Raw genomic sequence first — 141,483 nt, forward strand, 5'->3', positions numbered from 1 at the left:
GAGGACCCAAATCAGGAGCAGGGAAATCCGGCCCTGTGGGCAACTAATCTCACGAAATAGCAGCCCTGAAGGTGAACAACCCCCTTTTAGTCAGCTTGCTTCATCTACATTGTTCCAGGAGTCAGAACCAGTAGTGCAGAGACTACAAGGAGCAGTTGTAGTTAGCGGCAATGAGGTGCCACAGATAGACACAATTTAGTGGGCTGCTGTGGGGTTGTTTTGGCCTCTTTGTTGCTGAAATGGCAGCGCCTATTTTGATTCTCAGTCCAGACCTGACAACCAGATAGGTACAGCTTTCAAAAGCAATTTTTTGCAATAATTTATTTTCCACAGTGTAAAGAACCATTTGGGTGTACATCACGTGCCCTTTAAATCTGCGCCAATGCGCGAGGTTCAGTCGGGGAGGTGCGGGGAGATGACTGACCTGTGCGTCAGACGCAAGTAACCGCCCACAAACTACAGGAGGATGCTGGGAATTGTAGTGCTAAAGGGGCTATAATGCCGCCTACACACAGGTTGGCTCCCCCTGATTTAGGAGAGAGAGTGGAGCATCCCTAGGAAACAGCAGCAGCTTTAGGACCCTGCGGCTCGGCGTTAGTTGCAGCCCCGCCCTTTCCCCAGCTGCAGTGTGTCAGTGCTCCCTCCTCTCCTTCCCTCCCTCACTCCTCTGCCTTGTCTCTCCATCCCCCGGCACTCAGCGAGTCTGCAGCCGGCATGGCCTCCGTTATCTTCAAATCCTACCGCCTGGAGCTGCTGGCAGCCTATCAGAATGTCATTGAGGATAAGAACTCCATTGACTGGTAAATGGGGTGCAGGGGATGGGGGTGCAGGGGATAGGGGTGCAGCTTCTCTAGCAGCACACAGTGGAGGAGGTGGCTCTGGTCTATGTAATGCTGAGTGCCAGTTGGGTGATGGTAGCGAGTAAAGAGAGGGCTTCAAGGGATGGGAGGGCACACAGGGGAAGTGGGGCACATAGTGATGGGGGAACACAGGGGAAGTGGGGCACATAGTGATGGGGATCACAAGGGAAGTGGGGCACATAGTGATGGGGGAACACAGGGGAAGTGGGGCACATAGTGATGGGGGAACACAGGGGAAGTGGGGCACATAGTGATGGGGGAACACAGGGGAGGTGGGGCACATAGTTATGGGGGAACACAGGGGAAGTGGGGCACATAGTGATGGGGGAACACAGGGGAAGTGGGACACTGATGTAGTGTTGCTATGTGGCAGCTGAAGCAGATGGCAGCAAGTGATGCAGTAAGCTCAGTATGCCAATGGGGTACCTGGCATAGGCAGTCATGCTTATTGCTGAGAGCACTGGCACAGATTACTGGATGCCATGGCAATGACTAGTGTGAGACAATTGGGTGGCAAGCGCAGTGGCATTTGGAGGCGTGATCCAGAGATGGCTTCAGGGTGAGAATACACAATGCTCACACATCCATCTATCACCAGCCATTATAAGGCTTGTTCTGCTGCAGGCTATATGCATAACAGGTTAACCCTAGCAACACTATGGAGCTGCCTCCCATCTTTGTCTCCCTGCCCATTGGTGGACTGGCATATTAAATGATTAGTGCAAACCCATACCCTGGGCTATCCATATTCCTTACATTACTTTGCCATGTACTCTCTTTTGAGGGGTTCTATCTGCTAATAGGAGGGGCCAGCAAATGGATCATAGAAGGGAGTGGGGTGCGGATGCCTCTGCTCAAGGGGTGCAGCGGGTGAAGCCCTGGCACATAATGGAGGGGTGTGGCACCTGAGCATGCTGAAACTGCAAGGTCACATGTACAGGGTAAAATAGCAAGGGTTGCGCTGAAGATTTTAATTGTGGGCAAGACATGACCACCTTCAGTGTATATTGTGCTTCTCAATCTGTTGTATATCTTGCTGAACTAGAAATCCCAACCTCTGGCTGGGAGCAGTAACAGACCAAATGAACAGCTGTGATTTTGGGGATGTTGCAATGAGTTTTACTGCTGGATATAGTTTATTGCTCAGTATGTATCTCTGGCCTAGAGATCCCCAATAGAATGCCAGGCTGAAGGGCAGATATTAGCAGGGCACTGATCTTTCAGGTCTGCGTTCATCTTTGCTGTATCCTTCATCTCTTTGTGAGCTGCAGGCTTGTTGCTAAATGCTGCCTCATGTATGTAGTGCTGGGCTCTGCATTGCCAGGCACATTTGCTGATACACAGACACACACACACACACTGGATGCTGAGTACAAGGGCTGAAGGGGGTGTAGTGTCAGCGAGGTTTCTTTGTGTCTCGCTTTCAGCACAACGGGAGTTGGAACACATTACTGGTGAGAAGGGAGGGTGGGTCACGGGACTGAACAGAGAGAACATATTTCTTTTTTTATTTTGTGTTATCTGAGCTTTTTTTTTTGGGGGTACACGTGGGAGGGGACCTTGGGGGGACATTGAGAACTTACATTTCGGTGGGTCTATACAGAATCTGGTAGGGTTGGGGGGAGGGTGGGGAGTCTGCCAGGGGGAGATCAGACAAATGATTACAGCATGTGAAAAAAATGGTTGAGATCAGGTCACAGGATTGTACCAGCTTCGGGGGGGGGGTTAGAGCAGTTCTAGGGTTATTGTGGTGGGTAAGAGGGCACGCATACCTGGGGATGGGAGAGCTGGATGTAGAAATGGATATTCTCTGTGCAAGAAATAATCTGTGGGTGTTAGATGAAGGGATGATGCAGATCTAGTTACTAACGCTTTTGGCCGGCTTTGTCCTGTGAATCTTAGTCTTTCTTTGGATTACCTCATCTTTCCTTCCCTAATTTCTTTGTATTCATCTCTTTGTCTTCTCCCCCTTTCCCTTCTCTAGTAGCTGTTCTTTTCTTCTGAAGACTCCCTATCCTCTGCTCATAGGAGCTCCATCTATTGACTGTCATTGCATGTGCCCAGCGCCTGTAACCTCTCACCTGGCTGCCCAGCCTATAACTTCATATACACAGTCTTCCCATTTACTCTCACCTATGCTACATTCAAATGAGCTTGTTTATTTATAAATGATCTATACTAATAAAGGGCACACACCAACTGGAGTTTTTTTTTTGAATAGTTATTTTGAATTCTGTAGTTGCAGCCCACACCTGTGTAGATATATGAGTTTGTAAAGCTCTGATATGAATATATATTATGTATAGATATTGGGTATGGGAAGATTTCTCTGTCACTACATGCTTCCTAGTACCTCTTCATCCTCAACACTTATTTTCAAATTTACAACTACATTCATGCTTGTGAAATGGCAATTCTTACCCTTAAATGTGGGCAAATATCTAAAAATGTATGCTGCAAAACAACTAAATCCTATAATTCCTGGTGGCAAGTGTGTTTGGTGGATAAAGGAGAAGGAAAGCTACCAAGGCAGTTTATTGTCAATAAATTAGCCACAACAGTATAAGTTAGAACACCATTTTTATTCTTTAGAATGCTTTTCCATACTTGAGTACACAGACCTAGACACTGTCTCTGTTTAGGATAACAGCTGCTATATTAGCTTGCTGTGACATCACTTCCTGCCTGAGTCTCTACCTGCTGGGGAGTGCGAGAGGAGTAAACTGAGCATGCTCAAGCCCAAGCCCCCATGACAATCCTTCTTGACAGTCTCTACCCCACCTTCCACTTCATTCCTCTGTCTCTGTGCTGACCTACTCATGGCTCCATACATTCTATGCCTCTACAACATACCTTGCAACCCCTCTCTCCAGGAAGCATAGGCAATGCAGGAGTATTGTGTCTAATAACACCCAAAAATATATATATTTTTTGGTTGAAGTATGTAAGTATATAGCTTGGGGTATTTTTATGCCCCAATCAGATTTCCATTTCTAATTTTGAGGAGTATGGCTTGATTCCTGTTATCTGTGACCTTGTCCCAGTCATATAAACACTATGCACCGGCTCTAGGGAGCATCAGATTCCAGGGTTTCTAAAAAGTCCTGTGTGCTTCAATAAAATAGTTAAGCTATATAAGAATTCTGCATCAATCATGCAAACATTCTTCACTGACAGTTCACAAAGTGCCATTTTAATGACTATAGAAAATGCATCTGCTATTGCAAGCAATATGGCAGCTTCTGTAGACCTGTTCTGTGCATTCAGTTTGCTATAGACTCTGAAATTCCTGTCTTTCAAAATAAAAACTGGGGCCTCATATACCCCGTCTTTACTTACATCTATTAGTCCTTGTGTTTTTCCTTCTGTAATGTACATACAACATTTACTCCCATTCTACTTTTCCTCTTCCTTCCATTCCCAGTTTGTGAGAGAAGCTCAGAGCTTGGCACATCTGTGTTTTTCCTCTGCATTGTTAGGATACCTGATCACTACCGGTATCATCTGGCGCCTGGTCAGAAGTCCTCCTGGGTATGGCAGTGCTATGCAGAATATCTTCCTCGACCCCCACATTTGTCAACCATTTTGTTAACTCCTTATCTGATGGAGACACTGCAGCCATAATATGTCTCGCTCTTGTTTATATACTGCATGTTTCCAACATTTTTTTGTGAGACATAATGACATTCTCCATGCACTTATCACTTTCTGTATTGTCTACAGCAAAGGTTTTATTACTCAGGCTGATGAACTATGTTAAAATCACCAGCCTGCTGCACAATTAGTGCAATGTTCTCTTGTTTGTGTTCACTTAAACTAAAATTTTTAATAAAAAATATGTTGGGCTGACAGCCTGGACTCTTGAGTGAGAACTGCAAGAAGTTTCATCAGTTCACATGCTGCTGCCAGAATAAAGGGAACAGACTAATGTGGCCGAACTGCCTTCCCTCCGGCTAAAATGTAAATCGCCGGCGGAATGGCAATTCATTTTCCGAAGTTGCCTGAAGTTGCTCAAACATGTACAATGTGTGCAACCTCCCTTTAAAACATAGCAACTAACCAGCATTCCTAGTGCAGTTAGAATAATAAAAGCAAGCGTCTGATTGGCTGTTCTGCCTTAAAGGAGATATCTATGCAATATACTTTTTTAAAAATAAAAGGACTGTGCTTAGAAAGAGTGTTTCAGGTTGATTCAGTGTCGTACTGGGACACCAAGGGCCCACCAAAAACCCTTGGACCAGGGACCCACCCAAAAACCTTTAGACCAGGGGCCCACTCTAAGTATTATTTTCTTCCTCTTCTCTCCTCACTCAACCTCTTTTCTCCTATTCTCTTTTCCAGGGGTGATCCTGGCCCCTCTGCTGCCAGAGGCAGCAGCAGTTGCTGCTGCCCCCCCTCCCCCGGAAATTCGATCTTAAAGTACCAGGAGCAGCATTTTTGCTGCCCCTGGTACCTAGTGGGGCGCTGCTGCCTGAGACGACAGCCTCAACTCGCCTCATTCCCCTGCTCTTTTCTTTACATACTATAACCTATTATTCTATTTATTAAGCATCTTTATTAGAAATAGGGAATGGCCATGAAATAAGCCAAATGTTTAGAAGCAGGAGGGCCCACTGACACCTCGGTCCACTGGGAGTTTTCCTGGTATCCCGGTGGGCCAGTCTGACACTGGATTGATTTATTGAAAAACCACTACAAATCCTGCCCATCTGTTTCACTTCCTGCTGCCTCCTCTTCCAGGCTGTACAGGGGAGCAGGGCTGTGATGATTGTGCTTCTGGCAGGAATCATTAGGACATGCCCATCCTACATTTTAAAATACAAATAGGGACTTTGGAATCTCAAATAAGTGTTAACATGGACTGTGATCTGGTGATGGTCCTGTGGATGAGGCTCTTTCTGCAGAATTCCACTTATATGTTAAAAATGTTATCTAAATTGATCATTCAAAATAGCTATTAATGCTATTCTTTCTAGGGATGCACCAAATCCACTATTTTAGGATTTTCTTTCATGAAGGATTTGGCTGAATCTGAACCCTAATTTGCATATGCAAATGACTGTAAGAAAGTGTTGAAAAAGAACCTCACATTCCGTGTGCTGAAGAAAAGACAGCAAATTCCTGGTTTGTGTTGCACAAAGTTAAGTGATTTTAAGGATTCTAATTCAGTTTGACCAGGCACTTGGATTCGGCCTAATCCAAATCCTACTGAAAATCCTGGCCAATTCCCAAATCGAATATAGGTTTTGGTTCATCCTTTATCCTGTGTTTCTCATAAAAATGCATTTTCCTTGGCTTCCTTACCATCATCAGTTTAGCCACTTTTCCTTGTTGTCACCAGCAGCTCGGCAGTTTATTGGCTCTGTGTGGAGCCAGCCAACGGGCTTCCCCGATCGATATCTGGCCGAAAAGTATAGGATCCATTATGATACGATAGTTGGGCCCTAGGGCCCACGATTGGATCAGCCCAATATCGCCCACTTCAATGTGAGCATATCGGCGACATCGCCAAACGAGTGGATCTCTACATCTATGGCCAACTTTAGTCATATAAGTGTCCCTAGTAGACACAAAACGTGTCAGGCCTTTGCTTTTAATTATGGAAAATAAAATGTAAATTTTACCATCTGGCTTTTGCTTCTCTACCTGGTGTGGTTCGGCTTGTGCCAGCCTCTTTTTTGATTTTTCCTGGTATTTGCTGTAGTCCAAAGCATGTGAAGCACTGGAGTATTTTGGTCAAAATGGCTTAGTCATTGTGATGCCTCCAACCAGACCTTATTACTAAGCCTTTGTCTTTGCTATAAGAACATCTGGATTAAGTCTCATTGCTCTGCATACTAAATACTTTATGTGGATGTGCTTCAGACACCACAGATTACATTTGGAGTGAAATGCGCTTATTAGTTTTGCTTTTTCCTGTCTGTTCAATATTCTATAGTAACTTCAGACATTTGCTACTTGCAACAATTTCTATTGATTCCAGAGGACAGTGATCCATGATCATTCTGGCCAACCAAATTGGGTTATTGTGCAGTAACCCAAAATTCAAGAGGTTTTGTATAGCGAGGCTGGTCTTTATTAACCACTACAGAGAGTATCACCACATGGTGAACATCATTCTTTCTGAGACCTTTGCAATGTGTCCTGCAGCAAAAGGTGTTATGTAATGGAGAGAAGTGGTTAAAAAGTAGCACATTATTTCAAAAACATAAAATTAGAGATTTTTCCTGGTTGTGCTAACGAGCTGCAGGGATGTGAAATGTATGCATGTAACCCATTAACACGATAACACATGACATTATCATCTTCTAGGCTGCTAAATGATTATTAAATATACCCGAAGAGCTCCACTTTCCAGAACAGAATAAAATACATGTATAACTCTGTAAAGAAATAATTTCTCGCCCATTGATTTGAGTTGCAGCTAACATTCCTGCATTTCTTTTTGCTTTCTACGCTCTTTCAGTCCAAGTGGCTGAATCCATAGGACATTGGTGAAGTTAGTCTATTAATAAATGGCATTAGTCTGTAGTACATTCATTATCCATTAGTGATAGATGGGCATGTGATCCACCAATAGGCAGCATATTGGCTTGAACACATTGACCTGCAGCAATTTTAGGCTGATTGGCACATAACTAGGATTTAAATAATTATCACAGCAGGGGATACATGTGGCCTGTTTGCCAATTGTTCTAATAAAAACCAAATTTACAAAAAAGCCAGCCAGTGTATGCTGCTTTAAACCGTTTGTTAACAGGAACCTTACATGTTGTCTCCCTTGGCCAATATCTCTCTCTGGGATGCTCCAATCCATATGAAACCTTAAAAAAGGTTGTTCACTTTCCAACACTTTTTTTTTTTTCTATTTCAATTGTTTTCAGATTGTTCGCCAGAACCTTTTTTTGGATTTACACTGTACTTTCTTTTTTCTAATTGTTACTGTCTGTCTAATATTGAAGTTTAAACATTTAATTTTTCACCTTCACCCTGTCTTTCTAAAGCAGCTCTAAATTGATACATAAGTTGATAATTTTTTATTTTGCTGAGCAGAATCTCTGCGTTTCATTAAAGGCAGCTGTTAGAATTGATACAGTTGCTAATAGATGCTGCTGAGAAATGTATCAACTAATGTAGCAAATTGTAACAGAACTTAGATCACTGAGCTGCCAGACTGGAAAACCAGAGACCGGGACATTTATGTTTTACTTTTCCTTAAGTAAAAGTATAAAGTTTAAATATGGAACGCAACTGAAAAAAGTCTTTATTGCTGGTGAGCAATCTGAAAACAACTGAACTGAAAAAAAAAAAAAGCCGTACAACCCATTTAATGCTCTGGACAATTGACTATGCCAATAAGATTGGCTGAATAAAAAAACTACACTTCTAATTTATATAAATGCCCCCTAAGTTTACTATGGTTATACATAAATGAAGTCTGTTTAAAGTAGTGTATATAACCATGATATGAAATTAGCATTTGGTGAGGAATAGCAATATGTGCCCTTACATACTGTGCTGCTGCTAAGGCTATGAGTACAGCTGGAATGCATCTTTTGTGTCCACTGGTGAGTCCATGGGGAACACAGTTTATTAATTCATTCATCTATCCTACAGGCTTCTGCAAGATTAAAGAGACTAAAGTTGGCTCTAAAGGGGGTAAAACATCAATGAGTATAGCAATATACCCTACATATAAAAAGGGCTTGCATAGGCTTTATTTAACACTTACAAGATGCAAGCTTAGATAAGTCTGTACAAATTGGAATATTATATAATTGTTCCAAAATATTGGAGCCATTGAAACAAAAAGATATTAGCACTCACTTATATATTTTTTAATACACTCATTATATATTTTTTAATACAATCACTTATCCCATGGTAGAGTCCTGCGCAGGTCAATATTCAAATACCTGTACCCGACGCATACCCATACCCTTGACCCCCAACCCACAATTTTCCCACGCTGATCCGCTACTTGATCCGGCCCGCAATAGGCCAACTAACCTTCTAACACGGGGGACACATCAAACCGGACGTGTACCGGATCAGCACCGAATCTTTGCAGAAAAAGAAAAAAAATGGCTTTTCTTGCTTGCTTAGGTCTGGGCAACCGTAATAGAAAGCCAGCCAGTTTGATGGTCCACAGAGCTGGGTTTTTTGTGGCATAGAAAGCAGCCTTTGCTAAACATGCTTCCACAGGGGAATGTTGTTGAATTATAAAGATATTTGAAATCCCATTGGACTTTTAAACAATTTCCTTTGGAATTCATGCTTCTTACTGCAAGAATAAAGCAGAGACAACACAGATATAGCAGGGGTCAGTCCGTTTCTGCCCTACTTTCACATTTGTAGGTTGTTTTTATGTACAGCTACTCTCATAAGGAAACACATTTTTTAAGCATGTTGCAAATGTAAGCAGCTTTTCGGTTAGTCTTTTTTGTGTTTATATTTTTACCTTATTTTTCACTGGGGTCACCTAGTAATTATTAATTATAAATTTTATTTGTATTCAGATCTTTCCAAGTCATATATAATACGGGTAATAGACAATAGTTGACTTCAAATGCCCTCCTGGCTGGCTGACTGTGTATTAGTTGTTGTTATTATTTACATGTTTATTTATAAAGCACCAACATATTCTGCAGTGCTGTACAATAGATGGGTGTATATAGCAAACTTACAGGGGACATTTTTTAATACTGGACAAATTTGCACCTGGGCAGTAACCCATAGCATCCAATCAGTAGTTAGAATTTTTAAGCCAGCTGCAAGGAGAACAATGCACACAGACATCTGATTGGTTACCATGGTTAATTGCCCAGGTGCAAATTTGCTCAGTGTATATAAATGACCCCCACAGATAACATACTGTATGTAATCTGCATGTTGTATATGCCCATTTATTTTAGAATAGTAGAATATCTTGCTGCTTTATAAATGTGTTAATAATATGTATATTATAAAATATATAGTGAATAAAGTACACCCTCTTGTAAATCATTAGGATATTATAAGTTACCGAGGAGTTTCATGACCATATAAAAGCACGAGGCCAAAGCCAAACTTCTAATATCCTCATATTTTGCAACAGGGGGTACTTTATTTATTATAATACACAAATTTCAGTGAGTCATGTGACATAAATGACATCAGAACTCACCGTTTATAACTGATGACATCAAAACTCACTGTTTATAAGGATATAATTTACAAGATATTCATGGCATTTGTGTATTATAAAGTAATAATACATGTTATAAAATATAAACTGTCAGTCACACAAGAGGCGGATGCTGTTTTGGGCTGTTGGGTGCAGCTGGTTTATGAGTCAAGTGGGCATTTGGACCAGTGCAACACAGTATGAACTCATACTACATTTGTTTAATATAAATATAATTCCATGAGAACTTTCAGTGAAGAATTCATCATTTAAGAATGGGCAGAAAAGTGATGTATTATTCCTGTGTCACAGGCAGCATTAGTTTGCCAACTCAAAGGTGCTCAATCGAGGGGATTAGTAATCTAAATTTCTCTAGAAATTTCTCAAGCCACAGTCTGGCTCACATGCAGAGGTACTGTGGGAATGAAAATACATGGGCACCTGGAGGTAATAGATGAAAAATTGTCCATTGCCCTGATAAATGTTGTTATAAATTGGAGCTCATAATAATTCATGAATTCAGGGGAGGGCAAGTGAGAGCAGCCCTTGCGTGATGTTTGATATAATGGGCGTGCTTCAGAGGCTTGCTGGAGGCTGGCTTTTCTTGACATAAAATGTATTTGTGGTTTCCTCTACTTAAAGGGGGACTCCTCACAAACATAAGTTAAGCTTTTGGAAAAGTAAACATAATTTCAAGCAACTTTACAGTATGCATCAATTAAAAAACATGCAGACTTTTCATGATTTTTAATGGATTAGAACAGTTGCCTAAGCCTAGCCTCCTGCTGATCTGTCTGACTACTTTGCTGAGCTGTCTGATTACTGTTACTTTTATCAACTACCAGCTGTCCTTAGCCTGCATCCTCCAAACACCACAATTCCCTGCATATGTGATTTCAATAAGGAACGGAACATCACAGTGCACTGCATTGTGGGTTATGTGCTGTCTGTAAGTTGTGGAGAAGTTTGTAACATCAGTGTTTAGTTCCTCCTTCTCTGCAAGAACTGTTAAACAGCTGGATTTCAGCATAGAAAATGTCATTTATTCATACTTTCTGAAGAAACAGGTAACAGTGAGGGGTATATTAGGGGTTTCTGTGTTATGTGAGCCTTTTTTTATGACATTTTTGTTTGGAACCCAGAGTTCCCCTTTAAAGAGGAACTAAAGTCTAACATATAATGATGCTAGAAATGCTGTATTTTGTATACTAAACATGAACTTACTGCACCAGAAACCTAATAAAACAAATGATTTATGCTTTGAAAGTTGGCCACAGGGGCTGTCCTCTTGTAACTTTGTTAAACATCTTTGCAAGACCATGACTACGCACATGCTCAGTGTGGTCTGGGCAAGATTAGGGATTGTCATAAATTATCAAAACAGCACATGTCAAATAATTTCTACCATAGAAGCCTATACAGCAAGACTGATTAATAAACAGAATATGCAGACTGCACTGGGTCTATGGCTACAAATCTCTACACAGTCACTGGCTGCTCTACAGGGAAACAAACAAAGCTGCTCGAGTTCTGGGAAGTAAGGTCCCCCCTGCTGTTTGAAAGTATGATCGTTTTCCTGTAGAGCAGTTAGGACCTGTTTCCTATCCGCAGCTGTCAGAGCAAGTCAAATGAAGGGCGAATTTCACGGCATACAATCAGGTTTCTTATAAAAACGGTACACATTTTTTAATTAAAATATATTGGAGATAGATTTCTTTTTCAATAAAGAAAGAAAAAGTTGGATTTTATTTTTTTGTCTTTACATCCCCTTTAAATATACATTTAAGTCTGTCAGGACAACAGCTGCTAGGTGGGCATCCCTTAGACCCCAAGGGAAGTATCTCTGTCCAATTGTCCAGTCACCCCCTCCTCGTCAATGATGACACTGAACAGAAGAAACAGATCTTTATCTCTGCCCAGGTGTCCTTGTCCCCAGACATACAAGCAGCACATGAATGTCCTCAGGGACTTCTGTCAGATGGGACCTAACAAATGCATGATATGGATGGTGTTTTTTTTTTTCCTTTCTTAATGTAGCTTTGTCCTTCTCTGTTATAATTACCACATCTAAAGTGCCTGGACATCTGTCATGGCCCTTTCCCAAACATCTGCCCCTTTTATCCTAAGGAAAGAAGAGTTTTACCATCTAAAGTACAGGCAACACTTTGTGCATTTACAGATGATGCATGAATTATGCACACATTTTAACATCTATAAATATATATAACCCATCTTAGAATTTATGATCGTCAGGTTTTAAAGGAGAACTAAACACTTAAAATGAATATGGCTTAAAATTCCATGTTTTATATAATGACCTTATTGCACCAGCCTAAAGTATCAGCTTGTCAATAGCTTTAATGATCCAGGATTTCTAACTTGTCACAGGGGGTCACCATTTTGGAAAAGGTCTGCGACTCTCACATGCTCAGTGGGCTCTGAGCAGCTGTTGAGAAGGTAAGATTAGGGGTTGTTGCAAATTATCAAGCAGAAAATAAGGTCTGTAATATAAGGTGATGCTACAAGGCTGATTATTAAATTCATATGCTAGTTGCACTGGTTTCTGCGTTGCCATGTAGTAATTATCTGTATTAATTACCAGCTTTAAGCTGGCCATACACAGGGAGATCTGCTTGTTTGGTGATGTTGCCAAACCAGCGGATCTTTCCCCGATATGCCCACATTGAGGTGGTCATATTGACTCGATCTGTCATCGGCTTTTATCGGCCCGTGTATGGGGGCCTTTATATTATGACATTCACATTCTATGCGTACAGTATATTTTGAGTCAGTCCCTAAGCTCAGTAAGTGACAGCAGCACAGAGCATGTGCAGTGAATCAGGGAAAAAGAAGATGGGGAGCTACTGGGGCATCTTTGGAGACACAGATCTTTACTGCTAAAGGGCTGTGTTTGCGTTGGGCTGGTACAGAAGCACAAAACATAATGTACAACATTTCTAGCTACTTCTTTAGTTGTCCTTTAAAGGATAAATGAATGCAGCACAATGCTTGTGTTTTCATATGTAGAGTAGAGGTGCAAGGCCAGGCTTCCATGCTTATGGGTTTAGTGGCTGCTCACAGGGCCATAAAAAACGTTGTTTTGTAGATGCTTCTTCTCTTGTGGTTTTAGCACCGATTTTGTGTATTTTGGTAGTATGCACTACTACCTTATAATGCTGAATTCCAGGGTTCGACCGCAAGAAAGGCATAGTATATTTATATTTCAATGGGTTTCCATCCACAGTTCAAAAACATATTTATATGATAACTGGCTTCTAGTGATGGGTGAATAAATTCGCCTGTCACAAATTCATGGTGAATTTCCGCAAAAATTCGCCTGCGTCAGAAAAATTTGGATGCGAGTCCAAAACGTCAAAATCGTTGCATGTCAACACTATTCTGATGCCCATTGACTTTAACACCAGCGTCAAAATTGACGTGATCGACTTTTCCGACGTGCGTCCAAAATTGGATGCGGGCGTCAATTTTAGATTTTTTTAAAATATTTTAGCTGTTTCGCAAATTTCACAGGAAATTCGCCCATCACTGCTGGCTTCTGACGCACTCTCTCTAGCGGATCTGTTGTAAACCGTCAGTGGGGAAAGGACTTGTGAATATCACAGAACCAAAGAACATTATTCTGTAAAGCCCTGCTTAATAGAACTCTGCTGCATAAATGATAATAAAGGGCTTTGGTTTATGTAAGGACTCAATCAAAGGAAAGCACTTGCTCATTCTAATTATCCATTCAAAGGGACTGTAGGATGGAGGACAGGATAAACCACACCTTCTCGGAAGAAGGCAAAGAAACTGGAAATTGTAGAGAGTATTTTTCTTTGTTTCATTCCAGATCAAAAAAGGCTTTATGTCTGTTCAGCACCACTTTAGTTCTTATTGTGATGATCTATGAGCAAGGTGGGCTTTAGTGGTGACTGTATAGAAGCAGTAATAGTGCAGGTTGTAAATATAGCAGTGGTGGCATGCTGATGTCAGCATGCACATAGACAACATACTGAAGCCTCTCTTTTTATAGAAATGGATTGCCTGCATTTTAATAATATTTTGCTTTTAATGGTGGATTGGTTGTAAATGAATGCTTACGTTTATGGACTCAGAACTTTTTGAAGTTCTCCCTTGTGAGTTAGAAGTCTTATCCCAGCTGGGAATACTTCATTTTCAATGTTGCTGTATCTTTTGTTTCTCATAGTAAGTGGTCTGTTCATAGTGAAATGATGCAAGTTTCAATCCTGAAGTAGCGCAGGAATAGGAAAGATCCTTTGTATATTATTGAGCATAGGCAGCCACAGGTTAGGGTAGACACATTGTAGTATCATTTTGTTAAAGCGCATTGAGCTGAATGATGCAGGCATATTATCAGAGCTCCATCATCTGGAAAGTCCAGGCTGTAAAACCAACTACATAACCCACAATGCATTGCACTATGATATTCTGTTCCTTATTGAAATCACATGTGCAGGGAATTGTGGGGCTTGGAGGATGCATTCTAAGCACAGCTGGCTGTTGATACAAAGTAACAATAGTCAGCCAGCTCAGCAAAGTAGTCAGAAAGATCAGCAGAAGAGCAGGGGGCTAGGCTTAGGGAACTGTCAGAAACCATTAAAAATCATGAAAAGTCTGAATATTTTTTATTTTAGGTATATTGAAAAGTTGCTTGAAATTATGTTTACTTTTCAAAAAGCTTGTTATGTTTTTGTGGAGTTGCCCTTTAAGTTATCCCTTATTTTACATCTTTTTTCCACATTTCCCAGATTTTACATTTTCCTGGATTTAACACAATTTTTTTCTGGTCCCCTGAAACACGTAAAATGGGGGTTCTACTGAATCTCCCCCCCATCCCCCGAGATTTTTCTGTGTTTGCAATACATTTCCATGTCTCCCATTTGGATAAAAAGTCCATTGTGTGGACAGATCAGAAATTGGTGCACAGAATAAAAAGGACAAATATTGTGTATAATTTAAATTGTAGATTGTTTATTATTTATGAATTTCAGTTTGAAAACAAACAATTCTCTAACCTTGTGTGATGGTTTAATGGGAAGGGACATGACTGCAGTGAGCTTCAGAGCACTTCCGCACGCACATGGATCATTTAGAGGACAAGCAGATGGATTATTAGAGGAACATGCAATATTTCCTGGATGCTTCCTCTAACTCTGCATATGAACAGTCTCAAGCGAGTGATTAAAGGAAAACTACAGCAACGATATGAGGTGACCCTCTGTAAAGGGCTCACTTTTGATGTCCATAAAAAAAACATTCCTTTACAGTATATTCATCTATTTCAGTTGCACTCCATGAATATAATTCATCAAGTGGGAACATTGTTCTGTTTCATGGCCATGTTTATTAGCTCACACAGCTATGTCCTGCTGAGCTGTACAATGGCGGGCTATGAAAAGGAAAAGTAGGCAATTGTTTTGTAGGCCAGGAAATGTGGAGGAGTGCAAAGAAAATGTGCTTGTCACATAATGGGACACCACATGCACAAGTTCTGCTGAGCCTATGAAGTGCTGCTGGGTGGCAAATGAAGATAAAATCTTAAGATAACTGTAAAGCAAATATCTATCTCTTGGGGTCATTTTATAAGCCCAGAGCAACTATTTAGGCTCAGAGGGGCATTTTTATGCTGGTTTATTGCCACATCGCTATTATCTTTGGGGAGGAGATCAATAATGGCATCTATTATTTATTATTTACTATTTTTATTCATTCTCTGTTGACTCGCCAATTGGGCTCAGAACAGCTTTGGCCCCTCTCTGCCAGGTAGGTATAGGTGGAAAAGCTCCAGCTCTTTAAATGTGAGATTAATTATTACCTTGAGTCTGTTTATGGACGGTCACAGAAAGGATTGTTGATGTTTATATTCTGCGATCGTTAGAGGCCATGGAAGGTATATCATTTCATTTATCCGCTTAGTAATGTGTACAGGGTAAATATTTTCTCAAAAGCATTTGCTTTGTTGTTTAAAATGTCTGTATTTCTTGGCCTGTAATTTTACCCTTATTTATACATTAATTATATGGATTTATAGCTCCCTCAAATAAAGGAAGTTTTCATGGATATAAAAAGGATCCTTTATATAGGGTAAGCGTCTGTTGTTTCTGTAATTTATGAATTGCACTAATGGGAGGGCCGAACCCATAGTCACACATGGAAAATTCTGGGCATGGCCCCACTTTATCATGTTCAATACTTATGTCACCAGTGATCACAAGTTCCTTCATCTCCTTTCTTGTATCTGTCTAAATAACCCTAGGTATGCTTGTGGGATTATTGTGTATTTGCCCTTTTATTCTCTTACTTGCCATGTCATACTGCATATTTCTTCCTCTCCCTTTTCCATAGCTGGTATGAAACAAGTGTAGTGGGACTGAGCAAAATGGTAAATGATAGGTGGAAGATTGAATGTTCCAAATGTCTGAGTGTCACTGTGATCTCAAGAACATACACATTAATTTTTAAGCATTTGTGCTATGGGGAGACATCTTGTGTAGAATTAAAGGGGTTGTTCACTTTTGAGATAACTTTTTGTATGATGAAGAGAGTGATTTTCTGACATAATTTGCAATTTATTTTTTATTATTGAAGGTTTTTGAGTTATTTGGCTTTTCTTCAATTTGCATTTTAAGCAATCTGGTAACTAGGGTCCAAATTCCCCTAGCAACCATGCATTGATTTGAATAAGAGACTGGAATATGAATAGGAGAGAATCTGAATAGGAGGATCAGTAGTAAAAACAATAACAATACATTTGTAGCCTTACAGAGCATTTGTTTTTTTAGAAGGGGACAGCGACGCCCATTTGAAAGAATCAGAAGAAAAAGACAAATAACTATACAACTATAAAAAAATAAATAATGAAAACCAATTGAAAAGTGTCGTAGAATTGGCCGATCTATAACATAGAAAAGTTACCTTAAAGGTGAACCACCCCTTTAACTTTTAATATGATGTACAGAATGATATTCTGAGATAATTTGCAATTGTTTTTCATTTTTTTTTAAATTATTTATGGTTCTTGAGTTATATAGTTTTTTATGCAGCGGCTTTCCAGTTTGCAATTTTAGCAATCTGGTTGCTAGGTTTCAAATTACCCCAGCAATCATCCATTGATTTGAATAATAGACTGGAATATGAATAGGAGAGGGCTTAAAGCAAAGCACTCCTTTAATAATGGTTTATGAAGGATAACATTGAGTTCTAAAAAAAGTATTTTTCCTCTGGGGTGACAGGTACTGGTGGGCTGTCATTTCTTTTCTTTGCACACTTGTTACTGCCACACCAACTGTTTAACTGGCCATGTCTGCTACTGTTTGTATGTATGTGGATGTTTATTACAATGGGGGTTGGGATGGACGCTAAACTTCATTATACATGTTGTGGGTCAATATTAAGGGCAGAGACACATGCTCAGGCGACAAATCGCCTCTAATCTCCCCGAACTGCCTCCCGCCGGCTAGAATCTAAATCGCAGGCAGGATGGCACTCGTAGTGCTTCGTTTTCCGAAGTCGCCCGAAGTTTCCTCACGAGGCAACTGCCATCCTGCGACTAATCTCCCCAAACTGCCTCCCGCTGGGGAGATTAGTCGCCCCGAAGAAGAGGAGATTTCTCGCTTGGCGACTAATCTCCCCGAATCTGAGCATGTGTCTCTGCCCTAAAATAAACAAACCTTGGTTTGCAATTGCAAGCTTCAGTCTTTTCTTATCAGATTTGATTTCAGAACTCCCAGTAGCCATGCAGCTAGGTACACATTTCGTAAAGTACATTCACTAGTAACTTATTAAAGTTTTCCTGATTTTGGAAAAAAAACAAGGGCTTCAGGGCTTAATCGTTTAACTGGCAGAATATGCATTAAGGAAAAATTAGGCGCATTACTTTATTTTGCTCCCAGGCCCTCACTGACAAAATGGGTAAAGTAAGTTGAAAGCTATGTGCAGTTGGTCATAAATGTCTGTAAAGAAACAGAGGTTTTAATGAGGTCGCCCCAACTTTCTTTAGTGTATGTGATTAAGTTGAAATGGTCGCTGTCCTTCTCACCATAGGTTAAGGATAGCCTTTAGGTTATATACACACATGGTGCATCCATTTTGTGTTTGCTAGGTGCTGTGTTACAGTGCTCTCTGCAAGACAACCCATGCCGTTTTCAATTTTTTCTGTGATGTGTACAAATAATGCACACAATCCATTGGTTGGCTGGGGCCATATAGGGCCTGCGAGCCTCCAAATGAACATCTCTATGTGAAGCTGCCCATACACCATAAGATTGGCTTGTTTGGCAAGGTCAACAGATGAGCAAATCTTTACCTGATTAGACCACCCATGGGATGGGCCAAATTTGTCTGATAAGATTATTCCAACAAATGGATATTAATAGGTGCATATGGAGACCCAACAGGAGAGAGAAGGTCCTTTCTCAAACCTGCCTGAAAGATATTTGTTGAGCAAGTGAAGTGCCCCTATACATGGGCCAATAATATGCTGACTGCCTTGAGGAGCCCAGTCAGCAACTAATATAAGCCTGTGTATAGCCAGTTTAAGGCTAAAGGTGGACATAGACCAATTCCAATCTTTCCTGGAAAAGATCTTTCCAAGAAAGATTGTAGAGACCAGAAATCAGAGTTTAGCAGCCATAACTTTTCTCTAAATGCTTTCTATGTGGACAGTTGGTATAACCACAATAACAATAAGTTATTACCCAAAGACATTAATGGCCTTGGTTTCTGGTGACAGTTGTGCCATATTTGTGGCAGCTTCAGCTGTCTACAATGGGAAATAACGAGAGACAATTCTACTTGGTTTGTTGCTGTTTGTTTTTCAGGATATAAAAAGCTGTGGATGAAATACACTGACTCCTCTTCTGCCCAGGGACAAAGGCAGACCATTTCCACTTGCTCATTCAACAGAATGTGTACATTTTCAAGGGCACAAAAGCCTCAAAATTAATCATTGGGAATAATGCCAAATACTGTTAAATATAGGTTCACTGTATACTTAAAATCACATTTTTAACAATTTACCCTTAAAGTTTGCGTTTTATTTCTTTATCACCCTGTACAGCATCACAAAGTGGTTGCTATATGGCAAAAAGAGTGACACAATTGCAGTGGGGATTATAAATGTGAGTGATCAAAACAAATTTCCTTATTTGGGTCAAGACTAGCATGAATCAAGTACATTTTGTGTCCTAAAATTCTTATTTCTATCTCTGGGCTGCTGGTATTTCCTTGTACTTTTAAAAATTAGACCGACATTCAATATATATTTTTCAATTATAGCTATTAACCTTCTAGCTGAGATCCTGGAAATCCAGGATCCCTGGGTAATTTCAGTTGCTATAGTGAGGACTCGGGAACCGGGTAATTGGGCTGCACCAAGAATGCTGGAGGGCATGTCTTTGTTACAGATGCAATGTGGGGACATCTTGATTGGATGCTAGCTAAGTGAGGTACTTTTTTATTGTACCAATACCGGTTGCTTCCACATTTCTAAATTATTTGCAAGGTGTAAAAATACAAGTAACTTTTGGCACCATGCACAATGGCTTGCTTCCAGCAAACAGTGAGCTAAAATGTACATTCGCCTTATTGAATCATGAAAGTTGTGGTGTCTGTATTACTTTGGGATTCTGTGAAAACAATGCATTGTTTTTGTTAAAAAAAACAAAGAAGTTCTGTGTGGTTTTATAGTTTAGCCATTATGTTTATAAATGAGCCTTCTGTGCTGATCCACGGTTTTCCTGTCCATCTGTCCTATGCAGCGTAGCCCTCTAGCCCTTTTTGTACATCAGATGTAGGATTGGAAACCTGCAGATCCAGGCTGGTACAGAAGGAGAAAAAGGGTTGTAAACGGCTAAATCTTATGTTTATTAAGCCTCAAGCCTTGGAAAGCCAACAGCCGTGCTGTAGTGCTATAGTAAATTAAGTGCACCGTTCTCTAACTATGAGCACCACTCCCAATACTGTGCTCCGGATGAGACCTTAAAACATAGGGAGTAAAGGTGGCCATACACGGGCCGATAAAAGCTGCCGACAGACCAAGTCGGCAGCTTATTGGCCCGTGTATGGGGGCCCCCGACGGGCTTCCCCGATCGAGATCTGGCCGAAAGTCGGCCAGATCTCGATCGGATGGGGTTAAAAATCCCGTCGGATCGCTGCCGCATCTGTTCGTTGATGCGGTCCCGCGATCCGACCGCCCGTTTGGCGAACGCTAGGATCCGATCGTTGGGCCCTAGGGCCCACGATCGGATCAGCCCGATATTGCCCACCTCAAGGTGGGCATATCGGAGGGAGATCCGCTCGTTTGGCGACATCACCAAACGAGCGGATCTATCCGTGTATGGCCACCTTTAGCCCTCGCAAACAGGGTGGGGGCAGGGTGTAGTATAACTGTAACTTGATACATGGTGCAATAATTGGGTGCCATTGGTTCTTATAAATTAACCAATGAACATATTTATTGAACAATACCAATCCTCAATGGAGTGTACATAAGAGCAAACAGGATCATATATCAGCAGTGGATAGGCATATACTCACAAGCACCAGTGGCCAGTATTAGTCCCCTCAGACAAGAGAACATACACGGCAGCATTGAAGGTACAGCAGGCTTTTCCCTAAGTGGAATCCAGGGAAACCACTACATCCCTAAGTCTGTACACTAAGTCCCTACTTCTGGGCAATTAGTACCCGGGATCTTAATCCCTCTGACTCTCCTCGTCGGAGCCTTAGACTTCTCAGATAAATAACCTGACCAGTCTAAGTTCCACTCGAGCTCTGCCTGCCTGCTCAGGCTAGAGCCAGCACAAGATGGACCCTGAACTCATGGCTACCAAGGGTTGTATACTTTAGCCCAGTGCCATCTACTGGTCACTATGGTAAACATCAAGGGCACAGCTTAAGTCAGAATAATGAAATAGGTCCCGTTAGGACCCATTTAGGCATCTATACCACTGGGGATTTGCCTGCCAACAGGGCCGGAACTAGGGGTAGGCAGAAGAGGCACTTGCCTAGGGCGCAAAGGCACAGGGGCGCCAGGCACGTACCTCTTCTGACGCCTTCCCCTAGCTCTGACCGCTATGTTCAGACTGTGGCTGTGGTCTTCTGCGCATGCGCAATTGCGCGGATTCTGCACATGCGCACTCGCGTGGATTCTGCGCATGCGCACTCGAGCTTCCTTGCCGCTCGCCCGCTTCTGCGCATGCGCGAACGGCGGGGGGCAAAGGACTTGGCCGGGTTGCCTAGGGCGCCCGACCGAGTAGGCCCAATATTATTAGGGGTGTCTAATTTAGCAGACCCATACAATTCTAAACTGGATGTGCATCAGCCAGGGTGTATGAACCAACTGATAACATGTGGAATGGGACTGATGTCCCTGAAAATATGTGCCCTCTGAGACCATTACATTTTAACCAGCAACTTGGACTTCCGTTCCATTTTGTGAATTTTGAATAGTCCCAGAGAGTTGGTATATATGTGGGTTCTGCATATAAGAGCTTGTCCAATTCATCTGTTGTATGGTTAAATCATTACAGCTAGTAAAACATCCACTATATGAGGTTAAATTACATTTTATTAGACAGTGCAAAAACATGAAGCCTTTCGTCTATGAAATCGGACTTGTCTGGTAGTTGATTATCTTTAATTAGGAACTAAAAAAAAAAAAAACAAGCCTTAGTAACATCTGGTGAGCTGGTGCATGTCAAGTGAAGTGGCTCAGATGTTCAGCTGTCATGCCGCTCCTCCTCCCCCATCTTTGCATGTGCTAATTGCATGGGTTGGCTGGTGATGTGTCATTGATAATATAATACAATAAGGGGGATTTCATCTGTGCAGTCTTGTTGCTATGTAAACTGGCATTTATTTTTAATGGATGCATTTGGCTTTGGAAGTGAATCTTACTAAGAGCATAATTGCACCAGGCAGGGCATCCCTGAGACACATGAACAGTGTTCTGTAAATGTATTTGACCCAAAAGATTATGCTTCATTCCCACCTTCCTTTGGCAGGATGCAATGCTGGCATGTTGTTCATGCCATGTACTCGGATCACAGAAGAGATACTGGCAGTGCAACAATTCTCTGTAGGGACACCGTGCCATTGTGGGCTGCTGGGGGACACAATCTCTGCTTTACTTTTTCATAAGGAAGCTGAAGGAATTCAGTTACAGTACTGTTGTCATAGTAAGGTGGGGAAATCTTTTAGGTGAGACCCTAAAACCAAGCAAATCTGATTACTGGGTTAACTTTCACAGATTTTTTGACACTTTATCAAGATTGCAAATGAATCTTTATTTATATATCAGTGTCCAGCAGCCCTGCAAAATGTCAATATGTGCTTTCTAAAATGGATGCAGGGGCAGTATAAATACATTATTCTGAGGTTATAATTAATTTGGCATAAGGGGTGTGTGATTCCACTGCTAGGGAGGCTTGGAGGAGAGCCTGGCCCATGACCTACTTAAATTCTCCCCCCATGCAGTATATTGTACTTTGCAGTATTACAGCATCTAGATTAGATAATTTATGACCTTTACTGTATATTGTATGGGTATAGTATAGCTCTACATGGATTGTACAGCTGTGCATACTGTAATTAACATGTTGGCAGCTATTTGATAAAACTTTAATTTATTTATATTGTGATCATTTCTCTATATCCAAATTTTCAGCAATAAATATATGTTATTGCCATTATATGGTCTGCAGATAATGCAATATAATATATTTCCTTGCAATGTTCCCTCTAACTCCTTCTTGGCTATTTGTGCAAAAACATTGCAATTGTGTGTGCAGTTTTTAAAAACTATGTGCGCTGATCAAAATGAATACAAAATGTTGTCTTTTCACAAAAAAATTCTTTGTGTGCACCACAATTTTTTGTTTTCGCTGCCGTCAAAAATTGTGCTCACAAGCGCACACCTTTGAGGAAACATTGCTTCCAAGGTTTACTAAGCATATATGTGAAATATTAAATTAAATAATGGGTGGATGTGGTGGTCATATATTTGATTGTTTGCTTATGATGCTCATGGGGAGGAATAATTCATTAACTGTCAATATTTTATGATTGGCTATTCTAGTGCATATTGTTATAACTATTCTTTATTGATGTATTTTTGCTGTAAGTATTATGGGTTTTAAAGGAACAGTTCAGTGTGAAAATAAAAACTGTGTAAATAGGCTGTGCAAAATAAAAAACATTTCTAATATAGTTAGTTAGCCAAAAAATGTATAAAGGCTGGAGTTACTGGATGTCTAACATAATAGCCAGAACACTACTTCATGCTTTTCAGCTCTCTAACTCTGAGTTAGTCAGCGACTTGAAGGGGGGCCACATGGGACATTTCTGTTCAGTGAGTTTGCAATTGATCCTCAGCATGCTGCTCAGATTCAAAAGCAACAGTTATGACCCATGTGCCCCCCCCTCAAGTCTCTGATTGGTTACTGACTGGTAACCAATCAGTGCAAACCAAGAGAGCTTCAAAGCATGAAGCTATTGTTAAACATCCAATCACTCCAGCCTTGTACATTACATTTTTGCCTAACTAACTATATTAGAAACATTTTTTATTTTGTACAGCCTATCTATTTACCCAGTTTTTATTTTTACACTGAACAATTCCTTTAATAAGTGATGCTTTTTAGGATTGGATGGAAGGGGGGGAGGGGAAGTCCACCTAACCTGTAGCTCAACAGCTCTAATTGACGCCAGATACTAGCACCCTATGCCAGCCCTCTGTTAAGTGAATGCTGGGAGTTGAAATCAGTGGTGAATGCCCATAAGGCCTATCTGAGTAGTTGCAGTGGTCCCAGGGTGCCAAGTTTCAACGAGTAAGGACACAGCAGGAGCAGGACATTAGAGAGGCATAGTCATGATCCCTCAGAACATTTAATTTGCCCCGGTTACAATTATCCACACAGAATAAAGCAGCCCTGATAAAAACTATTACTAAAACCATCTTCCCTAATTATAGAAAGTACCAGGCCAGTAGCAGGACATCCCCAAATTTAAATTGGTTGCAATTGGTTGGTTGAAATCCCCTTTCATACACTTGGGCCCAAATTTATCAAAGAGTTTTTTTTGCACCTTGAATGAACTTGAATGGTATCTTATTTAAGAGGAGATTCCAGGAGATTCCAGGAGATTTTGACGCCTGGCGACTAATCGCCTCTTCTTCTGGGCAACAATCTCCCTGAGATTGTTGTGCACAACCACATGAATATTTTTTGGGATGTGCAAGTTGCCAGCTGTTTTCTGCTCCAGTTGCAATTCATCACAAATGTCCTTTTATATTCCCTGGAGCAAAGCTTTCTCTCTGCATCTGGTACCAGTGTTTAGAGTTGTTAGAAGCACAGGCTTTCTGCAGCCCTTGTCTCTGTTTTGCGCTTGCCAGAAAGTGGAACCGAGATGTGTTCAGGGTATGTGGTGGAACCCTCGTTGTTATTAAACTGACGCTTGTCTCTGTGGGAGAGCTGCACCCTTAAAGACAGCTCTGAATGTGGTAACCACCCCTAGAGAACATGGTAACTGGCTAGGGAACACTTTGTTAGGTAGCAGATTATCTATGGGCACTTAGTATGGACTATCTTTTTTCCTTTCCCAGAGAATGGCATGCTGGCTTGGAACTAAGACAGAAGCTCATTTTAATGAGTCAGCCAGGAACATGTAGTCTGCCACTTTCACAATAAAATAAATCTATAAATCCCTCTATCTCTATTATTGCCCCTTTAGATTCCAAAACAGGAATTCTTTACTAGTGTAGTAAAGTTAAATTCATCTTTTCCCCCCTCCAAATTAAATATGCACTTAAAGGGGCAGTAGACCCTGGTGCAATGAATAGGAATCGTGCAGAACACACTTTTTTGCTTATTAGAATCAGGAAAAATCTGATTTATGTTATGCTTAAAATTAATCACATATTTTCATGATTAAAACAATAGATGAAAAGTATGTTTTTGGCACAAGGCCGATTCCTTAAAGTCATGTTGAACAAGGGGGTATACTGCCCCTCTAAGTAGTGACAGGTTTAGTGAAATGAATATATTAATTTTCTCAGCATTCATTTATTTTAGCAAGGTAGAAGCCACATGCCCTCACAAGGATATGATGTAATTGATTCTGCTTTCATTTTAAGGGTCTGTTCTCCATCTCACAACCCAAACCTGGCTAAATGGTCAGCTGCCGTTTTTAGCAATTGATGCCGGAGTGCGTGATAAATGCAGCTCACCATCTTATTCCTAGGGAAATGCAGACACTGGCGTGCACCCGCCTTCTTCCCATCTGCACAGTATGTCCTGTAATTATTAAAAGGGGGTTGTCTTTGAGGTTCTCTTTGCTTTCAAGAATAGCTGGTTGAGGACTTGTGCTTCTCACATTCGAAAAGCTTGTCAGATGCCCAGACCAGTAGCCGCAGCGTTGCCATGGTAACGGGGGGATGCGTACTTTAGTTTCCACATGCACAAAAACAAATTTCTCTCCCTAATGTGAAAATCTGTCCCCTAAGCCTGCAGTGCTGATAAAGGCATCTTGCAGATTATAGCAGTGCACTGACAAAGCCTGCTCTTGTGAAGGAGAATTGAATTAGTTCATTTGGCTGAAAATAAAAGTACAGTCCTTTCTGCCCATATACTAACCATTTGATGATCAATGGAGCCTTAGAAAGTTCCAAAGGGTGTATTCTGTGTTTTGGCTTTGGCTTTGACTTTTTATTTGTATTTAAATGAAGCCGGTGAGAGGCATTCTCTATGGGCTATGGCCGACAGAGCAATTTGACCTCCATGGTGCTCTTGCAGAGAACAGCATTCATAAAAATCTGAGTGTCATCATCTTGGTCTCATGCAAATCTGGAAAAGCTGTACTTGTCTAATTCATGTACTACTAAACCAAAATCCTTCTTGTTGCGACCTTTGTCATGTGAGATAATTTTGTATAACTCTACTGCAACTGCACTACATATAATAATGTTGTTCTTCAACTTTCAGCATCCCTTCGATAGCTTTGACATTGTATAGTACAGTGCAGCCTATGGAAGGGAGTGGTTATGGGTAACCGTGGTCCTCCTGATTTCGTTGGAAAATTTCATAAGCCAAAACACTATGTTGGCCAGCTCATGGTGAGGATGTAAAGGGAAACCATGGTTTGTCATCCTGCTGTTCAGAATCTTTGGGCCAATAGAGAAATAGAAAGATGGCTACAACTCGTATGGCCCTTTCTATGGTATTGCAGGTCAGTTGGTCAAATACCGTACAGGTTTGGCCTGTTCACGGCTGCCTTAAAGGGCATGTAAAGTCTAAAATAGAATAAGGCTAGAAATGCTGTATTTTGTATACTAAATATAAACATGAACTTACTGCACCACAAGCCTAATCAAAGAAATAATTTATGCTTTTAAAGTTGCCTACAGGGGGTCACCATCTTGTAACTTTGTTAAACATCTTTGCAAGACTAAGGCTGTGCACATGTTCAGTGTGGACTGGGCTGCTTAGGGATCATCATAAACAAAGCTGCTTGAGTTCTGCATGGCTGGGATGTAAGTGGGTGGCTCCCCCTGCTGTTCATAAGTATGATTGTTTCCCTGCTCAGCAGTTAGGGACCATCTGACAATTCCTATCCACAACATTAAATGAAGGGAGAATTTCACTGCATACAGTCAGGTTCCTTTAAAAACGGTACACATTTTTTAATTAAAGCATATTGGAGATAGTTTTCTTTTTTTATTAAAGAAAGTAAAAATGGGATTTTATTTTTTGCCTTTACATGCACTTTAAGTTGAACGTGAGGCCGCCAGTTTAATAGTACTTTTATTTAACTGAAACTTCCATATTTACATGTTACTGTTCCTTTAACAATGAGATTGTGTGGGAGGATGAGAAGATCATTTTCTCTTCCTGCAGCATGGAGGCCAGTCTTTCTTTGCTTTCATTCAGTCTTATACATCTGGCAGGCAGCTATTGACTAGTAACAATACAATTATGTGTAATGCTTATTAGGTTTAATAAACTCAGTTCTTTTAATAGTGTGCAACAAGCTTCTAGTACATTTTAATTAGTCTTTGCATTCTTATGTAGATATATTGCAGCAGTTCCCAGGCACCTACTACAATAGATGGAGAATATGTACTTACTTGGAGAATACTGTGGCAGTGCTTTCTTGGCTAATTATAACAGGTTGTGGTACACCTACGTGCCACATGCTTCTCATTCATATATGGATGGCTTGGAGATGTAAGGTATGTAGTACTCGTGGAAACAAAGTAGTGACTAAAGGATATTTCAGGGAATTCACGGAAACAATGTACATGGCACTTGAACCCATTAGTCCATTTAACTTGCTAAATCAATGTTAGCCATACACAGGCTGATAATGAACAACATAGGTCGCTATAAAAAGATATTGCATAAAACAGTTCATATGTAAAACCCTGCTTCATGTAAATGAACCATTTTTATAATAATATACTTTTTAGTAGCATGTGCTATTGGGTAATCATAAATAGAAAATGAATTAAAAAAAGGGCCACCCCCTGGGATCCCAGTGCACACAAGCAAACCATACATGTTAGGTCACATGAGCCAATTAAAAGACAGTGTTCTGTCTTTTGCTTCCACACTTCTTCTTGTTCAGCTGGCCATAGATGTTGAGATATTTAAAAGATCCGATCATCATCGTGAGACCACGATTATCTAGGAACAAATTGTCCATCAACAAAAAATACCAATTTGCCAGGAAACAAAGGGGAGCTGCCTGCTTGGCGAAAAAAAGAAAACTCACATGCCTGTGTCTTGGCCACTTCTCCACTATGTCCACTCCCAATGTTGTGCTGGCTCCCTCATGCTGGTCTCCACTCCAGCAGACATCACATGTGGGGGATAAGGTAATTTGAGGAAACCAATCCTCACATATGTCGTAAAATCAAAATTCCAGCTTTATTTGATCATAAAACAACAACCGGCATCTATTACAGATGTACTCCTACCCTATGACATGTTAGGTCACCTAATCCGCCACATGAGCTGCCTGCTTGGACCTGCAAACATAGATAGATTGCACTGGAACCGACAAAGATTTTTTAACCTGGCCGATCAATTTCCTGACAGATGTCGGCTGAAAAATCGTAAAATGTTCGATCGTTCGAATCCCACTAACCGCACGATAATTTCGAAATCTTTGCGTCGATGGGACCTTTACAGTTAAATCTGTAGTATTTCTAAGGTGATCTGTGAGCAGCACAGAGGCCATCACAAAATGTTAATTCAAGGCAAAAGATGTGAAAGGGAAATATTTACTTAAATATATATACCAGTTTGGTACTTTACTACTTACCTTGAAAACGGTCCCAATGGGAACAGAAGTGTCACATCGTTATGCATATAATAAAATTTTTTGCTAAAGAAAATCCCGCTGTTGCTGGTCTTTTTCTATTTATAAATGTTTTTTTAATATATTTTTTACCTCGCACCTGGGCTGTTATTCAAGACTCTAATTTTAAAAAAAATTTTTTTTGTTTCTTTGTCTCTTTTTCTTCTGAAAAATATTTCCATACAGAACAGTATTCATTTAACAAATAGATTGATATCTGTTTTTACAAGCTCAATCAGTGCAGTCACAAGTACAGGATTTGCTACAGTTCTAATAAGCTATTGACCAATTGACAGGTTGCAATTTCTGGTCTGATGTTTGAGGTGTCTGAATGGGGATGTTATAGGTTTTTATACCATGCCTAACTTTACATTTGTGCTGAGATATGGGGTGGGGTGTACATTATGCTAGGCACAAAATGCTGACCCTTTCTGCACCTTTATGGACCCTGTGGAATATTTTATGACATGCTCAGTGCAAGGGTTCCTATTACTGCAGCAGCTACATTGCATACTTGTATCAGGCCAAGATAGGCTTTGTATATCATTATAATTTCCAATCATCTTTCAGGTCTGTGCTAGCACCAGATTTATGTACTGCTACTCCAGGAGGAACTTTGAATAGTGACTGGCGACTCTGACCTGTTTCGCTTTGCCGAACAAATTCGCCAAATACTTTAAAGTCTATGGGTGACAATTTTTTTTTGACACAAGATAAATGTTTTCACCCATTGGAGTCTATAGACGTCATGGACTTTTCTAGTGCCTGTTGCATTACATCTCAACCAGGTCCGGATTTGTGGTGAGGCGGCAAAATTTTAGGTGCCGCATGCTGCTCAGCCACATCCCTATGGAGCACTGGGGACTAAAAGCTCCCCAGTGCTCCTCTGCTTGAGATCACGCTTGCGCATGCATGGGTGGGGGGGGAAGATTTAGCACCCCAAAGGCCGGCACTAGGACCATATGGGCACGTGGGTGGTGGTCTGCGCATGTGCTCGCTCGCAAAGCGTCCGGCGTGGGACATACGGCCTCTGGGCACCGTTAATTCAAATCCGGGTCCTATCTCAGCTCTGGCCAAATGTGTGGCATAGAGAAACAACTTCCAGCAATAAAACAATATATCATTGAAGCATGTATGACAAACATCCTTCTCTAGTAAGATACAGTAGGCCTGCTCATATAGTATATAACCGGTTGTTTGTCATCAGGCACCTCTCTGTTTATCCTATTGCTTCCTCAGTTTGTTCCAACCTCAGGTTCCTCCGTCTGCTGCTATGGCAACCACTGCTGTTTATGACTGAGCTGTGGGGTCTGCTCTTTGTGTGAATGTGTGAGAGAAAGAGGGTCTGTGGTCGGAGAGCCACTGTCGCAGCATCTCAAATACCATTACCTTGCCCTGACTTTGTTTCCCACAACTTGTTCCCTATTTTCTTTTAAAATTCAACACTTTACCCTCCCATTTTCACTCCGCTGACTAACTGCATATAGATCTGTCACTGCTGGACCTGTAACATATCATTGTGTCCAACATTCTGTTAGTATCAGTGCATGTCTACTCTTCCATCCTGCTTCTCGCTAAACGTCTACTGGTAGTGTGCGTTTGTGGGACCTGGCTGTGCTTATTTGTTTGTGTGGGAAAACATAGAAGTATCACTGCAATGCACATATTGTAAAACACAAGCACATTTCACATGCCAACAAAAAAACAGCGTTATGTTTGTTTTCACACATAGGTGCTGATAAATCAGCACGAATCAAGATCAATTTAAAACAAATATGCCTGGATTTCTTGCACATGTGGTGTATAAACATAGCATATTTACATATGGTTGCTGAAGTTAGGTGAGAATTTTGTTTTCCTTGTTTAAATGGCATCATTACATAATGGAACTAACTGTGGTTATTATGGAATACTGCAATACAAGTATTCGTTGTAGGCGTTTTGGTGCATACATTGCTACAAATGGTTTGTTGTTGTTGCACCTCACAGTGCTAATGATGAAATTCAGATTGACATAAAGCTTTGGAGGTCTGTTGGAAATGTGAATGGGTGCAAAGGTTTGTGGGAGAATGGGACAAATCATGGGTAATTTACAAATATACAAGAAAATTTGGAAATGTGGCTCAATCCCAATCCTAAAGCTAAATTTTCAATTTACCCGATACGAGGAAATGACCTTGTTGTATAAACCCCAGGTCTATCACATCCTGGCTCGACCTACATACATCAGCAGTGAATGTGAAAGACGATGTTAAACCGCACTCACCGATATCCTCCGGTGGCTAGGGTGCTGATGTCTAAATTAGAAATACATCTGGTTCACAAGTGAAATTATGCTGCATTACAATTTCGTAAAAAACTCCATGTGTAACATAGCCCTAAAAGTAACCGTACACTGGTCAGGCGCATACATTTGTGCTTTCCGAACAGTGCAGTGCAAGTGGGTTGAAGTCTGATTAATAGGTTAAAAGTTGAGACTGAATGCTGAATTGCTTTCTTAGATATCCCTGGAACTATAAAAGGGTGACAGGCATGAATTACAATGTGTGTATATATATATCTTTCTTATGAACTAATGGGGGCCCAACAAAATGTTTTATCAAAAGGGTGGGGCCTGAATCCAAAAAGACTGAAGACCTCTGCTGTACAGTATTTTAACACTGATACCCTACAAGGGACCACACATGATATGGCCACATTTCTGTTGTCTTGTTCGTTAAAGTCGGCATCCCAATTAATCAGAGCTGTGACTTCCCTTAATTTTGTCATCTGTGGGTGCACTGTGCACTGGCTAACATGGTGCATCAGGATATAAATATTCCTAAACTGCCTGATCGACAAATCAGCTGATGTTCCTAGAGTTTGGTCAAAGGTCATTCTGCCCGGTTACATGTGCCATTTGTTAAAGTTTTATTGGTTCGTGTACAGTCAGCATTAAAGGGGTTTTTCACCGTCCAACATTTTTTTCATTTCAGATGTTTAGATAGTTCACAGAAATATGTTTTTTCAAATTACTTTCAATTTGTGACCATTTTTCTAATATTGAAGTATAAAGTTATATTTTTCACATTTAAATGTTTTCCTAAAGCAGCTTTGGGGGGGGGCACTGACTATGGAAACTGTTCTAAATTGATATATTTAGTTTATACATTTCTTACATTTGGCCCTGCTGAGCAGAATCCCTGAGTTTCAATAAAGGCAGCTGTTAGAATTGATACAATAGTTGCTAATATTCCAGAGGTGCTGCTGAGAAATGTATCGACGAATGCAGCAAATTGTAACAGTTCAGAATGTGCGCCTGGATTACCGAGTTGCCAGACTGGAACACCAGAGACAGGAACATTAAACTTTAAACTTCAATTAAAAAAAAAATTATCAGAAATAAAAAAAAAGGAAGTAAGTGAAATAACCCTAGCAGTGCTGTGTATCTTAATTCATAAGCATTCTGTTTACTTTTATCTCTCTCAAACTTGTCTGCGACTCTAAAATATGACAGGACAACCCTGCCCTTTTCTGGTGTTGTGTATTTTATTATTACGTGTTGTTTTCTATCCACATCTCGAGATTATCTTGTCTTTCCATATAAATTTTCATTTAGAATATTGGAAACCCAGCTGTGTGGTGTTGTTCCTGGTAATGGAAATGTACCTGCAATCACATAAGCAAAACTATGTGGCCATGGACAGACTGCATGCTAAAAACATTTCGACTGAGATCCAGTGAATCTGGCAGCTAAGAAAAAAATCGGCTTTGTGGAATTTATATGACAAGGCAGAATAATATCCACAAATTTTTCCAGTCAAAACCATATTTCCTTTACATATACAAGAAAGAAAAATGATTGTCCTCAAGAAATTATTTGTCTTGTTATTTCAGATGCACTAGATGCTATCATTCTGACCCAAACAGCCCCTGAAGCTTAGCCAGAAGATATGATAGACCATTGCTAAGTTTGTGCTCCCTCAAGGAGCAAGAGATAAGAAAGTGGATAAGGGGTTCAATCTGTTTATTTTTTATGACCTGGTTGGGGTGTAGCAGGAAATGATTTTTGACCGAATCTTGATTTCAATTCAAAAGCAAGAGTGTTTAATTGAGTCGAACCCAAACTTACAGTATACCGGTGTATTTCTGGTGATTTGTTTTCCACTAATAAAATTATGTAAACCTATTGGCCTCCATGGAGGTCAAAAATCATTTTATCCAAGATGAGATTGAACAGGTGCCAGAGCTTGTAATCCCACTACTGTGTGTAAGCAATTTATGATTGTCTGGGGAAACGTCTAACAATTCCCAGGAGAAGCTTGTGTTACATATAAAATTTTCCTGAGAAACTGGCCTTTGTGTTTCATTGTACTAATCCATATGCAGCCTGTATCTATGCTGTACCTTTGGGCTTGTTACAAGCAATTCCACAGAGTGCATTCATTGTTTTTTTCACCTGCATGTTTCTATTGCCATTGGGTCATGTGCTGTGCTGAGAACCAGGTAAACTGAAAGAAATGTGATAAAGAGAAGTCAGAAGTTTCAAAAGAGATACAGTTGTATGTAAGAAAGTAAGAAAAGCACATGTTCAGTGTGGACTGGGCTGCTTAGGGATCATCATAAACAAAGCTGCTTGAGTTCTGCATGGCTGGGATGTAAGTGGGTGGCTCCCCCTGCTGTTCATAAGTATGATTGTTTCCCTGCTCAGCAGTTAGGGACCATCTGACAATTCCTATCCACAACATTAAATGAAGGGAGAATTTCACTGCATACAGTCAGGTTCCTTTAAAAACGGTACACATTTTTTAATTAAAGCATATTGGAGATAGTTTTCTTTTTTTATTAAAGAAAGTAAAAATGGGATTTTATTTTTTGCCTTTACATGCACTTTAAGTTGAACGTGAGGCCGCCAGTTTAATAGTACTTTTATTTAACTGAAACTTCCATATTTACATGTTACTGTTCCTTTAACAATGAGATTGTGTGGGAGGATGAGAAGATCATTTTCTCTTCCTGCAGCATGGAGGCCAGTCTTTCTTTGCTTTCATTCAGTCTTATACATCTGGCAGGCAGCTATTGACTAGTAACAATACAATTATGTGTAATGCTTATTAGGTTTAATAAACTCAGTTCTTTTAATAGTGTGCAACAAGCTTCTAGTACATTTTAATTAGTCTTTGCATTCTTATGTAGATATATTGCAGCAGTTCCCAGGCACCTACTACAATAGATGGAGAATATGTACTTACTTGGAGAATACTGTGGCAGTGCTTTCTTGGCTAATTATAACAGGTTGTGGTACACCTACGTGCCACATGCTTCTCATTCATATATGGATGGCTTGGAGATGTAAGGTATGTAGTACTCGTGGAAACAAAGTAGTGACTAAAGGATATTTCAGGGAATTCACGGAAACAATGTACATGGCACTTGAACCCATTAGTCCATTTAACTTGCTAAATCAATGTTAGCCATACACAGGCTGATAATGAACAACATAGGTCGCTATAAAAAGATATTGCATAAAACAGTTCATATGTAAAACCCTGCTTCATGTAAATGAACCATTTTTATAATAATATACTTTTTTAGTAGCATGTGCTATTGGGTAATCATAAATAGAAAATGAATTAAAAAAAGGGCCACCCCCTGGGATCCCAGTGCACACAAGCAAACCATACATGTTAGGTCACATGAGCCAATTAAAAGACAGTGTTCTGTCTTTTGCTTCCACACTTCTTCTTGTTCAGCTGGCCATAGATGTTGAGATATTTAAAAGATCCGATCATCATCGTGAGACCACGATTATCTAGGAACAAATTGTCCATCAACAAAAAATACCAATTTGCCAGGAAAACAAAGGGGAGCTGCCTGCTTGGCGAAAAAAAGAAAACTCACATGCCTGTGTCTTGGCCACTTCTCCACTATGTCCACTCCCAATGTTGTGCTGGCTCCCTCATGCTGGTCTCCACTCCAGCAGACATCACATGTGGGGGATAAGGTAATTTGAGGAAACCAATCCTCACATATGTCGTAAAATCAAAATTCCAGCTTTATTTGATCATAAAACAACAACCGGCATCTATTACAGATGTACTCCTACCCTATGACATGTTAGGTCACCTAATCCGCCACATGAGCTGCCTGCTTGGACCTGCAAACATAGATAGATTGCACTGGAACCGACAAAGATTTTTTAACCTGGCCGATCAATTTCCTGACAGATGTCGGCTGAAAAATCGTAAAATGTTCGATCGTTCGAATCCCACTAACCGCACGATAATTTCGAAATCTTTGCGTCGATGGGACCTTTACAGTTAAATCTGTAGTATTTCTAAGGTGATCTGTGAGCAGCACAGAGGCCATCACAAAATGTTAATTCAAGGCAAAAGATGTGAAAGGGAAATATTTACTTAAATATATATACCAGTTTGGTACTTTACTACTTACCTTGAAAACGGTCCCAATGGGAACAGAAGTGTCACATCGTTATGCATATAATAAAATTTTTTGCTAAAGAAAATCCCGCTGTTGCTGGTCTTTTTCTATTTATAAATGTTTTTTTAATATATTTTTTACCTCGCACCTGGGCTGTTATTCAAGACTCTAATTTTAAAAAAAATTTTTTTTGTTTCTTTGTCTCTTTTTCTTCTGAAAAATATTTCCATACAGAACAGTATTCATTTAACAAATAGATTGATATCTGTTTTTACAAGCTCAATCAGTGCAGTCACAAGTACAGGATTTGCTACAGTTCTAATAAGCTATTGACCAATTGACAGGTTGCAATTTCTGGTCTGATGTTTGAGGTGTCTGAATGGGGATGTTATAGGTTTTTATACCATGCCTAACTTTACATTTGTGCTGAGATATGGGGTGGGGTGTACATTATGCTAGGCACAAAATGCTGACCCTTTCTGCACCTTTATGGACCCTGTGGAATATTTTATGACATGCTCAGTGCAAGGGTTCCTATTACTGCAGCAGCTACATTGCATACTTGTATCAGGCCAAGATAGGCTTTGTATATCATTATAATTTCCAATCATCTTTCAGGTCTGTGCTAGCACCAGATTTATGTACTGCTACTCCAGGAGGAACTTTGAATAGTGACTGGCGACTCTGACCTGTTTCGCTTTGCCGAACAAATTCGCCAAATACTTTAAAGTCTATGGGTGACAATTTTTTTTTGACACAAGATAAATGTTTTCACCCATTGGAGTCTATAGACGTCATGGACTTTTCTAGTGCCTGTTGCATTACATCTCAACCAGGTCCGGATTTGTGGTGAGGCGGCAAAATTTTAGGTGCCGCATGCTGCTCAGCCACATCCCTATGGAGCACTGGGGACTAAAAGCTCCCCAGTGCTCCTCTGCTTGAGATCACGCTTGCGCATGCATGGGTGGGGGGGGAAGATTTAGCACCCCAAAGGCCGGCACTAGGACCATATGGGCACGTGGGTGGTGGTCTGCGCATGTGCTCGCTCGCAAAGCGTCCGGCGTGGGACATACGGCCTCTGGGCACCGTTAATTCAAATCCGGGTCCTATCTCAGCTCTGGCCAAATGTGTGGCATAGAGAAACAACTTCCAGCAATAAAACAATATATCATTGAAGCATGTATGACAAACATCCTTCTCTAGTAAGATACAGTAGGCCTGCTCATATAGTATATAACCGGTTGTTTGTCATCAGGCACCTCTCTGTTTATCCTATTGCTTCCTCAGTTTGTTCCAACCTCAGGTTCCTCCGTCTGCTGCTATGGCAACCACTGCTGTTTATGACTGAGCTGTGGGGTCTGCTCTTTGTGTGAATGTGTGAGAGAAAGAGGGTCTGTGGTCGGAGAGCCACTGTCGCAGCATCTCAAATACCATTACCTTGCCCTGACTTTGTTTCCCACAACTTGTTCCCTATTTTCTTTTAAAATTCAACACTTTACCCTCCCATTTTCACTCCGCTGACTAACTGCATATAGATCTGTCACTGCTGGACCTGTAACATATCATTGTGTCCAACATTCTGTTAGTATCAGTGCATGTCTACTCTTCCATCCTGCTTCTCGCTAAACGTCTACTGGTAGTGTGCGTTTGTGGGACCTGGCTGTGCTTATTTGTTTGTGTGGGAAAAACATAGAAGTATCACTGCAATGCACATATTGTAAAACACAAGCACATTTCACATGCCAACAAAAAAACAGCGTTATGTTTGTTTTCACACATAGGTGCTGATAAATCAGCACGAATCAAGATCAATTTAAAACAAATATGCCTGGATTTCTTGCACATGTGGTGTATAAACATAGCATATTTACATATGGTTGCTGAAGTTAGGTGAGAATTTTGTTTTCCTTGTTTAAATGGCATCATTACATAATGGAACTAACTGTGGTTATTATGGAATACTGCAATACAAGTATTCGTTGTAGGCGTTTTGGTGCATACATTGCTACAAATGGTTTGTTGTTGTTGCACCTCACAGTGCTAATGATGAAATTCAGATTGACATAAAGCTTTGGAGGTCTGTTGGAAATGTGAATGGGTGCAAAGGTTTGTGGGAGAATGGGACAAATCATGGGTAATTTACAAATATACAAGAAAATTTGGAAATGTGGCTCAATCCCAATCCTAAAGCTAAATTTTCAATTTACCCGATACGAGGAAATGACCTTGTTGTATAAACCCCAGGTCTATCACATCCTGGCTCGACCTACATACATCAGCAGTGAATGTGAAAGACGATGTTAAACCGCACTCACCGATATCCTCCGGTGGCTAGGGTGCTGATGTCTAAATTAGAAATACATCTGGTTCACAAGTGAAATTATGCTGCATTACAATTTCGTAAAAAACTCCATGTGTAACATAGCCCTAAAAGTAACCGTACACTGGTCAGGCGCATACATTTGTGCTTTCCGAACAGTGCAGTGCAAGTGGGTTGAAGTCTGATTAATAGGTTAAAAGTTGAGACTGAATGCTGAATTGCTTTCTTAGATATCCCTGGAACTATAAAAGGGTGACAGGCATGAATTACAATGTGTGTATATATATATCTTTCTTATGAACTAATGGGGGCCCAACAAAATGTTTTATCAAAAGGGTGGGGCCTGAATCCAAAAAGACTGAAGACCTCTGCTGTACAGTATTTTAACACTGATACCCTACAAGGGACCACACATGATATGGCCACATTTCTGTTGTCTTGTTCGTTAAAGTCGGCATCCCAATTAATCAGAGCTGTGACTTCCCTTAATTTTGTCATCTGTGGGTGCACTGTGCACTGGCTAACATGGTGCATCAGGATATAAATATTCCTAAACTGCCTGATCGACAAATCAGCTGATGTTCCTAGAGTTTGGTCAAAGGTCATTCTGCCCGGTTACATGTGCCATTTGTTAAAGTTTTATTGGTTCGTGTACAGTCAGCATTAAAGGGGTTTTTCACCGTCCAACATTTTTTTCATTTCAGATGTTTAGATAGTTCACAGAAATATGTTTTTTCAAATTACTTTCAATTTGTGACCATTTTTCTAATATTGAAGTATAAAGTTATATTTTTCACATTTAAATGTTTTCCTAAAGCAGCTTTGGGGGGGGGCACTGACTATGGAAACTGTTCTAAATTGATATATTTAGTTTATACATTTCTTACATTTGGCCCTGCTGAGCAGAATCCCTGAGTTTCAATAAAGGCAGCTGTTAGAATTGATACAATAGTTGCTAATATTCCAGAGGTGCTGCTGAGAAATGTATCGACGAATGCAGCAAATTGTAACAGTTCAGAATGTGCGCCTGGATTACCGAGTTGCCAGACTGGAACACCAGAGACAGGAACATTAAACTTTAAACTTCAATTAAAAAAAAAATTATCAGAAATAAAAAAAAAGGAAGTAAGTGAAATAACCCTAGCAGTGCTGTGTATCTTAATTCATAAGCATTCTGTTTACTTTTATCTCTCTCAAACTTGTCTGCGACTCTAAAATATGACAGGACAACCCTGCCCTTTTCTGGTGTTGTGTATTTTATTATTACGTGTTGTTTTCTATCCACATCTCGAGATTATCTTGTCTTTCCATATAAATTTTCATTTAGAATATTGGAAACCCAGCTGTGTGGTGTTGTTCCTGGTAATGGAAATGTACCTGCAATCACATAAGCAAAACTATGTGGCCATGGACAGACTGCATGCTAAAAACATTTCGACTGAGATCCAGTGAATCTGGCAGCTAAGAAAAAAATCGGCTTTGTGGAATTTATATGACAAGGCAGAATAATATCCACAAATTTTTCCAGTCAAAACCATATTTCCTTTACATATACAAGAAAGAAAAATGATTGTCCTCAAGAAATTATTTGTCTTGTTATTTCAGATGCACTAGATGCTATCATTCTGACCCAAACAGCCCCTGAAGCTTAGCCAGAAGATATGATAGACCATTGCTAAGTTTGTGCTCCCTCAAGGAGCAAGAGATAAGAAAGTGGATAAGGGGTTCAATCTGTTTATTTTTTATGACCTGGTTGGGGTGTAGCAGGAAATGATTTTTGACCGAATCTTGATTTCAATTCAAAAGCAAGAGTGTTTAATTGAGTCGAACCCAAACTTACAGTATACCGGTGTATTTCTGGTGATTTGTTTTCCACTAATAAAATTATGTAAACCTATTGGCCTCCATGGAGGTCAAAAATCATTTTATCCAAGATGAGATTGAACAGGTGCCAGAGCTTGTAATCCCACTACTGTGTGTAAGCAATTTATGATTGTCTGGGGAAACGTCTAACAATTCCCAGGAGAAGCTTGTGTTACATATAAAATTTTCCTGAGAAACTGGCCTTTGTGTTTCATTGTACTAATCCATATGCAGCCTGTATCTATGCTGTACCTTTGGGCTTGTTACAAGCAATTCCACAGAGTGCATTCATTGTTTTTTTCACCTGCATGTTTCTATTGCCATTGGGTCATGTGCTGTGCTGAGAACCAGGTAAACTGAAAGAAATGTGATAAAGAGAAGTCAGAAGTTTCAAAAGAGATACAGTTGTATGTAAGAAAGTAAGAAAAGTACTATCATTTAGTCATGTGCCAAATCCATAATTTTCAAATTTGGCTTGATCACATGAGGGATTCTTTAGTAGTGATGGGCGAATTTGGGGTCGTTTTTCGGGGCGCGGGAATTCGCGCCTGGTGAATAAATTCGCCCATCACTATTCTTCAGTAAATTTCCCTAAATTTTTCTGGTTTATTTAGATTTTGTCTATACATTTGTACAGCTGAGGCTTGGCATCTGTTTGCACAATGTTTATCAGAAATCATCGTATGGTATTGTATTGGACACACTGGCTTTCATGGTAACATTTAAATAGTTTACTAGATGTAATTTGCAGGCCAGTAAAACTAGGGGGGTTATGTAATAAAACTCACTAATTTTGCCCAGGAGAAGTATGCCATGGCAATCAATCAGCACATAGAATTTACTAGTCACCTGCTTAAAAGAAAACGTCATATTGGATTCTATGGGCTACTGCTCTTGGGCAGACTTAGTGCCTTTTATTACATATGGAGGTTTGACTATTGTGGAGCAGGACCCATAATTTGACCGTTATGCAGTCTAGGATGGCTCTCCATAATCCCCCCAATAATATAAATGTAAATAACAGTAGCTAAAATTGGGTACCTAACTGATTCTAATTACATTTTTGGGTGATGAAGCTAATTCCCCAAATTCATTATATAAAAAAAATATTTAAAGTATGCAATTCATTAATGGCTTGTTATCATCTTGCTAACAAACATTCAATGCATCAATTGCTTGCCAGTTGTGGCAGTTTAAGAGCCACATAAACTATCTATTCTATGAATAAACCATCTATTCTATGTGCCAACCTATTTTCATGGGTCAAACCATGCTTGGAGCTGTAGCCCAGTTACAGTAGCACTAGATTATGCACATTTCCAAACTCTCTAGGGATGCTGGGTGAATTGATGCAAGAAGATCCTCAGATGAAAATCCCACTTGCTATTTTTACAATTGATTTTCTGTTCTTGGTTAATACAGTTGTTGCGGAGTTGTTGTTTAAAAGCTAAACGGCAATGTATCAGAAATTTCACTGCAGTAGAAGATTGATGGGCCAAAATTGCTTGAAACAAGCTAGTAGGGATGAATCTTATTGAATTGTATTCTTGCACATGTAATTAATACTGAGATGCCTACTTTGTAAAGCTATGGGGGCTTAAATAGGTCTGTTTTTGGGAAGATTTGTTCCCTATATTGCTACACTTAGCTAAGTCACCTAAAATCTATGAAAATGAGGAATGGCACTAAAATGTGTTGTTAGATTGTAGGAAATTAAAGGGGAACTCTGGCTTCCAAACCAAAATTTGATAGAGGCCCACATAACACAGAAACCCCTAATATATCCATCACAGTTACCTGTTTCTTCAAAAAGTATGAATAAATTGCATTTTCTATGCTGCAATACAGCTATTACAGTTCTTCTCTTTCTGCATCATTTGAAATCCTGGCAGGGAAGGAGTGATTAAAACACTGATGTTACAAATTGTAACAATAGTTACAAAGTAACAGTAGTCAGCCAGCTCAGCAGGAGAGCAGGGGGCTAGGCTTAGGGATCTCTCAGAAACCATTAAAAATCATGAAAAGTCTGCATATTTTTTGATTGATGTATATTGCAAAGTTGCTTGAAATTATATTTGACTTTTCAAAAAGCTTAAATTATGTTTTTGTGGAGTTCCCCTTTAAATACTGTGCATTTCCAGCCAAATTTTGTTGTGAATTGACATTGTTTTGTGCTTGGTGTCATTTTAACCCTTTCTCATTTGTGTCGCACAGGGCTCTCTATACATATGAAGACAATTCCGATATCCTCACTTTGGCTTCATCAGGGGGTAAGTATTTTTTCTTACACAACCATGCTGGTGAACATAAATTATATTTATCCCTCTGTTCCTTCTGTCTTATATGCAGTAAACATCACGCTCTATAGTTATGCTGTCCTCCAGCATCAAATGCCAAAGCCAGCCTTGGTTATCTATATGGCTAAAAGCAGTCAACTACAAACATTTTTTATATTAAAAATATAAATCTGCTGTTTTTGAAGGATGCGCAAATGGTTTTGGCTACAGGGAAAAATTAAGGTCTAGTATGGCCCATATCTGAATTTCACCAGTGGCAATATAACGCTTTTTCTATTTTTAAAGCAATAAAGTTTGTAGCATTTTCAAGAAACTAAATATGTCAGAGAAGTATTTAGCTTTTTCTTGTATTTGCTACTGTAAATCATGTGCTTCATGAGCTGAGGGCCACAGTTTGTTCTCCTTTTGAATAATAAAGCTCATGTGACACTGGCGCTTTATTGGTCTGGCTGGATGCTAAAAGTCCAGGACCAGTGTTTTGTTTGGAAAATCCAAAATCTTTGCATGATCTCTAGAGCTCTGATGCTGCTTGGTGGTCCCACAGAGGGAATTGTCAGCATTTTCTCACTTAAAGGAATTGTTCATTATAAAAATAAAAACTGGGTAAATAGATAGTCTGTGCAAAATAAAAAATGTTTCTCACATAGCTCGTTAGCCAAAAATGTAATTTATTAATGCTGGAGTGACTGGATGGAACAGAACAGAACACTACTTCCTGCTTTGCAGCTGTCTTGGTTTCCACTGATATGCACTAGCAATACTGCCCCCGTAGACCCACTCCGACGCTAATTTTTAAGCGTGGAGCGGGAGAGGAGGGGCGGCATCTGGGCTGCTGCCTCAGGCAGCAGCAGCCCCAGAATCAGCACTGCCCATTTGGCCCCCCTTCAAATCGCTGACTAACTCAAGTTAGAGAGCTGAAAAGCAGGAAGTTGGGTTCTGGCTATTATGTTAGACATCCAGTCACTCCAGCCTTTATACATTACATTTTTGCCTAACTAACTATATTAGATACATTTTCTATTTTGCACAGCCTATCTATATAGGTGTCTCTCTTCCTCCCATCACGGACATTTACACCAATCGCTGCATCCGTAAAGCCACCAGCATTGTGGCTGATCCAACACACCCCTCACACTCACTGTTCCCACTCCTGCCATCTGGAAAAAGGTACCAAAGCATTAGGGCCCCTCACTACCAGACTGTGTAACAGTTTCTTCCCCCAAGCCATAAGGCTCCTGAATATTCAGGGACCGGACAGATCCCTCTCACACACACACACACTCCATATGACCTTACTATGTGCCACGGTGTTGCATTGCCACTGTACGCCATTGAATAAATAAATAGCCATTGGATACAATTGTTCTCTATGAGCACAACTGCACTTTGTCATGTTCTTTATCATGTTCTTGCTACTGTCATGTCACAATGATACCCCCATCATGTCTGACGTTTAGCATTATTTACTTAACATATTACATCTGCTGAGTGTGCACTGTCTTGTCCTGTCCCTGCACTGTGCTGACCTGTCTTGCAGGAGTTGCATATTTTTGCACTTTCACTTTTTGTCTGTTGTCTGGTACATCTATGTTGTGTTGTGTAGCACCATGGTCCTAGAGGAACGTTGTTTTACTGTGTACTGTACAAACGTATATGGATGAAATGACAATAAACTCACTCTTGACTCTTGATTTACCCAGTTTTTATTGTTATAGTGAACTGTTCCTTTAATAGATTTTTCTTTTCAACACAAACTAACTGCTAAATGTTAACTGAGTGCTGTGGTTGAAAATTCCTATTCTAGAGCAAGAGATCCCAAACTGAGGGTCGCGCAAAAAAAAAAAAATGGGGTCACCAGGATTCCTGTTAATACAAGAACCTTTACCCAACCCTAAAACCTTAATAGGTTATTCCCCATTTAAAAATACATAAAAACTTTTTGTTAGATTATTATTATTTCCATAGTAATTATTTCATAGAGAAAATTTCAGGGAAATGTAAAAAAAAATGAATCCAGTCAGTAGCTGGAACCTCACACTCTTAGAGTGGTGACAGAGGAGGCTACCCTTCTTCTTCGGGTGACTAATCTCCCCTAAATGCAGTGCCGGATTCGCTGGGCGGGCGCCCCTAGGCATGCCGCCCCCAAAAATGTGCCGCCCTAGGCCCGGGCCTATGTGGCCTCGCCACAAATCCGGGCCTGCCTAAATGCCTTCCTTCCGGCTAGAATGTAAATCGCCAGTGGGATGGCAATCGGAAAGATTTGTTTTCCGAAGTAGCCGAAGTTGCCTCACTTAGCATTAAAGGAATTGTTCAGTGTAAAAATAAAAACTGTGTAAATAGATAGGCTGTGCAAAATAAAAAAATGTTTCTAATATAGTTAGTTAGCCAAAAATGTAATGTATAAAGTCTGGAGTGATTTGATGTATATTATGTCAGTCAGATCACTACTTCCTGCTTTTCAGCTCTCTTGGTACACTGACTGGTTACCCTGGTTACCAGGCAGTAACCAATCAGAGACTTGAAGGGGGGCCACATGGGTCATATCTGTTGCTTTTGAATCTGAGCTGAATGCTGAGGATCAATTGCAAACGTACTGAACAGAAATGTACCATGTGGCCCCCCTTCAAGTCGCTGACTAGCTCAGAGTTATAGAGCTGAAAAGCAGGAAGTTGGATTCTGGCTGTTTTATTAGACATCTGTTCACTCCAGTCTTTATATATTACATTTTTGGCTAACTAACTATATTAGAAACATTTTTTATTTTGCACAGCCTATGTATTTATCTGGTTTTTATTTTCACACTGAACTATTCCTTTAAAATCACAACATTTTTCCTTAATGACCAGAATTATTATGGTCATTATTATGAACAAGTGCAATGTCTACTCTTCAAGTGTCATTATCACAATGAGCCCCCCGGCCAAACTGAGTGCACTTTGAATGGTAACTGTAAAGAAGTCACAACTTGCCTGCTCTCAATGGAATCATTAAAGGAATTGTTCAGTGTAAAAATAAAAACTGGGTAAATAGATAGGCTGTGCAAAATAAAAAATGTTTCTAATATAGTTAGTTAGGCAAAAATGTAATGTATAAAGGCTGGAGTGATTTGATGTATAACAAGTCAGTCAGAGCACTACTTTTCAGCTCTCTTGGTTTACACTGACTGGTTGCCCTGGTTACCAGGCAGTAACCAATCAGAGATTTGAGGGGGGGCCACATGGGTCATTTCTGTTGCTCTTGAATCTGAGCTGAATGCTGAGGGTCAATTGCAAACTCACTGAACAGAAATGTACCATGTGGCCCCCCTTCAAGTCGCTGACTAACTCAGAGTTATAGAGCTGAAAAGCAGGAAGTTGGATTCTGGCTGTTTTATTAGACATCTGTTCACTCTAGTCTTTATATATTACATTTTTGGCTAACTAACTATATTAGAAACATTTTTTATTTTGCACAGCCTATGTATTTATCTGGTTTTTATTTTCACACTGAACTATTCCTTTAAAATCACAACATTTTTCCTTAATGACCAGAATTATTATGGTCATTATTATGAACAAGTGCAATGTCTACTATCTATTTACACAGTTTTTATTTTCACACTGAACTATTCCTTTAAGAAGTAGATTCATTGTGCAGAATGCCTAGCTAAAACTGGTATGGGATACCAGATATAGATGTCAAAATAACATACACTAAGGGGCAGATTTAATAAGGGTAGAAGTGGAAATTCTAATTTGCATTCGAATTTTCGAATTTTTTTTTGGTCAAAACTCTCAAATTCGAATTGTTAATTATCCAAACTCGGTTTAAATTCGAATTAAATTTAGAATTTTCGAGATTTATCATACTATGGCCCTTTAAGAACTCAAATTCGACTATTCACTACCTAAAACCTGCCGAATTACTGTATTACTCAAAGGGAGAGGTCCAGGGATCAATTTAGTGTTTTCAGCCTTCCTGACATTTTTTTCTAAACTATGAGCTATCGAGTTTTTCTAATTCTAATCGAATTCGAATTAGTCCGAGCTGAAAGAATAAGATTTTATTTATAAACTTCAATCGTCGAAATTCGAGTTTATGGGAGTTTTTAAAAAAAAAAAAAAAAACTTGCACATATCCGAAATTCAGCCCTTGATAAATGTGCCTCTAATTGTATTATTGAACTGCAATGGTTATGGTTTCATATAAAGAGAGGTTAATCAACAATAGATCAGTAAGGACCTGTTATGCTCAAAATGCTATATTTTGCCTGACTATAAAATACCATATTTGTCTGAAATATTAGTAAGCAGCATTTGTATTTTTTTGCATTATGCCTCACTTATTTAATCCTTTGCTAGGCATTTGCAGTTTCTTTGTAAGCCACTTCCCACTATTCTATTCTCTTCTCTAGCAATGTCCAATGTAATGTCTTCTGGCCAAATATGGTCATTTTTGTGCACTGTATAAAAGCTGTTCACGCTGAGCTGTTGGTGGGTCTAAGCAAGTACTGAATTATGATGGGCTATAGAAATATTCTATGAGGTTTACAATACAATTCAATTTGTGTGTGCTGTTTTCATGAGTTATTGAACATAATCTTTAAAGCCTTCCTAGGCATTTAGCAGCATTAAGCAAGATTTTGTAGAAGTTCCTTCCCTCTGGGCAGTTAAACACTTATTCATGCAAATTATATACATACATACATATATATATATATATATATATATATATATATATATATATATATATATATATATATATATATATATATATATATATATATATATATATATATATATATATATATATATATATATACACACTTCTCATTTATCGGCACTCACCACTCCGCTCGTCACCTGCCGGGTGCTCACAAAAATAGTTAAATTCCACTCGTAGAAAGCACTCACGGCATCATATTTCATAAAAGAACAATAGCCTTTATTCCAACCACATACCAACGCGTTTCGGTCCACAAAAGACGGTCCTTTGCAGACCGAAACACGTTGGTATGTGGTTGGAATATATATTTATATAGTGAATAATGTACCCCCTCTTGTAAATTATAAGGATAGTATAAGTTACCGAGGAGCTTCATGACCATATAAAAACACGAGGCCGAAGCCCGAGTGTTTTTATACAGATCATGGAACTCCGAGGTAACTTCTAATATCCTCATATTTTGCAACTGGGGGTACTTTATTTATTATAATACACAAGTTTCAGCGAGTCATGTGACAGAAATGACATCAGAACTCACCATTTATAACTGATGACATCAGAACTCACCTTTTATAAGGATATAATTTACAAGATATTCAACCTACAGCACACAGCAACTTGGCTGTTGTTCAGGTATCACTGCAAATAAAGGGACAGATGAATTAAGACGGATACCCGTGCCATTTAAAAACGCGGCATGGCCACCTCTGGTATAGGTTATGGTTACCCTTAGCCAGCATCCAAGTGCAGTGAAATTGATGCACAGTCTGGTCTAATGAATTGGGCATCTGTGGCTCCTGAGAACATGTGTTTAATTAGACCCTAATACAAAATTAATCCAAGTCTCTGCAATTAAGGGCTGATTTATCAGAGGTTGAATGTTTAGAGTTTTTTTTACCTTAAATGAACTGGAATGACTTCGAAATTAGTATCTTATTTAAGAATAAAACCTGAACAAATGTTACCGACCCGAAAACTCGAATCGAATATCAGGAAGGCTATCAACATCTTCAAATGGATCACTGGACCTCTGCCATTGACCTCTACATGAACTCAGCAGGTTTTAGTTGGGGAATAGTCGAATTGAATTGTTCCAAGGGTCCAGGTATGGTAAATATCGAATTCAAGTTTGGGTTATTCCCTACTCGAATTTGTGAGTTTTGGCCAAAAATCCAACTTGAGAATTCGAATTTCCAATTCGAACCTTAATAAATCTGCCCCTAAGATGCCGATGACCCACAGAAAAAAAGGGCACAAAGCATGTAACCGACTATGACCTTGTGAAGCTGTGATGTGTCTCTATCCACAATGTTATGTTCTTAAACTATGTATAAACAGCTCAAGGGCAGACATTCTGTCACTATCTCACTTCTCTTCCCCCTGTTTCTGTGAGGCTTCTTGATTTGTGCTTAGCCATAAAGCCTTTTCCACTTTAGATATGTTAATATTCTGTTGTCAAGTTTTACATAACAACCCTAATGTCTTTTGCAGGAGGGGGATTACATGATCTCGCCAGCCACTTTGAGAACCAGAAGGTTATGTACGGATTCTGCAGTGTGAAGGAGCCTCATGCTATGTTGGCTCGATATGTTCTCATCAACTGGGTAAGAAAAAGGACTGAGCTAATTAATTTAGCGGGTGGGCGGTAACTGACTGCCAGAAGTGGATTTTAATTGTAGGCAGCTTCAAACATGCACAGGAAATTGGCCTTATTTGATACTTCCTGTCTTTTCCATTTATTTTTCCTTTTGGCATGATTTATAAAGTTTATAGGATTGTATGTACCCATATCATTCACTTTCATCATGTCTTTGTAGACTGGTACAAATAAGAACCTGTGAACAGCTCATGAGGATTGGGGCTTAAGGTGGGCAATATCGGGCTGATCCGATCGTGGGCCCTAGGGCCCAACGATCAGATCCTAACGAATACCAATGGGCGGTCGGATCGCGGGAACGCATCAACGAATAGATGCGGCCGCGATCCGACGGGATTTTTTGTCCCATCCGATCGAGATCTGGCCGATCTCGCTCGGTGAAGCCCGTCAGGGGGCCCCATACACAGGCCAATAAGCTGCCGACACGGTCTGTCGGCAGCTTTTATCGGCCCATGTATGGCCACCTTTAATCAGACTGCTGCCCATTGTTGTAGGATGATGTGGCTGACTGTAAACAATGCATGGGGAGACATATTTATCAAGGGTCAAATTTCAAATTCATGTGAGTTTTTTAAAACTCCCATGAACTCGAAATTCGACCAATCGAAATTTATTAATAAAATTGAATTTTTAAAACTCTGATGGAATAGAATCGACCCAAAAACTTGAATGTCAGGAAGGCTGCAAACATCTCCAAATTGATCCCTGGACCTCTGCCATTGACTTAAACTGCAATTCGGCAGGTTTTAGGTCGCGAATAGTCAAATTTGAGTGCTTAAAGGGCCAGAGTTTGATAAATCTCGACAAATCTAATTCGAATTTTTAAAACTATTTGAATCGAGTTTGAATAACTCCCTAGTCAAATTTGACAGTTTTGACCATAAAAGAAAATTTGAATTTCAAATTCAAATTTTCAATTCGACCCTTATAAATCTGCCCCTAAATGTTGTATAACACTATTGGTTCCGTGCCTTTGTTTATTTTGATCTAATGGCTAAGGGACAATCCTCTCCCGAATTCTCTTTGGAAGGCCCAGAAACAAAGTTAACTTGTCTAATTTATGTTCATTCTTTGTTAATCGTGTGTTTTAAAAATATTTATTCTCTTTTTTTGCATTTGGCAACAACAAGCTTCATCCAGTCATCTTATTCCAAACACTTTGCAAATCCTAATATAAACAGTGCACACAGAGTTCTATAAACTGAGGCCCATATACCATGTCCTTACAAGATCGTTCATGTATTGTAAGGGGTTTATAGAGAGAGACTCTCTGTATTGCATATCTACATCTCATGGTCTATCATGGGACAATGAAACACAGGACTGTGAATTCCAATATGGGGCTGAACCCTCAGTTTATAAAGTGGCATCTTGTTGTAAAACATAGATGTCAACAGTCCCATTGTCAATTTGATTCTTAAGGTGGCCATAGACACACTGATCCTATCATACGAATCCTCAATTTTCGGATCGTGTGTGGCGTGTGCCGACATCTTTCGTCCGGCGGAGATTGGTCGTTTGGTCGATCGGTCAGGTTTGATTTTGACCTGACCGATCCCGCTGGAGCCCACGGCACATCGTAATCGGATCGTTTGGCCATACGGCTGAACAATCAGATTACCCCCGATATAGCCATGTTTGTTAATGGCATATCGGGGAAAGATCCGCTCGTTTGGCGATGTGGCCAAACGAGCGGATCTTTGCATCTATGGCCACCTTTACTGTTGAAATTGGGAGAAACTTGTATACTGTACTTGTGATTTTGGGCACACTATTCTATATGTTTTATAAGGATTAGTTATTACTAGAATTGTCACACCCTTTATATTTCTTCTCTTTTTGTAATGCCAGCTTTACCCTGTCTTTCAAAAAGGTCTGTATTTAGGGGCCACTTCAGTGGCACAACATTGTCTAGCCAGCACCATTTAGAAGAGCATAAAATTAATGCAATTTGAATCATTTAAAAAAAAAAGTCTTTAGATTTCATGATCTTTGCACCAAAGTGTATCCTAAGCAATCCTAGCTGTTCTTCATGTACAAGGGCCAGAGAGAATGGCAAATGCTTAAAGGGATAATGTCATGGGATATTTTTTTTTTTTTCAAAATGAATCAGTTAATAGTGTTGCTCCAGCAGAATTCTGCACTGAAATCCATTTCTCAAAAGAGCAAACAGATTTTTTTATATTTAATTTTGAAATCTGACATGGGGCTAGACATATTGTCAATTTTCCAGCTGCCCCAAGTCATGTGACTTGTGCTCTGATAAACTTCAATCACTCTTTACTGCTGTACTGCAAGTTGGAGTGATATCACCCCCCTCCCTTTCCCCCCCAGCAGCCAAACAAAAGAACAATCGGAAGGTAACCAGATAGCAGCTCCCTAACACAAGATAACAGCTGCCTGGTAGATCTAAGAACAACACTCAATAGTAAAATCCCATGTCCCACTGAGACACATTCAGTTACATTGAGAAGGAAAAACAGCAGCCTGCCAGAAAGCATTTCTCTACTAAAGTGCAGGCACAAGTCACATGACCAGGGGCAGCTGGGAAATTGACAAAATGTCTAGCCCCATGTCAGATTTCAAAATTGAATATAAAAAAATCTGTTTGCTCTTTTGAGAAATGGATTTCAGTGCAGAATTCTGCTGGAGTAGCACTATTAACTGATTCATTTTGAAAAAAAATGTTTTTCCCATGACAGTATCCCTTTAATTTACTGAAGCAGGCTGTGTCTTCTGATGCTTACCTGCTATGTTCTATTGCTCCTGTCACACTGTGTGAAAGAACTGAGACGGAAGAGCCAGGAGACCATTTTCCAGGTTACATCTTCATAATATTAATGTAAAATTGAATACAGTATCATGAAATAATTAAAAAATGTTAGTACAAAACTGTTTACAATTTTTCGTTGTGTTTTTTACACTGTGCAAAGATCAATTTTACATACATAGCATGATATTTGGGGATGAATACTTTGTCTTTGTCAGTGAACAGTTGCATGTTCTTCTGTTTTAAATATTGTACTCGTTATAAACTTAGCATTCTCAATACGCGTGTACTCGGAGGAACAGCAAACCATTCCCATAAGAAGGGATGGATAGGAAAACATGAGCTCCGTTAACCCAAACCTACACAGGGCAGCAAACCCACATACTAAAGTGTGTCACATGCTGCCTACTTTCCTAAATATTGACAGCTGAAATGTGTCCTCAAGTCTGGATTGCAGAGATTTGTTTTATAAGAAGCAGACAAATGTGTTTCCAGTTTTGGAATAAACTGTTTCATGAGAAGGGCTGGGTCAGTTGGCCCTGTTCTTAGCCTTATGATTTATTTTGTTTTTATACAACATGTGTTATGCAGACTAGCAGCTGTCCTTCCCCATTACTTTTTAAACTTTATGGACCCCCGAGCCCGAGCAGATATTACTGGCACATTTAGACCAGAATATGCCTGCACCCTGAAGTCAGTCTGTATCTGGGGTATAAATAGCAGATTTGGGGCAAATCATGTTGCCCTTTTTATCTCGACAATAAACATACTATATCGTACACCCTGGCACTTTGTGTGATCCAGCTAGTCAGATTCAAATCAAGCAGTATGCAACAGGGCTGAGAGGGGACATGTGTGTGTGTGTGTGTGTGTAAACAGTATATTATTGTTTGTGATTTAACTTTTTTTCTTTATATTAAGTCCCAGTGTGTACAGTTCTCTCTTTCTCTCTCTCCCTTCCTCTCTTTTTCCTTAATTGTGTTTTGCACCTATTTGTCTCTGTATTAATCTATATAACTGGTGCTAAATAAGAACATTTTATTATTGCAATACCTGATGTGTTGCTATTTCTAGATAAGCCCCTTTAGTTTGTGCAGTCAAAGGGCAGAGAGCCTGACCCCTGCCGCAGGCATACGTTTTCTGGTTTTGACAGATTTTGCGACTGAGCACACATAAAATAGAGACTCCATTTCAGAACCATCTTGCTGAAAAAGTACCAATAAGGCAAAGGAAACTGCTTCTGGTTTCTGTGACTTTCACAGCATTCTGCCTTGCATGAGTTTTCTTGTCTTATTGTTGTTCTTGCAAATGATAAGCACTGAAGGCACCTCAGCATGCCCAATTTAAAGCAATAACCTATGACAGTGTGATCCAGCTGCAGGGGGTCCCTATGCACATCATGTAGCTGCTTCTCTTGCTTGTTATGCCCTTCATGAGCAGTTCATATACAGGACCCTGCTAAGCAAGTAACACAGTTGAGTCACTTTAACTTTCAATTTGGTAAGATCTAGTCTGAGAGACCAAGGGCTCCCTTTGCAGTATTATTTCCATAGGACAAGACTCCTGCATAAGAAGGTGACCTTTGTGCCACCAGCTTTGGAAGAATTCTCAGATGTTAGGGGAAATGGCACAAACTTTTAAAGCACTACTACCCCCTACTGGTATAAAAAGTAGCTGCAGAACGTATTGTCATAAGCCTTCCTTTATGACAAGTTGTGTTCGAAGTAGGGATGCACCGAATCCAGTATTTGGCCATTTTCAGCAGGATTCAGCGGAATGCTTCAGCCTGGCCGAACTGAATCCGAAATGTTAAAATCATGTGACTTTTCATGGAAGTAAAACATTTTTTTTCTATTTTTCCCTCCCCCTCGCTGATTTGCATATGCGAATCCAAAAAAGTGGATTTGGTGTATCCCTAGTTCTAACAGTTAGTGATGTGCGGGTGGAGTTTTTCTCAATCGACTTCCCCATTCCATTTATAGACCATGCCGCCCCGCCGATGATGTCACAAAAGGGGCGGGGCAGGCGCAAGTCTATAAAACACGAAGTCGGAAGCCGGCTGTCTAAGGTTGGGGTGGGGAGAGCAGGCCTGAACCGACCCACGGGTATCAGACTGGCCCGCACATCACTACTAAGAGTATTCAAAACAGCACCATTAGCCCCAAAGTCTGGGGACCTCTGCTGTCACTAACATACCCAATTGTGGTTGTGTCAGTGATCAGCAAGAGTTATTTTCCCTGTAACAATTGTCAGAGAAGTTAAACTTTTTAGAATGCTTTTCGTAATTATTAGGAAGGAATTAAAAACAGTTGTACTTTGAGCCGTGTAAGTACAGTTCAGGCCTAAGGCCTACAGGTTAAGCCTGAGGCAAGAGACAGGTGCAGATGAGTAGTTATAAATGTTCTCAGGTTATATCAGACTTTGGAATAATGAGCCCAGGCCTGTCTTGGAAGAAATAGAATAGCGGCAGTATTTGCTGTGATTATTGTAATGACATTTTTGCCCCCTGGTGGCTGTGAAAGGTGATTGCGCATGTGAAACTGTAGATAGAAAATACAGGTAAATCCTGCTCAGTTGTTCTTTAAAGGGAAAATGTGAATTTATAAATATTTTATTGTGTTTTTCAGTGTTATATGATCATCTTTTATTCAGACAACCTTAATTATATTTCCATTTATTCTCATGGATGGCCAAACTGATTGCTCTATGTATCAAATCCCTCATAGACATAAATGAAACTGCATCTCCATTTCCTTAGCTTTATTAAGGAATCATTTTTGATTAGACACGATTGTATTTTTTGTATTTGGTAAAAAGATAAGCCTACATCCACTGACCAGCATTAAATTGACTTTTTTCCTGTTTATGTATGTATATTTTTATTTGTATAGCGCTTCCTGAGGGCAGAACACTATACAGCAAAACAATAAATTAGTAGTAATAAACAAGGGGTCACTGCAATAATAAGTAACAATAAGTGCATTATTAGAAATATAAATCACATGAATATAAATATATAATTACAATGCAGATTAAGTGGTCGGTGTCAAGGAGACAAAAGGATGGAGGACCCTGTCCCGTAAAGCTTACAGTCTAAATGGAAGGGTAACATACAGACACAATGGTGAGGGATATTAAGTGCTGTAGGTTACAGTGTGTGTGACACATATAAGTGCCAGTTCCAAGTTCAAGTGTTATCCAGTAACTCCCAGAGGTAGTCTTTGAGCTTAGTTCTGAAGACATTGAGGGAGGATTCTCTCCTGAGAGATTCAGGAATGGCATTACAAATATAAGGAGCAGCAAGCAGTAGTAGTGGGGGGTGCAACCAAGAGGTTTCTGCCAGGAACATATCGAGAGACGAGAGATGTAGTTAGGTGCAAAGGTATGAAGGGCTTTGAAGGTTATGAGGAGAAGTTTGTTAGTTATGGCTTCCCAATGTACCATAGTGTGGTGTTATACGGTATGTGCCAACTTCTGAGTGGGTGAGTAGGGGCTTCCTCTGATAAGTTCCTTTATTTTACATTTCTTAGGTTGGTGAAGATGTCCCAGATGCTAGGAAGTGTGCCTGTGCCAGCCATGTAGCCGAAATTGCAGACTTCTTTCAGGTGGGTCCTTTTCTAAGCAGCACTGAGAGTCTATTTGAATCGCGTGTCACCCTAATTATAAGCAGTGCAATCTGTTTTCTCCAAAATCTCCATAGTTATTGTCAGAGTATCAGTGCCTATATATTAAATACAAATATTTTGTAGTTTTCACTTTCTAAGTACTGTGTAAGAAACTACAGAGATAGAATGAACGTGCTGAATTGTAGGAGGCTACCAAACAATCTTCACTTCTGCCAGACTTTTCAAAAGAGAAATGGTAGCACTTTTAATATACCGTAATTACTGTATATATTCGCTTTTATTCCTTCTGCACTACAGTTTTCCCATTATTCTCTTTTTTGTTAGGAAGGAATTTATTGAACTTTCTGTGTTTGAGTAATGTTCTTTGTTGTGTGAACCTTAATCACTGTCTGTTCTTGTTGAGTAGGGCGTGGATGTAATTGTAAATGCCAGTAGCGTTGATGACATAGACCCTATGGCTATAGGCCAGCATCTATCCAATGGCTCTGGGCGCTTGTCTAGCCCTGTCCTTCAGAGGATACAGCTCAGAGACGAAGGACAAGCCGATCCTGTGGTAAGCATGGTACTTGGCTTAGACTGTATCACCTTTGGGAGTCTGTCTTACACATTTGACTGTCTTTGTAGGGAACCACTTACGAGAAGACAAATGCAGCCATCGAAATGAAACGACTCAATAGAGAACAGTTTTGGGAGCAGGCAAAGGTAACCATACCATTCTTCTGATTTATGCTTTGACCTGACAGTTGCTGTTGATGGCAGTCGTGTGTGAATTCTGTCACTGGTTTATATCTCTATTGCTTTATTTGGTAGTTAAATAGTTTTAACTTTCCTTGGCCAAAATGGGTATTGCCCTGTCAAATGTTGTACTTAGTCTGGTCCATCCAGAAGCCAAGATTTGGCATTTGTAAACTGGAGCAGAACAATCCCTAAAGATCTGTAATTTGGCCAATAATTGCACCAGTTTGCTAGAGGACAAGTTCCAACAGTAATGGAAAGTAACTAACTGGAGATATTTTAATCCTGTTATATTTATCAGAGGAAGCACATTGATGTAAATTTCCCATGTTTCATTTCTTTAATACCCTATGACCTCTGTGACTTCTTGCTGTTTATATTTCTTTTCCTTGGGTTAATTCATTGTTAATTAAGTAAGTTGGGAACCAATTACCCATGAGATTTACATACAATACAGATAGAACCCCTAGTCAATGCTCTGCAGTGTGCTGTCTTGTATATACTGTCCTTTAAAGTACAGGAACAACCAGTGGGCATGATGGGTTATTTTTGAACGTGCCAAACTTTATACTTTTCATCTCTTATTAGAGACTGCCCTTCCATATATCACCTTCTCTTTAAGTGTGATGTAGCTAGATTCTCAGTCTTTCTGTATCCCTTTAACCAACTTATTTTTCCCATCATTTGCCTTTGCATTGCTAGAAAGAGGAGGAGGAACGGAAGCAGGAGGAGAAACAGAAGGCCTTGGAAGAAAGGCTTCGCTTTGAGCAGGAACGCATGGAACAGGAGCGCAAAGAGCAGGAGGATAGAGAGAAGCGTTACCAGGAGAGAGAACAGCAAATAGAAGAACACAGGTACCTTTATATGTGCAAGAACATGTGCCGTCAACTTGTAATTTTTGTGACACTGTAACTCCTATTCCAGGATATAAGAACATTAGGGTTTTGTAGCATGCAGCCTTTTGTCCACAGAACACCTTGTTGCCATCTATATTCGACATAACGTCCATTATCCTTCTCTATTTATGTGATTATTTTTAGTTCTATATGAAACTGGTATGTATTGTAGAAATATGTGTCACCCATGTGTTAACGTAAGTTTAGCTCTCTAGAGCGGAAAAATATATTTCCCTCCTGTTGTATTGCATTCGGCATCATCTTCACACGGCTACATGTGTAGGTGTGGGATCTAAACAGTGGATTTCTTGTTCAATCAAGTTGCTGTCTTGCTGTGTGCCACATTTCTGCTGAGCTCCCTGAAGTCATTATATGTGTCTTCTTTGTTGGCAGGAAGAAGCTGCAAGATGAAGAGGCAGAGGAGGCAAAACAAAGTCAACAGAGCAACTCCATATTTGTGAGTGAATCTCTCGGGGCCTTATTGTTTTTCACCTCTTTTTCCCTCCCAGCAGTGCTTTATTATTGCTAATAGAACTGTTTGTTTATTCCTTGCCAGATGAATCAGAAAGAAGATGAAGAGGCTACAGAGCTAAAAAGGACAGAGAGTGAAGTGGAGGTGAGCAAGGCCGGGAGTAAAGGGGTTTGCACAACCTTTATAAAATCTAAAGGGTTTTGGGTACTCCCTGCTCAGGAATGGTGCTGTCACAGGCTGTTTTGGACTATACAATCTCTGTATATTGAATGGGGTCTTTCACCCCAAAATTAATTTTAAGCTTAGCAACTTCAGGTATACATAAAATAATAATTGTCATTTGTTTTAAAGTTATTTGTACATTTTGCCACATTATTCAACGGACAGAACCAAATATACTGCTTTCAGATAAACTCCTCCACCAACCTTGTATTTATATATCGCCAATGCATTTCCGCAGCAGTTTACAGAGATTATGTATCATTCAAATCAGTCTCTCTGTCCCAGTGAAGCTTACCATTTTAGGATTCTATCACATTCAAACATAGTAGGGCCAGTATTATCATGAGTCTGTTAACCTACACACAGTATATTGTTTTGGGGGGAGTAAAAGGAAATCCACACAGACATTGAAAGAACATACATATTCCTTGCAGATAGAGCCCTGGTTGGAACTTAAATCAGGACCCTAACAATGCAAGGTAGAAGTTCTACCCACTGAGCCACAAATAACTTCTCTCCTCTTTCTAATGGCAGGAAGCTGCAGCCATCATTGCTCAGCGCACAGAAAACCCACGGGAATTCTTTAAACAGCAGGAAAGGGCTAATTCAGAGTGCGGCTCCACATTGCATACACCTCAAACAGGTGACTGGGACCAGATGGAGTTGATGGGGTCCCCTACCGGTACTGATGGATTATCAATTTTATGATTGGTGCAGCTTCGGCTCTTTGCCTTTGTAATTGCGTACAGTATAAACTCAACAACAATCAAGGCTTGCCTGGAAATGTACAACAAATGCTCTCTACATTTGTTTTTTTTTTAAGCAACTGTGACAACATTCCAGGAGCAGTATATACATATTCTGCCATTTTTTTTATACGAATCATAGGTCTTATGCTGAAATTGTATTTTGTCCATTTTTTGTTCTATTTTAGTTAGAAAGCAGACCCTTAATTTTTTTATGCACTTTCTAACACCCACTTTCCTTTCACTACAGAGTTTGTTTAAAAAGTGACAATGAGTTCTGTACAAACGGCACCTTTTTGCTGCTTTTGTTTATCTGTGTTAATGATCAGCTCTTATTTTGTGATTGGAATCAAAGAATATGTGCCTCCTGTTGGGTTACACTGAATTCTCCAGTGTCAAATACAACAAAAGAGGTGGGAATGGAAGGTTTTCCCCTGTGTGTTCCTTACATTTATGGAACGCTGTCCCTTGCTTATGAACATGAAATCTAAATTCTAAATAATAGATGATTCATCTTCAGTCTTTGAGGGATGGCAGTTATTTAGCCCCCATCTCCCTTTTTGGCAAGTACTTTGCTATCTTTGTCTCAGGCTTAATAAATACAGAGAGGAATATGCTTTATCAGATGTATATGATGCATTTCCACAATCTTACTGGTAAAGAAATCAAGCCAGTGTTTGCTGTCCATAAATCACAAGTCATGTTTAGTTCTGTATGACTGTTTTATGATTTAGTTATTTTTATTTTCTTTTACAGCATTCAGAAGCTCCTCTGAGACTGGTCCTCTTTGCTCACCAGGACCGGAACCAGGACGTCATAGTAGCCTGGGTGAGGAGTGGACCAAGACTCTGAGGTCTGAGAATCCAGTGGAGGATAGTGTTTGGACCCCTCAAGGACTCACTGAAGATGTGTTTATGGAGACAAAAGATGAAGAAGTCGGATTTCCAGAGGCTCCTCAGTTGACCGGGAATGAAGAGGAAGCTGTTATGGAGCTCGGAGAGGTAGACCTGATGTCAAATGCTCATCCTCCCCCAGCACAAGAGGCCACTAACCTACTGGATCTTTGGCAAAATGATGAGCCTCGGGACTCTACATGGTCTGACAACAATTTGATAACCTCTCAAGAGGAGGTCAATGTAGAGGAAAATACCTTTGTGGAAACAGAGACATGTCCTCCTGTTTCTGAGGATAACCTCCTAAACTTTGAGGAGCTACCACAACCACCCTCAACATTCTGCGATATGGAGGCTGAGGAAGATCCACAGAGCATCATCCATATTGAGGGTCCACACCAGATGACCCTAAGTTACCAACATGCACTGCAGGAAGCCTCCTGCCATCAGCCAGAGCTGACAGACTCTCTTCTTACCAACGGGGAGACGTCACAGACAGAAGGAACACAGGTGACCTCCAGTGTGACAAAAGACACAGTGCGTGATTCATATTAGATACATTACTTTCATTAAATACTTTTCAGTGCATTTGTGGCGTCCCAGAGGTAGTGTGGGAGGAAGCAGAGTGGGCGCATTATCAGTCACAGGATACTTTATCTTATAATTATATAATAATGTATAATTTTAACAGGAAGTATTTTCTGAAATTTCATTGGAAACATACATTTATAAAGGGAAGAAGTTGTTTCATGGTAAAAAAAAAAAAAAAATCTCCCTTAACAATATGGCATATGTACACGACAGTGTCTGAAATGTTTAGCAACAAGCCCCTTGTAACCTTTTTATATCAAAAGAGGATTATGAGAAAATGACACATCCATCAGGTTCAATTCTACTCTAGTTTTTAGGTGATCCAGAGGAAACTGTCCTAAAACAATACTGAAATTCTGCCTGAATCCAATATGGCTAATATGACCCCCAGTCAACAGTATAAGTATTATTGGCAGTAGCTTCCTAATTTCTCACTTTCAAGGCACACAACCCTTTCTTCTCAAAGAGAAACACATAGAACAAAAAACTGAAACATCCATTGCCATTCACCGGAAGCACATTAGTTATTGACGGCACCAGTCAATGGTTTCTTTTCTTAAAATGGCTTTATTAGGACATGGGCTCTGACCCCAAACAATTGGCAACATTTCAGACCACACATTCTTTTCTCTCTCGTGGCTTGAGAAAAGACAGTGTGATCTGAAACGTTGCCAATTGTTTGGGGTCAGAGCCCATGTCCTAATAAAGGCATTTTAAGAAAAGGAACCATTGACTGGTGCCGTCAGTAACTAATGTGGTCTGATTGAATGGATTGAAGGTGGAAACCATTGGACGTGCATCAGATTAAAGTGATTTGGAGGTGAAGGGTGCTGACCTGTGAAACATTCACTGGAAGCAGTCACAACATTGCAGTTATTTGTTAAAGCCTATTGAATAGCAAGGAAAGGTGAAATCACGGGGGGTGGGGTGATATTGTTTGGAATCCCCCAATGATTCCATTTGCTTACCTGTTAGCCCAGGCTGGTGCTCTACTTCTTCAAAGAACATGCCAGCCTAGGGTACTGTGCCTGTGTGGGGCAAAGGCATAGGGTTGATTATTGGTGCCCATTGTTAAGGTGGCCATAGACGTAACAATTACGATCTTTCTCGGAAAAGATCTTTCCAAGAAAGATCGTTCGTTTCAATACACATGTGTAGAGCTGAATCGTCAGATATACAGGTAGATTTACGGGAAGAAACAATAGAATTCTACCTGTATCTGAAGATTCAGCACTAACAATGGGCGATGTTTGGGTCCCTTCAAAGGCACCCGATCAAAATTTTCCGTCCAGCCCGATCGACGAGCCGACCGATATCCAAGTCTTCTGCCGACATCGGTCGGCTCTTTTTCCACCATACACGCAACGAATATCGGACGAAAATTCGTTTCGTACGACATTATCTGTGCGTCTATGGCCACCGTCCCTAGTTCAGGTACCAAATTACCCAACATCGCTTAAGGAACAACCTATGTTAGCTGGTGCTTATCACCTAACAACTACTTGGACAAATGCTTCTGGAAAATTCTCATAGAGGGCAATGGAGGGTGAACTTGGGCTGCTAAAACAATAAAGAGGTAAAGCTCCAAAAATTGTCCTAAATCCAAATGGTTGTATATACCACTGCTTCTCAATGTGTGAAAAACAAAAAGAAACCTTTGTGCACAAGATGCGTTAAGTGCCAGGTTTCTATAAATGTTGCCTTTATGTGTTTTTCTCTGGACACAACTGATAATTTAATTATAAATATAATGATATGCAGTGGAGCTTGCCCAGCTCTTTTCAAGCATTTTGATAAAATACCACAACCATGGATATTTCGGTTATTCAGAAAGTTGCTTTTCCGATACTGACTTACAAACTTTCTAGCCAATGGAATCGGTGTCTTTCTAGGTTCTTGTTGCTATACTTTATTTTTAATAGCCAGAATGTAGGAGGTTCCTTCACTGACTTTGATCCAGATACATGCACAAAGAGGCAGTATTTCATCTTTTCAAAGGCATTTGCTTTCTATAGAATCAAGAAGTAGCTCTCCTTCAACCAAGACTCCAGTTCCCACAGTAACCTGCACACTTCTGTTATTTTTCTTCCCATGTCTTTTACTCACAAATCATGTAAAGTATTGTGGGAGCTGGAGTCTTGGCTGGAGCAGGGCTTACTACCAATACTATGTTGCAGTTGTGAGAGACAAACAAACTGCTTTCTGTTACATAGACAAATAACTATAAATATTTCAATACCATTGAATGTATACACCCCTTGTTCAACATGAGTTCAGGCAAGGCAGAACATACTTTTTGCCTATTGTTTTAATCTCAATAGTCTGTAGTTTTTGTTATTTCTCAAGCTGAACATGGAGCTTGAAGCTACTCCAGGATTGGTCCTTGTGACGTTGATAATTACATTACACCCTTTCTTATGTCTGTTTTGGATAGCAGGAGTACATTATGCATGGGGAGTCTATGCATCCTATGGTATAATCTTGTAATCTCATAAAGACCAAACATGAAATAGCCTTATTTCCTCTGAACCATATCTATTTTTTGTGTGATTAAAACAATAGGCATAAAGTATGTTTAGCACAAGGATGCTGCCACTTAAATGGAAAGTTGCTAAGAATTACATTTTCTCACATTATGAAAAAAATAATTGTTTTGGGTGGAGATCCCCTAGGTTTTAGGATCAGAGTTAAAGGCTAAGGGCCCCATATCAGGGTAAACAACACATAAGTATATAACCATACAGCTAGTAGAGCTGTAAACTCTATAAACTGAGTATAGAGAACTGTTAAAAGAAAAAATGACAAGCTATACTGTTCATTAATCTCTTGTGTATAATCAACGATAGCGCAACTTCGCAACCTTACGCTACCCCTGTGCGCAACTTCGGATTTTATTGAATTTGCGGAGCCCTGGCGAAACTACGCCTGGCGAAGTGCGGCGAAGATGCGCAACTTCGCATCTTAGTGATTTGCCCCTTAGTGTCTGCTTTTCATATTCAATTTGTATAACCTTTTAAAGTGAGTGAGAATTTAAAAGAACGGCTTGAACCAAAAACAAAAGCACTACTCAAAAATTTAAGCTCATGTGTGGGTAAACATCAAAATACCAATACACAAAATAAAGTTTGAATGTAAATACAAATATTTCTGTGCACTCAGCATATCAGGGCTAACTGGGTTTTGCTCATTTCTTTTTTTACTTTCTTAATTTTTTTTGCCTAATGTCTAGCAATAAACATTCACTTTATATGACACACTGGAAATGACTGACACTTCTAATTTCTAGGCAAGTGAAGGATATTTCAGCCAATCGCAAGATGACGAATTTGCTCAGTCTGAAGATTTGTCTGCCAAAGCTCCACTTCCCGTGTTCTACAACAAGCCACCAGGTAATATAGCAGATATTTGAGCAAAGTGAACTGTCCCATCGGGGTCCTTGGCATAATGTGTTATATTGCATGATATTGTGCTATAATGCCTATAATGAGAGAACCAAGGCTTAGTATAGAGTACTGTTAAAAGAAAAAAATTAAAAGCTATACTGTTCATTAATCTCTTTTGTGTGAATGTGGTTCAGGCATCTTATCCATCTTGTCTTCCTTTGGAGTAAAGTTCCCACTTTTGGTGTGCCTTTAAACACACCATTTTTTTTGTGATTTAAACAATAGGCATAAAGTATGTTTAGCACAAGGATGCTGCCACTTAAATGGATAGTTGCTAAGAATTACATTTTCTCACATTATGAAAAAAATAATTGTTTTCGGCGGAGATCCCCTATGTTTTAGGATCAGAGTTATAGGATAAGGGGCCCCATATCAGGGAAAACAACACATAAGCATATAACCATACAGCTAGTAGAGCTGTAAACTCTATAAACTGAGTATAGAGATCTACTAAAGGAAAAAATTACAAACTATACTGTTCATTAATCTCTTGTGTGAATGTGGTCAAGGAGTCTTATCCATCTTGTCTTCCTTTGGAGTAATGTTCCCACTTTTGGTGTGCCTTTAAAGGAAAACTATACCCCCCAAACAATGTAGGTCTCTATAAAAAGATATTGCATAAAACAGCTCATGTGTAAAACCCTGCTTCATGTAAATAAACCATTTTCATAATAATATACTTTTCTAGTAGTATGTGCCATTGGGTAATCATAAATAGAAAATTGCCATTTTAAAAAATAAGGGCCACCCCCTGGGATCATACGATTCACTGTGCACACAAACAAACAAACCAAACAAACTATACTTTTAGGTCACATGAGCCAATTAACAGACAGAGTTCTGTCTTTTGCTTCAACACTTCTTCCTGTTACAGTTAGAGTTGTAGTATTTCTGGTCAGGTGATCTCTGAGGCAGCACAGAGACCATCACGATATGGTGGCTCAAGGCTAGAGATGTAAAAGGGCAATATTTACTTAAATATATATTCCAGTTTGGTAAGATTCTTTAATATGCCACTTAATGTGATATGAACTATCTGTTGCTTAAGTGTACATTTTGGGGGTATAGTTTTCCTTTAAACACACTATTGCTGCTTGAACAAGATGTACCAAATCACATAAAGAAGTCTTTCTCCTTTAAGCAAAGCAAGGCAACTTTTAAAAAAGCAGTATGGCTACTAATTTGCAGGCCTATACACTGTGCCCTCATTTTATTATATACTTTATGTATAATAGTATTAATAATGCTTTGCAAAGGAACTGCACAGGGGATGGGTTGGTGATTATGAATAGTATTGGAATAGTACATTGTGTGGGGTGCTTAGTGGTACAGTAAATGACAAGCTGACATTACCATATTCCCAATTTAAAAAGATTGTGTGTATTTTATGTTTTTCAGAAATTGACATCACATGCTGGGACTCCGACCCCGTGATGGAGGAAGAGGAGGAGGAGGAAGGAGGTGGCTTTGGTGAAAGTGCATAAGGAAATCCTCCTTTTATAGACGTATTCCAAAACACGTGACAAAAGAGAAATATGTGACACAGCAGTGTAACAGCAAAGTATTGTAGTAATGGCCGAGGCTTGTGCCTTTGCCAGCGCCGTGCTAGTAAGACCCTGTCTTCCCTCCCCTTGCCTCTTGCAGTTGCCTGACATTTTTAGGGTGTGGAGGCAAGGAGGGGGTATTTTTACTCCCCCTGCTTCCAGTTATTCTTTTCTATATAATCTATTGGGCCAGTTCTATTCACACTGGCCGCTATGTGCTGTTCTGTTTGACAGGATTTCCCCCTTCTAAGGTTGAGCAGAACTCCTATGTATGAACTGGGAGACGTGAACTGGTGCCTGGGTGGAATCAGTGTTATAATTGCTTGCATTTTCCCCTTGTTTTCTTTGTTTTTTCTTTTGAAACAAGACTAGGGTGACTGTCTTTTTCTTCTCAGATGAAAGAAAGCAGAAAGGTTGTAGATTGATCTTTGTAATATGTCCCCTGCATTTTTTGTTTGTTTGTCTGTTCTAAAAAACAAAATCGAAATCTCAAGGCAATAAATATCCCAGTTACCCCTGCGTGAGTTGACACAGCAGGGGCATGAATTCCCCATTGTAGCACCCCCCCCCTTCATTTTATTAATTTGCTTTATGCTTCTATTTATTCCCTAAATTTGGGGGTGACGCCTTGTTATTGGATCAAAAGCTCCTGGTGTCTGGCTTTAGGGAGGGAGGGAAGTTGTGTACAGATAGTTTTCTTCTGTTTCCCCTTCCTGTGGCCCCTGAAGACCTGCCCTTTTCTTAATTGCTACAAAAGCTTAATTTCCTTTTTCATGTTTAGTAAAGTTCTGAAAGCACAACACTGTACAGAGCGTGCTCGTGTGTTAATAAAGGAGTCTGGATCCAACTAATACATGTCTCTGTCCCTTCTTGCAACAGTGAACATCACTAACAGGATGGCTATGGTCCCTACAAAATAAAGGATTCTTGCTTTTTGGAGGGGAACTATGCAGGTAACCCATAGATTTGTTTAGATCAAATGGGGCTCTACACAACATGTTTTTGCCTTTTGACAATATCCTCAGTCTGGCAGGTCAGGTATGATACAAAGGGGTGAATACAGGGGGTTGAGCTACTACAGCTTCCAGAATCCCACCATTGAGGGAGCAGGAGTTCAGCAATATGATGGCTGCCAATTCTGATTTTACTTCATGGAATGCACTGGGCCTAAAAATATACATCGTTTTACAATATATGTTGGTCATGGTCTAATTTACATTTACAAAAGTGAACACATAGTAATATAGGTTGAAAAAAAAAGACACGCCAGCCATGTCCTTAACCAACCTTTCGGTTGCCAGAGGACGATGAATCCTTCAATTCTTGGTTTGACACATTGCTAGAGTTAAAAGGGACATTCACTTATTCTCTTATAAAATCATTGACTCTCTATATTTTGGTGGAGCCAGTTCTATTGATGCATATGGCATGCACAGTACTTGCTCATCATATCTTTTAACAGGAAACGGGTATGGAAATGTCTTGATCCAATAATGCGTTTTCCTTCTGCATGTGGCCTCACATCAGTCTAGGCAGATGTTTGGGGTTATTCATTCTGATGGCCAGTATTTTATTATTGTCACCCTACCAGTTTGAATAGTAGTATGTACAGTATGTCACTGCTTTGTTATGCCTCTCCGTCACAATAAGCCTTAACTTAACATTCATTAGTGAACTAGTGTCAGCAGGGTTTAAAGAACTAAAAGAAACTAAAGAAGTAGGCTTCTGTACAACCATAGCCCTTTAGCAGTGAATATCTGTTTCTCCAAAGATGCCCCAGTAGCTCCCCATCTTCTTTTCTGCTGATTCACTGCACATGCTCTGTGCTGCTGTCACTTACTGAGCTTAGGGATCCACTCACAATATATAGTACACATAGAATAGAAATGTCACAATATAAGGCTGATCAGTAATTAATACAGATAATTACTACATGGCAGCACAGAAACCAGTGCAACTAGCATCAGAATTTAATAATCAGCTCTATAGCATCAGCTTATATATATATATATATATATATATATATATATATATATATATTTAATTTTTTGCTTGTAAATTTGCGACAACCCCTAAACTTAGCTTCTCAACGGCTGATCAGAGCCCACTGAGCATGTGAGTGTCACAGACACTTTCCAAGTTGGTGGCCACCTATGACAAGTTTGAAGTCCTGGATCATTGCTGCTATTGACAAAATGAAACTTTAGGCTGGTGCAATAAGTTCAGTATATAAAATAAGGCATATATAAGCCACATTCATTTTTAGGGGTTAGTTCTCCTTTAAGGTGGCTCTGTGGTGAAAACATTCCTTGTGCTTAAAAAGATAAAGATGTAGATGCAGGCCAGAAGGGGTGTGGGTTTGCAGATGGTGCACTTTAATATGTTCTGTAATGCTAATGTGTGTCAGCAACAGATCGGCCAAAAATTAGATCAATGTTATATGACTGGACCTAGTTGCTATAAGAGCAGGGTTGTATTAATAATAAAGCAAAAGGTGCATTTGCCCAGGACCCAGATCTGGGAACCAATAGTGTCTGTGTGCTTGACTACAATATATTGAGTGGTGGGGCACAACAAAATCCTTAATTCCACAGACAGGTAAATCAGCCAATCCCCGTCTATCCACATTCCTTTAGCATCAAGTAAAAGTTTAAGAGAAGAATGCTTGTCTGACCTAGTCCAACTCTTGGTCGCTGCAGTCACTGATCTCTGTAAAGCAAAATCACATTCACAAATAAATGTGCTTATTCTCATATGCTGAAATAAGTTAGATGTGCAGGTAAATATGCTGATGTACAGTGGGTGGATGATATAAAGGTGAATATGTTGATCCACAAATGTTAAATGTAACAGATGCACGGGTTATGGACGGACTCAGGTCAAAGTCAATGTGCTTCAACAGGATTGAATATCAGTCAGTTTCCCAGTTTCCAGAATATGGGATCAGATGCTGGACAGTATTGCTTTATGAACCAAAAATCTTTCTTCTTTCCTCTGATCATTTTCTGGAGCAGGAAGTAGAATTATGTTGATGCACGGGGTGAGTTCATTCTGAGCTAGATTTAAAGATAGGAACGTTCCTATATATGAGCAGTTATTGTAATATCCATTTGCACTCTGTTTCTAAATTGTGCTTTAAAATAAAAGCAATCTTGGCAGAATACAGTGCCATCCAAGCTATTTTGCAACCTTGGCATTTTATGCCATTTGGTGATTTCATCCATAGGTTGTTATTTTTACAGGACATTCCGCATTTCAGTTGTTCATTTATTTTGCGATCACTGGGAACATGTAGGAATGGGTGAAAGGCTGTAGGAGAGTGGTGTTACTGTCGATGAAAGGGGCCTATTAAACTGCCCTGTATAGGACGTCTTATACTGACTGCACCAGATCTCGCCACAGGCTAACAGCAGGATGGAAATGTAGAATTTATCCGTTTCAGAATGGGTATGATTTGTCCACACTTATTTTCTCTCCTAGAAATGTGTGTGTGAAATATTAGAAAACCCTAGTTTCACTTTCAGCTCATTTCAGTCTTAAATTCACAGGGAATGTTGCAGGAACAAAATACAAACCTTGTTAAACTGTTAAAGCTTTAGGGGGAAATTCAATAGAGGGCGAAGTGACTAATGTTAGCCAAAATTAGCCAGCGTGACGTCATTTCGGCACTTCACCGATTTACGGGCGCAGACGTAAATTCGCTAGCGAAGCAGATAGACTGTAGTGCTACTTCACACTCTAACGCCAGGCGAATTTTCGCTCTGGCGAATGGACGTAACTATGCAAATTCACTAAGATGCGGATTTTAATGATGTTACCTCTTGCACCAGACTTGCCTTCACCACCTCAGACCACTCGAAGTGCAATAGAGTAGATAGGAGTTCCTCAAAAAAAATTTGAACATTTTTCTAAGTGATAGGCTGCAAAAGATCGTAATTTTTTTTTGGGTACATTTCCTTACATATGGCACATAAACTATACAGGGGGCTCATGTGTAGGGCATTATAACAACTTTATTTTATTAAGGTTCCCTGGGCTTGTGTAGTGTAATGTATTTGCTGCAACATATACATCCATTGAAATTTAACTTCCCGCCATATGCAAATTAGCCAACGCTAGTGCAACTTCGCTTTGCTTGCCGAATTTACACTAGTGAAACTTTGCCATCATTCGTCGCCCTGCCTTCGCATTTTAGTGAATTAGCGTTGTCCTGGAGAACTTTCACCTGCCGAAGTGTGAGCGAAGCCGTGGCTGGCGAATTTCCGGAGGTTAGTGAATTTGCCCCTTAGTCTGGTCTCGCAGAAGCCAGGGAAGGAATTTTCTGTGCATAGAATCTAGTGATATCAGATGCTATAAAGGCTTCTGTTTAGTTCCTGTAGCTTGTGGCAATTTTATATCAACATAAATTTTCTGAACTTCCTCCCAATTTAAACAATAACACTTCAGTATTACATACACTTTATCGCTTGGTAAAGCCAAGCAAGTATTCCATCATTGTTACTGATAATGCGGTCACCAGAGAGCGCTGTTTATTGAAGATTGTGTATGAGGGTACCTCTACAAAGCAGTCATGGCTGATAGTAGATATATTTAAATATTAAAAAAAAAATCAAACATGTCGCCTATGTCTTTTACTGAATGAATGGAAAATAAAGTGAATGTTAATGGAAAGCTATAACCCAGGTCTCTAATATTTATTCCATAAAATAGAGCATGGGTAAAACACTGATATAAATAAATGGTTTTTTTAAAAAAAAAATAAAAAAATCTAATGTTAAATCCATATAGAAGAAATGCAATTTGAAGTGCTAACGTGTGTCCCTTTGGCTTGTATGACGCACTGTGCTCACAAAAACCAACAACATGCACACATGATATGTTACATCAGCCACTGAATGGACAGAGTTGTGTTTTTTTACTCCCACTCTTTCCTGTTATAGTTAAATTATTTCCTGTCAGGTGATCTATGAGGCAGCATACAGATGTAATTGAGAAAATTGAAAAATAAACCCCTACAAATAGCTATTCCTATATCAATACCAAGTTAATTCAATTGTTACACAATTAATTAGCAGCTAAATAGTTCACAACTAGAGTTAATAAGATAAAGTGCTTTGCTTTTCTTAAAAAAAAAAGTGCTAGTGCAAATATGTGCTTAGAGATAAATTAGCCTCAGTAGCTTATTATAAAAAATAGAATTAATTAATTCCTATATAGTATAAACTTAATATTACTCCACCAATTCATCCAACAATTGCCTCAATACATACTTAATTGGTAAGTTTTATAATTAGGTTGGTATGATAAACCAGTGAGGAAATTAATTTCCAATTAATATTTTCAGCAACGTGCAGTGCAATAATTAATTTGAGAAAGAGAACTTGGTAATTGATTTAAATAGTTAAAAATGCGAAAAGTATAAATATAAAAATGACCAGAGTTCAATGTGGGTTAACAAGGCATGTGGTCACAATCCATGAGATAAAAAGAGAATAAGAAAATTGGAAAAAATAGCAGGTGGAGTTCTCCTGTAATCTGACTGCCTATTTTGTGTCTAAAACCTGGGACACCACAAAGATAAGGCAGGACAGGGTAACCGGGGATGTGGCCTTCGTATTTATCTTGCCCTAGTAGTTAAAAAAGGCTAAACAACCCTAAAAAGCTACAAACCCACGGCCCCTTAGAATGGAAAGAAGGTTGAAGAGCGGTAAAGCAAAGGATTTGACCCAGAGCAATACACCCCAACTCCGTTATATTGTAACCAGATTAATTCCCCGAAAAAATAGATAATTAATGAAAAGAAAAGAAAATCGATTATTGTCTGGAGACCAAATTTTAACTTAAAATTTAAAAAAAAAAAAAAAAACGCTGACGCGTTTCACTTAGCAGCTTTGTCAAGGCGAAAGCAATGGGTCCGTCAGGTACACGTCTAGAAATAGACTTCCGCATTGTGCGTCATTGACTACACTTGGGATCGAGAGACCAGGGTGTGCTGGTGGGTTCTTGTGTTCCAGACTATAATGTCCTGGACCCATTTTAATATTAAGCATGTTGGCATTATGAATTCAAAACCTCTCTTTCAGAATTATTTATATATTAAATTGCGCAGCAAATAAATTACCAATGTTTTTAAAATACCTTATTTATTTGTAAATGAAATTGAAATCAGTTATATTTTTTTTAAAACATATACAAATTCAGTTATAAACCCACATATCTTATAATAATAAAAAAACTTAAGAGTAGAAAGAATCAAGGGGGAAAGTTTTTTAAAAGCTTATTTTTTATTATAAGCTACTGAGGCTAATTTATCTCTCAGCACATATTTGCACTAGCACTTTTTTTTTTTAAGAAAAGCACCGCAATTTATCTTGTTATTAACTCTAGTTATGAACTATTTAGCTGCTAATTAATTGTGTAACAATTGATTTAACTTGGTATTGATATGAATAGCTATTTGTAGGGGTTTCTTTTTAAATTTTCTCAATTACTTACAATATCTGACCTAGTCAGACCTCTACTCATATCTAGGAACTTTAAAAAGGTTATATATATATATATCCAATTTTTTTGCTTGTATTTGCAGCACACAGATGTGTCACAAAATGGTGGCTCAAGGTAATGAGATGTAAAAGGGCTATATTTACTGATGTGTGTATGTTGATTTGGTAAGATATTTTTAATAAGTATTTGTGCTGAAGGTTTAGTATCACTTATTTTCCCCACAATGATCATGCACTTTGAGGTTAGAAGCCATTTGCTGGGCCTTTTTTTACTTATTCCTGGCTCAAGGAGGCCCTGCATTATTTCCTGTCAGGTGATCAGCGAGTGACACACACAGCATCACAAAATGGTGGCTCAGGGGAAATGATATAAAGATCACTTAATAGGATATGAATTAAAGGAAAACTATACCCCCCAAACAATGTAGGTCTCTGTTAAAAGATACTGAGTAAAACAGCTCATATGTAAAATCCTGCTTCATGTAAATGAACCATTATCATAATAATATACTTTTTTAGTAGTATGTGCCATTGGGTAATCATAAATAGAAAATTGCCATTTTAAAAAATAAGGGCCGCCCCCTGGGATCATAAGATTCACTGTGCACACATACAAACCACATGTAAGGTCACATGAGCCAATTAACAGACAGAGTTCTGCCTTTTGCTTCCTCACTTCTTCCTGTTTCAGTTAGAGTTGTAGTATTTCTGGTCAGGTGATCTCTGAGGCAGCACAGATAGAGTCACGAAATGGTGGTTCAAGGCAAGAGATGTAAAAGGGCAATATTTATGTAAATATATATTCCAGTTTGGTAAGATTCTTTAATATATCATTCAATTTGATATAAACTATCTGTTGCTTAAGTATACATTTTGGGGGTATAGTTTTCCTTTAACAGTTATATTTTCTTTCAGGGCCGTATATTTCGCCTTTAACCCTGGTTAGACACATTGTATTTTCATTTACAGCAATTATTTACACACGTTGAAGAGGATACAGAGTATCCACTGGATTACGACAGATTGTGGCACCAAAAATGTACCTGAAACAGTTACAAGACTGTTAAAACATATAAAGTGCATTGAAGGGATTTTTATTTTATTTACTTTTTATTTCTAAATGACACTGTTTACACCGCAAATTATTCACTCTGCAATATAAAATTTCATTCCTGAACCAGCAAGTGTATTTTTTTTTTAGTTGTAATACTGGTGTGTAGGCGCCATCTCAGGTCATTTTGTCTGGTCATGTGCTTTCAGAAAGAGCCAGCACTTTAGGATGGAACTGCTTTCTGGCAGGCTAGGTAAGTACACATGCATGCGGCACCACGGTTCTGCTCATGCACACACACAGTGCGCACAAATTTTTTTCCGCGACCTCCAAGAAAAGGGCTCATGGCATTAAGTAGATGTGGACCTGGGCCAGCGGGACCCACAAGAGTCAGGGGGCATACTGGGTTTTTTCCCAGTGCCTCATCGGCCCAGTCCGACCCTGAGTTCTTCGTTCGGGAAGACCCGTCTGAATATGGTCACCTTTAGATCTACCAGGGAGCTGTTATCTTGTGTTAGGGAGCTGTTATATGGTTACCTTCCCATTATTCTGTTAGGCTGCTGGGGTTGATATCACTCCAACTTGCAGTACAGCAGTAAAGAGTGACTAAAGTTTATCAGAGCACAAGTCACATGACTGGGGGCAGCTGGGAATCTGACAATATGTCTAGCTCCATGTCAGATTTCAAAATTAAATATAAAAAAAATCTGTTTGCTCTTTGGAGAAACAGATTTCAGTGCAGAATTCGGCTGCAGCAGCCCTTTTAACTGGTGCATTTTGAAAAAAAATTTTTTCCCATGACAGTATCCCTTTGCGATAAGTAAAAAGTACTAAAGTGATTTTGTGTGAAGTCTCATTATGGCTCTCCACCTGTACAAAACACATTTGTCCCCAGAATAATTAAATAATTAGCCAACATCCCAGGGAGCCAATCTGACAGAAATGTTTCCTAGGTATAATTGTGACGAATACATTTAGCATCAGACGACTATAAATATTTATAAATGCAGTGGTATTCTGAAATTGTACTGCTCCCATGGCAACCATAAAAGTGAGGAGGCGTTATACTTCCTTTGCTGTCTTTTGTGACGTGCCCTCACATTTTTCTCTTATGTTTTTCCCCCTTCCTATGGTGGGGTAGGCATAAGTCCCCTACCTAAACTCACATTTTATTTTATCCCCTATTATTTTATCCTCTATTATTATTAACAGTAGTCTTGGACTACACAAAGTTCTCTAACATTTTCATTTTTAGTGCAGTTGAGCTTTTTTTTTTTTTTTTATATAAAGCCAGCTCCTCTGACAAAATAAATGAATCTTCAGTTTTATAGGGATGAAACACTTTTCTCTGATTAGAATTATTTTTTAAAAAAAAAACAGATTCTGTTCTTTGCCAGTAAATAGTGCTGATGCATTGCTGTTGCAGAGCAGTCCTATGAAACTTTCACTTTGGAGCCATTGTGATTATCTGTTAAAGCCCCTAAACAAGTAACGTTCCTGTGAGGGCAGAGACACACGCTCAAATTAGGGGAGATTAGTCGTCCAATGACAAATCTCCTCTTCTTCGGGGCGACTAATCTCCCTGAACTGCCTCCCGCCGGCTAGAATGTAAATCACCGGCAGGATGGCACTTGGAGCACTTTGTTTTCTGAAGTTGCCCGAAGTTTCCTCGTGAGTCAACTTCGGGCGACTTTGGAAAACAAAGCGCACTGATTGCCATCCCACTGGTGATTTACATTCTAGCCGATGGGAGACAGTTTGGGGAGATTAGCCACCCTGAAGAAGAGGAAATTTGTCGCTGGACGACTAATCTCCCCGAATCTGAGCATGTGTCTCTGCCCTGAAAGTATGTTGGTCAGGTCAGTATCAAGATCTAAAGTCATCTATTTATCTACAAGATGCAACAGCAAACTGGCAATTAATTGACATGGGTACTAGAATGGGGGTATCTGTCTCTTCTACTGCATAACTGGCCAAAGTGACTAGCCCAAAGTCACAAGGAGCTGATGCAGAGATCAAGCTCTGCTTCCCTGTGCCAAACTGAAGGGCTTGATCACTGAGCTTCAAGATTATGATGAGATACCTGTTATTGTATTTGTTTAACTTGGACGTCACCGATGCTCAAAATGTAGTTCAAATATCTGTCTGCCTGTCATCTATCTATCGCAGGGATCCCCAACCTTTAGAACCCGTGAGCAACATTCAGAAGTAAAAGGAGTTGGGGAGCAACACTAGCATGAAAGATGTTCCTGGGGTGCCAAATAAGAGCTGTGGTTGGCCATTTAGTAACCCCTATGTGGACTGTCAACCTACATTGAGGCTCTGTTTGGCAGTGCACCTGGTTTTTATGCAACTAAAACTTCCCTCCAAGCCTGGAAGTCAAAAATAAGCACCTATTTGAGGCCAATGGGAGCAACATCCAAGGGGTTTGGGAGCAACATGTTACTCACAAGCTACTGGTTGGGGATCACTCATCTATCGGAAGACGGAAGTGGATCGCTCCACGGTGCTCACTGGTATAACGTTGGGCAGGTGCAGTTTTCTGCTGATAGGAGCACCGGCCCGGGGTTTCAGGTAAGTTAAAACAATCACTTGGGGGTTCCTAACATCTGGCACCCTCAAGTGCACCAAGCCTTTCCTTCTCCTTTAAAAAAAAGCAGCATCTATTAAAATATTGTTCGTTAATTTGTCAGTCTGACACTTGCATTCATCATTACCTCCATAGGAGAACTTAAAGCGTGCTATAGTCACAAACAGAATTCCTTGCAGAGAGGCTGCATGTGTCACACTAACTGTTCCACCAATCAGGCCAACGTGTCACATGCCAGTGTGTTTCCCTGTACTGAATGTTCAGAACAAGGCAGTACTTAGACTGATCCACAGCTCCGAGGATAAAGGGGGGACAGGGACACACCATCTCGATCTGACATGTTTAGTGGGTGGGATCCATTTGCGGTCTATTTTAATCGGCCCTTTGTTTCAAAGCAATTTTTTTCCTTTTTTTTTTTCTTCTTTTTGCTGCAGTGCCAAAGTATATTTTATTACCTCACCCTGGATAGCTGAACAAATAACAAAAAGGCTGCTTGAGCTTTATTGTTTAGCCCCTGCATGAACCATCTGCAAGACATTTAATGAACAGTATTTTTTTTTTTTTAGTATTCCTGCATGCTCATTGTTCTGTGTCCGTCACACAAATGAAATGTATAAATCTTAAGAAAAAAGTTGGCCTGCAGCATTTATTAGCTTTATTCTGAAGCGTGTGTTAATAGTAGACAGTGGAGGCCGCTTCATGGTATCATAATATACATTTCTGTAATCCCAATATGGCTCAATTGAATCATTTTATAATCCCTGTCAGGCACAAATTTCTTCAACTTGAAAGGACACTTATCAGAACAGCTTTAACAGCATTAAATCACACGTGATAATAAAGCAGTATATGAAATATATGAAAATTTTAATGCCAAATAACATTTCACTATAAGTTCATTACAAACGTTTAATGGTTTTTAAACCATTAATGAGTTTCATGGTATCGTTTTTATTACTAAATTACACTGTGTGTAAATAATACATAATACCATTTAAAATTTTATTCTTAAGGCTGATGCCACGCAAGCAGTTTCTGCGCTTCTCTCTGCCTAATGAATATTAATAAGGGGGAGAGAAGTGTATGCGCTGAATTTAGCACTTCCTGTATCCATAGTTAAAAAAAAAGTATCCTCTTGTGTGCGAATATACAGAGCAGAGTGGAGCGGAGATCGGGCTGAAAAACATGAAAGCAGGCAATTTGAAGCCAATCTTCCATCCACTCGGCTCTGTGCAGCTACACACAGGAGGATACGGTTATTTTTAAATGTGTGGTGGTGACTTTTGAAACAATGCAGGAGAAGTCAGGCAATCAACAGGCCTATAAAGAGTCAAGCTAGGCTGACATTGGGGCAGATTTACTAAAGAGTGAAGTGGCCGTCGCTAGCAAAAATTCAGCAGAAATACCATTTGCAGGGACATCACCAGTTTATTAACAGGCTTTAAGGACAATTCTCTAGCGAAAGAGACAGACGCTAACGCAGTTTTGCGACCTTTCGCCAGGCGCATTTTCGCTCAGGCGAACGATTGTTACGCTAAACATTAACTCTTTCACCAGTTTCCTAAGCCACCTTAGACCTGGTCGAACTGATAAAATGAAGCTACATCCTCCTCAATCTTATGTCAGTCACATCATATCCTGTATGCTGGAACGTTATATAAATTATTAAAAGTGCTGGTGGTTTTTCATATTTGTCTTTAAAAGTTGAAAATTTTGAAAGTGTACATTTTTTTAACTTTTTTTTTTTTTTTTTTTACCATTTGAGGGGCATGGCACATTTGTTTTAGGATGGGCTCATGTCTAGGGCATTAGATGTGCTCTTTTTTTTCCTTGAACATTTTTAATAAGTGGCCACTTCAAACAATTTCCCCAACATCTCTAATAAAGACAAATATATGACCTATATGTACCCACAATATTGAAATTGACCTAAGCAAGTGTACTAACGAAGTTTCGCTAGGCAGAAATGAATGTTAGTAAAAGTTTGCTATGAAATGCTTGCACTGACAAATTAACGCTAGTGAATCATTGCCAGCGTTCGCCTGCCGAGAAGCAAATTTGCGTAGTTGTAGCCAATTTGTGCCTGGCGAAGTGTGGCGATGCCTTCGTAGGTCGAAAAATTCACCCTTTACTGAATTGCCCCATTGTTTAACATTGTGTCAATCTAAACAGGGCACCAGGGAAATTGAAGCTCCACCATGTTTGGTCCTTGTAAAGGGCTCTTGCTAACAAAACAGTCACAACAATGGAGGAATGACAGCAGTGGCGGAACTACCGGGGGAGCAGGGGGTGCGAGCGGGCCAGGGCCCACACCCCCTCAGGGCCCCCCGGCAGCCACAGAAAATGCAGCCATACGGAGGGGAGCGGGGCCCGGCTGCGCGTCATACACCAGGGCCCCCCCCTCTAGTTACGTTACTGAATGACAATAAGATTTTCACAATTAAAATTATAGTTAAAAAAAGTTGAATAAAGGGTACAATTTGTCTTTTGGGGTTGAGTATGCAGTTGACCCAGCTTGTTCAGGTTGGTTGAATAACACTCGCACACCATCGTTTTCAAATATTTTCAGCTGGAATGAGATCAGGGATTCAACTTGTGCTCAGTGCTGTATTTAGGTCCAGCGACTAGAGTGGTAACTGCACCCCAGTTTGCAAAAGTAATGTCATTAAGATTTATCATATTCAAAATACCTTTAGGGTAAAACTACACGGGTTATTTTCGGTGCGAGTCCATCTGTTCCGACGTTAGGAAGCGCAGGCATTACGTCGGATGCATCGAATCTAATGTAAGTAATACAAATGTCGCACGTACAAGCCGATTGCATCCGACACGACTGTTGAACGTGACCGCTGCGACTTCATCCGACAGTCATGGCCAAATAGACTATGCCTTTTGACTGTTTAAATACATTTTCTTCTAAGGCTTGTGAATTTGGCTTTATTATTAGAGAATGTGCCATTGCCACAGAGGAGATGCAATAGATCCCAGGTTGGGACAATTTGTTACAGGAGACTTAATTAATGGGGTGGTTCACCTTTCAGTTAACTTTTAGTATGTTATAGCCAATTCTAAGCAACTTTTCAGTTGGTCTTCATTATTTTTTAATTTTTTTCCTTTTTCTTTTGACTCTTTCCAGCATTCAAATGCTTGTAAGGTTATAAATGTATTGTTATTGCTACTTTTTATTAATCATCTTTCTAGTCATATTCCAGTCTCTTATTTAAATCAGTGCATGGTTGCTAGGGTAATTTGGACCATAGCAACCAGATACTGGAGAGCTGCTGAATTAAAAGCTAAATAACTAAAAAAAAATATATATATATTTCATTTGAAATTTAATTTAAAGTTGAACAACCCCTTTAATGGGGCAGTATATCCCCATAACAAAATAACAGATCAAAATCTGTTTGCACCCCTGGATCACCTTGTATTCATGTAGTTAGTACCACTTATGTTACTGTTCCATAACAATGTATTTGGTAGTATAGGATATCTACTTGGGAAAAAAATGGCAGGAGGTTAAAGGAAGATTTAAATCCCTTTTAAACTCATTTTTATCAAGCATAAAAAAGTCTATACAGGACTATACCTGTCTGGTGTTTGAATACAAAGAAGAAGCAGCAAGCCAAAAAGGCACAGTAAGATTTATTACTGGGGAATAGTTGGGGAATGACACAAGTAACTGTTTAATAACATCTGAAGGACAATATGTTGCCCATCTCATAATCAAAGTCCAAATACCTAGAGCGGTTTTAGCTCCCAGAATAAATTAACCTAGAAAAGAAGATGCCAGCCAGAGACCATTGCTTCCGTTGATGCACAGAGAACTACCTGAATAGCCTCAAACATAGGTCGATTGCTATGGCAGGTTCCCACAGAGTAAGCGTCAGGACAGCGAAAGTCTCTTAAAGAAAAATGACTTTTATTCCAGCCAGCACTAAGGGCTCTTACACATGGGCATTTGTGCTCTCCCCTGTGTTTCGCTTTCTTCCGTTCAGCCGAAGGGGAGCGCAGGAGTAGACGCACTGAATTATTGTCAATGGGGTTGTACTCACACAGACACATGTATGTGCCGAAACGCAGGTAAAATGCAACATGCTGCGTCCCAACCTACGTTTGGCTCTTACATGCGTCTGTGTGAGTACAATTTTACCTGCGATAGCCTCCGTCCTGACACGCTGAGATGAATCACAGGTGTCACTGAGGATGCTCCGAATCTAAGGTAAGTAATAGGAATGTCGGACACTGTTGCTGCGTGCATCCAACACGACTGTCGGATGAAGACGCAACATGCAGCGGCTGCTTCTGGCAGTGGTGACGTGTCGGATGCATGCAGTGACAACGTCTGACATTCCTATTACTTACCTTAGATTCGGCGCATCCGATGTGACGCCTGCGATTCATCTCAGTGCGTTGGAATGGATGCTATAACAATTAAAAGCGTTCGTGTAGTTCTACCCTAAGTCATAATAACACATTTTACAATATTTTGTGCATTTACTAAAAATAACTCTGTAATGGCAATAGTTACTGAGGACCATATTTATTATGATGTTTACAACAAAATTAGCAGAAAAAAACTGTGTAAAAAGCTTTGTAAAATGAATGGCGAGTAATTTGACGCCATGCAAACGACATGCAAACGCCAGAATTGACACTGTTATTTTTCATTGCTTCCGGCAGAAGTCACTTTAACAAAAAACACACACACACAACATAAAAAATATGCTCCTATGTGTACAGGAAAATTCTAAGTAATGCTTTATGTGGGCAAAGCAGTAAAAAGGGGAGCCCAGAAACGATTGCTTCTGGAGAACAACCTGAATTTCTGCTTTCCCACAGAGCCATACAAAATAGACCCAAAAGTGTTGTTTGACTCCCTAGCATAAAACATACGTAGATTGCCTGGATTGACAAAGCACTAATAATAGAACTCTATTACTCAGCAACACATACAGTATAACACAATAACACATTCAACAATCTTTGGTGCATTCACTAAGAATAATTCTGTAATGACAATAGTTACTGAGTGTACAAGTCTAAGTAATGCTTTATGTGGGGATTTCTATATGAAGCAAATAATAAAGAGTAATGAAAGATTGTTTGCTGGTTGGACTCCAGCTGCCTTATAATTCAATTACAAAGAAACCCAAACTGCACACCCAAAGCAGTATTAATGGGCAGATAGGGCGAGATCTAGAGTGAATGCTGATGTTCTAATTATTCCTGCCATCCCTGATTTGGCACAAAAATGTACTTGCTCTCCTAAGTCTTCTCTGATCTGTAGCATAATGACTGAACACATCGGTTTCACAGGTTTTTATATTTGCAGATGTGTTAAAGGTAGGGGGTCCCTGACCCACACACAAAAGCATAAAGGTAGGCTGATTCACATCTGAGCAAACTGGCCCTAGTGAGTGTTTTATGTGACTGTGTTACGGAATATAGATTGTAAGCTCTGCTGGGGCATAGACAAATTCTGTAAAGTGCCATGGAATTTGTAGATTGAGCCTGTATCAAGATTTTTCTGTCGTTTTTATCTGATCAGTATCTATGTTACCTTATCCTTCCACATGTTGACTAAAAGGGGTAATAGAAATACCATTCCCTCAGACAGCTTCTTGAGAATACAGCACACATGCTGGCCAACAGTGATGGGCGAATTTGCGCTGTTTTGCTTCGCCAAAAAATTCACGAATTTCGCGCGAAATTTGCGAAACGCCGAAAAATTTGCGAAACGGCGCCGGCGTCTCGTTTTTGACGCCAGCGCCTGTTTTTCCGACGCCGGCGCCCGTTTTTTATTCGCTGGCGGCGAATCGCGCAAATTCGCCGCGAATTCGCGCCTGGCGAATAAATTCGCCCATCACTACTGGCCAATAAGCATACCTCCCGACATCTTGGAAATAGAAAGAGGGACAAAAAGATTTGCCACCCGGAGTGCAGTGAAATTTCTTTGATTATTACCATGTTTATTTTACAAAATTTGGCAGGTTATGAAAGTTTGAACCCATTTCTGCGGTTTTTATGTGTTATTACCGTTTTGCTAATGAAGGTGAATTGCCCTTTAAGCTGCAAATCACAGTTTTCCTAAGAGACTTGCTTAACTTAAATAGTTACAATTGGTTATTTGTGTATTTTGTATAGTTACAATTTTTTCTTTGATTTTCTTGAATGGTTACAAATTGCTTCTTTGCTTATTTTAAATAGTTACAACTGTTTCTTTGTTTATTTTAAATAGTTACAAAAGTATCTTAAGTGCGCCTGCGACGTATTCTGGGCTCTCTGACAAAAACTTTGTATCTTTTTCTGGCTGTTCAGTGCAGAAGAGCAAAGAGAAAGTCAGGAGATTTCAGTAACAATCCAAGACTGTGGGCTGAACTGTCAAAATCGGGACTGTCCCGCGAAGAAAAGGACAGTTGTAAGGGATGCAATAAGTGCTACAGTATAAACATTGCAGCAGGCTGTTTCTAAAGTCTAGAATTAATAATGAATGGAGGGCACACCAAAATTTTCAAAAAATGATAGGAGGTGCAGAAGCAAATGTTACCCCTACTGCAGGTAACCTGTATCAATATTAAATGTCTGTATGTTCGCACACTCAAAACAAAATGAATTTGATTTGAAGGAATAGAATAAAAAAAACGTCGAATTTCGAATGTTTTTTTTGGCTACTTCGACCATCGAATTGGCTACTTCGACCTACGACTACGACTTCGAATGGAGCGATTCGAACTAAAAATCGTTGGAATATTCGACCATTCGAAATTCGAGGTGAGGTTATTGTGTCCTCTGCTATTGATCTGCACAGAGGGCTGGACGATATTAGAATAGAGTGAATATGAACACTTTGAGTCCTGCATGGGTGAGGAAAGAGGCTGTGTGGTTTATATACAGTATATATATATATATATATATATATATATATATATATATATATATATATATATATATATATATATATATATATATATATATATATATATATATATATACATATATATATATTATTTTTTTGTTTGACACAGACATACACAATTCCATAGCATACCTCCCAACATTTGAAAAATATAAAAAGGAACTAAAAAATCAGCCGTTTTTTTGACCATGCTCATTATATGGCCACACCCCCTAATTACCATGCCAATGTTACACAATGTTACACAATTTGGCAGATTATGAAAGTTTGAACACATTCCTGTTAGTTTTAGGGCAATGTTTTAATGTGTTATAACAGTTTTGCTAATGAAGCAGAAACTGCCCTTTAAAGGAGAACTAAAGCCTAACTAAAGAAATGTTGTACATTACGTTTTGAGCTTCTGTACCAGCCCAAGGCAACCACAGCCCTTTAGCAGTAAAGATCAGTAGTTTATCAGAGCACAAGTCACATGACTTGGGGCAGCTGGGAAATTGACAAAATGTCTAGCCCCATGTCAGATTTCAAAATTTAATATAAAAAAATCTGTTTGCTCTTTTGACAAACGGATTTCAGTGCAGAATTCTGCTGGAGTAGCACTATTAACTGATGCTTTTTGGAAAAAACATGTTTTCCGATGACAAGATCCCTTTAAGGAAGGGTTCCCTGTGTGTCACTATTTTGGTGCCACACATTAGGACATTTGAAAACTCATGTATTAATTTAAAAGTGGTATTTTTATTGAGAATCACATGATTTGTAAACCCAAAGGCTGGGCTTTGGATCAGAGAGAAGGACTGAACATGTGAGGGGGCTTTTATGTTCTGTTCAAATGAGTCATTTCCAGCCTGCTAGGAACTTACATTGAACTGCTGCTGTGTAACTGGATGCAACAGCTGCTATTTCTGCATTTTTTAATACATGAGCTGAATCATGAATTTCAGACATTTAAATCATGAGTAATCTCTGGGCATCAAGTAGCTCAGTTTTTACTCATAAAAGGAAAGAACTGATATTCATACAACTTTAGATTTCAATCTTGAGTATAAATACCCCACCCACTACCTGCTAGGCTAGAAATGCTGTACAATTCTAATGATGCAATATCGGCATTTTTGTTTGCTGAAGAGAGTGGGACAGAACAAATGAATAGCAACATATTCATAGAGAATCAACATTCCTTATAAATGTGCTTTATGTGATTCCTCACTCATGTGGCTTTACATTTCCAACATAAACTCAATGATGAGATCATCGGAGGGCAAAATTGGATTTTTTTTTTGTGTTAAGACTAAGCTTAATTCTGAGTACAAAATTAGTTGCAGACCCATGTGACAAACTCCAATGAGCAAAATGACCAGCAAGTCAGGTGTGAATCCTCATATATTTTGAAATAGACACATGCATAATCATATATATGTACAGTATATGTATAGATACATAGTTTATATGCTCCATATCATATTTGCGTTTGTACAGTTTGGCTCACAATAACAACTTTGTCTTAGCCACCAATGTGTGGTTAATCCAGCGTCTGTGTGTGCTCATAGCCATGGGCTCTACTGATGCCATTTTACAACACACCAAGGGGCAGATTTACTAAAGGATGAAGTGACTAATGCTGGCAAAGATTCACCAGTGTTAAAGTTTTCAGGGACTTTTATGATTTACTAACGGGCACAGGCGTAACTTCGCTAGAGAAGGAGATAGACACTAGAGGTGGTTCTCACTCTATCGCCAGGCGAATTTTCGCTCTGGCGAATTGACGTTACTCCGCAAATTCACTAAGATGCGGATTTTACTGAATGTTACCTCTTTCGCCAGACTTGCCTTCGCCAGCTCAGACCAGGTGAAGTGCATTGGAGTGCATAGATCTTCCTCAATCTGCTGTTACTTACATCATATTTTTTAGTGGAAAAAGTCCAAAAAACACTGGAGTCTTTTCCTTTTTTCTGAGTGATGGCCTGCAAAAGTCCTTAAATTTTGTTTTGGGTAACCGGGTTCCCTGATACATTTTCTAACATATAGAACATAAACTATACAGTGGGCTCATGTGAAGGGCATTATAACAACTCTTTTTTTCTTTAACTTTTGGCACCCCCAAGTAAAAATGCCTTTCGTTCACCTTTAAGCCACAAACGGGAGAATGTAAGAAAAGTCGGTAACGGAAAAACTATTCGCAATGCGAAAAGTTATTTGCTTTGTGCGAATTTAATATAGCTTGTGCGAACCCAGAAACTGTTTAGCGACCACTTCCGCCAGTGGAAGACCGTTTGCGAATTTTATAGTTTGTGCCAATGTGCACTAAATGTAATAAAACTTCTTACTGAAAAAGTCGTTATGTTTGCTCCAAAAGATTACAACACCTTCAAGCACTTCTTAAGAGTGCGCAATTAAAATTCTCAATTAAATAACAGTTTATTTTTTATTCTTATTGGTGCGAATTGTTTTGCTCTTTGCGACTTTTATTATATTCCCCCAAAACTGTCTTATTGTCTTAAATATATTGATAATGGGTTGAGTGCACAGGACTTCTTGTATTTGCAAAATTATTTTAGCAATATTACTTTAGCAATACAAGCCTGATGTGACGTTCTCTGCTGCCACAACTTTAGAAAACAAAATTTATGAAAAGCAATGAATTTTTTGTATTTCAAAGAATTCATCTCATTATTTTTAATCGTACTTCTCTTTCTGCCGAGAGCTCTTTGCAGCTTTACAGAATAAATACATATTGTTTTTAGATGAACTGAAATAACAAATAAATGCCTTTCATTTTCATATGGATGGGAAGACTAATGTTTGGCTTTACTAGTACTGGTTCCCATGCAGTCACATGTAGGTCCTGCAGATCTCTGTGATTCAAATTCTTTAAATAAAAGAATTGTTTTAATTAAAACAATTATAACCCATTATTTAATGGATTTGGCCTCATTATTTGTATGGCAATTTAGGCCAATTGACATATCAAGGAGCACAGGGAATGTTTCTCTCAGCGTATTGACATTTCCTTACACAAAGACCCTTAGGGGGTTATTTATCAAGGTCCGAATTTATCTCTCAGTATTTCTAACATCCAACTATGAGCAACTCCGAATTCCCAAATGGACCTTATTTATGGAGAAAAAGGCCCGAAAAAATAGGGTTGTGCAAAACTCCGGAGCTTTCTTTTTTCTGCAAAAACGATGATTTTTTTCAGAGTTTTTGCAGTTTTTTGCGCCGAAACCCTGAAATCATTGGATATCCGTACGGACACTGGGACCTTCCCCATTGACTTATACAGGACCTTGAGAGCTTTTAGATGCCAGGGTTTCGGAGTTTTTAAACCATCATAGTTTTTTTTTTTGCTCTGAAAACTACTAATTATTCAAGGGTCGGATATTCGGAGCTTGATAAATAACCCCCTTAGTGTCTCCCTACAGTTTTGCAGCTTTTGAATTGCTCTGATCATTCTGCTGCGGGCTGTCACTTGGGAAAATGTCGGTGTAGAAGATTTTAATAAGTGGTGGTGCTTGAATAGGACAGTAGACACCTACATACAAATATGTATTTTTTAACACAAACAATATTACTTTTCCTTATGCTGAAATTATATTCTGCATATTCTTCTAATTTAAATTAACTATTAAGCAGTAACAGAACATTTTCTTTATTACACACATACTACCTCCCTGTATTAGCTTAGCTAGAGAAAATGAGCTTTGAATAAACAACCCCTGCCCTTATGACTGTGTCTTTTGACTTTTGGTAAGGCAGAATGATGTGTATGGTCACTGGTGATCTGATTAACAACCTTGTAAGAACAGGAGGTTAGAAACATGGAACAGTTTCTCTGTTGGTCCTGTTTTACTCACATTAACAAAAAACACTGTCGTTTTCCTAATTGAAACAATAGACATAAAATATGCCCAATTCACTGAACACAACCCATTGAATAAAGAGTATACTCCCTTTTTATGTATTCATCCTTGATGTTGCTGGTCTACAGCACCAACACTACACCTTGGTAATATGCTGAAGTGTAAAGGGAGTTGTAGTCTAGTAACATTTGGGTCAGCTATCTAATCCCCTTTAATACATTCCCAGAAGGAAAAGTGAATTACATTCTAAAAGCTTAGGCCAATTTGGAAGTACAGACTATGCCGAGTGTTACTTATCAAGGAAACCCACCTTATTTTCAGTTTATTTGCTTTTTTCAAAAGGTTGAACTTGTAATTACTAAAAGTTCCATTTCGCAGGATAGTTCAAAGACCTCCAAAGGGGCGTGACAAACTAGAAAGTGGTCTGAGTTCCAGAAAGATTAAGGACTAACTGTGTGGCTGGGGAGCAGTGTCGGACTGGGACACCAGGGGCCCACCCGAAAACCTTAGACCAGGGGCCCACCATAAAACCTTAGACCAGGGGCCTACTCACAGTACTATTATTCCTCTATTCTCCTAGTCTGTTTTCTTTACATACTATAATCAATTATTCCATCTATTTAGCCTCTTTGTTCTCATAGAAATAGGGAATGTCCATGAAATAGTCCAAAAGTTTAGTAGCAGGAGAGCCCACTGACACCTTGGCCCATCGGGAGTTTTCCTGGTGGGCCAGTCCGACACTGCTGGGGAGGATCAGGGGAGTACATTTTCCATTTATTAAAAAAAAAGTTGGGAGGTATTCTGATGTATCTTTTTCATTATGTATGGGTGGATAGTTTGTTGTGTACACAGAGTGTTCCCAGCTCCCCACTTTAATTGGATTAAAAGGTTCATTTATGAGCTGAAAGTACAATTTCTGAAGCAATCGGCATGCATTTTACCTGCAAAGCTCCAGTGTTTCCACAATTTGTGCATAATAGTGGTCACAAGGTCGCATTGCACCTGATGCATTGAAATATGTGCAATTGCATCTCAACATAAATTGGATGCAGTTGCGCCAAAAAAACTTCATTGCATGGATTTTGTCACTTCTGGTGCATGGTGTTAAAACTACATCAGTGGCCTAGTCTAATGACCATCTTCAGCACCTGATGATTAAGCGATTTGATCCCGAAACGCGTTAGGTTTTTCCAGCTACCTGCCTTATTAAACTGTCCAGAAGTGCTGTCTATGTTGAGTTTTGCCCTAGTCTAATGACCATCTTCAGCAGGGTTCCCCTGCATCAATAAGCTTGCTAGATATGAATCACGAAAGGTGGAATAGAACAGAGACTAGATGTTTACCTGGTTTTAAAGAGGTGAACTTGTGTCTGTAACACAGAGTATATATTCCTGCGCACACACACATATGAAGGGGGTGGAATAATGCTTATCTCAGCAGACGGATCCTTAGTAGCTCCTTTAGTGTTGATGACCAGAAGGTACCATTGGTTCTGCTATAGTTCGTTGAGACAGCTTCGGATTAAACGCTTTATTTAAATGTCAAACCATTTGAAAAATAATATACCTAGAAAATAATATAAATGCAAGTTATACACTAAAGGGCAGTGTGTTGGGAGTTTCCTTAAATGAGAAGGATCTTGGGGGTTTTGTAGATAACACGTTGTCTAATTCTGGGCAGTGTCATTCTGTGGCTACTAAAGCAAATAAAGTTCTGTCTTGAATAAAAAAGGGCATTAACTCAAGGGATGAAAACATAATTATGACTCTTTATAGGTCCCTGGTACGGCCTCATCTGGAGTATGCAGTGCAGTTTTGGACTCCAGTCCTTAAGAGGGATATAAATGAGCTGGAGAGAGTGCAGAGACTAAGTGCAACTAAATTGGTTAGAGGGATGAAAGACTTAAATTATGAGGGTAGACTGTCAAGGTTGGGGTTGTTTTCTCTGGAAAAAAGGTGCTTTACAAGTACATTAGAGGATATTATAGACAAATAGAAGGGGACCTTTTTACCCATAAAGTGGATCACCGTACCAGAGGCCACCCCTTTAGACTAGAAGAAAAGAACTTTCATTTGAAGTAACGTAGGGGGTTCTTCACAGTCAGGACAGTGAGGTTGTGGAATGCACTGCCGGGTGATGTTGTGATGGCTGATTCAGTTAATGCCTTTAAGAATGGCTTGGATGTTTTTTTGGACAGACATAATATCAAAGGCTATTGTGATACTAAACTCTATAGTTAGTATAGGTATGGGTATATAGAATTTGTGTGAAAGTAGGGAGGGGTGTGTGTATGGATGCTGGGTTTTTATTTGGAGGGGTTGGACTTGATGGACTTTGTCTTTTTTCAACCCGATTTAACTATGTAACTATGTAAATTGGGGTTGTTCAAGCTGGAGAAGAGGCTGTAAGGGGGGGTATGATAACTTTGTATAAATATATAAGGGGATCATATAATAATCTCTCTAATGCTTTATTTAAAAGTAGCTCTTTCCATCTGACACAAGGTCACCCATTCCGATTAGAAAAAAGGAGGTTCCAGCTAAATATTTGGAAGGGTTTTTTTACAGTTAGAGTGGTGGAATCTCTCCCTGAATCAGTCTTACAGGCTGATACATTAGATAGCTTTAAGAAAAGGTTGAATGGCCTTTTAGCAAGTGAAGGAATACAGGGTTGTGGAAGATAGCTCCAGGGACTGGTCTGATTGCCATTGGAGTCAGGAAGAAATGTTTCCCCCTCTGAGACAAATTGGAGAGGCTTCAAATGGGTTTTTGCCTTCCTCTGGATCAACTGGCAGTTAGGCAGGTTATATGTAGACTTAAAAGGTTGAACTTGATGGATGTGTCTGACTTACTATAATATGTAACTGCTATGTAACTAAAAAGACCATTTGAAGTAATATCGTCTAGTTAAAGCTGGGAAAACTGCGGGTAGCTGCCTGATTGGCAAAGCAAATATTTGGACAATGGATAGATTTCACTGTGACAGATGAAAATTGAAAAACTGCCCAATCGATTTTCTGACCAATGAAAACGAAAAATAGGTTTTTTCCAACACATCGCTCAACCCTGAAGAGGTGGAGATCGAGTTTTGATGTTAAAAAAGCTGAGGTACAATGATACATAGATTGAAGACTTTGAGCCCTAAGGGACTGAACAGGGATTTTGATTTACATTTGTTTATTAATTAATTTAGTATTAAAATTTGATTTTACCAATTTCATTGTTCCATTTCTTTTTGTTTTTTTGCTTCTTCTGCGTGGGTTCTTCAGGAACTCATATTTTTGTACTTATTTATACTAATATGGTAACAGTCGTTTTTTTTTTAATTTTAATTACCCCTCCGCCAGTGCTAGGACACTCCCAGCAGGAGGGAGCTCCTCGTGTGCCCAACATAGCGGCTCATATCTGGAGCTCACTCCTGGTGCAGGTGTCAAAATTCACAAATTCTAATTGTAATCTCCCATTCGAATGTAAATTCAAATGAGATTTATCACACCTCGACCATGGAAACAGTCGTAATTTGAATATTCGCCACCTAAAACCTGCCGAGTCAATGGCAGAGGTCCATTGAGCCATTCGGAGATGTTAATAGCCTTCTTGACATTCAAGTTTTTTGTTTTTTCGGGAGAAAAACATGATTCTTACTAATCAAATATGATTCGAGATTTGGGGTCGGAACTCTTTGATCGAGTATTAGACATTCAAATTTTTACTTAAATAACCTCCCAGTTGAATTAAAAAACATAAACATGAATTTGAAATTCGACCTTTGATGAATGGGCCCTTTTAATGAAGAGTTTCTGCAATCCAAAGCCTGATTGTTTATAGGGTACTGCTAACCTTTTTATTTAAACTGTCGGCAAATAAAAAAAAAGAAAATAATAGAAAATGGGTACAGGTATTGGTTTTAGAAAATGGGACTTAACTCTACTGTCATTGAATGACTGTTTTAAATAAATAAATATATTTGTACCTTTATTTCATTCATGCAGATGGTTTACCTTTTAATTAAATGGCATTCACTGCCATCTTCAATGCTTGGCAAAGCCCAACAAACCGATATTTGGTTTATTAGTATCAACAGTGCTTTGACAACAGAGCACTGATATGACAATGACATGAGATTGCAGTTTCTTTAATGAAAAGCCCTTTCGAGTTGGATGTATTAAAGATCCTTGTGACATTATTATGACGTTATTCACACACACACGCATGTCAGAACAACAATTGCCAGTTGGTGGAGATGCACTAGGGTCTTTTTAGGTTTATTAGCCCATCTACTGAAAATTGTAATAATATGAACGATTTTTCCTTTATTTGCATTTCTAGCCCCATCCAAAACAAAAAAAACAAAAAAAGATCCCTGCGTCTGTGCCTATATTTCTCATTGTGCCACTTAATATCTACTGCTCTAATTCTAGTTACAGCTGCACGTGGAAGCTCATATACATACACATACAACAGAGTCGGCACATTTAACTTTAATACCACAAAAAAATAGGAGAAATAAAATAGGAACTCAAAAATAAATAAACATGGCTTCAAGTCTGAGTATGGACTTGGTATCTCTCTCAAACATATTCTGTACCGGGCATAGTGCAGTCCAACACATGTGTATTTTGGAGAACTGTACAAAGTTTATAGTCACAGGTCCTGTAGTCCAGCAGGCAGTCATATTCAATGGCTCCTCAAAGGTTCTTTTTTTTTTGTTTGTTTTTTTTGCAATTACAATGATAGAAGCAAGTGATGTGCACTCTCATACACTTCACTATTTTATTTAAATATTAGGTCTTCATATTCAAAATGTATATATTCCCGTAATCTTTGAAGAGCAGTAGCTGAGGGATATATGATCACTAGAACATATTCAAACTGCCGTAGTCCTGCCCAGCACGGGAATGGGAAATATGAATTGGCAGCTACCAGGGAGTCTGTGCAAGCCACCACTGCTGATGTCAGAGCCAGCCCAGGATGGAGGCCTAGCCCTCTGTGCTTCTTGTGGAGGATTGGCCAAAATCTGTGAGCTCAGAGCTCCGGGAAGTGGCTGGGTGTGTGTCTGTCCTGTTAGATGTTGTTTATGGCTGAGGGGTTGCTCTGGTTTCACCAACTCATCCTGGACAGACAAAAAGGGGTTTAAGATCTTCCGGTAGATCCCTCGAGTATCGGTGAGCACTTCGCTGTAGGGTGGTGGTGGCTCAGCCATCAGTAATGCCTCTTCATAACATGGTGGCTGAGACAGGTCTGACTCTAAGGGCACAACATAAATAAAAGTTACACAAACAAGAAAATTGTCATTGCCATAGAATTCACAGACACACAAGCCATGGAGATGGAAGGCTCATATCACAGGGGCAGAATAACCATCTACTGATATCAATAAAGCACTGGACATCCAGGTACATTACAGGTATGGGACCTATTATCCAAAATGCTCTGGAAAACGGGGGGTTTCTCAGATAATGGATCTTTCCGTAAATTGGTTCTTCATACATTAAGTTTCCTAGAAAATCAGATAAATATTAAATAAACCAAATAGGCCGGGTTTTCTTCCAACAAGGATTAATTATATCTCAGTGGTCCCCAACCTTTGATGTGCAAACTGAGATATAATTAATCCTTGTTGGAAGCAAAACCGGCCTATTGGGTTTATTTAATATTTATCTGATTTTCTAGTAAACTTAATGTATGAAGAACCAATTTACGGAAAGATCCGAATTATGAAAACAGTACCATGTACTTTCAGTGGTCCCCAAACTTTTTGGGTGGGGGTGTTCAGCGGCAACTGCGCGTCCAATTTGGGTGCACCGGCATCCAATGCCGTATGCAGGCGTCCAATTCGGCGCACCACCGTTAATTACGGGCTAGGCTCGTCGGCCCAGTTCAGGACTGTCCGTGGCCCAGTTCTGGGACGTTGCCCGGTGGTTGGGGACCAATGAAAGTACATGGTACTGTTTTATTATTACAGAGATAAAGGAAATCACTTTAAATTTGGATTATTTGGCTAAAATGGAGTCTATGGGAGACGAGCTTTCCATAATTCGGATCTTTCTGGATAAGTGGTTTCCAGATCCCATTCCTGTACCTACAAAACCATATGAAAGCTGCTAAACATAGTGGTAAAATAGCTGTCATTTCCTCAGTGTAACTTCTCATGTAATTTGGGCATTTCAGATGTAATTATTATTATTTTTACAAACCCACTAATAATCATAAGGCTATTATATTTCCCACTGCTTAATCTGCTAACTGATGTATGGTTGTCAGCTCAGTGGTAGACATATTTACCTTCAGCTGAAGGAAAGACAAGCAAATATTGTATGGTGTATGGTTTTCTTGCAGCTTTGTCTGTCTTTTCTATTAGTATGGACAGTATTATTTCCTTTACGTGGCACCATCTTGCCCAGATGAGGGAATTTAGAAAATTCTAATGGCAGTTCATAGAAGGAGACCTGATTTATGCCCAGGCAAAGAATTGACATTATATTGCCTCCCCTTTGTATTCATCAGTGTATCCCACACATACACTAGAGGAAATAGTTGCCATTTCCTATTAGGCCGGATATTTATATTTCATGTGTCAGATAAAAGCAACATCAAGCCATTTTTCATGCCTGCCAGACAGAAATTTCTTGTTAGTATTATGTAAGTCTGACAGGTAGTGCTTATGCCGACATCTTGTGGGTCCTTCAGAAGGTCAGCTGTGTAATAGAGTAATCGAAACTGCTTCTGCTGTAGATTAAGCGAATGCATTTAGTCAACACAAAGATATGTGGCTGAGTGTATATTTATAGAGTCATGAGAATAAATTGAAATACACTCCCCAATCTGTTTGTTTTTCTCATTAAAATTCCATTTTCTAGAATATTTTATGTGCTAAGCTGCATAGAGACAGTAACGGTGATGGCACATGGTAAGATTAGTTGCCCATGGTCTGAGCTACTACGGTCGACAGATCTCCCAAAAAATACTTTCCATTTTATAACATTCACATGATTGCGAGTAAAACCTATTACTTACAGATCTGACTTTATATCCCTCCGATTTGTGTCTGTATGTTACCCTCCTATTTAGACTGTAAGCTCTACAGGACAGGGACCTCCATCCTTTTGTCTCCTTGACAATAAGCACTTAATATGTATTGTAGCTATAATTTAAATTTATGTGTATTGTATTTTTATACTTATTATTGTAATGACCTGTACAGTGCTTTGCCCTCAAGGAGCGCTATACAAGTTAAAATATACATACATGCATACAATTGTGGAAAAATACACAGTGAGGTCCCCATGTGCCATGACCCTAAAAATGTTTATGTCTTAATATGAAAATCAAATAAAATATTTTAAACAACAAAATGTTTATGTCTGCCTTTTACCAAAATTCCCAAAGAAAACGGGCCATTGATCACATGGTCTCATATCTGTGATCTTCCACCTTCCCACCATATCATCAAAGGAAGTGCTGGGGCAATAGGTAAGACCCCTGCCCTGACTGGCACCCTCCTGAAGCCACACCTCTCTCCCCTGCTCATCACCTAACCAACACCATGGCATTCCCATTCCGCCCCAGATATCAGTACCTTCTGAGAACAGAGCCTGGGTTATCAACACGTTTTTAAAGAAGAAGGAAAGCTACTGAAGTTTGTTGCCAATAGATAAGCCACACTAGTGCAAGCTAGAACACTATATTTATTCTGTAGAATGCTTTACCATACCTGAGTAAACAGCTCTAGAAGCTCTCTCTGTTTGTTTAGGATAGCAGCTGCCATATTAGCTTGGTGTGACATCACTTCCTGCCTGAGTCTCTCCCTGCTCACTCATAACTCTGGGCTCAGATTACACCAGGGAGGGGAGGGTGGAAAAGGGAGGAGCAAACTGAGCATGCTCAAGTCCTAGCCCTGGAGGTTTATGCTGAAAGAAGAAAGTCTGATACAGAAGCCCATGTGTACACAACAGAAGGAAAGAACTGCTGTGTTTCTTAGAGGACTTAGAGCAGCACTGGTGTATTTATATATAGACTTTTCTGATAAAGCTTACTTAATTTTAGCCTTTCCTTCTCCTTTTTTCTTAACCTTGAAAATACCTTGCACATTTAAATGAAGGGGTGATTTTGCAGTACAGGTATGGGACCTGTTATCCAGAATGCTTTGGACCTGGGGTTTTCCGGATAATGGATCTTTCTGTAAATTGGATCTTCATGCCTTAAGTCTACTAGAAAATCATGTAGACATTAAATAAACCCAATAGGATGGTTTTACTTCCAATAAGGATTAATTCTATCTTAGTTTGGATCAAGTACAAGGTACTGTTTTATTATTACAGAGAAAAAGGAAATCACTTTTAAAAATTTGGATTATTTGGATAGACAAAATGGAATCTATGGGAGACAAACTTTCTGTAATTCTGAACTTTTTCGGATACTGGGTTTCCGGATAACAGATCCTATACCTGTATTAACTCCAAAATTCTGTTAAAGTTATACCATGGGATAAGGGTAAATAGGTTGAAGAAGGAGCCCTATAAAAACGGTTCTTAGGAAAAGAGCAATTTTAAGTTTAATGACAAGTTCTACTGGCCACTGCAGGGAACATCATTATGTTCTGCAGAAGCTCCCGAATGCACTAATCTTGTTATCTGCAAATTGAAAACAAAGCGATTGCTCAGGGATAGATTTAACTGCAGTATTAGCAAGCTAACACTGCACAATAATCACTGTATGGTAATTAAAAAAATATGTCAGCCATAGCATTGGTGGGTAGCATTTTTACTGGAGCATTCTGTAGTTTTATGTTTCTGGTGCCTATTCTGGAGATGTTGTAGTGTTTACATCTCATTTAAAGGGATACTGTTGTGGATTTAAAAAGCACCTGAATGTCGTCCCCAGCTCCGGATTTCCTTGGGCTCATAAATAACACCCCATATACAGAAGTACAGCCACCTCTTTGTCTAAATTTATTATTCATTTCAACTGTACCCTACTCCTTGTAACTCAAGTATAACATCAATTCTTTAACCGCTTAAAAAACTGAACATTTATGTTTTTTGTGCAATACTGGCTTAGCCAGGCAAATTTCTCCTCAAAACCTGAATTTCCTTCCACTGGAGGAGCAGACAGTGGTTTTTAGTTTATTTAACTCTAGCCACATTCATCCTAAGTATGTACCCTAAAACATTATGTCCCGTTAGACTGATTAGAGCAGATTGCATAGGGCTATTATCTCAAGTGCAAAACATAGAATGAAATATGGTGGGAAAGGGATGAGAAGAAGATAAAGAAGAGAGCAGGTGCTGCATGGGAGAGATAGGGGAGAGCATATTAGAAGATAAGACTGTGTTAAAGAGAGGAGGGAAAGTGGGAAAAAATAGGGGGGATAGAAAGGGAGCAGGGTAGGTAGAGGACAGAACTATAGAAGAAGAGGGTAAGGAATACAGACCATACATGTACAGTATGGGGTATATTTATCAAAGAGTGAAGTTAATAGTGAAGTTCCGCCACTAGAGTGAAATTCCGCCACTTCCCATTCATTTCTATGGGGTTTTTAAAGGCGTATTTATCAAAGGGTGAAATTTCACTTTCACCCATTGATAAATACGCCTTTCAAAAACCCATAGAGAGCTGCGGAATTTTACTCTAGTGTTGGAACTTTACTCTTTGATAAATTTACCCCTATGTGTATATTCTATGTTGATTTTTGACCTGTGCCTAAGGTACCTAGAAATCATTACGTTCCCTTCTGCTTCTATGCTATTACTGTCTTTTGGTCCCAACTTTTTCCTTTTAACTTTTCCTCTCTATATACCTGTGCTGTTACTAAACACTAAAATAATGGAAAAGTGGCAACAAACTAGCACTACACAGAGATTTTGCTGCAATTACATTTTTTGATCAAGTACCACCACAGTCACACACAGTCTTAGGCAAATATACAAGTAATGTTTCTCTGTGAGTATACACACTGTACCTCTCAGTGCCACCTGTCATTTAAATCAATGGAAACTGCCTGTCACTACTTGAGACAGGCGATTTTTGTCCCGAAATTGCACATTTGATCTATCCAGTGACAGCTTGTCACTAATATTAGTACTAAATAAATATATAATGCACGACTGTATTTTGTTGTAGGAAATATGTTAACGGAACTCTTAGTTGCTCTCATTAGAGGTGTGCAGTGGTATTAACTCACCCACTAGATGCATGTAGAGGCATTTATTGGTTTAAAATAAGTACATTTAAGAAAGGTCAACACTACTCAAACATGTAGTGGTTTTACTTGATTAATAAATGTAAGTACAGCAGAATCTATGTGTAGTCCTGCCCTGACTATTCCTGTGCTAGGGACTGAGCACAGGAATGTAGAAGCTGTTGGAGTGTTGGAACTAGAGATGCACCAAATCCAGGATTCGGTTCGGGATTCGGTCTTTTTCAGCAGGATTTGGATTCAGCCGAATCCTTGTGCCTGGCCAAACCGAATCTGAATTTACATATGTAAATTAGGGGCGGGTAGGAAAATCACACGACTTTTCATCACAAAAGAACAATTTGTTCTACTTTTTACTTTCCTGTCTCTAATTTTCATATGCAAATTAGGATTCAGATTCAGTATTCGGGTGAATCGTTCATCAAGGATTCGGTGGATTCAGTGCATCCCTAGAACTTGGAACTGCTATTGACCAATAGAATGTGTATAAATTAGTGCTGTGAAGTATTTACGCATGGGGTCCAAGCTCGGATTTTTACCCAGAGCCCCGTTTTATCTTAAACTAGCCCTGGAGCTAGGGCATTGGGCAGATTAGTTCAACATTGCATGAAAGTGTTTCTCTTCGAAAGAGTAATAAATACAGTGAAGCTGGAGGACCAAAGTAGGTATAATGTATATGGTGAACATCTCTTCCATTCAAGATATTTTGGTGTCTTTCAATATCTGTAGTAATAAGATAAATCAACTGGACTTGCTGTGTTTTTCTTGACTGGTTTTCTCAATTTCTCAGAAAGATCTTTTCAATGATCTGTTTCACCAATTTTAGAGTTGTAAACACAGAGATATTTATATTGTTATTGTTATTAATTTATATCTGCATGTTTGCACACTCAAAACAAATACCGAAACGTTGGGGCCATTCTCATTTTTCTGGTAGGTGTATCCGCTCCTTGCTGGTATCTTGCTTGCTATATACAACTAATGGGTGGTTGATATTCTATGCTATTTTTAACATTGTATAAATTATGCCATGTGTTGTATGGCGTTGTTCATGTAAAATGTTTTTCTCTGCATAAAAGTAAAAATTATTTTTTCAAACCACCCTCTCTCTAAATTGTATTTGTTTTGAGTGTGCAAACATGCAGATATAAATTATTGATATAGGTTACCTGCAGTAGGGGTAACATTTGTTCCTGCACCTCTCGCTATTTTTTGAAAGTTTTTGGTGTGCCCTCCATTCATTATTAACTCTATTGTTATTGTCATGTAAGGTAAACCACATTTCTGAATTTATTTTCTCACTATTTTAACATTTGATTTTGCTCGTGGGCCTTGCCAAGTCAACTGACTGTCACAAGCCCAGTGCCAATGGCAGATACTTGTTCCGTTCAGATGGCCTCAGATTAACCATACTGATTGCTGAGTTTCCTTTTGTGCTAGGGCAGCAGCTAATTTAAATTCACGCACAAACACTGCTTGCCAATAAGTTCTTTTTTTTCTTCCCAAAGCGCAGATGCAGCAGAGCAGCCATACTGACATGCACAGTGCTTACAATATGAATGCAAACCTGCACTGCCTTGTACAATATGCCTTGCTTTTCCCTCGCAGCTGTTCCCTTTATAACCTCTAATACAGCAATTTGACATTGTGTAACAAAAATCTGCATTTCCTTTTCAACATATTTAGGGCTCTTACAGATAAGCATTATTAGCTGGGCTCCCCTGCGGCTGAATGCATGAAACCGGAACGCAGGGGAGCGCAGCTAAAAATGCTTATCTGTAAGAGCCCTAAATATGTTGCATAAGGGCTCTTAGGGCTCTTACAGATGAGCATTTTTATCTGCGCTCCCCTGCGTTCCGGTTTCATGCGTTCAGCCGCAGGAGTAAACTGAATTCTTTTCATGGGGCTATAGTCACACAGATGCATGTAAGCGACGAACGCAGGTTGGGACGCAGCATGTTGCATTTTTCCTGTGATCGACGCTTACATGTGTCTGTGTGAGTACAGCCCCATTGAAAAGAATTTGGTATGTATACTCCTGTGCTCCCCTGCGGCTGAATGCATGAAACCGGAACGCTGGGGAGAGCAGATAAAAACGCTCGTCTGTAAGAGCCCTAAGAGCCCTTATGTATTTGCAACCAGTCATTTTATAATAATTAGTATTAATACTAGTGCTCTTTTAGGGCAACATAATACTACTCTATTGCTGACCTAGATGCTCATGTGCATAGTAAGAATGTAAAATTTACTTAAACGTCTGCCATCACCTGGCTTATTTAGAAAAAGGAGACTTTACTGAGATTTGAAATTAGATGCCACGTACATACGGAGTCATTATGAACTGTGCAGCTGGCACACTCATCCAAACCCTTTACCGACGCTAAGATGAATGGCATACAATTTTGAATTTCATATTGTGTCTTTTATATTCCTTCATATTATTCCTTATTCACTGCAAGAGGGTGGGGGTGGGGTGGGGGATAAAAAAACGACTGCAAAGTGTTAGATTATTGTTTGGCATTCTGCTAACAGTTCCTCTGTGTTTGATCTTTCCTATAATAGGGAATGGCTCCTTTGGGCAAGATCCCCCCTATAATATGGGATATATTCTTGCCTAAAGGCCTTATGTCTAAGGTTTATGCCAAGGGTCCCTGACTTCTAATACCCGTGAGCTACATTTCGAATGTATAAAGAGTTGGGGAACAAAGCTCCTGGTAGTGCCATATAAGGGCTGCTATTTGCTATTTGGTAGACCTTATGTGGACTGGAAGCCTAAAGGGGGCTCTATACTGTGGCAGTACATCTGGTATTTATGCAACGAAAACATGCCTAGAATTAAAAAATAAACACCTGCTTTGAGGCCAGTGGGAGCAACATCTAAAGGGTTGGTGAGCAACATGTTGTCAGTGGTTGGGGGTCACTGGTCTAGGCCTTACACTGCAACTATCAGCAATATCTGCCTAAAGGTGGCCATACACGGGCAGATAAAGCTGCCGATATCGGTCGTTTGGACCTATTTGACAGCTTATCTGCCCGTGTATGGGGGCTTCTGACGGGTCTTCCCGATCGATATCTGGCCACGATATCGATCGGGAAGCTTTGATTTTTAACCGACCGACCCGTCGGAGCCCCTTGTCAAATCGTAATACGATCATTCGGTCATACGCCCGAACGTTCGAATTACCCCCGATATAGCCATGCAGTTAGTGGCATATCGGGGAAAGATCCGCTCGTTTGTCGATGTCGCCAAACGAGCGGATCTTTGAGTCTATGGCCACCATTATTCTGAGGTAAACCATGAGCAGTTCCAATATGCATGAGTTCTGACTTACAGTTCATCTTTGTTCTAGCATTTCCTATATGTGCTTCACAAATACAATACTATCTTGGGCTTATTCTGTGTGCACCTCTAAAAAAGGCACATCTTTTAATGATCAAAACTATAGAGCAGGGTATTCTTCTGCAATTTGTTTCTATTTAGAAGAGCTAAGATATCAATGCAGCGCCATTTTAAATGTGTGACATACTTAAAGGGATTCTGTCATGATTTTTATGGTGTAGTTTTTATTTCTAAATTACAATGTTTAAATTGCAAATAAATAAATAAAATGTAATTCCTGAACCAGCAAGTGTATTTTTTGTTGTTGTATTATTGGTGTGTAGGCAGCCATCTCAGGTCATTTGGCCTGGTCATGTGCTTTCAGAAAGAGCCTGCACTTTAGGATGGAACTGCTTTCTGGCAGGCTGTTGTTTCTCCTACTCAATGTAACTGAATGTGTCGCAGTGGGATCTGGATTTTACTATTGAGTGCTGTTCTTAGATCTACCAGGCATCTGTTATCTTGTGTTAGGGAGCTGTTATCTGGTTACCTTCTGTTGTTAGGCTGCTGGGGGGGGGGGTTGATATCACTCCAACTTGCAGTACAGCAGTAAAGAGTGATAGAAGTTTATTAGAACACAAGTCACTGGGGGCAGCTGGGAAACTGACAATATGTCTAGCCCCATGTCAGGTTTCAAAATTAAATATAAAAAGCTCTTTTGAGAAACGGATTTCAATGCAGAAATCTGCTGAAGCAGCGCTATTAACTGATGTGTTTTGAAAAAAAAATGTTTTTTCCTATGACAGTATCCCTTTAAAGATCTGGAAATCAGAGGTAAGCCAGAGAGACAAATATTTCTATTTTGGCCGATACCTGTATTCCCGAACTCATTTTGGACTAAGCAGGCCTGTTGCTCAAAATTCAGCACTGCGGTGTAGGAAGGACTTTAGGTGGCACTAAGCCAAGTTTCTTGAAATAAACATTTGCCTCCTCCTTACCATTCCTGCGGGCAGCAGACCAAGGTCGAGCTTGTGCAGCTGGTGGCTGTGGTGGTGGTGGTGGAGGTGGAGCCTGGGCGCGGATTCGATGTGACACGGGGATGCGTGGGCTGCATACATACTCTTCATACTGTAGGGGCTCTATCTGCACAGAACGCAAGCTCTGCTCTTGCAATCTCTCCTCACGATGTCTCTTCATGCGTCGTCTCAGAAAACTGCACAGGCAGCACAGCAGCACTATAAGTCCCCAAATAAGCCAAAAGCCTGCAAAGCAGCTTAGGAAGGTGTATGTGCCCTGAGACATAACCATTTTATTCTGCCATACAGAGGGGCAGGTACCCCCAAACACACAATGCAGATTCACTGAAGGGGGCACCAGCGTCAAGTATTCTTTATCCAAAAATAGCATATCATCCCAAGATCTTTATTTCTTTATCTTTGCTTTCCATATTCTTGCCTTCTCTCTCCTTGTTTTCTGTCCCCCCATTAAATCTTTCTCTCTTTTGATTGGCTTATTCCTTCTTTGGCCTGGTTTTAGCAATGTGAACTGTAGGCCTTAAAACTTTATTGAAGGGTTTCTTGCTTAATACCTTGAATCCATTTTGGAAAGAGACAATGAACACACGAGTACATCCAGCATAAGCACTTAAACCTGGAAGGGTTTCTGGTCATGTCCAAGAAAGTACAAATCATCTGCAACACAACGTGAGAGTGTCGTTTTCTCTTTGCTATTTAAGCGTATTCCAAGATGTACTTGCCGTTTACACTTCCATGTTGTTGTTCTTATGTCCCACGAAATTTTAGTTTACCAGCGTCACTATCTGTTTATCTGCAAAAGAAAAATCAATTCTTTTAACATTTGAAAAAGCCAATGTCTACAATTTACAAAATGCTAATTCCAAATAGCCAGATACTGTACACTACTATAACCAAGCGAAATGTCTAACTTTGTACATGTCTAATTATGATTTCAGAGGTAACTGAAAAATAAAAGGAGAAATATAATATATAAAAATATAATATATATCATTTTATGCAGGCTATGGAAATCCAACATAACTTCTAAAATATACAGTATTTATAAATTATTTCTTATAAAATGTAATTCTCGTGTGACACAAGTCAAGTCACAAAACAACACTTATGTCTGATGACATCACTTAGTGAGTAAATATATGAGTAAATATTTTACAGGTATTCAATAGTATCCATTAATCTGCAGTTTGGGCAAGTTTAGATTGCAGAGCAGAGGACATGTAAATGCAAAAAAATAAAATCCAATTTTTACTTTCTTTAATGAAAAAGAAATCTCCAGTATACTTTAATTAAAAAATGTGTACCGTTTTTATAAGAAACCTGACTGTATGCAGTGAAATTCTCCCTTCACTTGCTGCTGTGGATAGGAATTGTCAGACGGCCCCTAACTGCTGGGCAGGTAAAAAATCATACTTATAAACAGCCCCCGCCTTACTTCCCAGCCATGCAGAACTCAAGCAGCTTTGTTTGTTTCCCAGTAGAGCAGGCGGCGACTGTGTAGAGATTTGTATTGGATTTTATTTTTGCCTTTACATCCCCTTTACTGTTTCCAACTCCAGCAGTAGGGACAAAGATCACGGAGCCGGATTTAAACAGATAAACTGGGATTCTATTTGGAGGATTTTTTTTCTGCAGCCACTGGTTCTGCAGAGTTGGAGAAAGTTTGTATTAAACAATACAAAAACTATAAAATCCAGATTAGATTACATGACAACACAGGACCCAGTGCAGTCTGCATATTCTGATTATTTTTTTTTCAACTGTATTTTTTTATTTAAAATTACATGAAAAAGTAAGTGGTACATTTTCAAATCAACACAATATCAAATACATGACATAGGTTTTGAGGTGTACAAGATAAAAGCAAGCCATACAACATCATTGGTCAAGACATATATCAACAGTAATTCTCAATATTCGAACCCAAACGACTGACAACCTAGAGGGTCCAAGACAATCTTCGGGGGGGAGGGGGCTAAATGGAAACCCGTTCTCTATACATAAGTGAGGAACATTTCTCACCTCCACTCCTCCACAACTTATCCATGTTAACTTTGTGATTCTATTAGTTCTCGGTAATAACCGTTCCACATGAACCAGTCCTCCTCAGACTCCAACACCTTATCATGAGCCAAGGCTGTTAAATATTCCATTCTCCTAACATGTTCTATCCTATTAACTAAATCCCACAGGGATGGGGGGGATGGATCCTTCCATTTTGCAGCAATCGAACAACGAGTTGCCGACAGTATGCAGTTCAGAATTTTCTGAATCCTTTTCCCCACCCCGCAAACTGGATGTCCTAATAGATGAGTTAAGGGATTGTGCATATTCTGATTATTAATCAGTCTTGCTGTATCGGCTTCTGGCAGATATTATTTGACTTGTGCTGTTTTGGTAATTTAAGACGATCCCTAAGCAGCCCAGACCACACTGAGCATGTGCACAGTCTTGGTCTTGCAAAGATATTTAAAGATGGTGACCCCCTGTGGCCAACTTTGAAAGCATAAATCATTTGTTTGATTAGGCTTGTGGTGCAGTAAGTTCATGTTTATATTTAGTACACAAAATACAGCATTTCTAACCTTATTCTATTTTAGACTTTACTTCCCCTTTAACCCAGTGATTCTCAACATGTTGCTCACTAACACCTTGGAAGTTACTTGAAGTAGCCTCAACTTAGGTGTTTATTTTTTAATTCCTTGCATGGAGGCACAAAGGGACTTTGTGTAATTACATGGTCAGTAAAGTAAACAGTATCTGTACAAACAAAAGAGAATATTGCTGAAGTGAAGGTAGTAGGATGTTGATATTTGATGCAGAGTGGGGGTAAGATTATGGGGGCTGACACAAAGGAACGGAACTGGAAAACATTCTGTTGAGATTTTAAGACACATTCCCAAATCAAAATAACATTTTTCCATGGCAACAAAAACATGTTTAACTGTTTGTTGAGGCCGTAATTCCAACTTATCAGCAAGACTAGTCAAGAAAATGATTTAGAATGTACCCCCATTCTCACAAATACTGCCTCAGATTGGCAGGACAGCCTCACAATGTTATGTTACAGTGTACTGTACATTTTCAAACATGTGTAGTGAAGACTGTTCCTATCATCAGTATATCTCCAACTAATTCAATATAACAAATGGATATTTCTGCAGCAAAATATTATTTCCTCTAAGTTCTGCACTTGTGGTTGCAGGTCAGTATTTAATTTTTGCTATTATATTTTTATATGTATTATTTTTTATTCAATTCACTAATTTTCCAGTTTTCTATGGGTAAGTTATAAATGGAATAAGTGTTTAACGTTCTTCTTGTTGTGCTTTCAGAAGAGTCCATGTTTCATTTTCTCCCCCGCTACATATACAGTATATGTATTATCAAACCTTAATATGTGGCAACAAGGTACTACTACTTCAGTGTTTAATAAATAGTACCCTGTGTATTTCCCAGTGGCCTATATTCTTCTTTATTTTGTTTGTCATATTGGTCTTCCCAAACACTTACCATTGGTAACTCACTTGATGTTACATTCACCAGAGAGATAAAGCTCATTTTCCAATTTCTCATTCTCCACCTTTATATCTGCTCACCATCAAACAACTCATTTCTCCATCAGCCCTCCCATACTCACAAACACTGTCTCTGACCTACAGAATCTGGTTTTGGCATTTCTGTCAACTCTGTTCTAAGATGTATAACATCTCCTCTCTTCATTAGACTTTGTCCTTTTATATCACATTTACTTTTGCTCTTGATGAATTAGCATCCATTGGCCTATGCCACACAAGACCCAAAAAGATATAACAACGGCATCCAGGGTAAAGCCATAAATGGTTTTATTCGCTTAAATTCTGCTTAGTACCTCAATTTCATAATTACTATTTTCTGCACTACTCTTCTAAAAAATCAGTCTCTGTTTTGACTTTCATTACCCAATATATCCTTCTCCAAATCCTCCTTCTATCAACCTTGTTGCTGTTCATATGAAAATAAATAAATGATATGTTGCTACTCTACTCTACTCCTACAAAAACTCAGTTAGTCTGTCTGCAAGTTTTAAACTTTTTTACTGTATTTCCTCTGATTTTACTACTCATGCACAATCATATTAAAATCGAATACACCTATCAAGTCCTAGCTTTCAAATAGATCATTTTCTTCGGCACTAAAGCAGACAGAAATCCTAGCTATAATTAAGGAAAGCTTACTTGGTCCTTTGGGTCTGGCAACCTCAGAGCTATTTCACGTTTCTCTCCAAGGATCTTTGTGGTTTTCATATAATCACTTGACCTGCTTTCACTGTTCAGATTGTGTGTTTGACAACCCTGCAGTGTGTCTTAAGGTGGCCATACACGGATAGATCCGCTCGTTTGGCGATGTCGCCAAACGAGCGGATCTCCCTCCGATATGCCCACCTTGAGGTGGGCAATATCGGGCTGATCCGATCGTGGGCCCTAGGGCCCAACGATCGGATCCTAGCGTTCGCCAAACGGGCGGTCGGATCGCGGGACCGCATCAACGAACAGATGCGGCCGCGATCCGACGGGATTTTTAACCCCATCCGATCGAGATCTGGCCGACTTTCGGCCAGATCTCGATCGGGGAAGCCCGTCGGGGGCCCCCATACACGGGCCAATAAGCTGCCGACTTGGTCTGTCGGCAGCTTTTATCGGCCCGTGTATGGCCACCTTTACGCTCACAAACAATCAATAAATCACCTCCTTGCTGCAAAATACAGAAATCAGTTCTCCCCATTTAGATTATTACTTGACTCATTTATTTGTCCCTGTGACATAAAGTCATCTTTTTCTTCCTATCTTTCTTATCCTACCTTATAATGTGTCATGCACTGCATGTAATATTATTTATAGTTTTATTTACAATGTATTGTTGTACTTGTATGTGCAGCCCTGTATATTCAAACAATACATTAATAGAACATAAATAAATATATACAAAGTATACTATTACATCCAAGATCAAGTTAAAAGGAGACATGCAAAAAAGGAGGGGGCCATAGATGGGCGTGTCAGTGATGCCAGGGGACGGGGCTATGATGCAGTGATCGACGATTGCCCGATTGCGGTGTCAATCAAGGGAATCCTGCCCAGTTTTTCTTATTTGGAAAACTGGCATGAAGTTTTGACCCAGGCAGCCCTTCAAAATACAGGGCCATCTGGGTCAAAACCAGACAGGTGGTAACCCTAATTTATACACTATGGGGCAGATTTATTAAGGCTCAAAGTGAAAATTCTAATTTGAATGATCACATTTTTTTTTTTTGTTCAAAATTTTCAAATTCGATTTGTGAATTATCCAAAATCAATTTGAGTTTTAATTTGAATTTCGACATTTATCATACTCTGGCCCTTTAAGACCTCAAATTCGACGTTTCGCCACCTTAAACTTGCCAAATTGCTGTATAAGTCAATGGGAGAGGTCCAGGGATCAATTTGGTGATGTTTGCAGCCTTCCCGACAAAAAAAAAAAACGTGAACCAAGCTTTTTAAATTCAATTCTAGTTTTTCTAATTCAAATTGAATTCGATTTGAGTTTTTGAGTTTTAAAAATCTGATTTTATTAATAAATTCAGATTGGTCGAATTTCGAGTTTATGGGAATTTTAAAAAAAAACTCATAAGATTCGACCATTGATAAATGTGCCTCTATATATTAGAGTGGGTCTCTATGCTTAGGTAACAGACCACATCCCGAAACGTCCTGTAAGCTACTGGGAGCATATTCACTGCAGTGATGTTCTACAACAGAAGTCAAAAACATCAGGTATAGCAATACTAGCCTACAACATTCAGTAATATTCTATGATCTAAACCAACATACCTCCTCTTTTCCAGTTTAAACCATATAACTAAGGTAACCTATCTTGATTGCCTCAGCTCTTTATGTAAATATATCCACATTAGAATTTTATTTCCTCCTGTCATACTATTCAAGTATTCCCCAATTACAACCATGAGTTATTGTAGTTCGTTGGTAAGCAACCTGTAATTCTATATTCTCATACTCTTATATTATAGATGTTCTCTACTGACTAATCTCATTAAGATCCTATTCTACGGCAAACCCTTCCAACTCTGCTTGTAACCCAGAAACCTGTTGATACATACGCTCTCAGCTTGAATCCTAACCAGAGACATTCAGCCCTTCATACTAATAGGCAGTTATACACCAAGGTTTTTTTATTTTACAGAACACTATTTTTCTGCAGATTTGCACTTACACAATAGGAATCCTGGTTGCCTTAGTCAAAGTAATATTAAAAATCCAGGACAAAGCCCCAAAGTGCAATTTTGAATGTTTCAATAGGCAGCAGTATTTTAGCACTCACTGGTACAGGTTTTCAATAAATGATGGTCATGTTCTTATAACAAGCTATATAATAATGTATAACGGACATGTAAAGCCTACATTTTCCTACCATGTATATAAATTGGGCATATCTTCCCCACCCAAGTCACATAATTTGTACTGCATATACCCCCTCTATTTGCAAGTGCCATCACATTTTCCTAAAAAAAATAGCAGCTTTTACCCGGCGGCCATTTTCCCTCTGACACATCATCAGTAACATTGAGATGTGTATACTGTAAAGTTCACACAATGCAGAATGCAGGTTTACACAGGCACAACATACTTTGATAAAAAGTTCTGCTGGGGTTGAGCACTGCAATGGTTAAGCTGAGCTCAGGAGAGGTGGTTGGGAGAAAAAATAGGATCAAACAGCTAGAGTTTCTGTAGGAATGCTACTGTAACTCTTTATTGGCTGTTAGACTGGAGGGTGTGTTTAGTAATCTGAGCTGAGAAGAACTGGGCATGCTCATGAGCCAACAGCCAAAGCAAATTCCTGAGGGAGGGGCCAACTGGGTTAGAGGAGGAGAAGGATTTCTAAGTGATTAAGGCCATGCAGCCTTACTGTTAACGTTTTAACAACCAAAGTGGCAGTTATCTAAAGATTTCAAAGAGGCTATTCACTGATAATTTTTGTTGGGTGGTGTGTATTTATGGTCCCTACTACATTTATGGAAAACCTGTACAGGGTAAGAACATATTATTCATTGCCTTCTACGCAATGTTGAATTTCTTCACTTCTATTGACGGCTTACAGGTTTATGTTATACAACTATTAGGTTGTCTGCATAGGAAACACCTATACTGCACATACATAATATATATAGATGTTCTAGGTCCTGACAAGACTTTCAATGAACAGATCATAAGTAATATCATATATAAGCTGCACTTTTGAAAGTAAATATGTTATGCGCTATTAAATGGCTAGCATTGCAAAAGGGAATACGTGGCAGTGGAGTTTACTTCTAATGGGATAATTCAATCAAATATTTTGGGTTTGCCTACCACCACCATCCATAGAAACTGATAAGATATTTGTTTTTAAGCAACAGGCCAGCAAAAAGCTACCTGCTGATTGGTTGTTATTGATTAAATAGCATACTTAAGATCATTTATTATATTATCTCATACATGTGTTTTGTTATATTTAAGTTCAATGAACTACAATGGGTAAGTAATGGCAAATTGCACCTGCATGGCTTGCCCAGAGCATCTGCTAATAAAATAGTAATATTTTTAGATTTATGGGAGAAAAGCTTAGTGCACAGTTTATGAATCCGTCCCTAATAGAGTTAGTTTATATATTTGTTCCTTTTCCCATTTCCATTATGCACATTGGAACTATTTAGCATCCACTGGCAATGAAATATTATGACTGCAATACTAGTGCACCGGATCTAATTATTAAAGTTACTACAGCTGCTACAAAGCCGTAAATTGTTTTTGGCATCTATTGGGCAACCATGGTGCATTTTGGCTGCTAAAGCAGCGCACATTTCTTCCCACAGGTGGTGTTTGGATCTCTCGCTACTTTGTTGAAATGCCTTAAATAGCCATTAGATGGGTTTCCATAAACTGCAAGGGGAAGCACTAAGATTAGCCCTCAGCCTGTGATTGAAGGGGGGAACCATGCCATGAGAAGGGAATCTTGGCATCAGAAAGTCATTAATGGAGATCCTATCAGCACATTTCCTCAAATATCTTTTTCAATAAGCTGTCAGGTCTCTGTTTCCAACAGAGACATCCCCCTAACCTGAATCTATATATATGCGTACTGTTAGGTCAGGTCCAATCTCATTTATGTGATGCAGCACTCTATGAATTATGCAGTGCAACATTAACTATGAAATAGCTAATTAACCCCCTCTTTCATGCAGAACCAAACACAGCATACTCATAGCTCAGTAGGAGGGTTAGGAAAGTTGCCAGTTTGCAACAGCCTACATAGTTACATCTGGGAATATCCCACTCACTGAGCCAATGCAGGGCCCGCACTAATCATGAAGGTTCTTCACCAGAAAAAAAAACACATTTATCATAAAATAAGTATAGTTTATTTTTCATTTTCCCCTTATATAATTATCTTTTAGCCTTTAAAGGAGACCTGCCACCCACACATAGAAAGCTGTGTAATGAAAGTTTGATACAAATTAAACATGAAAGCCAAATAATTTTTTTATTAAAACAGCATACCTGTCATAAGGCTAGAGCTAGACGATTGCAGATCTCAGCCTGTGTTTCTCCTCAGGCCAAAATTTGGTACTCTGCCTGATGCTTTGCATGGCCCCGATTTGTGGAAAGGCCACCTAGGCCCGGGCCTAGGGTGGCGGCATGCTGCCCAACTACACAAACATTGGTTCAAAAACACTGGGGATGCAATCATTTTTTAGATTTCCCATGCGCCAATCCCCATTAGTGGGCCTAGGGGCACCCACTATGTAAATCCGGCCCTGTGCTCTGCCGATTTCGTCGCTGAGGCGACATTTTGCATTTCGCGCCAAAATCCATCCTGCCTTTGGAAGACAAGGGGAGCAGAAGATTCTCTATTTGCGGAGAATCTGCAATCATCTACATCGCCTGGCCCTAGCCTAAAGGTATCAATCATATATTATCTGCTTTTAATCATATATTACCTAGGTCGTGCAGTCAGTTACTTCCACTCTTCCTAGATGTCACTGCATTATATCCCCTCAGCGCTATATAATTGTGTAGGGCACCGTACATGGGCATTAGGTCCCCCCATTGTGGCACAAACACAATGTTTTGGGGGTGAAACACAACTTGCCTTAAAAAGAGTGTCCACAAAATGTTGCCTGTCTGCTTTGATGGTGAATTCCAAGACTGAAGGAAACAAAACTGAAATAATTTATTTTGTTCATCTAACATGAAATTGGAATTCTTTTTTAGGGTGGCAGGTCTAAAATGCAAGTGCAAAAAAAGGGAGGTAAAGGATATGGCACTACAGGTATGGGATCTATTATCAGGATCCTGTTATCCAGAAAGTTCCTCATTACATGAAGTCTATCTCCCATAGACTCCATAATTCAAGTTTTTCAAAATGATTTCCTTTTTCTTTATAATCCCAACAAAAATATAGTTGATCCTTATTGGAAGCAGAACAGGTCTATTGGGTTCAATGGATGTTTTAATGATTTTTAGGAGATCCACTTTTACAGAAAGACCCCTTATCTGGAAAAGCCCAGGTCCTGAGCATTCTGGATAATGACTCCTTTAACTTTACTAGCCAATGCATTCTGAGGTTGTCTGAGATGCAAAGCAGTCAGAATATATGACACAAAGAAATAATAATGAATAGATCAAAATTCCCCATTTGAAAAAGATGAAATGCAGCATCATGTTAGGAGTCTTCCTAGCATCTGAGTTTCAGTTTTAAGCTGGCCATAGACGCAAAGATCCGATCGTACGAATCGTGGATTCGTACGATTTTCGGACCGTGTGTGGAGAGTCCGGCGGAGATCGGTCGTTTGGTCGATCGGACAGGTTAGAAAATTTCTGTCGCCTGCCGATAATATCTCTGCGTGTATTGCCGATCGTACGATTTTCAGAGGGAGACTGTCACTAGTGTTGTCAGACATAAGTATCGTACGATTGCTGTCAGGGGCAGAACATTGGCTGATCTGTTCTTATTTGATCGGAATGGTAAAGACTTTGATCTGAATGGTTAGCGGAGGGTCGGGAGATGGGAAAGTCCGATCGTACGTTGATTCGTACGATCGGATCTTTGCGTCTATGGCCAGCTTTAAACACAGCTTATTTGAGGTAGCACACGTGCTGGGGTGCAGTGGCGAAACTTGAATCTGGTAAAAAATGCCTACAGAGGGGGTTGGGGGCCCAGCTGCACTCCCTGCACCCCAGTTACTCCTGGGGTGCAACTGCAGGAGATGTTGTCTGCTCCTCTACATATGGAACTATTTTGGAGGTTCAGCTCTTACTGGATTTGACAGCTCTGAAGTCCAGCAACAGAGTCCCATTACCTCCACCTTGCACAACATAGCCTGGAGAGAATCTTTTGGATAACCCAAGTCCCAAGCATTCTGATAACAGTTGTCATCCCTGTATTAAAGTGTAAAGTAAAAACTGAAACCACCGAAGTTTATTCATATTATAGAGTATTATTTATAAATAACAAGTGAAAAATACAGTACAAATAAAAGAAAGACTACAAGTTACAAACTATAAAAAAGGCATAAATAACAGAATCACATTATAAACTATGTAAATTGTGGCATATTTCAGACAATGTAAATAATATGGCAGCTTTCACTCATACATAAAAAGGGGAAAATGCTACAGTTTACTGGTCTGTTATTACCTTATACTGCCTACAAAGAATTGGATGAAAAATAAACCAAATTTGTCAAGTATGTATATGTTAGTAATGTGCGGGCTGGCCCGATGATTCAAGGGTGGCGGGTGCGGGTTGAGCTCTTCTCCTGCTTTCCCCACCCACCACAGTCAAATGCCGGCTTCCGACTTCCGGGTTTTTGTTTTTTTTATAGACGCCACAACTGCTCGCCTCGCCCCTTTTGTGATGTAATCGGTGGGGCGGGCGGCGCGGGTCTATAAAAGCAACCTGGATGCAGGCTATGGGAGGGCAGGTTAGGGTCGGGTGCAGGTCGGGGAAATCCTGTGTGTGTGTACTTCTACACATTCTACACAAATGTTACAGTCTTTAAACCAAAAACTTAATTTAAAGGAGAACAAACCCCTAAAAGGGAATATTGCTATAATTCCATATTTTATATGCTGAGCTTAATGCACTCACCTAAAGGTTCAGCATCTCTATAGTTGTAATGATTCAAGCCTTCAAAGTTATCACAGGAGCTCCCCATCTTGGATTTTGTTCGGAGTGTCAGTGACACTGCACATGCTCAGTGGGCTCTAAGCAGCCGTTGAGATGCTAAGTTTAGGGGTCATCACAAACCATCAAGTAGAAAATGGGATTTTGTCTGTCATAGAAGCTGATTATTGAATTCTGAAGGGCTGATTATTGAATTCTGATGTTAATTGCACTGGTTTTAAAGCTGCCATAAAATGTGAATCTGAATTAATTACTAATCAGCCTTGCATTGTGACATTTATATTCTATATATACAGCATATTGTGAGCGGGTATCTAAACTTAGGTAAGTGACAGTAGCCCAGAGCATGTGTAGTGAATAGGGTTGCTACCGGCCTAGCCGGTAAAAATGTTGGTTGATCCCAATGTTATTAATAGGGAAAAAAGATAAATATTTTTTTTTTTCCCAGAAAAAGGTTGCAACTCTAGAAATGTAACAGAAGAAAAGAAGAGGGAGAACTACTAGGACTATCTTTGGAGGCACAGATCTTTACTGATAAAGGGCCGTGAACACAAAACATAATGTGCAGTATTTCTACCCAACTTTTTTGTTAAGCATTAGTTCACCTTTAAGAAATTATGGGCGGAGATATGCAAATGACCCCTCATTTTTTTTAATTTATGGTAAACGGTGTCAACAAATCTGATTTTGGGCAAGCTGTTTAAAGAAATTTAGAACCACTTGGGCATACCAATGTCCTGGGCATGAGATATCCCTTGTTAGTTTAAAGTTGGGTGCATGCACAGTACTGTAAAATCACCTATAAAGTACTATATTGTAAATGCACTCCACACAGGGTGGCACATTACTTCACATATGCATCACATAATTCAATCTAACATTTCCATTAAACCTACTTCTGTTGGTGCTGATGATTCATTCACATGTTACGCAACACCAATAATATGATATGCGTTCTAATGGCATACTCATCAAATGTGCTTCCTATTCATTTATCAAAGTGTGAAGTCTAATTCACAAGATAAAAACTGCAAGCTAATGAGTAGGGATGCAGCGAATCCTTTGCAAAAGATTTGGTCGAATACTGAACCGAATCCGAATCCTAGTTTGCATATGCTAATTAGGGGTGGTAAGGGGAAAACATTTTTTACTTACTTGTTTTGTGACAAAAAGTGCATATGCAAATTAGGATTCAGATTCGGTTCGGCTGGGCAGAAGGATTCGACTGAATCCGAATCCTGCTGAAAAAGGCCGAATCCTGGCCGAATCCCAAACCGAATCCTGAATTCGCCTATTTGAATTTTTTTTTTATGGTCAAAACTCTCAAAGTTGATTGTGAATCATCCAAACTCGATTGGAGTTTAAATTTGCACTTTAAGAACTCAAATTCAACTATTCACCACGTAAAACCTGCCGAGTTCATGTATAGGTCAATGGGAGATGTCCAGGAACCAATCTGGACATGTTAGGGCCCTCCTGACATCAAGTTTAGTCGGATTCGATTCAAATTCAATTACAGTTTTCGAGTCGATAAAATTCGTCCAAGTTTTAGATGTTCGTTTTTTGTTTTTTTTTATAAATAACCCCCGAATTTCGAGTAAATTCAATTTTAATAGAGTTTAAAGGGGTGGTTCACCTTTAAAGTAACTTTTATTATGTTATAGAACGACCAATGCTAAGCAATTTTTCAATTGGTTTTCATTATTTATTTTTTATAGTGTTAAAGTTATTTGTTTTTTTTCTTCTGACTCTTTGCAGCTTTCAAATGGGCGTCGCTGTCCCCTTCTAAAAAAACAAATGCTCTGTAAGGCTACAAATCAGGGGCGTAACTACAGAGGAAGCAGACCCTGCGGCTGCAGGGGGGCCCAGGAGGTATAGGGGCCCCATGAGGCCCTAATTCATATACAATTTCAATAAATATTGGTAAAACAGGTCAAACTCTAGACATTTGGGGGCCTGAAAAATAATTTGCTGTGGGGCCCAGTAATATCTAGTTACGCCACTGCTACAAATGTATTGTTATTGTTACTTTTTATTACCGATCCTATTCAGACCTCTCCTATTCACATTCCAGTCTCTTATTCAAATCAATGCATTGTTGCTAGAGTAATTTGGGTCTTAGGTACCAGATTGTTAAAAATACAAATTGAAGAGGTGCTGAATAAAAAGCTAAATAACTCAAAAACCACAAACAATAAAACTTTTAACCCAATTGCAAATTGTCTCAGAATATCACTCTCTACATCATACTAAAAGTTATCTCTAAGGTGAACAACCCCTTTAATAAATGTGCCTCTAAGTATATTAAAAATATTCAAACAATATAAAGCAACAGCAATATTTTGCCACCAATGTGGATTTATGTTTAGTTAGCATCAGGTACAAGGTGTTTTCTTATTAAAGGGTGGGTCGCCTTCAAATTAACTTTTAGTATGTTATAGAAAGGCCAGTTCTAAGCAGCTTTTTAATTGGTCTTTGTTATTTTTTTTTTTATCATTTTTGAATGACTTTATCTTTCCAGCTTTCCAATGGGGGTCACTGGCCCCATTGAAAAACGAATCAAAACAAAAAACATTTGTTTGAAAAACAAATTCAAAATGGGATGTGTACACTGTCAGGCTTTCTGAAACAAGGGCCTAATCCCAAACAGTTGGAATTGGACTTTGACCTGCTTATATGGACACACCCGGATTTGATTGTTCTTTGGCTTCTCCCCCTGCTCCCTCTCATCATTACACAATTTGCCATGCAATCCTCAGTGGATTGTTGGTTAACTGGAGGATATGTAGGAATTGCCTATATTCTCCACCTTTCACTAGTTAATGTATGATTCCCTGTTCTAAAAGAAAAATGGATAACTTCTCCTTTTGTTCCTGAATGTAATTTATCTCCTTGAAACATACTAAACTGTTATACAGTGTTCATTTTCAATGCGTATTGTTTGTATAACTACGATATGTATGCATCTTTATCCAATAAAAATTTTAAGTTATAAAAAAAAAAGAAAAACAAATCCTATGTAAGGCTACAAATGTATTGCTATTGCCACTTTTTATTACTCATCTTTCTATTCAGCCCCTCTCCCATTCATATTCGGGTCTCTTATTTAAATCAGTACATGGTTGCTAGGGTAGTTTGGTCCCTATTATTTGTATCTGGAGCAACCAGATACAAATAATAAAAAATGAAAACCAATTGCAAGTTGTCGCAGAATATCAATCTCAACATCATCCTAAAATATCATTTAAAGGTGAATAGCCCATTTAAAACAGAGAACAAGCAAATATGTTAACTGTTTTTTTAACAGTTCTCTATAGGAAACAGTATTCCTGTATTTTGGAGCTTTCTGGATAGTTGATCCCATACAACTAGTATATAGTTGGGTATTTTCCAAGCCATAACTGCACCTCTAGCAACCCCTTTATTAAAACACTGCTGTATGAATATGTGGGTACAGTCACACTGGGCCTGTATATTAATGGTATACCAGCTTGTAGCCTAACTGGGCATAAATAAGTGGGCACAAACCAAAACCAGAAATTTATAGCATGACTGAGATCATTTCTGCAAAAAAAAATAGTTCAAAAGCAAACCAATGTAACAATAAGTGAAATGACATGTTCTGCTTTGTCTATTTGCTAATACTTTGGCTTATACTCGGGCGCCTAAGAATAGTCGCCGGTGTCCAAGAATAGTCACCGGCGTCCAAGAATAGTCTCCAAGAATATTCGCCAGCGTCCAAGAATGGTCGCCGGCATCCAAAGACGAGATGCCAGCACCTCCAATGGGAGCAGAAACCCTCAATTTATTGATTGAAACTTAACAGAAGCTGCCGCATTTCTCACCCTAGGCTTATACTCGAGTCAAAAAGCTTTCCCAGTTTTTGGAGGTAAAATTAGGTACCTCGGCTTATACTCGGGACGGCTTATACTCGAGTATATACGGTAGTCTCTACTATGCTCCATATTTGTATAAGCAAGTGGGAAGGACATTGTATAAAGAAGGTTGTCAGACTATTTTGGGTTCAGTCGCCCCTTGGAGCTTAAACCTGGTCAGGGCCTCATTAGCTCACAGATATATAAAAACACTGCTTTTTCAGCCCACTCTTATGTGACCTTCATGCTAAGTTTCTAGGAATATTTAAAAGAACAAGTGACCAGACTGGGGGTACACCCACAGTCTGGAAACTACTATAACTACTAATCAAACAATATGTATAATGGTTCCATGAAAACATTTTGCAGCTGCTACATAAGGTCAAGGATGAAGTAGGGTACATACAACATCAGGGCACATGGATTGTGTACACACAAAATGTTGTATTTGTCAATGTACTCTACTTACAAATAGAAGTTATAGTAGAACCCCGATTTTACATTTCCCAGGAGCCAGCATCAGAATCACGTAATTTCTGGGAAGCCAGTAAAATCAAGGCTGGGTTTGAATGGGAATTCCAGAAAAAAATAGTGTAAAATTGTGGTTCTAATGTATCTTTCTTTGATTATGATTAAAGGACAGTAGGTAGGAGGGTATATGATATTGTTTGCAGATAAAATTTCTACATACCTATTATAGGTGGCTGCCATATTACTCTCCCCCACTGAGGTCAATTTAGAATTAATTTCAGCATAATTGTAGTAACTACACTCTATGCTATCTATCTATGACCCCTAATGGGATTGATTCTATAACACCTAAACCTAATAATGTCATGTCTTCTTTACTGCAGTTAAGTGGAAAAGCAAAATGTGCCTTATCTTTCCTGCCATGATAATGTTGCACTCCTTCTGAACATTATAGTCCATGTTTGCAGAACATCAGTTTGGTATGGACTGGCGATATTAGTATTTCCAATTCTTCCTGGGTCAGATCTTAGACTATGTATGTGAAACATTTCTAATCATGATGAGTAGGAATTCCCTGCTTTGAAATATTTAAAGCATCAGTAGGGAGTTTACACTGTAAATGACATGCTTGGAATAACTGATCAGCCTTCAATCTACATTGTATTCCTGGAAAATCTATTATAAAGATGTGGCATTCACATGCTGCTGCACTGCAACTCCCATAATCCCAGCTGTTTTCCAGATGCTGACAGAACCTAATCGGGATTCTTTCTCTGTTAAAATCAATTAGAATGAATACATGTAATTCTAGGTGACAGGTTCTCTTCCAGCTTTTTCCAAATTTCTATTCCTAGAATGCCTTCCGAATTTTATAATTGTAACTTGCCTATTCTAGGTTCACTTTGTAGCAGTAGAGAGTCAGTCACATGGTCAACTATAAACCCCAATAGTCTTATACCAATCTGGTAAAAAGTACAACCCCAATGACTGGTAAAGTGGCTTACTATTCTTGAATATGTTTGCACCAGGCGTAGAGTCCTGAATCAAGTGAGGTACTCCCGGAATACCCACAAAGTGCTCTGGTTTCTGGCAAAAAGTCCCCCATTTGTTGGCTGTGCAGGTAGTCTGCAGGTAACCTGGCTGGGTACCTAACGAAGGTGTGGGCTTAATCCCTCCCAACCACCCATCCTTGTGGTTCTTCCAGTTTTTACATTTTTTTTGGAAAGATTTGGCACAGGAGTGACGTCACTTCTGGGCAAATGTGACATCACTTCCGGTTTCACGTGCCCCCAGCCAGAAGGTTAGCTGGCCTATTGTGGGTCAGGTAGCAGGAACATGCAGGTCTAATTTCGAGTTGTGGTTCAGGCTGTGGGTACAGGTTTCAAAAAATGGACCTGAGCAGGACTCTAACCAGGGGTTCAAAACTGCCCAAAGAGTACAAATTCTCACTCTTTTATACTTGCTAAACCTTCACTGCTGAAAAGGTATTGTGGGAGATGAAGTTTAGCAACAACTGACTTATGCTCATGAAGTGCTAATTAGGGTTGCCATCTGGCCGGTATTTTACCGGCCTAGCCGGTAAAACACCTGCCAGGGCTGGGGGCCGGTATTACAAATTTACCGGCAATGTAGCTGCCATTTACAAAATCCCCTGCCAGATGAAAACTTAAATTATCATCGGCTTCGGGTTGTGGCCCCGCCCCTTTTGTGACTCTACTCCCCTGTGACCACGCCCCTTTGAGGTGCCCCTCCTCAGCCCACCCCTTTTTGTGTCACGTCCCACCCCTTTATTTTCGGCCCCCACCAGTGGCCGGTAATTTTTATTTTTTTTTAAAAGGTGGCAACCCTAGTGCTAAGTGACTAAGCAAAGCTGCACTGTACTCTAAAGCTGGCCATAGATGCAAAGATCTGATTTTTACGATTCCTCGAACGATCGGACTTCCCTATCTTCCGACCTGCCACTAACCATTCAGATCAAATAAAGTAGAAAAGAACAGATCAGCCAATGTTCTGCCCCTGACAGCAATCGTACGATAGTTATGTCCGACAAAGCTGGTGACAGTCTCCCACTGAAAATCGTACGATCGGCAATACACGCAGAGATATAATAGGCAGCCGACAGAAATCTTTTAAACTGTCCGATCGACCAAATGACCGATATCCTCCGGACGAAAAATGTCGGGACTCTCCACACACGGTCTGAAAATCGTACGAATCCTGAATTCGTACGATCGGATCTTTGCGCCTATGGCCAGCTTTAGGATGTGTTTTTGTCATTTTGTGTTGCTTAAGGGAAGTAGGGAGTCCAGCAGGCAGGTACAAGCAGGACTCCTGTCCAGGAACCAGGTAGGGTTGCCACATTTTCTGGAAAAAATACCTTCATTTTTAACTATTTCCCCCTATTAGTAACATTGCCATCAAGTATATGGTCTGGTGGCAACTCTAGCCTCAGTTGAAGCAGAGTGCCCGGAAATCTGCAAAAGAGGCAGGACTTCCCAGTAAGGAAGTGGGGTTTAGGCAAAGATGCCCATTTAACCTTCATGGCAACACTCTGAGCAAAACAGTAAAATATGTGGGCAGGGCAAATGTACTGTGCAGAGCAAATCAAAAAATGTCTGCTGTGAAATGAATTGGAGCCATCAGTATTTTGACCCCAACAAATCAAGCTAATGCTATAACAGTGAACTACAACAAGATTTTACATGTGGCCCTGGCTACTAAAGGGGGCTATATTATATTTCATATTTTCTGTGCAAATTTTTAGCAACAGCGGGTTTTACGAGCAATTAGTAAATTATGAAAGCATACCTCCCAACATTTTGGAATCAGAAAGAGGGACAAAAAGATTCGCCACCTTGAAAGCAGTGAAAATTGTTTGACCATGCCCATTTTTATGGTCACACCCCCTAATGTCCATTTTACAAAATTTGGCAGGTTATTAAAGTTTGAACACATTTCTTTTTAATGTGTTATTACAGTTTTGCTGATGAAGGTGAATCACCCTTTAAGATGCAAATCACAGTTTCCCCAAGAGATCTGCTTATCTTAAAGGAGAATTCAACCCTTAACTAAAAAAAACCCTACCCCCCTTCCCTACGTAGACCCCCCTCCCTCCTCTCCCACATCCTAGCTAATAGCCCGGGAAAATGTCCCTAACTTTTAACTTACCCCTCGGTGCAGATTCAGGGATCGCAGTTCACAGCAGCCATCTTCTGGGTCTTTGTGTCTTCTTCAGGCAATTCGGCAATTTCGACACATGCACAGTTCTTGCGAACTGAAAAATTGCTCCAACTACGCAATCTCTGATTCGCCGGTCTCAGTCTCAGATTACCAAAGAACCAGAAGATGGCTGCCGTGAACTGCGATCCCCGAATCTACACAGAGGGGTAAGTAAAATGTTAGGGGCATTTCCCCAGGGTAGCAGCTATGCTGGGGGGGAGGTAGGGGGGTCTACGTAGGGTAGGGGAAGTAAGAGTTTTTTTTAGTTAAGGGTTGAATTCTCCTTTAAATGGTTACAATTGCTTTTTTGCTTATCTTAAATTGTTACAAAAGTATCTATTCTTGGCTTCTCTGCCAAAAAGCCAATTAAGTTAGAAATGTTGTATCTTTTTCTGGCTGTTTAGTGCAGGAGATCAGTCGAGACATTTCAGTAACAAACTCGGGACTGTTGGTTGAACTGTCAAATTCGGGACTGTCCAGCGAAAAACGGTAAAGGTACGTGAAAGTCAGAATGTGAATTATCTTTACATTATGTGCATGCAAACAAAGATTTCTGCAAAAAGCAGACAAAAACGTACTACTCGGTTCCTTATTGTGCGGGCCCCAGCTAAGCTTAAAAGGGCCATGTGTGGGCGACCTATTGGGCATCACTAAACTTGGAGGTGAAGTAATATGTATCAAAATTACTGCACTGGTTAAAGCAAAGGTGAACCCCAAACTGCTACATATATTTCCAATGATATAACTGAATTTGCTTTCCATGAGAAATCAATGTTCTCGGAGAGCATATTTTCCTTTTACTAACTTCCTTTGCTGCAGATAAAGAAACTCTCTGACCTATTGCAAGGTTCTACAATAATATGATTACACCAGGAACATGAGAAAGAGTTGCATTTTCAGTCCAACACATTCCCTGACATAATTCACTGATATTAGGGCACATTTGAGGTCACCAAAGGATACACAGATCAGAACTATCCAGTGGGATAATATGACATGGACCATCCATCCATTTTGACAGTGAGCAATAAATGTGCTTTTATCACTAAGTTCCATCCCAGGTATCCCTGGGATCTAGGTTAAAGTAAGGAACATGTTTCCCTCAAATGTGTTGAAATACAATAATTCAGTACAGGTATGGGATCTTCTATCTGAAAACTTGATATCCAGATATCTCCGAATTGTACAAAGACCATCTCCCTTTAGGGGCCCATTTATGATTGCCGAGATGTTGTGCTCAGACAATCATAAAGGAGTTTACTAATCATGCAGGGTTTTGTACTGAAAAAAAATCTCAGCAATCTTCATAAGTTTTCCGGAATTGGCTTTTGTAAAGAAGAAAAATGTAGGCAGCTTTTTACGAACTTACGATGATTGTCGAGCATCTTTCGGCACAAAACCCCACATGATTACTAAACTCATGTGGGTTTTCAATAAAAGGAAACTCCGGCTTCCAAACCAAAATTTGATAAAGAGGCACAAATAACAAAGAAACCCCTAATATACCCATTAAAGTTCAAAAAGTATGAATAAATGCCATTTTCTATGCTGCAATCCAGCTATTTAACAGTTCTTCTCTTTCTACATCATTTGATCCTGGCAGGGAAGGAGGGACAAAACACTGATGTTAAAAATTGTAACAACTTCTCTACCGCTTACAGACAGCATCACAGACAGCATGCAGGAACTACATAACCCACAATGCATTGCACTGTGATGCACTGTTCCTTATAGAAATCACGTGTGCAGGGAATTGTGGGGTTTGGAGGATGCAGGCGGAGGACAGATGGCTTCTGATTCAGTAGTCTGATTCAGTAGTCAGCCAGCTCAGCAAAGTAGTCAGACAGCTCAGCAGGAGAAAAGGGGGCTATGCTTAGGGAACTGCTCCAAACCATTAAAAATCATGAAAAGTCTGCATATTTTTTAAATGATGTATATTTCAAAGTTGCTTGAAATTATGTTTACTTTTCAAAAAGCATAAGTAATGTTTGTGTCGAAATCTTAAATGGGCCCCTTAGAGTCTATTTGAAGCATATCTTATTTTTAGAAAAGTTTTTCTTTTTCCTCTGCAATAATAAATAGTACTATGTTCTTGATTGTAACTAAGGTGCGTAAAAAGATACATATTGGGTTTAATTATTGTTTACATTATTTTTAGTAGCCACAATAGACTCCAAATTACAGAAAGACCCCTTATCCAGAAAACCCCATCTCCCAAGCATTTTGGATAACAGGTCTCATACATATATTAATTACCCTTTATTCATAAAACACAGACATGCTTACACAGCACTTTACAGATTTTCTAATCATTCACATCAATCCCTGCCCTAGTAGAGCTTTTCTAAGGTGTCTATCATGTTGACACCCAACAAAATTGCCTGTGTACACAGATTGATTGACTGGTATACAGAGCCATTGTGTTGAACTACAACACTCAAAAAGTTACTACCACTACAAGAGTTTTCCTATTGCTTTTGTCTTAATTCCCCTAGCTTTTTAGCTCTGACCCTTACAGATTTGACTTTTGGATATAATTGTATCTGAAACAAGAGATGTCTTATGCGTTTGCATATTACCACAAAACCTTCCATATCTATATAATTATGAGCCATTTTGCTCAAAGGAGAAAGATTTCCTGTTTGTGTAATCTCCCCCCACCCTCCCGGCCATGATTAGGATGTCCTTGAATCCCCAAGCCTTCAACTTTTGTTGAACAACTACAAGCATCACCTGTCAACCAGTGTTGCAGAGACTTGCAGTTGAACTAAAAGCTGCAAGATGGACATCCCTGATAAAGTACTACTGCACTGCTTAAATACAACTGCAGCCTTTCTGCCGGAAAAAAAGCTAAATCTATATTTGCACTTTAATATAACTGCTGCTCTGCAGAACTCCACAAAGGCTGGGGCCTGAAGGAGTCGCGCCTGGTTGCACTACACAAATAGCAACTCTGCCCTTAGAATACTCACACATAGAGTTCACAGTAACCTGAAGGCCACAAGACTGGCACTGACTGGCATGTGAAACACTAAAGCTCGTGCAGCTAAAAGGGATACCGTCATGGGAAAATAGTTTTTTCAAAAAGCATCAGTTAATAGTGCTGCTTCACTGAAATCCGTTTCTCAAAAGAGCAAACATATTTTTTAAATTTTTTAAATTTATAAATCGGACACGGGGCCAGACATATTGCCAGTTTCCCAGCTGCCCGCAGTCATGTGACTTGTGCTCTGATAAACTTCAGTCACTCTTTACTGCTGTACTGCAAGTTGGAGTGATATCATCCCCATCCCTCCTCCTCCCCCACAAAAGAACAATGGGAAGGTAACCAGATAACAGCTCCCGAACACAAGATAACAGCTGCCTGGTAGATCTAAGAACAGCACTCAATAGTAAAATCCAGGTCCCACTGTGACACATTCAGTTACATTGAGTAGGAGAAACAACAGCTTGCCAGAAAGCAGTCCCATCCTAAAGTGCTGGCTCTTTCTGAAAGAACATGACCAGGCAAAATGACCTGAGATGGCGCCTACACACCAATATTACAACTAAAAAAAATACACTTGCTGGTCACTCTTTACTGCTGTAATGCAAGTTGGAGTGATATCACTCCCCTCCCTTCACCCCCCCCAGCAGCCTAACAACAGAACAATGGGAAGGTAACCAGAGAGCATCTCCCTAACACAAGATAACAGTTCCCTGGTAGATTTAAGAGATGGCTCAATAGGAAAATCCAGGTCCCACTCCGACACATTCAGTTACATTGAGTAGGCGACACAACAGCAACAGACACAGGAATTACATTTTATATTGTTGAGCGAATTATTTGCAGTGTAAACAGTCTAATTTAGAAATAAAAACGACATCATAAAAATCATGACAGAATCCCTTTAATGATTTGCATTCCAAAGTAGACTGAATGCCGTAGTCACAGTGTGCAAAAATGACCATGTACTACACAGCAAAAGCCAAGTCTGCCAAAAAAGGAAAGAAATCCTTCATACATTCAGGTTTAGAGGACCTAAAAGCCTGGAAAGGATGAGGGAAGTTATATAGTACAATGGCACCTGGAGGGGAGCTCTGGCTTTGCTTACGGGTGAGCTGTGGCAGGAGAATATGCAACTAAATGCCTGGTTAGAAGAGGGGAGGACTTATTAGGATGCAGGACTGCTATGATGTCTACATGTATAAAGAGTTGCAGGGTCCATTAAATATGCAGGAGACATGCTGTGTAGATAGAGTTCAATGCAAGTGCTTGAGAATGTTTTATTCATTTAGAACCTGCGGCACACTCACCAGAAAGAATGCTGTATATACTACATAATCTCTACAGACACAGGAGGAAAAACTCTTACCGAAATGACTGTGCACAGGTAACAAAATTCCTAAAATCACTTACAACCACCACTGCAATCATATGCATTTATATATCTCAGGCTTTGCCAACCTGTAAGCGGTCGTACAACTGCAACTCCCAACAGCTGTGCATAGTAGTAGTTGAACAATGACATGAAGGCATTAGTTTGAGAACTCCTGCGGTGGTAGTCAGAATACTAGATATGAGCATATATATATGTATATATATATATATGGAGAGAGAGAGGGGAGTAGATGTGCATGCAGAAGAATAGTTAATGTACATACAAGGGAATGTACAAGCATCTAACTAAACACATTACATATACTATGTGAAGAAGAAACAGAGATGGCAAGTGCCCATGTAACCAATGCAGTTCTCACACATGCCAGGTACCTTCAACAAAGGGAGAGCTAAGCAGCTGGTATTTTTAAGGTGCAGTGGAAGTGGATCACTGTGAATGTGGAGTAACAGATACTGTATGAATGTATAAATGTACATTCATGAATAAGGGTTTTCTATGTGTGTAAAGTGCCCTCTGCACATGCATGACACATACAGTGATGCTGCCCACACACCCTGTCTCTGGCACACACACACACACAGACACACACACAGACAGACACACACACACATAGATACACACAGACAGACAGACTGCACTCACCTCTTAATGTCTTCCCATGATATATCAGCCCTTATTCTGTGTCGTGCCCCTCCCCATGCACAGCATCCCTGCTACTTGTGGCTGGAGGGTAGCAAAGCTGTGATTGGAAGCAAAGCGCTGCAGGAGACGGGCAGACAGATCGGTGCCAGCCTTTTGTTGCCTGGTACACTGAGCTGACAGTCTGTCTTCCTCTTTCCCACAGCTCCCTCCCCCACATTTAGCTCCCCAGGCTGGGTGCTTGTCTCATTTGGCGACTGCAGCTCCCGCGTGTGATGTTGGTGACACACGGCAAGGGACGTACTTACATGTCTGACTGAGTGCCCGCAGCTTGGCTAGCTGGTGTCACACTCTTCCAGCCTTATCTAGAGTCCTCCTACAGGCTGCAGCCCTAACTGACTGCCACTTCATCTAGTGCACCGGCAATGGGGGTGATGTGGGGAGCTGGGCATCCCTGTAGCACTCACAAGTTGTGACGAACTGAGAGATTTCCCTCATGCCCCCCTCTTCTCTCTCGCTTGCTTTCGTGCTGCTCGCCTTGCTCAGGTGCCCCCTCCTCCTCCTCCCTGCTCTCTTAGTATTACCCTTATTCTGCCTCTTGACAACCCTCTGGTGACTTTCACTTGTTTCCTATCATTAGTGTAAATGCTTCCTTCCACTGACTTCCTACTTCCTCCCCAGAGCTTCTGCTTTTCTCCATAATGTCTCCCCTGAACAGCAGCATATCCCTGCCACCGCCACCTCACCCATATGGCCTCTCTGATCTCCTCTCTAGACGTTATCCTATACCCCCTCCCTTTTGTTTTCTTCAGTCTGTCACTCAATAACTTCTCTCATTTTCCCCAGTCCTTTCACCTCTGTCTGTCTCTTTTGGGACAGTGCTTAACTGCTTATCATTAGACTCGAATTGGTCTAAAGGACCGATATCGGCAGCTTTAATCTACCCGTGTATGACCACCTTGAGACTCATAGAGACAGGCGCGCACACACACACAGGATTTCCTTTTCTCCCTGAGGGAGGGTGACGTTAGGATGAACTGTCTGTGTCCCCAGTGCCTGGGTTCCCTTCTCTCACTTCTCACCCACATCCTCCTCCCACATCTCTTCTCCCACCTCCATCCTTCCGCTCCTCCCCATTCATACACAAAAGACTTCCTGGTTAATTGACTCTGTCAAAACCTCACTGTGCAGAGCCAAGGTATAAAGGAAGAAATAAATACATGTAGAAAGGACACGCCTGTGCCGCTTCACTGTGTGGGTGTAATGAGCGCCGGTGTCTGCGTGCGCACACGTGCAGTGTGTATGTGTTGGCATGTGTGGTTGCATTCCTATTCATTGCATGGGGCTTAGTTGCTGTCATGGTAACAGGATAACCAGGAAATCACGACACTCGGAGGAGACACACAATGTGTCAGCACTTGTATTGGGGGGCATTGTTCTCATTACAGGTGTTGCTGCATTTTGTGACTTGGTTTGGAGTCTGGATATAAGGCTCTATAGAGGGCTATAAGGCAAATGGCCATCTGGTTGATGAAATTTTAGAAGCAGCAGCGTGTCGTGCATCACCAGGCAGTTGTCAGAACCGCTACAGATCTGTCATTGTTTATACGGTTCTCTTATCTTAAATGTGCCTAACTGTACTCCTTAGCAACAAGCTGTTCCTTGAAATGTCCCCTGGCTTCTAAATGAAAAACATATTCTCCAGTGCCAAGCCGAAGCAGATATAAAAGGTACTGCTAATGTTTCTCATAGCGGTGAGCGGGGGAACCAGTCAGTTTTAATTGCTTGTCTGACACAGAAAATGTAGTCTATGCTGCTCTCTTCCCGCTATGTGGAGAATGCACTGGAACCAGGAACATATAGACATGCTAGCTGGGTTAAGGAACATTAACAGGGGATAAAACCCTTCAATAATACTCTCCCATCAGCTCCCAACGTCCCAAACATAATTACAGATGGGTGAGGATTTGCCATTAACAATCATCTTGCTGTTGATTAACTAGACTTTTTGTTTGTTACCCAGTCTGGCTATATCTAGGGTTGTCATCAGTCCTGCAATTCACTGGCCTATATCGTAAACCACTAGGAAAAGCCAGACCAGTTAACATATCTACTTGCAGGTAAATATATGATCCCGTGTAATCGTACCCCACATCTGCACCTAGGATACCCCTGATCCACCCGGATGCACACCAGTAGTGTAACTGTAATGTTCTGCAAAATTATCTTTGAGGTGGGGGGACCTGCCATACACTCCTAATGTGTGCTCTCCCTCCCTCCTCACTCCAACCCCTGTTCTGCTCAGCACTCATTTGCAGTGGGCTGTGTTAAAGCAGCGGAAAAGGCTGGACCCTGCAAAGGTCCCCCCATCTATTGTATTGAAGTTACACCACCACCGATTCACAATCCTGATCTGCCTTAACGATCTCCCTGACCCAGCCTGCCAAATCTCCTCCGTTGCATCACTGCTCCAGCATCACCCAGCCCTCTTCAAGTCCATAAGCACAGACATGTCTAGCGAAGGTGGCAACCCTATAATGATCAAACATTTAAATGAGGGACATAATGTTAACAGTTTAGAACTGCTAAAGTAAGCAGAGTTTCACCATGACAGAACCAGGTAAACAAGCCTCAGACTTTGAACTTAGCAAGACAATTTGGAATAAAAAAGTAGCCACTCACAGGTAGCCATGGCCAGGCAAATAAATTAGCCACAGGAACTTATAATTAGTGTCGGACTGGGCCAGCCGGACACCGGGAAAAAACTGGTAAAAAGATATTAGCCATTTTACAAAGGGATTTCAGTTAATTTTTATTGATGTTTGCATATTTTTTTGCACATCTTGGGGACAGGCAAGAAGAGGGAGAGAAGATTCTGGGGGCAAGTAAGAAGATTCTGGGGACAGGCGAGAAGTACATAAGGACAGGCAAGAAGATTCTGGGGGCAGGTGAAATATTCCAAGGGACGGGCAAGAGGATTCTGGGGACAGTCTAGAAGCTTACAAGAGCAGGAGAGAAGATTCTGGGGGCAGGAGAGAAGATTCTGGGGGCAGGTGAGACGATTCTGGGGACAGGCGAGAAGTTCATAAGGACAAGCAAGAAGATTCTGGGGCAGGTGAGATATTCCTGGGGACAGGCAAGAATATCCAAGGGGCAGGCAAGAAGATTCTGGAATAGGCAGTGCTGGGCTGGGTTCTGAGATAGGCGATTATAATCCCTGGGGGGTGCCTAACAAGTTGGCATCCTCCAGTGATTAAGCCTTTCCTCCTCTTTAAGAACTCAAGTTTTGCTTTCCAGTATTACACTGTAATCAAATGATGTTGTTGTGTATTTGGTGTTTGGTGCTCAAACAATAAAAAAAGGAAACCAGATGCACAATGCACACACAGAATTCTCCCTGAAGGATTCTGTTGCAATAATTGATCCCATGCCCTGGTAGACCTTCCATCTATGATGCTGCTAGACCAGTGCTGTCCAACTTTTGTAGTACAGAGGTCTGGAATTTTTCTGGCCTACGTGGTGGAGGGCCATGAATGGAAGCCAGTGTTGACCACTCCCCCTTTTAAACCACACCCATTTACACCACACCCATGTTATCAAAAGAACTTTTAAGAACATGTAAAATCACATATCACAACATTAACTGCTCTTCAAATGGTTCCCTTGGACAACAAAAGAGTGGCATGTGCGGAAAAACATTTTATAAATACTTTAATAAAAAACATATTGCACTCACAATGTTTTCGGTTTTAAAATCACTTTTAAAATCACTCTTTTGTTGTCCAAGGGAACCATTTGAAGAGCAGTTAATGTCTTGATATGTGATTTTACATGGGCCGTCCGTGAGTATAATATACCACCAGAAGTGGGACCACAATCGTGTGGGAACTTATCCTCACCTTGCACTTTTTACTTGATGGTGTTATAAGTACACTTGGTAAATATTTCACTTGCACCTAAAAAAGGTTGAAGTGGGGTTAATAACACTGATAAATGTGTGAATTTAAGCACAAGGAGGTGTGATTCCAGAAAAGAACGCTACACTATTATTGTCTTGTTTTTCTCCCTTTTGTCTTTTCTTGAGGATCGACCAGTGACACACCTTGGATTTTGACTTTTTTGAAGGTTTGAGAGAGCCTTATTTTGTTGCTGGATTGGAGAATTCACTTGGTTTTGAGACTTTGGTTTTCAATATTTTGTTACATTATTAAACACTTTAGGGCTCGCTAACAACAATTTCCAAATGCTTACAAACCCCCCAGAACAAACTCTACTAGGTGCACACCCCACAGGGTACAGAGTAGGGCAGTCAGAGTATGGCACACACAGGGAGCATAGGGCAGGTAGAGTATGGCACACACAGGGAGCATGGGGCAGGTAGAGTATGGCCCACACAGGGTGCATAGGGCAGGCAGAGTTTGGCACACACAGGGTGCATTGGGCAGGCACAGGGTGCAAAGGACAGACAGAGAATGGCACAGACAGGGAGCATAGGGCAGTCACACAGGGAGCATAGGGAAGGCAAAATACAGCAAGAGACAGGGAAACCTATCAGGACTCTAAGATGAACATTTCATACTTTACTACATACAGTGACACAATGCTGGTTCCTATTCAGCAGGTTGTCTGAGGTGAAAGGGTGAACAATGTGAGCACTTTCAGTCTGGGTCTGAGGTTTGAACAGTACAAGTTTTTAGAGGTGTTACAGGTGTGAATGGGGGTTAAAGGTGTGAACAATGCAAGAGTTTACTGTCTGAATTTGAGATGTAGAGGCCAGTTAATCACAGTACTGATACCTTTTAAAGTTTACACAAGGTAAGGAATCACAGCAGGCCGACTTTCATGTGGGGGGGGGCACACAAGTGGGGTTCCAGGCTGCCAGTTGGAAAGCCCTGTGCTAGATTACAGCTCCCAGATAGATATCTGGCCAAAAACCATTGCCATTGGACAGGCTTTCCTGAGGGCCCTATACACAGGCTGATAAGCTTAAGACTTATTCTGGTTGAACCAAGTCGGCAGTTTTTATTGACTTTCCAATGCTAATGAGTTAAAAATCTCGATTTAGTGCCTGAGGTAAAAGAGCTTAATTACAAGCTCTAAGCCACCAGGACTTGATAGGCAGCAAAGGGGCACAATGGTTTGCACTGTTGAGGTGCTTGGTTCAATTCCAGCTAGGGAAACTATCAGCAAGGAGTTTGTATGTTCTCTCTTTTTCTGGGATGGTTACCCTTATGTCTGTGATAGGGAACTTCAATTGCAAACTCCACTAAGGCAGTGGATGATTTGTAGTTTAAAAAGTTGTGAAATATGTCAAAGCTACTGTATATAGATAATAACAAGTTACCTTTAGACTGTGCTTATAGTAAGCTAACCTTCCAGTCTTGCTGGATTGGTCTCCTTTGCCAGCACTTTATTGTGTCACCAGCTAGAATAAATTGCTGTAGTACAACAGAATACATGGCTGTATACCAAGCTGTGGGAAGAGTCTGTTCCCTGCCTGCATCTCATTTGATGCTACTCAGAAAACTGATGCACCAATTAAAGGGGAACTATCACGAAAATGAAAAAATTATATTAGCTTCATCATACTGAAATAAGAAACTTTCTAAATACAATCAATTTAAAATTCTGTACCATTTCTGAAGTAATCAAGTTTATCTTCACTATTCCTCTCTCAGCATCTGTTTCTCATCATTCTGTCTTCATTCACGAGTTGGGTGTCAGGTGAATAATCCAATATATCTTATATGGGGGCTTCCGTTTGCCTAGAAGATGTATTAGAGCTCACTCTATTAAAATCACCAGACATCATGTCTCTCTACATGCAGAATGTGTGCAAAAGCCAGTTATTTTGTTAGATGTTGTTTGTATTGGAATCAGTTATTTGAGTGAGCTCTAATACATCTGCTAGGAAAGGGAGCCCCCCTATAAGATATATTGGATCATTCATCTGACACCCAACTCCTGAAGGAAGACAGAATGAGGGGAAACAGATGCTGAGAGAGGAATAGAGAAGATAAACTTGATTAAAACAATGCAGAGTTTTTTAATTGATTGTATTTGAAAGTTTCTTACTTCAGTATGAGGAAGCTTATATTAAATTTTCATTTTTGCTATAGTTCACCTTTAAGCATGCAGCAGGGAAGCAGAGAAAGACTGACAGCTCAGGTAGGTAGATTATGGGTGCCCAATCCTGGATTTACCTGCTCTAGCTTGCCACTTTTACATAATGGTTACTGTATGTAAAGTACAGTCAGTCCCCAGCATTTATATAGTCGCATCAGCAAAGGCAAAACTCCATTAAGAAGGAAACAGCAATCAGAACTGCAGAAAATAACTGCAAAGTAGGTAGTCGGGCACCTAAAAAAGGTGAAAGCCCCCAACCTTCAAATTATAGAGCAAGAGACCTTCTTTAGAAATATAACCTCACACTGAAATGGCAAAAACACCTTTCACAGTAAGATCAACAGGTTATCTGAGTCTTCTCTGTAGCCAGGTTTTATTTTCTGTTTTTCTTTAATCATTTTCAGTGTTCTTAGCAATGAAGGGCTGTACCCAGGCAAGAAATAAATACATATCACATGCTAAAAGCAATTACATAGACTGTATGTACAGTAGGTGTCATATTGGATGCAAAGATCCAGTCAACAAAAAAATCAAAGCAGACCCTTTCTGTGAGAGATAGTTACAATATGCCATGTCAATGGGAATAGAGTGACATGGACAGGGGGACCACCCTTTTTTTTAAAGGAAAATTAACACCAAAAAATGAAAGTGTCCTAAAGTAATGGAAATACAATGAACTTTTGTGCTGCACTGGTAAAATTGGTGTGTTTGCTTTAGCAACACAACTGTAGTTTATATAAACAAGCTGCTGTGTAGCCATGGGGGCAGATATTCAGAGTTGAAATAGGAGAAAAGGCACAGGATACACAACAGATAACAGATAAGCTTTGTAGTATACAATAGGATTGTTCAGAACTTATCTGTTATATATGTGTCCTTTGCTTGAACGATTGCCCCCAATGGCTACACCGCAGCTTGTTTATATAAACTATAGTTGTGTTTCTGAAGCAAACACACCAGTTTTGCCAGTGCAGTGCACAAGTACATTATACTGTCTTTCTTTTACAACACTTTAATGTTTGTTGTTACTGTCCCTTTAATGATAAGATCACAGGGTCATAGGGAGCTACCGTGTAGGAGTAGGGATAGACAATCCAGATCCTGCGGAACCACAAGTTCCTGCATGGCCTCCCCAAACATCATTCTTTGTAATGATCGCAATTCCTTTTAGGCATAATGAAATAATCATACTTACCATTAAAGGGGATCTCTGGCCAACGCATTATGGAAGAAAATGTAATTCTAATGAACACTATACACAACATAAGGCAGGGCTGTCTAAAAGGAAGATCAGGATCTACCAGAAGACCTTCAGTAGATCTCAAGACACAAAAAACAGCTTGTCCAAATTACCCTTCTTTTTTTTTCTTTTCATTCACAAATTTATTCTGTTAAGGTTATATAAATAGTTGTTTTTTAAACATAGTAATATAAATTCTCATATAAATCAGTATAATATTTAAGTAATATTTTCCATGGAACAGAATGCTAACAGTGATATTATGGATGTAGGTCATAATGGGACAACATCACTAAAAGTAGACCACGCATTAGAAAAAGTATGGGCACTGCTAACATAAGGTATATACCACTAGAGCAGTATCCATCCATCTGTTTGTATTAGGGATGCCCCCAAATTCAGCCGAACTCCTGAATCCTTCATGAAAGATTCGGCCAAATACCGAACCGAATCCTAACTTTCATATGCAAATTAGGGATGGGAAGGGAAAAACATTTTTTACTTACATTTTTTACTTCCTTGTTTTGTGCGCAAATTCGTATTCGGTTCGGCCGGGCAGAAGGGTTCGGCCGAATCCAAATCCTGCGGAAAAGGCCGAATCCCGAACCGAATCCTGGATTTGGTGCATCCCTAGTTCGTATTCTCTGCTCTACTTGTTGTGACTCCTGAAATAATGTAGTGAAAGCCAGCTGATTTAGGAAAGGCTGCTTAGAAGTATATTTTCTTCCATTATGGAAAACACAAGTTTTTGGGTGGAAGGGCCATTCAAGGGCCCTAAGAATGTAAAACCACAACAGAAATAGCATAAGGACTAAAAACCTAAAAAAACTTACCTGCAGCTAGTGCTCATTTCTTACACGTGTGCTCCGATTCTTGTAACACCGGCAGTTGTGAAGCTGGCTCATTCATGCAAGTTTGCTCACACAGTGGCTTGGGAAGCCCCAGAAGCTCTCTGACACTGAAAGTAACTAAGTAAACCCAGGCAAAACCAGAGCAAACTGTTTTGTAAATAGGGAATGTTGTGGGTACAAATCAGATCTGTTAATACTTTGGAGAACATTCAGCTAATCATTACCTAGTCCTAGACTGTATTCATTCTGCCTTCTGTGTTTTGCTGAACACTAGTGTCAGTCACTTCTTCAGTCAGCCAGTGTTAATCCTGAATATTCTGGTAAAACTGGATTATCCATTGCCTCAACCAACCAAAGCCAATCACACTAGCAAATACTATATTTCAACCAATAACACTGCCAAGTTCACACCCTGCATTACTGCCATGTTCTCTTTTAACCCTTAAAATGATGCATTAGCAATAGAATTCTGCAAGGAGCTGATTATTCCCTGGTCAGACATCTTCACCCTTTGAATGAGATCGGGGAAGAACCTGGGTTTTCCATAGAATGGTTAATAGAATCCACTAGACATTGATCTGAAGACTTGACTAACAGAAAGCTAGTTTGTTATGTACTGTAATTTATACCCATGGGCTCAGCAGGAGAAAGTGAATTCTTCTTAAAAATTAGGGATGCACCGAATCCAGGATTCGGTTCGGGATTCGGCCTTTTTCAGCAGGATTCGGATTCGGCCAAATCCTTCTGCCCGGCCAAATTGAATCATTATTTGCATATGCAATTACGTGGAAATCACGTGACTTTTTGTCACAAAAAAGTAGAAAATGTTTCCCCCTTCCCACCTCTAATTTGCATGTGCAAATTAGGATTCGGATTTGGTGCGGTATTCAGCCGCAACTTTCGCAAAGGTTTCAGGGGTTCGGCCAAATCCAAAATAGTGTATTCGGTGCATCCCTACTAAAAATTAATGGAGAACCTTAAAAGCAAAGGAAACCTAAAACCATTGGGGGTTGCCTGGTACCCACCAGACAAGGGTACTTTTCAGCAAACAATCGCTATCTTCATTCCTTTATTCATGCATGCATGCACAATAGAGAAATTGCCTTTAATGCACTGCACCTGCACACAGTGCTCTAGACTTGGCCCTCCATGTGCACCATACTCTGCACGGGTACTAATCACATTGAGTGCCCTATTCCTAGCAACTTTTTATTGAATTTTATTACCTATTATATAAATATTTTTTTTAATTATTAGCCTCTTCCTTATTTGTTCAGGCTTTCAAATGTAGGTCACTGACACTGGCAGCCAAAAGTTATTGCTCTGTGAGGCAACAACTATATTTTATAGTTTTATATATCTATATTACTTGTGTTTCTATGCAGGAACTCTCCTATTGATATTCCCATATCTAATGCAAACCATTGCCTAGTTGCTAGGGTAGGACCATAGCAATTAAAAAAAAGTGCTGAAATGACAAACTGGAGATCTGCTGAGAAAAAGCTTACTTAAAAAATACAAAAAATTAAGACTAATTGCTAATTGTCTCAGAATATCAATGTCTACGTCATACTAAAGGTTAATTTAAAGGTGAACTACATCTTTACAGAAGAGAAGCACAATCCCAGGGCTGAAAGTAAGTGATTTTAGTAGCTGGAGACAGCCTAGTCGCTTTAATAGTCAGAAATATGCATTTCAAAATCATCCCTACCACAGCTTCGGTTATGCTCAGAATAATAGCAGTGTGTTTAAAAAAGCGAATAAGCTCAAAATCCTTATAATAGCTTTTATTTCCATATACACAAATGCATTGGGAACACTGCACATCAAATCAATACATGAAGAAAAATTAATCAAATTGGTGTTATTCCTTTACAGAAAGGTAAATATTGAAAGATGAATATGAAGCTGTTCCACATTCCATGATTCAGCATTTTTTTCTATTGGATTAAGGTCCAGGGATTGGGTTGGCCACTCAATAACGTCAATCTTGTTGGTTTGGAACCAAGATGTTTCTCGTTTACTGGTGTGTTTGGGGTCATTGTCTTGTTGAAACCCATTTCAAGGGCATTTCCTCTTCAGAATAAGGTAAAATGACATTCAAGTATTTTGATGAATTGAAACCATGATCCCTGTGGTATGTGATAAGTAGACCCAACACCATAGTATGAGAAACATTGTTCATATCATATATAGAAACATTGTTGTCCCATTTCTCTTTAGGCCAGTCAATGTGTTCTTTGGAAAATTGTAAGTTCTTCAGGACGTCTTTTTTTTCAACAATGGGACTTGCGGGGGCTTCTTGTCGATAGCTTGGCTTCACATAGATGTCTTCTAATTGTAACAGTATCACAAGTAACTTTAGCTTCTTTGATCTTCCTGGAGCTGATCATTGGCTGAGTCTTTGCCATTTTGGCTATTCTTCTATCCATTTGAATGGTAGTTTTCCAGCTTCTTCCACGTCTTTCAGGTTTTGGTTGGCATTTTAAAGCATTTGAGATCATTTTGAGCAGCCTATCATTTTCTGCACTTTTTTATATGTTTTCCCCGCTCCAATCAACTTTTTAAGCAAAGTACGCTGTTCTTCTTCTTCTGAACAATGTCTGGAACGACCCATTTCACTGAGATTTTCAGAGAGAAATGCACTATAACCAGCATCCACAACATTTGCAGTTCATGATTAGAGAAAGAAAAAAAAAAACTCAGCAAAAGTGATGAAAAAGAATGGAAAATTAAGGGACAAGGCGGGAGTGTTTGCTTTATGTCAATGTCTCAGTTCCTTTATTTTAACGGTCTAAACTTCATAATAAAGTATCTATTTATTTTAATAGCACACACATTATTTACTTTAGACATTAGGAATCATGTATTAAGGGAGCACAACACTAACATTTCCATAATGTTTGTGTTCCAGCTCATGATATCCTGTTATGCTACGGGCCATAACAGTAGAGGAATGACTAAATTCAACATATTTTCATCAAACAAGGGTTGTGGTCCAAAAAACGATTTTGCAGTACAGCCCATTTACCTCTGACCATCTCAGCTGCTTTGTACACAAAACACCAATATACTCTAAATTACAGCTAGTTATTATAAGCCAAGATCACATTACAGCTACACTGTATTGTCCCTCTTGTTTAATAATAACAAGTTGGAACATTCATCATACAGGCATTGGTTGTGTATATAGTATACACAGTAATACAAACACAGTAATACAACACTTAGGTCTCAATTACAAATGGAGAGTAAAACTATTGCTTATGTGATTGTTCCAGAATACTATATATGGATAGATCACCTTTCACAGGGGGTTTGTTACATGTGGAACCTTGTGCAGGTGGGAGTTACAGGGCCCTGGATGGGCCAACTAAATGCAAGTTCATGGGTTGAGTGCACAGGACTCTTGTATTTGTCTATATGTATTTTGTGCTCACAGTCTCATTGCACCCCCTCCTAATGGTTTTAAAAATGAGTGGCGAGCACAACTTTCCCTTGTTTGTTATAGTTATACAGGAGCAGTGACCAGCTCCATGTTGTAGCTCCCACCCTTCCCAGCTATAGTCAGGTGATCCCACTGGTGTCTAATAAAAGGGCAGCCAAGTTTGGGAGTTTTACTTTGAGAGCAGCAAGTAAGTTGCAGGTAAAACTTAGTCCCTTTGTAAAATGTATAACGAAGCAATAGAATTCTTAATGAATCAGATGAAAATTGAGCGAAGGACTGGCCAGATATGGGATGACTTTGACGTAGTTGCAGCGCCGGATTCCACTTTTGGGTGCCCCTAGGCCGCGTGGTCCGACCAGGCGGCCGCGCGGTCCTAGCGCCTGCCTTCCCAGCGCGGCGGCGAAAAAACGCCGGCGCAGCTGGTGCATTTGAACGGCGGCTGGGCGGCATGCCGCCCCTATTTCTTTGCCGCCCTAGGCCCGGGCCTATGCGGCCTTGCCGCAAATCCGGGCCTGCGTAGTTGGCCAGCTTAAATATATTGCAATATATGGACAAATAATCCCTGTTTTGTTTAAAGGGTAAGGCATTTTTCAGTAGCAGTATGCACAAAATGTCTCTGTCTTAAATATATTGATAATGGGTTGAGTGCAGAGGACCTCTTGTATATGTTCATGGGTAAGTCATTTGACTTTTATAACTATAGGGGAATAGATGTGTTTTGAGTAGTGTTGCATGGATGGAACCCTTGTCATCTCCTAGACTCCCCCATTTGCTGTAATTACCTGTTCCTGCCCCTTCCTATTTAAAGGAGAAGGAAAGTCATTCTGCACTTAGGGGTGCCAAATGTTAGGCACCCCAAGTGATTGTATTGACTTACCTGAAACCCCAGGCCAGTGCTCCTATCAGCAGAAGACTGCATCGCCCGGGTTATACCAGTGAGCACCACGGAGCACTTCTCTTCTGTCTTCCACTTTCTTTCCGAAAATCTGAACCTTAACTAAAAAGTCGGCTATTTCATTCAACTGCACATGCGTTTGCCCCGGGAAATTTGAAGCAAGAAGAAGCTGGAAGAGGATCGCTCCATGGTGCTCACCGGAATAACCCCGGGCCGGTGCAGTTTTTTGTTGATAGGAGCACCGGCCCGGGGTTTCAGGTAAGTCAATACAATCACTTGGGGTGCCTAACATTTGGCACCCCCAAGTGCAGCATGACTTTCCTTCTCCTTTAAATGGCTCTCTGGTTCCCTGGTGGTGCAGGGACATTGGGTGTGCGCATGTGCTGGTGACAGATTGGCCAATCATGCTCCTACTTTTTCGGTGTCTATGTAGATAAGATTATAAATGAGAGACCATAAGAATTAACATACACACAGAAAAGAGAAATATATAAATATATATTTATGTGCGTACAAAAAAAAATGTATGTACCACACAGTTCCTAATATGTAACTATGGCAACAGTTACCAAGGAAAACGAAACCGTTCTTGGGAATTCTTTTCCAGGTTTGAAGAAAAAGCACAAATGCATTCACTTGGCTGGAAGCACAAATAGAATGGAGATAAATGATGAATGATACTTGGAAAGTGGGCATGAGCATTGAACTCATATTTAATAGTACATATAAGAGTTCCTCTTCTCTAGGCTGGTTAACACACACATCTAAAGCAGCATTGCTACACTCTCATATCAATCTGCAAATATATCCACTTAGCACTTTTCTTTATTTTCTTTATATATAAACAATAGAAATATGATAGAATAGTGTGTCCCTGTGCACAGAAATTCCTCTATTTATTAGCATACTGTATAAGGCAGTGAGAGCTGCCACTTTGCTTGCTGTGCCATGGCAGTATGTATAGCCCATAATAAAGAGCACTTGTGGATTATTTAGAGGAGAGTTGAGCCAACAGAGAGGGCCAAAGCCAAGCAGTACAGCAGCTCCCCTATAGACATGTAAAATGTAAACGAGTTCTGTGCACACAATGTTATGTGTTCATATTTGAAGGAAACAAATGTTAAACAATAGTATTTACTCATTAGAAATATAACATCCAAAATGCGGTGAGACCCATTTACTAGTAAAGCAGCAGCCCAAATGTTATTAAGTTAAAAAATACTTTATTAGGACATATATAAGCCTAACGCGTTTTGTGCCTGAATGGGCACTTACTCTTAGGCGCCTATGAGTAAGTGCCCTTCAGGCCTGAAATGCGTTAGGCTTATATACTGAATGTCCCAATAAAGTCTTTTTTAACTTAATAACATTTGGGCTACTGCTTTACTAGTAAATGGGTCTCACCGCATTTTGGATCTTACATATTAAAGGGGACCTGTCACCCCAAATGTACTTTTCAAAATCCTATTTTATCACATTAGTCAAGCAAAATGAACTTAAATTAGACAATACAAATTATTTGAATCTTGTTTCCTTCAGTCTGGGAATTTATAATTATAGCAAGCAGGCAGGAGCTGTCAGGCTTACCAGTATAATCCAGTCGTAGAAGGAGCTGGAGCTGTAGATATTGAACCCACAAGCGCCTCACACAACCGCTACCCACCTGGAGTGGAACAGGGAGCAGGGTTGTGGAGAGTAGCCAATGAGACGATCAAGCGAAGTACAATAGGATTAGGCAAAGTCGTGGTCAGGAGGTCCGAGGTCAGAAGGCAGGCAGCGAGATTCGTAAACGATGAGACAGGCAGCAGAAATCGTAGTCCAGGTACAGGCAAGGGTCGACAACAAGAATTCAAAGCGTATAAGATGCTAGGGTTTCAGTTAAACAACCTAATAACCAGGCAATGCATCTCAGTCTGGATCTGGTTTAAGTATTGTTACTTTGGCGCCAAACTGGCGTCCTTGCGCTGGCGTTGCGGAAGTGACGCCAGCACGTCCGTCTTTGGCATTTTCGCCTGCATCCTTGCGCCAGCGACCGCCGCCTTCGTGCCCGCGCCCGTCGCCGGCGTCCCGCATCACACGCCGCCGCGCATTAGTGCGCCCGCACCGGACAGGACGCATGCGTAATTTCTCACAGGAGCCATTTTGTGGACACTGTTATTAGGACAAGCCTTGCATCTTCTCAGAATCTTGTTTGTGGGGGACCCGATGTCCATCCCCATGCACTGGTTAAACAGTTAAACGGTGAAGAGAATGGGGGAATGTGGGGAGAGCAGTGACATGTAGGAAGTGTTAAATGGAAAGTGAAAGTAATTGTCTGCCCCGACTCTATGCCTGAGGCATAGAGGAGGGGCAGGCAATATTTGATCGACAACTGGGATTTTTAATGAGCTTACAACAGCTATGAATGCTTTAATAAAAAAATGAAATTGGATTTCATGTTTAATTTGAAAAGGACTTTTATTAAACAGATTTTTGTATCTGAGTGACAGGTCCACTTTAAAGAAATCTGATTGGCAACCCTTGGACCGTGATTAACCACTTTATAATTTACAATATTCTCTTTTACTTTATTTTGAATTTATACAATTTTTTCAAGGATAGAGCCACAAACCATTGTTTGTATGTTTTAGAAATATAACACCCTCCAATAATAATGATATAAACATGATATATACTTCTACAGAGTGTCCAAATCATCCAAAATTTGTAGATGAGCAAAAAGGGTTGGAATTGTCAACACCAAAGGGAAAAAATGGCATGCCAATGGGTTAACAGATATTTTAGATATATTCTAGATATAGCAGGTGGCCTTAAAGGGGAACTGCACCTGAATTTTTTTTGCATGATGAAAGAATTCTAAGGAACTGTCCAATGTACATTAAATTCACATTTTCACATAAAACAATGGTTTTAGAGTTATGTGTATATGTTGCTGCTATTGCAAGCAGTATTATCTGCCCCATTTGTGTTCTCAGCACTGCTGGGTTTCACTTTTAAAACAAAGTCAACAGGAATATGAATGAATCCCAGGGATGATCTATGAACATACGTATGTTCTAAATAGTGCTAGTACAGTTACCTGTAGCAACTGATTAGCTTTTCCAACTTGTAATAGATTAACTGCTTAGTCTTACCTACAGGCAGTCCGGTTATGTACGAGATAGGGTCTGTTGTTCCTAAGTTGAATTTGTATATAAGTTGAAACATATACAGTACATTTACTTATTAAATGCAACTAAGACAGATGTCTGTCTTAACATAATATTTACCTTTCTGTGCATATTTATTTTTACCTTTCACAGTAGACAACACATGCCAGAGGGGGTGGGGCAGGTGCTTTACTATAGATAAATGCTAATAAAAGTCAAGCAAACCATAGTTGGTTACTGTAACAGCCCCCGTCTGTAAGTGTAAGTCGGATGTATGCAACTTGAGGACTCCCTGTATTGGCAACTACACAATTTAAAGTGGACCCGTCACCCAAACACAAAAAGCTGTATAATAAAAGTCCTTCTCAAATTAAACATGAAATCCCATTTCTATTTTTTATGAAAGCATTCATAGCTGTTGTAAGGTCATTTAAAAATCTCAGCTGTCAATCAAATAGTCTGCCCCTCCTCCATGCCTTAGACATAGAGGCGGGGCAGACAATTACTTTCACTTTCCATTCTGCACTTCCTAGATGTCACTGCTCTCCTCACATTCCCCCTCTCTCTTTACCATTTAATTGTGAAACCAGGGCATGGGGATGTACACCAGGTCCCCCATTCTGGTGCACAAACAAGATTCTGAGATTATACAAGGCTTGTCTTAATAACAGTGTCCACAAAATGGCTCCTGCCTGCTTGTTATAATTATGAATTCCCAGAATGAAAGAAACAAGATTCAAATAATTTATAGAGGGGCACATTTACTTAGCTCGAGTGAAGGAATAGAATAAAAAATACCTCGAATTTCAAAGTAATTTTTTGGCTACTTCGACCATCCACTACAACTTCGAATCGAATGATTCGAACTAAAAATCCTTAGACTATTCGATAGTTGAAGTACTGTCTCTTTAAAAAAAACTTCGACCCCCTTCTTCACCAACTAAAAGCTACCGAACATCAATGTTAGCCTATGGGGAAGGTCCCCATTAGGTTTTCTAAGCTTTTTTGATCGAAGGAAAATCCTTCGATCGATGGATTAAAATCCTTGGAATCGTTCAAATTGCGGTAAATCATTCAACTTAGATATTTGAAGGATTTAACTTCGACAGTCGAATATCGAGGGTTAATTAACCCTCAATATTCGACCCTAAGTAAATGTGCCCCATAGTGTAATTAACTTTAATTTTGCTTGACTAATCTGATAAAATATGATTTTGAATAATTGTTTTGGGTGACAGGTCCCCTTTAACAAAATATATATATATATATATATATTTTTTTTTTTTTGACATAACCCTTTCACTATTAATCATGTATACAGTGTTGTAGGCTCTTATACATTGGTGATTATTCCCACCAAATAGGAACACTCGAGTCCAATTCACACTATATGTTGGATCTCACCTGTGTTCAACAGTTCAGCTTAATGCCATGTGTACATGAACAATAGAAAAGAATGGGCTCTAAGGGAGGACAACCAGTGTTGGACTGGAGGGTGTAAGGCCACTTTGGCTTCAGATACAGATGCTCCACCCCCACCCACCTCCAGGACCCCCTGCCCCAGCTGCAACCACCCTCCAGGTCCTCCATACATACCTGTTCTCTAGTTTCGGGTGCATTCTGGGACAGCGGGGGCCAGTACAGGCAGAAAACAGGTAAAAGTCTGGGTCAGCAGGGCCCACAAGGGCCAGGGCCTAATGGCCCTGAGGACAACTACAAAAGACTCATTGTGAAAAAACATGTTTTAATCCTCATTAATGTTCAATATTCCATAGTAAGCATATATATATATACTAGACATTAAGCCCGTTAAATTAACGGGCGCTAGAACATATGTAGAAAATTCGCCAGAGACGGTCCGTGGGGCACATGCGCAGCAGCGCAATCCCATGGACACAGGGACTGGACGCAGAGACACTTCAACTTTATTATATAGGATATATTTATATATATGGTACAAAGGTCATATAAATGCTACTTTGTATTTTTCTGCCTCTCTCCGTAGCTCCTGTGTTGTGGAGCACTCTGTGTTTTGTGTCATATCCTAAAACAATGTAGCAGAAGCCAGCTGATTACCAGACCCTAAAGAAAACTGCAAGGCATGGTGGGAATGGGAGTGCCTGGAGGAGAGCTGGCTTCTGGCTACAGTGATCAAATGTACAGAAAGTGCAAAAAATGTTGTTTTCAATTGCCAATACATTTATTTGACTTTAAACCCAATGGAACATTTTAATTAAAGAATAGAATGGCGTTATTTTTTATAATGCAAAGACAAAAAAGTAAGGTGCCACTAAGCAGATGGTGCGCTGTTTGTGTTCCCCGTGTATCTTAATAAATCCATTGGATTACTGCAGTGCTATATTTTCTGGCTCCTGAATGTTCAGTTCAACTGCATCTGAAAGGGACCTGGGGTTTAAATTAAAGGGATTCTGTCATGATTTTTATGATGTTGTTTTTATTTCTAAATTACACTGTTTACACTGCAAATAATTCACTCCATACCATTTTACCATATAAAATTCCATTCCTGAACCAGCAAGTGTATTTTTTTTTTAGTTGTAATATTGGTGTGTAGGCTCCATCTCAGGTCATTTTGCCTGGTCATGTGCTTTCAGAAAAAGCCAGCACTTTAGGATGGAACTGCTTTCTGGCAGGCTGTTGTTTCTCCTACTCAATGTAACTGAATGTGTCGCAGTGGGACCTGGATTTTACTATTGAGTGCTGTTCTTAGATCTACCAGGCAGCTGTTATCTTGTGTTAGGGTGCTGCTATCTGGTTATCTGGGGGAAGGAGGGGGTGATATCACTCCAACTTGCAGTACAGCAGTAAAGAGTGACTGAAGTTTATCAGAGCACAAGTCACATGACTGGGGGCAGCTGGGAAATTGACAGTATGTCCAGCCCCATGTCAGAT

At 39.8% G+C, this 141,483-nt stretch overlaps 2 protein-coding genes across 8 annotated transcripts; one reads left to right on the top strand and one right to left on the bottom strand.

Annotated features, from left to right (window-relative positions):
• The first annotated feature begins 512 nt into the window (after positions 1–512).
• On the top strand, positions 513–64,454 carry dbn1.S (drebrin 1 S homeolog). Of its 6 annotated transcripts, none has more exons than XM_018254348.2 (13): positions 513–800; positions 41,222–41,277; positions 47,500–47,612; positions 53,966–54,040; positions 54,468–54,614; positions 54,686–54,763; positions 55,499–55,650; positions 56,086–56,149; positions 56,225–56,308; positions 56,921–57,068; positions 57,889–58,562; positions 61,903–62,005; positions 63,458–64,454. In XM_018254348.2, the coding sequence occupies exons 1-13, from the start codon at positions 715–717 to the stop codon at positions 63,541–63,543; spliced, it is 1,866 nt and encodes a 621-aa protein (XP_018109837.1). In that variant the 5' UTR covers positions 513–714; the 3' UTR covers positions 63,544–64,454.
• A 24,534-nt stretch (positions 64,455–88,988) lies between these two features.
• On the bottom strand, positions 88,989–123,935 carry prr7.S (proline rich 7 (synaptic) S homeolog). 2 transcript variants are annotated; one of them, XM_041588691.1, is made up of 3 exons: positions 123,170–123,935; positions 99,038–99,866; positions 88,989–89,769 (listed from the first exon to the last, which is right to left on the bottom strand). In XM_041588691.1, the coding sequence occupies exons 2-3, from the start codon at positions 99,444–99,446 to the stop codon at positions 89,390–89,392; spliced, it is 789 nt and encodes a 262-aa protein (XP_041444625.1). In that variant the 5' UTR covers positions 99,447–99,866; positions 123,170–123,935; the 3' UTR covers positions 88,989–89,389. The 2 variants fall into 2 exon arrangements, with proteins under 2 accessions (XP_041444625.1, XP_041444624.1); XM_041588690.1 differs by having other exon boundaries at positions 122,865–123,935.
• Between the last annotated feature and the right edge of the window lie 17,548 nt (positions 123,936–141,483).

Source organism: Xenopus laevis, chromosome 3S, assembly GCF_017654675.1.
Source record: "Xenopus laevis strain J_2021 chromosome 3S, Xenopus_laevis_v10.1, whole genome shotgun sequence".
Lineage (NCBI taxonomy): Eukaryota > Metazoa > Chordata > Amphibia > Anura > Pipidae > Xenopus > Xenopus laevis.

Bases quoted from the DNA above. Each gene is read 5' to 3' on its own strand.
- prr7.S (XM_041588691.1), bottom strand. From the start codon at position 99,446: ATGCTATTTTTGGATAAAGAATACTTGACGCTGGTGCCCCCTTCAGTG. The intron at 89,770-99,037 runs GTAAGGAGGAGG...TTGTGCCCTTAG, and splicing joins GTCTGCTGCCCGCAGGAATG to AGTCAGACCTGTCTCAGCCA.
- dbn1.S (XM_018254348.2), top strand. From the start codon at position 715: ATGGCCTCCGTTATCTTCAAATCCTACCGCCTGGAGCTGCTGGCAGCC. The intron at 54,041-54,467 runs GTGGGTCCTTTT...CTTGTTGAGTAG, and splicing joins AAATTGCAGACTTCTTTCAG to GGCGTGGATGTAATTGTAAA. The intron at 62,006-63,457 runs GTAATATAGCAG...TATGTTTTTCAG, and splicing joins GTTCTACAACAAGCCACCAG to AAATTGACATCACATGCTGG.